At 51.5% G+C, this 129,365-nt stretch overlaps 1 protein-coding gene across 1 annotated transcript; it reads left to right on the top strand.

Annotated features, from left to right (window-relative positions):
• The first annotated feature begins 9,922 nt into the window (after nt 1–9,922).
• On the top strand, nt 9,923–114,950 carry SH3PXD2B (SH3 and PX domains 2B). Its single transcript, XM_012765497.3, has 13 exons — nt 9,923–10,125; nt 40,982–41,062; nt 53,839–53,914; nt 59,669–59,745; nt 70,864–70,955; nt 77,719–77,744; nt 84,979–85,113; nt 89,405–89,509; nt 93,262–93,379; nt 95,558–95,784; nt 97,917–97,966; nt 98,890–99,015; nt 108,691–114,950. Exons 1-13 carry the CDS (start codon nt 10,051–10,053, stop codon nt 110,233–110,235), a joined length of 2,733 nt encoding a protein of 910 aa, XP_012620951.3. The 5' UTR covers nt 9,923–10,050; the 3' UTR covers nt 110,236–114,950.
• The last annotated feature ends 14,415 nt before the right edge of the window (nt 114,951–129,365 follow it).

Raw genomic sequence — 129,365 nt, 5'->3', positions numbered from 1 at the left:
TTTACACTATACTAAAGAAGAAAGACAGGCTGCCACTCAGTCACACTAGCCTCTCATCACTTCAGAGTTTATTTTATCCACATCAAGAGATTTGGTCATTTCTCCTGCCTTCTGTTGCATTGCTTGGTGAATGATGGGCAATCTTTTGCATGTTGCAGTATCAAACCGTGATACAAGGCTTCCAGCCACTATGGTAACTTAGACTGAATTCACCCCCCCTCCTGCAATAACTAAAAGGTGGGACCAAACATATGATGTAATGGTAGTCAAGATATTAGACTTCAGACAACAAAGGACAGTGACTCTGAGGGATGAGAAACAAATGAAGGGATCCCTTAGGATTGCCCACCCCAGTGCAGGGCGGGAGACCCCGGCAGCCTCCCGGAGTTACAGAGAAGAGACTGGGAATGTGGGGAAGCCAGGGCAGCTGGAGGTCAGGGAACAGGATCGCAAAAGAGGAAGCTTCAGAGAGAACTCCAGAATTCTGCAGTGGGTGCCCTTTGAGTTTTCAGTCTAGGGCTTATGAGCACATGCATGTGAGGGAAGGACCCAAGGCCAGGGAAAGAACCACCTTCAGAGATTAGAGGGAAATGTTCAAAAAGGTCACACAGGGCCAGGAATAGTGTTTATTTCCAACGGCGAGAGTGGAAAACCTCTAACGCACAGGGCTTCAGTTGGATTTCTAAAAAGGATCTTGCCTCAGTAGTGGGGGAAAATTAACCCTGGATTAAATGCAGCTCTGATATTGCCTAATAAAATATAAAGGCAAATCTGAAAGGATCAAACCATTTTCAAATAACTGCATCCCAGAACAAAGCTCAAGAATATGCATATGACTATAAAAATATGCAGCACCCAAAAAGGCACAATTCACCACGTCCAGAGCCAGCCACATCTCCACTGCAGTACCTGCTAATACACGGTCCTCTGTGATCTGGACTATACAGCGGCCTCCTCCCCTTCCCCTCATACCCCTGCCTCTAGCATCAGGCCAGGCCAGGCCAGGCTGCTGCAGCGAGTAACCCCAGCAAGCGCAGACACTTAAGTAGCAAAGGCCTTGCTCGTACGTTCAACAGGGGTCTGCAGAGGACCCTTCATAGCCCCTCCGGGACCCACGGACCGGACGCGGGGCCCACGCTGACAGGGCAGCCCGGGCAGGAGCTCCGCCGGGCACGGGATAGACGCAACGTTGCCCGCGGCCCTCCTGCCTGCAGGTGGGACTCGTGCTTCTGTTCGCGTTTCCACGGCCGCCGGGCAAGCCACGGGAGCAGCTCCGAGTCCTGGGGGCGCGGTCCGCACGCGCCGGGATCCCGCAGCGTCCCTGCGGGCGGGCGGGCTCCCACGCGGAAGCAGGTCGCGCCGGCCCTCACCGTCCGGCTCCCTCCGAGTCAGAGCCAGGGTTCCCGGGGGCCCCGCGAGGCTGCACGTCACCTGTGTCCTGGTGCCTCCCTGCCCCACGAGCCCTGTGTCCTGCTTCCCTCCCCTTCTCACCCCAGCCCAGCCCCACCGACCTCCCTCCTCCTCCTCAGGCCTGCCGGCCACGTCCCCACCTTTGCGCCTTCCGGAGAGCTCTCCCCAGGCACCTGCTCGTCCCCACCTTTGCGCCTTCCGGAGAGCTCTCCCCAGGCACCTGCTCGTCCCCACCTTTGCGCCTTCCGGAGAGCTCTCCCCAGGCACCTGCTCGTCCCCACCTTTGCGCCTTCCGGAGAGCTCTCCCCAGGCACCTGCTCGTCCCCACCTTTGCGCCTTCCGGAGAGCTCTCCCCAGGCACCTGCTCGGCTCACCTCGGCTCCCAGTCTTCACTCCCGAGTCGCTTTCCCAGGAGGCCCTCCTGTTCCGCTCCATTTAAAATCGCCTCCCCTCCCCGCCGCGCCTCCCAGTCCCCATTGTCCTGCACTGCCTTTATTTCGTTCATGGTGTCGCCTTCTGATGGCGGCTACAATTGCCTTATTTGTTCTATTAGTATTTATTGCTTACTGCCTGTCTTCCCTGCCAGGCGTGAGAGCCACAGGGGGCAGACCCTGGCGGTCCGGTCCACTAGTGCGGCCGGGCACCTGTCGTGCCGGCGCCGCAGGGACCGCGCCAGGCCTCCCGCGCTGCATGGGGCAGGCAGGCCCCTCACTCCACTTTGGAACATTCAGTCACTCCACTTTGATTAACCCCAGGGGGTAATCCAGAAGTTGGATTGGGGGGGCGGGGTATGGAAGGCGCTGGGGAGCAATCATTAAACACCAATTGTTGCTCCTTGGGGGAGGGGCGCACTGAGGCCGCGGCAGGCTGCCACCTTGTGGCCTAATGAGGAAATGCACCCAGCCTGGCCGAGGAGCCCTCCGCAGCAGGGCCCCCACCCTTCAAAGGCGCTCAGGCTTTCTGCAAGCGTCTCCAGGCTCTTGAGGACAAGACAGGGGTCACCAGGCAGGCTTGGACCTCCAGGGGCCACTGGAGTATGTGCCCATTGGCTTTAAGTATATGCCCGGAAGATGCTATGAGGTCCAGCTCATGGGAGGCCAGAGCCTGCTGGGCCCTGCGGGCTGTGGTGAGGACGTTGTCTTCGTTCCAAGTGCACCTGCGGGCAGTCGCTGGGGCGCTCTAAGCAAAGTGGGGCGGAGGAGGGAAGACATGCTCTAACTTCTCTAAAGCCCCAGCTGGCTGGGGAGAGAGAACAGCTTAGACGGGTACCTACTTGATGGAGGGGAGCGGATACAATTGAGAAGACACCAGTCCTGTCCTCAAGGGGACCTGGCTCCAATGGAAATGTGGGCCAGGCAGCCAGATGGACCTGAGTTCAAATCCCAGTTTCACAACTTTCCTGTGCTGTGACCCTGAGCAGCTTCTCCGAGCTTCAGTTTTGTCACTGGAATGATAAAGACAATATCACAGTGCAGATGTGTTGGGCATAGTGAATAGAGAAACGGACGCAAAGCAGGTAGACATGACGGTGGGACTGAAGGAATCAGGTCATGGAGGCCTTGAATGCCAACCTAAAGCTCATGAACATCTGTGAGCAGTGGGAGCCAGCGAGGGTTCTTAAGCTGGAGAGGATCAACAGAGCTTCCCTTTAGGAAGTAAATTTGGCAGCCAGGAAAGAGGGAGACGATGGAAGGAAGGAAGCTGAGGTCTCTTTCCCCGTCTCCCTGATTTGTAATATTGCTCAACCTCCTCCCCAACCTCCTCCACCCCCTAAGGCTCCGTCCTGCAGCCAGGACACCTGGAATTTTGCTGTGAGGCCTGTGTCCTTACAGCCCACTGTCTATTTCACAGGACCACAAGTGCCAGGCCACGACACAATCGCAGGCGTTAGTTATGACCACCCTGCAACACCAGCCAATCAGACAGCAGCCTCAGAGGGAGATAATCCCTTCCCAAGCCCCCTGCCTTAGTCCTCGAAAGCAGTCTGACTCCTTCCCAGAGGCAGCTGATGGAGACAGGCAGAAAAGGAACAGGCCTCAGTCCCTGGGCCTGGCTATCTGTCCCGGGGACTTGAGATCTGGGACGAGTGCAGCCTGCCAGCCAGGCAGACACCGGTAACACCGACAGACCAGAACCTAATTCAGGTTGATGGACTGACTCTATGCCCCTCGAATGGATCGCGCTCCTCGCAAACAAGCCTTCCACACGGAATTCCGCGGTCTGTTGGCTTCAGCATTGATTTTCTATGGTCTGCAACTCTTGAGCCTGCAAAAGACACTTCTAGAACAGGAATTTAGAAGAATGAAGTCAACTAAGGTAGAAGATTTACCTTTTTCTCTACCCTGTCTTCTCCATGCCTCAATCAAGGGAAATGCCAGTGCTCCCAGAAGCAGTGTGGAAACAGGGAAACTTGATGTGCCTACGGGAAGAGCCCAGCCCTGGAGCGTCCATTAATGCCCATGAGGACTTGGTTTAGAGTTAAGGAGGTGGGGATGGGTTCGCTCATCCCACAGCATCTCTTTGGGCCCTCTCTATGCCAGTCTGGATGCGGGGGGATTCATTCGAGACAAATAAGCTCATCCCCGATCCTTGGAGGCTTGGAGTCTGGTGATACAGTTAGACATTAAGAAAACAATTACAGGCGACTTCTGGGGCCTCCCTCTCTTGGGGCCCCAGAACCTCGTCCACGTATAAAAATGTATTAAATATTAAAAGAAAAAAAAAGAACAAAAAATAAGTAAAAAAGAAAAAGAAAACAATTACAGCCCAGTGTGAACTAAAATAAAATCTTAAGGTGCTCCCCCCATCTGACTGAATGGATCCTCTCTTGGCCAACAGGATACCCTAAAACTGAGCTGCTGGCCACCAGAAGGGAGGTCAGACATGCCTCACCTTGCCCCCTCCCTTCTGGTAGACATCCTCTGTAACTCACTAACAGGCCTAAGGCTGTGCGGGGAACCTGCAGGTCCTCAATTCACACAACAAATCACTGAGTCTGGGTGTGTCTGGTGGCTTGTCTCTGATAACAGACTTCCTTATCTTAACTTAAAACATTCCGAGCCTTTAGACACAGCTTCATTTCTTCAACCAATTACAAATCAAAGAGTCTTTAAACCCACCTATAACCTGTAAGCCTCCCACCCCTTTGAAACGTCCCACCTTTTAGGGCCAAACCAATGTCCACTCTCCCTGTATTGATTTATGACCTTACCTGTAACCCCTGTCTCCCTGAAATGTACAAAACCAAACTGTAACCCAGCCACTGACAGTCCACTTGCTCAAGGCTTCTTGGGCGTGGCTCTGGGCCAAGGTCCTCAAATTTGTCGGAGAATAAACCTGTTTAAATTATTTTATAGAGTTTGGCTACTTTTCTGTTGACGCCAGAATAACGGCTGGGACACGGCCCAGTGGCAGCCAGGGAGAAGGCAGGTATGTGCCGGGGGGCGGGGGCAGGCTTCCTGGAGGAAGAACATCCAAGCTGAATAAGAGGCCAGGGCACGGTGGCTCACGCCTGTAATCCTAGCACTCTGGAAGGCCGAGGCAGAGGATTGCTTGAGGTCAGGAGCAAGAGCAAGACCCTGTCTCTACTATAAATAGAAAGAAATTAATTGGTCAACTAATATATATAGAAAAAATTAGCCGGGCATGGTGGTGCATGCCTGTAGTCCCAGCTACTCGGGAGGCTGAGGCAGGAGGATCGCTTGAGCCCAGGAGTTTGAGGTTGCTGTGAGCTAGGCATGATGCCATGGCACTCACTCTAGCCTGGGAAACAAAGCAAGACTCTGTCTCAAAAAAAAAAAAAAAAAAAAAAAAAAAGCTGAATAAGAGTCCACCGACAGACAAGGTGGGGGAAATGAACAGCTTACGCCAAGGCACACAGGCAGAAAAAACAGAATATATTTTCTAATGGACATAGCAAGTCATTTCTTCTTTTGGGACAAGGGGAAAGGGAGGTGACTGGTGAGCTATGAGCCTGGACATGTACCCAGGGACTAACAACAGCATAAGATGAGGAAAGAATAAATGTAGTTCAGGGCAGCATTAGGATTAAAATTAAGTTTGGGATTTGGGTGCAGGTTAAAACATGTGGGCTTTATCTCATTTAGACCTCGCAGCAAGCTTACAGGCCAGTGGCTGTTCTTGTGCCCATCTTAAAGACCAGGAGACTGAGGCACAGAGAGGTCAGGCGACTTGCCCAAAGTCACACACTTGGTAAGTGGCTGAGGGAGTGTTGGACTATATGGATTGACAGTTGGGCACAAAATTGGGAGTCAGACTGGTTCAGTGCGCCCACTCCGGCCCGGCTTTGTGGTCTTAGTCAGGCCCTTTCACTTCACGTAGATTCAATTTCTCCATCAGCAGAGGAAAGGACAGTGTCTAACTCAGCGGCTGTCACAATGATTAAGTAAGATACTGTATATAAAGCACCATAGCCCAAGTCTACCAGCAAGCCTCAATAAATGTTATTAGGGTGACAACTGGTTTCAGGGCCAGGTTAAATTTAGGATTCGAGCTTCAAATGGGTTTTCTCTTCCATTAGAGTTTTCCTTTAGGCTTGGATTCTCTGATGAACTTGAATTTGCAGAAGTGTTTTGTGCTTGTGACAAAGAACGAGTCTAGTCCCAATGACTTATAGTGACCATCTGGATTGAGATTTTTCTTAGCAGATAATCCTCAGTTCTCCCAAACAGAGCCTAAATGGATCTTTCCAGCCTGAACAGCCAACCCAAACTATATCGCTAGCCCACGATTCAGTTCTCCTCCAAAAAATATGCTGGCCTCAGAAAAGCCCATGGTACTTGGCAGATATAGAAAGGCAAAAAGGGAAAAACAAGCGATGCAATTTAAAAATGGGCTAAGGATGTGAACAGATACCATGGCCAACAGACATACGAAAGATGCTCAACATCACTAACCATCAGGGAGAGGCGAACCGAAACCACGATGAGATACACTTCACACCCTTTGCAATGGCTATTGTCTAAACCGAGTGAATAAACAAAATAATAAGAGTTGGCAAGGATGCAGAGAAACTGGAAACTTTGTGCCTTGCTGATGGAAATGTAAAATAGCACAGTCATGGTGGAAGTCAATACAGGGGTTCCTCAAAAAATTAGATAAAGAATTACCATATGATCCATCCATTCTACTTCTTGGTATATACTACATAGAATTGAGAGCAAGAGGAAGGACTTGAACAGCTTCTTTTTTTTTTTTTTTTTTTTTTTTGAGGCAAAGTCTCACTGTGTCGCCCTGGGTAGAATGTGGTGGCATCAGCCTAGCTCACAGCAACCTCAAACTCCTGGGCTCAAAAGATCCTCCTGCCTCAGCCTCCCGAGTAGCTAGGACTACAGGCATGCGCCACCATGCCTGCCTAATTTTTTTCTATTTTTTGTAGAGACAGGGTCTTGCTTTTGCTCAGGCTGGTCTTGAACTCCTGAGTTCAAGCGATCCTCCCACCTTGGACTCCTGCTAGGAGTATAGACATGAGCCACCGCGCCCAGCCTTTGAACAGATATTTGTACACCAGTGTTCACAACAGCATTATTTCTTTTTCCAGCATATTATGGGGGTACAAATGTTAAGATTACATATATTGCCCTTGCCCCCCCCACCCCCCCTTGAGTCAGAGCTTCAAGTGTGTCCATCCCCCAGTTGGTGCTCATGGCATTCATTATGTATGTGTATACCCATCCCCTCCCCCCCACCTGCCCGAAACCGGATAAATGTTATTCCTATATGTCCACTTAGGTGTTGATCAGTTAATACCAATTTACTGGTGAATACATGTGGTGCTTATTTTCCATTCTTAGGATACTTCACTTAATAGAATGGGCTCCAGCTCTAGCCAGGAAAATACAAGAGGTGCAAGAATACAAGAATCACTATTGTTTCTTATAGCTGAATAGTACTCCATGGTATACATATACTACATTTTATTAATCCACTCATGTATTGATGGGCACTTCGGTTGTTTCCACATCTTTGCAATTGTGAATTGTGCTGCTATAAACATTAAAGTGCAGGTGTAGTTTTCATAGAGTGACTTTTGTTCTTTTGGGTAGATGCCCAGTAATGGGATTGCTAGATCAAATGGTAGATCGACTTGTATCACTTTAAGGTATCTCCATATTGCTTTCCACGGAGGCTGAACTAGTTTGCAGTCCCATACAGCAGCATTATTGACAACACCCTAAAGATGGAAACGACTCAAGTGACCATTGACATATACATGGATAAGAAAATATGCTATAAACATAACTTCATGTCGTATTATTCAGCCAAAAAAGGAAAGAAATTTTGACACATGCTACAAAATGGATGGACCTTAAGGACATTATGCTAAGTAAGAAAGCCAGACACTAAAGGATAAATACTGTGTGATTCCACTTACATGAGGCACCTATAGTTGAACTCATGGAGGCAGAGAGAGAATAGTGGTTGCCGGGGGCTGGGTGGAGGGAGGAATGGGCAGGTGCTGTTTCATGGGGACAGGGGTCCAGCTTAGGAAGATAAAAAGTTCTGGAGACGGTGGTGGTGATGGTTGCACAACAGTGTGAATGTACTCAATGCCACTGGACCGTACACTTAAAAGTGGTTGAAATGGTGCATTTTATGCTATGTATATTTTACAGCAATTTAAAAAAAGAAAGACGAAGAGCGTGGGAAGATGCAGAGAGAGATCCGGTGCTGCAGGTGGGTGGGGAGGCAACTTTGTCTTCCCCAGGCCAGGCCTGCCACCACCAAAGAGGGAGACACCCTAGAGGCTGGAGGCCTGGCTCTGCCACTCAGGGCGTGCCTGGGGCAGGTCTTCCAGCCTCCCTGGGAGAACTGAGGAAGGGCTGATCCACAGATTTCCTCCAGCTTCTGCATGCTGAGGCGCTGCCTTATTAGGAAGGCTTGGCCTGTGGAAGAGGATGAGGTAAGAGGGACAGAAAAGCCAGATCTCCACCATTCTGGACATTTCCAATGAGGCCTGAGAACTTTTGACTTGGCAACTGTACTTCAGAAGAACGTGCCTTACGGGAATTACAGGAGAGTGCTGGCACCAAACAGATGCCACCCTCAAACTGGGTCAACGAAGACGGTTTAGTAAATGGTCAGTTTACAAAGGTGCGGGCAGGGCTAAGGAAATCCAAGGCTGGTGCAGTACCCAGGACTTGCAACAGCAAGACTGTTTCCATTCTGGGCAGAAAAGTGGTTATGGGAACGCCAGAGACTATATGGGGAAGGTCACTAAGGACAACCCTGCAGGAAGGGGCTCAGCGATTAAATATGCAGACCCCTCTCTCTCTTCTGCCCTCGGTCTCCTACCACAGCCTCCATCTGAGGCCAGTGGGAGGCTGAGGACAGGCAGACTGTGAGTGAAACCCATACAGGCCAGCCTGGGGCCAGGGCAGGACGGTAAAGTCTGACCAAGAAGCCTGAGGAGCAAATGGAGGGGTGGATCCAAAGTGAGTCAGCACCCAACCATCCCCCAGGCCTGACCAGGGTGGCTGAGAACCCATCTTCCCCTGGGTAGCCCCACCCTCTTTCAAAGACTGATGGTGGACCCAGGGTGGGAAGGAGCCTGGAGGAGCCCGTGCCCCTGTTTACTGGCTGAGAACCTAGGCCAGGGGCCTAAACCTCCTACCCCTGCGCTATGTGTTCATTCATTCATTCAGCCACTGAGCTTCAAGGTGTGAGAGGCGCCCACAGCCAGGCAGCGTGGGTTCCACCACCAGCTCCTGACGCTGGAGGCTGCTCTCAGTCTCCTCTGGAAAATGGGCTCCGCGCCTTTTCCTCCTGCAGTTGTCCTGGGGATTCAAACAGAAAACTCCCGAAAAGCCAGGGGCGCAGCGCCTGGCGTGGAGTCAGCGTTCCACAATCGGGAGTCAAAGGCTTGTTAAACGCCCATATGCCCCTCACCGTGGTTTGTTGCTTCCGCTGCAGTTATTTTACACATGCACTGGTTGCAGTTTCCCCTCCCTCGCTCTCCATCTCCCAGACCGTGAGCCCCAGGGCGCGGGCCGCCTGCTCTGCCCGGGGCCCCAGGTCTAGGGGTGGCGGGACTCTGCCCACGGCTTCACGCGCACTGAACCCCAGGACAGCCCGGTTGCTAGGCAGTAATACCAGGCCCAAGTCGCAGAGAAGAAGCCGCGCCCAGAGGGGCCCAGCCACTGGCCGGAGGTCGCGGAAGTGGAGAAGCGGCAGAGCCGGGATTCGAACCGGAGAGCCCGGCTCTCCAATCTGGCGCTGGACGGCGGCTCCCGGAGCGAGCGCGAGCGGGAACGAACCGACACGTCAATCAGCGCACCGACGGCGGGTGCACGCGCGCCCCCTCCCCGGCGCGGCGGCGCGGCGCCCGGACAAAGGCCCGGCGGGGGCCGAGCGTGGCCGGCGGGGTGCGCGCGGGGGCGGGAGCCGGCCGGGCCCTTTAAGGCGGGCGGGCGGCGCGGGGGCCGGGCCGGGCGGCGCGGGGGGCGGGCCGGGGCGGCGGCGGCGGGCCGGGCGGAGAGCGCGCCGAGCGGAGGGCGGCGGCGGCTCGTGCTCGGCCGGCTGCGACCGCGCTCGGCCCTGCCCGGCTCCGGCCCGCGGCGGCGCCCGCACCCCGCGCCCCCCGCGCCCGCGCTCGGGCCCGCGGCGGGCGGACGAGCTGCCATGCCGCCGCGCCGCAGCATCGTGGAGGTGAAGGTGCTGGACGTGCAGAAGCGGCGGGTGCCCAACAAGCATTATGTGAGTGCGGCGCGGCCCCACGCCCCCTCCGGCCCGCGCCCCCGGGGCGGCAGGCCCGGCTCCGCAAACTTCTGCCTCCCGGGCCCCTCCCCGCCTCCCGCCCTCCCGCCTGCCGCCGCCGCCGGTGTCCCGCTCCCCGCCCTCCCGCTGCCTCCGTCTCTCCCCTCTCGCCCCACGGCCCTGCCTGCGCCCTCCCTGCCGTCCCCTGCGGTCCCCGCTCGCGCGCTGCCCGGCGGGCAGAGTCTGGCGCCAGCGGGCGCGGGGACAGCGCCCGAGGGAGGGAGGGAGGCGGGGGCGCCGGTTCGCAGCCCGCCCGCCCGGCCGGCCGGCCCCCCGCGTGGTCTGGCGGCGCTCACACCGCGGTGCCCGCCACAGGTAGCCCTCCGGGGACCGCCGAGCCTGGCCCCGTCCTTCGCGGGACCGGCCGGAGCGGTGGGAGGACATCTCCGGGAGTGGGCCGTGTGCGCGGCTGCGCCTTTAGAGGGTTAAGAGCAGCCCCTGCCCCCCCTGTCCAGTAGCTTCTGTCTTATTTTATTTTTTTATTGGCACCAATGTCGTTTATTAACTTCTGTTTTGAAATGTATGAAAGTTTCCTCCTGCTGTCTCCCTCTGTGAAATGGGAATCTTGGTTGGAGCTGGCGAGGACTCGAGAAAAGGGGGACAGTGGCGTCATTTTGCAGATGGGAAGACTGAGGCTCAAAGGGGCTGCAGGTTCTAGACACAGAGTTGGCGCTTCCCCGTCCTGGAAGGTGTGCGTGTGCCCGGGGCGGACGGTGACCCGCAGGTGGAACGTGGCAGCCCCTGCGGACGGGGGCAACGTCGCAGACTCGGTGGCCCCGGACCCCGCGCTGGTTCTGGCAGGAGGAGTAGAGGATGTGGCAGGAGGGGCCTAGAGGGGCCGCGGGCGGGGAAAGGGGCTCTGGTGTCTCTGGCGGCGGGAAGTGCTAGGCATGGCCGAGCCCAGCTCGGAGAAGTTAACCAGGAAGGGAAGAAGAGTGAGAGGGAGGGAAAAATCCTAACAAAGAAGTGTAGAACAATGAATAGAAAAGGGCGTTGGCTGGCTAAATTAAGCTCCTTGGCCTCCCTGGAAGTCGTTTTTGGATCTATTTTTTTTTTTAAGAAACTCATTCTGACAAAGTAGATCTAGTGCCTTTCACAAAAAGCCTGTGGAATTCTGGAAGGAGATAGCCAGGAATCCACTCTGCACCCTGCAAGAAAGGGTGTGCTGAGCGAGCCCGTATTGTTATTGGCTGGGCAGCCGGTTATTCAGCCCTCAGCCAGGCGGTGGGAAGCTATTTCCTGGACCTGTGGCATCTTTAAATAGAGTAAAGTTTCCCTTGATTCTAGAGCTGAGCTAAATTGTCTTTTTTCCCCTCTCTTCCTTTTTTTATTTTTCTTTAACTGTTTCAAATGCTGCCAAGTCTTGGTTTCTTGTTTGAGCCTGTTGAGTGTGTAAATGAGTTGCCTCTTTGGTATGAAGACAGTTCTCACCAACATGGCAACAGAAGGAAGTCTGGGGCTCTCCACGCCGCCTCCCACCAGGCCTGTGAGCTGCAAGACCAGAATAGACACAGCCACCAGGGCTGGGCAGCACCGTCCACCCGCTGTCTCTGCCTCTCCTGTCACCCGTGTCAGACAGGGCTTCTCGAGCCCATTTGACAGATGAGGAACTAAGGCCCAGGAAGGTGAGGTCCCACACCTGAGGTCGCGGTCAGGAGCAGGGCAGGATGTGAGTCCGTGTGTGTTGGACCTCAGAAAGTGATGCTTCCCTGGGCCGTACCACCCCCAGAACCCCCACAGTGGCTCAGAGCGAAGTCCTCCCCCACGCTGGGAAATCCGCCATACCATTTGTGATAACCCAGAAGCTCTTTATTCTCTGCTCAACCAAATCCCTCTTTGCCAGTTTGTTGAAGGTTTTGCACCTATCAGGGGCATCTTTCTATTCAACCACTTTTCAGGGGCCCTCTGAGTCAAGTCTCTTAAGTTAAAACATAGATCAGGGTTCAGATCTTATAGCTGTGTAGCCTCTCTGAGCCTCAGTTTCCTCATCTATATAATGGGTGTGATGGTGTCCACTTCCTCAGGGAAGCGACCAGGGGACTGGCGGGGTTGGGGTTCCATAACTCTTAGCTCCCTACCTGCCTGCCCCGAGATGTCATGTCACTGGTTGGGAACATGCCGTAGTCACATGGAGGGAGGCCACTTCACCACAAATTTGTTTTTCTGTGTGTGGTTTAGTCACTCACATGAGAGTGACTCTCCCTTCTTGGGGTGCATCAGATGAGGAGGGGTGACGGGTTGAGCTGAAGCCTGAGTCATCCACAGGACAGAAGACTTCCTGCTGTGGCGGCAGGGGTCTGTGCCCAGCTGGGGCCGACTGCAGCAGCCGCCACTGCAGTTCCCAAGCCCCACCCGACCCACACACTCTGGAAAGAATGGGCACAGGCGCAGCTACTGGTGGGCCTGGGCTTTGACTCTCATTTGGTGTCCCCCTTTCCGAAGCCACCCTGGAGAGACCGCGTCAGCAGGGGAGCCGGACGGTCCAGGGGCTCTGCCGCTTGGAGCTGTGTGAAGTGTGCTGCTTGGTTTACCTCTCTGAGCTCCAGCTTCCGTGATCTGCGAATTGTAAATCCTGCTACATCCTTCCAGGGCAGAGTTTTTCAGCCTCGACACTTGACATTCGGGGCTGATCATTCTTTAATAGGGGAGGCCTGCCGTGTGCACTGCAGGGTGTTCTGCAGCAGCCCTGGCTTCTACCCGCTAGATCCAGTAGCATCCGCCTTCCGAATTGGGACAACCAAAAATGTCCCCAGGCATTGATTGCTACATGCTCCCCTGGGGGGTGGGGCAACATCACAGCCCCCCTACACCAGCCGTACACTGTAGAACATGTAAATCAGTTTTTGAGAGTCCTGGCCACCACACACTTTAATTCCTCACCATCCTTCCCCCCATTGCAGCCACTCGACCACTCCGCGCTCGTCACTCATTTGCCTACAAGGGGACAGGTCACAGTTGCTGCAGATGTCACTGGAGAACTGCGCCTGAGCTCGAGGCTGCCCCTCCAGGCTGGGCCACCTGTCCCACCTGAAAGGGCGCCTTCTCCATGACCAGGATGGCATCCTCCCCAGCCCCTGCCTCACTCACCTGTGGATAGAGATGACATCAGTGGGCGCAGGGGCAGAGCCACAGGCCAGGTGTGGAGAAAGCAGGGGCGGAGCTCCCAGGGCCTGTGAGATCCGAGAGTCGGGTTGATGATGTTGTTACCATCGTTTGGAGGGGCCTTCTCTGGAGCCACTGCCGTCTGTCCGGGGCAGGCAGATGCAGATCTTGGGGGCCGCTGCCTTTCTCTGCCAGCACCTCCTGCCTTAGAGCCCAGGGCTTTGGGAATGAATGGAGGGGGGGCTTCCGAGGATAGCATCCGGGGAGGCCCTTCCTGCCCAGGTTGTCTTCTGGCGTGAGGGGAGCTCCCGTAGGATTTGAGGGTTTTATTTGCGTCACCCCGTTTGCCGCACAGGAGAGGGATGTACAGAAGTGTTTGGTTTAGAAGAGTCAGCAGCAGTGGCCTGGGGACGCCTGCAAGTGTCAAGGGGAGCGAGATGGCCGTAGTACCCAGGGCAGCAAGAATGAGAGGGCCGCAGCTTCCGCAGGCGCTGGCCAGGCGCCGGCGTGAGCTCTAGGAGTGTTCAGGCGTCACAACTGCCCTTTCAAATAGGTGCTTTTTAATTATAGTAATGTAACATTTCAAACATACAGACACATAGGGTAAATACCTACCTGTATACCTTCCAAGTCTGTCCAATCTCTGTTTTGCCATATTCATTTCAGATCTTTTTAATTTTTATTCGTAAGAAATAAAATTTGCATTATAGATGCAAAGCCCCCTGTGTACGCTCCAACACCACCCTTGCCCCACAAAAAACTATCCTGCATTTGATGTTTATTCCCATGTACTTTTTAAAAATAGACTAATAGATGCAATATTTTCATGGACAGCTTATGGAGATATAATTTAATATTATAAAATTCACCCATTGTGAGTGTATAGTTCACTGATTTTTTTAGTAAATTTATAGCACGGTGCGACCGTCACCACAACCCAGTTTTATAACATTTCCATCATCCCCAAAATGGTCTCTCGCACCCATTTACAACCAGTCCCCTTCCCACCCCAGCCCTTGAGCCTTTTCATGGTTTTCCCTTTTTAACGCTTCCCCCAAATCTTGTATTGTTGTAAATGTTTTAAAACTACATAAAAACATTCCACTTTTGAGTTCTGCGTTGATTCATGTAGCTCTAGTGCATTTGAACTGCTGTTGAGCATCGCATTGATGAACATTCCCCTATTTCGTCAGGCTCCTCTTGTCAGTGTGGTCCCAGCAGCCAGCTTCTCACGGCTGCTTCCTTGCAGATACCCAAGGTGCAACTGTTGGGCCTTGGGGTGTGTGCATTTATATCCCAGGGTTCCCTTTGCTCTGTGTCCTTGCTGACACTCCATGTTGTCACACTTTTTCGTTTTTGCCCATCTGGTGGATGTAAAATAGTATCTCGTGGTGGTGCTTGTTCATGTTTCCCTACTTGCCAGTGAGGTTGAGCAGCTTTTTACGCCTTTGCCAGCTATTTGAGTTTCCTCTTGTATGAATTGCCTGTCTTTATCTTTTACCTCTTTTTAAGATATATTGGTTTATTTGTCTTTTATTGATTGTAGGATTGATTTATAGATCCAGGATACTAATCCTTCAGGTCATTACATTAGTGTTCCTGTTTTCCCCTTGAGGGAACTGGAGGCTCAGAGAGGTAGAGGCACATGCCTGAGGTCATGCAGCAAGGAGTGGCTGTGTGGGAATTGGGCCAGATGCCTTTGTGTCTGGGAGAGACATAGAGCATCCCTGTGATTGCACCGCCAAGCCAAGTGACCTTGGGGGGTCACTTATGTTTCTGGGCCCCAGTTTCCCTTTATGCGAGATACGAGGGCTGCCCTGGGCCCTTCACTGATCTCACTGCTAATTTGGCCTGGACTGAGGAACTACAGGCCACCACCGGCCCTTAGTCATTCTTGCTTGGGAAGTTCTGGGGAGGTTGTGCCCCGGAGTGATGGGTTAGCAGGCCCTGTGCTGCGAGTCTTGAAACCTCTCTCATGGATGTGCCAGGCTCCGGGAGCCCGGGGCTCACCGTGCTGAGTTTCGAAGGCTAGAGCATTACCGGCATTCTCATCTCAGTCCCGTGGGGGGTCTCCAGCTGGTGTGCCCAGTGGTCTGGAACAAACCATGGATCGGCTGCCCAAATTAGCTGCATTCTGTTTCCCAGCTACCAGTCACCCTTTTGTGGGACCACGCAGGGCAGGGCAGCAAACTTGAGTGGAAGGAGACAACCTTATCTGTGTTTAAGTTCTGCATGGCCTTGGGCAACTCACTTAACCCCATCTTGGTTTTCACATTTGTAAAATGGGTGCTGTGACTTCCTTCTAAGACAATCACGCGGGCTCTGACAACCTGTGCACTTGATCTGCACTCCATCCCTGCTGCTAGGGAGAAGTGCCGGCTACTGGCACGTTCTCACTGACCCACCGTTACCTTCATGATGGAAAGCTCCGGCTTGGAGCCCTCTTCAAGGGCTCCTGAGCTGCGTGACAGTGCAGATGCACCACGTGGGGGTCTGTAAAATGGCATGGTCATGGAACTTACTGCGCATACTGAGCCTGACGCCTTGTGCACAAGACACCCCATGAATGGTAGTCATGAAAAATCCTGCTAATTATAATAATAGCCACCATCCAAATCTCCATGCTGCCTTCCCACCTGCTCCCCAAGGGCACATGGCATTTGCAGGGTGCCTGCCCCAGGCTGGGCCACGCTGCTGCTGGTATAGGCCCGTGAGCAAGGCAGCACTGTTCTTACCTGCCCCACAGGTGGGTTCTTGTCCTGTGCTATGTCTGTCACACAGAGGTAGAGCCCTCCTAAGGCCCCTTGGCTAGGTATTTTTGTTTTGTTTTTTTAATGGCTATTGCTTTCTTTTGATTGAAAAAAAGCAGGTGCCTGTCCCAGAGGCAAGCTCAGCCAAGCAAGTGGCAAGCCAAGGACATTTTTGTGCTGATGTCCTTCTAGGATGCTCTGCCAGGGGTGTGGTCAGCCATGCTTCTCCGTTCTGGTCCCCCTGCCCCTGCAGGGAGGGCATCTCCCACTGGGAGATCCGTGCCCATTGGGCATCTCCCAACTACTTCTCTTACACTCTGGGCTCCTGCAGGTATTGCAAGATCAGAGGAGATGGAGCTGTCATGTTTTCAAATTATTTAAATGTCACTTTAGTTCAACTCTGAATCTGCCATTCCATGCTTCTGGTGAGCAAAGTACATCAGACAGCTTGAGTTCAAACCCCTGCTCTGCCACCTACCAACTGTGTGACCTCCAACAAATTCCCTCTGAGTACCTCAGTGTCCTCATCTGTAAAATGGGGATAATAACAGTTCCAATTCCATAGGGCTAATGTGGGGATTTAATGGGCCTACCATCTAATCGGGGCTTGATGACAATGCTGCATTAAGAGTGTGCCAATATGTATCATTTATGATAGTAAAAAGCTGGTAACCACTTAAACATCCATCAGTATAGGACAAGATAAATGATACATGCTACATCCACGTGCTAGAATACCATCCAGGTGGTAAAACCGTGTTTCATCTTCTGCCGTGGGAATATGAAATAGTTAAAGCTGCTTTGTAAAATAACATGCTTCGGCTGATTCCCACCTGGTTGCAAAGGAAGGATGAAAATATGTGTCTACGTAAGCCCAGAAATATCGCTGATAAAATATGTCACTTTTTTTTTGCTTGTCTGTGCTTTTCTGTTTTCCAAATGTTCTGCAGCGAACACATATTTTTGTTTTTAGTAAAAATAAAAAACAGCGAATGCTCATTTTAAAAAAGAAGCTGTGCCAAGCTGGGTGGCTGCAGCCAGATTCCCACATCCTGCCACCCTGTCCTATCCCAGTGGATTCTCCGGACTCCAGGGAGAGCCTGTCCTTGTGAGGCAGGCGCCGGGCTCAGAGGCGCTTTCCGCAGCCCGCCGCACAGGGAGGTCTCTCTGGATGTGGCTTTGCAGGCCGTGAACAGGAGAAGTGGAAAGCGATGAGTTTCAGATACCACGAGGGAAGGCCTGGGCAGATGCTTTCCTCGTCAAAATGCTCCTTGCTCAGCACGTCCAGGCCCTTCACCAAAGTGCTTGCAGCTGAGTTGGGTTGGGACGAACTGCAGGCTCGAGTTCTGCAGACCTAGCCTGGTGTGTACCCTGAGTTCATGGGAGCACCAGGAAGGTCATCTGGGTTAGAGGCGTGCACCGCGTCCCATGCCCCTGCGCATTTCATGCATCCTCTTGTCGCCCACCCAGACACCCACGCGAGTCAGCAAGCAGCACAGTCATCGCACTGCCAAACAAGGAAGGTAGCAGGGCCACCCGGTCCGTTCCATTGTAGTTCTCCTCTGTGACGCTCACGTCCTGCTTGCAAATCGTGCATCCGTTTTTCCTTGGAGAAAGAGATGAGGCAGAGGGAGCACGGGGGGGGGGGGGGTGGGGGGGGGGTGGAGCAGTCTTGCTTCCCCTGACTCAGTTTTCCCCTTCCCTCCAGCGATTGGGCCAGCTGTGGGTCCCAGCTTCAGGAAAGGGAGCCTGTTAGGCTACTGGGCCCAGCCAGTGAGGTGTGAGCGCCGCCCTTGGCCAGAGGAGAAGACAGAGGTTGTTCAGAAGGCCATGTGGCTCCTGCAGTCAGAGCCTGGGTTCCAGTCCGGTTCTGTCATTCCTTGTTGGCCCTGAGCCTTCTCTGAGAAGTGGGTGGCTTTGCTGGGGAGAGTCAGTGAGCTTTTGTGCAGAGTGCCTGAGGAGGGGCACTGCTGGACAGTTGTCCCTGGAGTGTCCCGGGCTGGGGTAGTGCCCAGAAGCTGAGCGTCTTTGGTCCCTTTCCCAGAGGCCTTGTCAGTGGGGTCGCCTGGACCCTGGGTGGAGCTGTCATCCTTCGCCCCTGACATGACGTGGGAACCACTGACGTGATAGACGCAGGAGGCCCAGTGTCTCCAGCAGCCGGCCGGTGGGCAGGGCTGGTGGGCTGCTCCCCGGACGGACGCTGCCTCTGCAGGAGCCTGCGGGCCCGAGCCTTGCCACACGCCATCGGGCATCCACCCCCTTCAAACTGCAGGCCTTTTCCCCGCTTCCTTGCTGCCTAGTTGGGCCGTGATTCCAAGCCCCGGCCTTGGCCAGTTTGGGCCAGTGGGGGAGGGAGACGGGCTGGGTGGGGCAGAGGGGAGGCAGAGCTCTACTGCCGGCTCTGCAGCCCTGTCTCAGGCCATGCCATGGGTAAAGGTGGTCAGATTTAATGAATGAAGATATAGGATGCCAAGTTCAATTTGAATTTCAGATAAACATGCAATATTTGGGACATAGTTATGCAAAACAATTATTCATTGTTTATCTGAAATTCAAATTTTGCTGGGCATCCTGTACTTTATCTGGCAAGGCTGCCAGAATTACCACTTTAAAACAACCGCCACCACCAAGAAACCTTCCTACGTTGTAGTATCAACTGTGTCTCTCGAGAATTCACCGAACAAACGCAGACCACTCCGGGGCCAGGCACCGTGAAGCGCTGGGGTGACGTATGGATGAGCAGACGAGTGACTGAGACCTCAAGGAGGTCAGTGTCCCAAGAGGGACAGGCAGGCAGACAGGTCGTTTGGGGCCAGTCTGGAACCTGGGGACTCCGCAGAGGCCTGTGCCCTTGGCTTCTGGAGGACTTGGACTTGGGAAAGGCAGTACAGGGAGGTGACCTGAGGCCGATCACAAAGCATGGCAGGGGTGTTGCCAAGTGGACAAGGGTACAGGGCTTTCAGGAGGAGAGGACAGGGAGGGGGGCAGAGAAGCAGGAAGCCTGGCACTTGGTGTGCTTGAAGAAGCAGAAGAGATTTGAGTGATAGGAAGACGCTCCGAGGGTAGGCGGGGGCCAGATGGGCCTGGGGCTGCTCACAGCCGAGAACCGCAGGCTGGAAGGCGTGGGCCCCACCCTCAGGACGGCCATGGCCGCAGCCTAGCGCCCCAGCAGGGCCAGGGCTGGGGACGAGAGGCAGCCCAAGGTGGAAGTCACGGGACTAGGTGGGGGAGCTGGTTCTCAGAAGGACTGCCCGGCTTGATGAGCGGGTAGGAGAGCCCCTGACAGGAGATGAGGGGACACACCCGGGGGCCCTGTCCACGTGGGGCCGCGTGTGGGCAGTGGAGATGGAGTTGGAGAGGGAAGGAGGGAGGGGACTGTGCCAGCCAGTGGAATTCTGAAATTTGGGGGGATTAAATAACTCCAGACTTGTTTTTCTTCTCAAAATTTAATAGCATTTTTTCTTTGTACTATTATAGAATAGCTGTCATTTATCTGCCTATTGTTTGCTCAAGGCTTTGCATGCTGTAGGTCACTGAATGAGCACAGCAAGGTAAGGAGTATTAGTCAGGATTCTGGGATTGCAAGTGACAGAAACAAACCTGGCTCACCTACGCCCGAGGGGGCGCATTGCAGAGTCGGGGCTGGCAGGGTCAAGGGGAAAGCTCTGCAGCTGGAGATGGAAAGAACATGGGCGGCTGGAGCCAGCCAGGAAGTGGAAACTACCAGTGAGCATCAGGGCATCAGCAGAGGCAGGCGGCTGCTGCAGTGTGTTCACACCTTCTAGCCACTCCGGAGTCCAGTTCCAGGAAGAGAGGATCTGAGTGGCCCCAGCCAGATCACCTGACCATCCCCCAGTGGGGGCGGGATATCACGGTTGACAGTCCCACTGCCATTTTCAAGTAGGAATAGTTGTCAAAGGAAATTCCGGGGACTGTTGTTGGGAGAAGGGGACATGGAGCCTGGGCAGGTGGAAACAATAGACGTCTGCGACATGGGTGCTCTCATTAGCCCATTTCACAAATGTGGAAACTGAGGCTTGGAAGGGTGAAGCAGTTTGCCCAGGATCACACTCAGCTCTACTGTGTGTTGTTGACTATTAATAAGGGTACAATCCACCCACCACTCCCCGCCCCAGACTTGGAGGGAAAAGTTGCCTTCAAACACATAAGGATAGTATCATCTGTTTTGCTTAATTAAGCAGAATTACATGGATACCCCCCCACCCCCGCCCCGTGTTGGCAAAGAAAGCAAGAACCCACGCAATGGCGTCATCACTTCCTCCTCCCCAGCCAAGGTGTGAATCAGCAGCCTATGGCTTCAGGCCGCCCTTGGCTTCCAGTCAGTCCCACAGATGTGGGTTTATTGTCTGCCCTGGGCCAGCTGTGGCCCAGAGCCAGAGCGAGGCTGAGATGACCAGGCACAGTCTTGTCCTCACAGAGGTCACCATCTATTTAGAATGCGTCACCATAGGGTAAGGGCTGTGACGTGGCCTGGGCCGCCCATCTCTGCTGGGACAGAGAGGTGTCCTCTCAGCTGGGGTCAAGGGTGAGGGGTGTTCTGGGACTGGGAAGGCCCACTAGCAGTAGGGTCCCTGACGTAGGTGGAATTCAAAGGGGGCTTGAACTTGAAGGGGAGAAATTTATATCTTAATTTTTACTAGCCTCCAACTGAAATTTGGCATTGCCTTCCATTATGAATGAATCGAAGGGCCCTTGAATGAAGGAATGGCCCTTGGTGATGTTAGCACCACGTGCGACTTTGTCACCACTAGAAATTCACTGATATTTCCATCTTACTGGACAGCTGTTGCATGAGTCCTCACAGACCATTTATACTCATCACCACCGGGAATCGTGGTGTCATTACACCCACCGCTAGAGGTTTTTTTGTTGTTGTTTTAATAGAAGTGTACGTGTATCACAGTTTTGTCTTTTGAAACGTTTTGATAACTGTAATTCAGTTTAACTAGTTCCATTTGGAATCCCATGCGTTTTGTTCATTTGAAATCATTCCAAGAAAGGGGTGTCCATAGGTGGTTTTTCTCAGACTGCCAAAGGGGTCCTCATCTCCAAAAAATGATGAAAAATTTTTGGGTAGAAGTTTCAGAGGCTGGACGTGGAAGCCAGATGGCATGGATTTAACCTGGCTCTGCCATTTACTGGCTGTATGACTTAACCTCTCTGTGCTTCGGTTTCCTCTTCTGAACAATGAGGGTAACAATAGTATCTCCTGTGAATTATTCACATAAAGCGTCTAGAGCAGTTCCTGGCATGACAAAGCACTGAATAAACGGTTACCTATTATCATTAGCTTTACTGTCATCATCACTTATCAGACTAATGATGTGCATTGTTAACAAGTGACCCCAAGTGGTCTGACATGGGCAGTCTGGAATGACTATACGTTGAGAAACATGCTCTAAATCAGCAGTCCCCAACCTTTTGGGCACCAGGGACCTGTTTCATGGAAGACAATTTTTCCGTGGACCGGGGTAGGGGGGATATGGTTTCAGGATGATTCAAGCGCATTGCATTTATTGTGCAGTCAGACCTCTCTGCTAATGACAATCTGTGTTTGCAGCCGCTCCCCAGTGCTGGCATCACCGCCTCAGCCCCGCTCGGATCATCGGGCATTAGATTCTCATGAGGAGCAGCAGCCTAGATCCCTCATGTGGACAGTTTGCAGTAGGCTTCACGCTGCTATGACAGTCTAATGCCCCCGCTGATCTGACGGGAGCAGAGCCCAGGCGGTGATGCGAGAGACGGGGAGCGGCTGTAAATACAGGCGAAGCTTCGCTCACGCCCTGCTGCTCACGCCCTGCTGCTCACGCCCTGCTGCTCACGCCCTGCTGTGGCACCTGGTTCCTAACAGCCTGTGGACTGGTATCCAGTCCTGGACCCAGGGGTTGGGACCGCAGCTCTGCATGACCTAGTCCAGCCTGTACCCCTTACATTTTATAGCAGTTTTCCCTGAAGATTTATATATTTGGATATTCAGCAGTGTGCTATTATAATTATATATTTAATTATAATAATTTAAAACTATGTTCAAAGTAGCCTAAATGTTTGTCATTGGAGGCAAGATTGAATAAATGGTACAGCCTTAACTAGACTGTGAAGGCACCTTTAAAAGTGGTTTGTTCAAAGAACTTTTAATGAGGAAATGCTCACTATGTAATGCAAGTGAAAACAATCATGTATGCCATGTGATCTTAATTTTGAGAAATATTTCCATGTATAGTAAAAGGATCTGAGAAGTGTGCCCAAACCCTCATCTCTGGTGGAAACGTGGACGGTTTTAAGACCTCAGACCCTGCAGCCAGGTTGCTCATTCCTAGCTTAGTTGAGCGAGTTCCTTACCTCCCTGGGCCTTAACTTTGTTCCACTGTAGGATGGAAGGAGGAGAACAGCGTGGCCCCATAGGATTGCTAAAATGGGGGCAGTGGGCACATTCTAGACTCTAGGATGTTGTCAGTGATTACATTAAATGGTCCAGATGCCCTTCGTTACCAAAGTTTTCTCTACCAAGGAGAGAACAATGCAGACTAGCATGAAAGCCCACACAGGGCTCAAATTGGGTCTGAGGGATTATTCTCTGCCAGATTAGGAGCCAGCAAGGTGGGGGTGTCCCAGGGTGGCCAAGGGCACCCACAGAATCTGGCCTCAGGAGCCACCCACAATTTCATGCAAGAAAAGGGGCTCCTTGGATTTACAAAGTTTGAAACCCACTCATGCAGCCCCCTCCTTTATCCGCTAAGTGAGAGGAAGGGCTGGTGTTGACTGTCCTGCTGAACTTTCTTCTTCCTGAGCTCTCCGCCCACTCGTTGGACCCAGGCCTTGGCGTCCAGACTGTGGAGCCAGGCACAGTGTCCCTGGGCCAAGCCCTTGCCCACGGTCCCACTGAGGCAGGAGGCCAGACAGGGAGCCACTGCAGAAAGCTGGCAATTGTGAGGGCCTGAACTGAACAAGGCGTCGCCTCCCTAGACATTACCCCGTCTGTAAAATGGGGCGATGATAGAACCCGTCCCATAGGGGTGGAAGGGTTGGCAAGAGCCTGGCCAGTAGTGAGGAAATACTCATTATATGTGAATCCATGGCATTTTGCTGTTTTTCACCAAACGGGGGCCACTAAGACACTCTAAGGCAGAGGGGAATCAGGCCAGATGCTGCGTGTCGGGTGAGCAGAGGGGCAGGGGCATGAGGAGGAGGCTGCTGCCAGCATCTAGGAGTAGGTGCCTGGTCTGAGACTGCGGAAGGGGGTGGGGGCGGGGATGGGCAGAGACAGGAGCGGACAAGGGCGGGGAAGGGCCAGGATGCGAGCGCTGCCAGGCTGCTTGCTCTGTCCTCACTGCCGCACCTTTGCAGCCAGCCTGGGCCCCTCAGCTGGGAGAGACCCCCTCCTTTTACCTCCTTGCTCTAGAATATGCCAGCCTTTGGGGATCTCCTGACCCCCGACTGGTAGGATCAAGGCCTCTGCACACATCATCATCTTTGAACCCACTAACTTGCAGGCAGAGGGGGAAGGGAGTAGAAGAAACAATGACCACCCTTTATTGAGTACCGACTGTATGCCTGGCACTGTGCTTAAGGCTTTACACTAGGTCAGCTAATCCTTTCGATCACCCCGAGAGGCAGGCGCTACATAACCCCCATTTTACAGAGGAGGAAACAGCGCTGAGATAGGGCTTGCCCAGGACCACACAGCTGGGAAGTTATAGGGCCAGTGTGAACCCAGACAGTGTGAAGGGCTGGTGAGGGGCAAGCTCTGGTGGTTTGTTTTGTTTTGTTTTGTTGAGACAGAGTCACACTTTGTTGTTCAGACTAGAGTGAGTGTCATGGCGTCAGCCTAGCTCACAGCAACCTCAAACTCCTGGGCTCAAGCGATCCTCCTGCCTCAGCCTCTCGAGTAGCTGGAACCACGGGCATGTGCCACCTGCCGGCTAATTTTTTTCTAATATATTAGTTGGCCAATTAATTTCTATTTATAGTAGAGACGGGGTCTCGCTCTTGCTCAGGCTGGTTTCGAACTCCTGACCTTGAGCAATCCGCCCGCCTCAGCCTCCCAGAGTGTAGGATTACAGGCGTGAGCCACCGCGCCCGGCCAAGCTCTGGTGTTTTTTAAGAAGCTCTCCTGTGTGTACTGAGCAGCCAAGTCTGAAAAGTACTGTTGGGGGCAGTGAGTGTGGTTGGGGTTATGGTTGGGGCCACGTCCTGGCTCATTAGCTCATTTAATCTGCACATCGTGGAGCACCGACGGTTCTGCAATGGTTTACTTCGAACAGCAGGAGTTGCCTGAGGTCTCCCGGCGGGAAAGTGGTGGAGTCAGGTTTAGAACTTGGCTCTGCTGTTCTCGGAAGCCAGACGCAGCGGGCGCAGGGGCTTAGGGTCCACACGCCCATCTGCTGCCTGGTCCTCTTGGTTCAGGATGGGTATTCCAGAGTCAGGCAGACCCGAGTTCCAATTCTGACCCCCTCCCTAACCAGCTGTGCGACTTAGGACAAGTGACGTAACCTCTCTTAATATCAGTTTTCTGCACTGTACAATGGGGTAGCTGATAAGCTCCACTCCACAGAGTTTCTTGAGGGCAGAGTGCTGGGGATTTGGCAAGTGCTCATTAGGTGTTGGTCCCTAGCTAGAGAACTCCTATGCACCCCTCAAAATCTAAAAAGTTATTTCTTCATCTGGAAAGCCTCTCCAAGCTCTACCAGCAGAATTAGTCCTCATCTCCTCTGTAAAAGCTTAGCTGGCCTGCAGCCTGTGAGAGAATTCTACTAATGCCTTCTCTGTTAAGCATCTACGGCATGCCAGGCACTGTGCTAGACTCTTTAGATGTGAACCAAGACCCATCTGACCATATATCCTGGGCTTTTCCTCCAACAGCACACAGTCTGAGTTCAGTTCCTGGCCCTATGTCATGCTGCTGTGTGACCTTAGATAAGCCAGTTCCCCTCTCTGAGTCTCCAGATTCAGTGACATACCATAAAGGAAGTACTCAGTGTAGCATGTAATCAGCTTAATAAATGTGGCTGGTTTTGATTCACTGTGTGGAGGATGTGTGGGATTGCTGCCATCTTTATCATGTGCTCCTTGAGGACAGCTTTGACCCTGCTGCCTGGGTGCTTTGCACATAGTGGGTGTTCTCATTGGCCGCTCAGTTCAGTGTGGGCAGCCCTGTCAACACAGGAGAGGCCCCGACTTGCGATCTTTACCCAGCTCTGTTTCCTGCATTGCCCGGGCTCTTCTGGCGCCAGGCAGCCTTGAAGATCTCAACAAGCCCCAAGTGCCTGCCCTGGAGACTTTCCTAGAAAGCCAGCCTTCAGGTTGGAGCCTGGGCTCCAGCTGCCAGCACCTCTGCTTGCCATTGGAAAGTTCCCCACGCTGCCTTGGGCCAGATGTGTGGGAACAGCAGGACGTGAGCTGGCAGCCAGAGGCCGGGGCTGGAGCTGCATGCCTGGAGCAGCGAGTTTCCACCACGTAGGTGTCCCAGTCTGGAAGCTGGAGGTGCCCTGCTGGCCAGCCCTGGAAGCAGTTCTTGCTCCCACCACTCTAGATAAGACTGTCAGGTAGGGGAAAGTGGCCCAGAGGGTGTGCAGCATACCTGCACTCATTGATCTGGTTTCAAGGCGTGACATTCCTGACTTTTCCCTTTAACATATCTCATCCTGACTTTTCCCTTTAACATATCTTACATTGCAAAATTTGAGTTGGCCCAAGGGAAATGCTTACTCAGTTCGAGCCTCCCCTGGTCTCATCCCGTGTAACAAGGTTGTTAGTGATGGCCCTGGAAGCTGTTTGCGGCTGGGCAGGGTGCCAGGCACCTGTCACAAGTTAGTGCCTTTAATCCCCAGCCAACACTATAAACTAGGTGCTGCTCCTTCCGTTTTGCAGGTGAAGAAATGGAGGCTCAGAACCGTGAAGTGACTTGCAAAGTCACAATGGAGTCACTTTTGAGAGCTAACATTCATACCCGGGTACTCTCAAGCCAGCACCTGTGTCTCTCTTTTTTTTTTATTTTTTGACATTAAGGAATGATTGTTATTTTTAATTTTTAGTTTGCATGTATGCAGTAAAACCCTCTTTTTTGGTACAGTGTTCTGTGATGTGTAGGTTCTTGTAACCACCCACAGGCGGGGCACAGAACAACTCCAGTGCCCCCAAATAACCCCCTCGGGCTGTCCCGTCTTTTAAATGCAGGGGATGAGGCTTTCATGTGAGTGGACATTGTCCCCGGGTCTCCTCTTTTCTCCTTATCTCTTCAGAGGAGCCCCGGGCGGAATGCGGACCTCTGTGACTTCTCCTCCAGGCTTGGGCCGTGCCTGCGCTCGTCTGCAACAAAGCCCGCTCTGTTTCTGGGCCCCTTGGCTGTGGGCTGCCCGCTCAGCCATTTCACGAGCATTGTTGCTCGCTGCACGCGGAGAGCCTGGAGTGAGGTCACCTTGGCTTTTGACACTGTGGCCCTGTTTCGGCTTTTTGTCCGTCTCCGCCTGTTTGTCTTCTACCAGACATTTCCTGAGAGCTCCTTGTCGCCAGGCACTGGGGGGAGGGTGGCGACCAGACAGACGCCGCCCCCGCCCCCGAGGGCTCCCAGGGCAGTGGGGGTGACAGTCGTATGAACAGACCAGCACCCCCAGAGGGACGTGTGCTGAGAGAGGGTGGCCCTAGGGAACCCGGAACATGGGAGCCAGGCCCAGACTCGGGGTGTCTGTTAAGGCTTCCAAGGGGAAGTGACTCCTACACTGACACTAGAGAGATGAGGAGCTAAGCAGGGCAAGGGAGGGGGAGGGGACGTTCCCGTGGGAGGCAGCCGGCTGGAGTGGGGGAGGGGCAGGTTGCAGAGGCTCCCTAAAGCCCACAGGGTGCCCTGTGTTTCAGGGTCAGAGCCTGGTGCACAGGTCTCTAGTATATGCTGAATGACTGAATGGTGGACTAAAGACTCTGAGGCAGGGCAGACAGATCAGACTTGCACTTGGGGGACCCCTCCTGTCCCCATCTCCCGTGCCCAGGGCCAGCTTGGCACAGCTCTGCACACGAGTATAATCAGAGCCTGCAGCCTCCCCCCCCCCCCCCCACGGAGCCTTCCAGCGGGCCCTGAGGACAGAGAACAGTGGGGACGCGGCCCTGAGTTGGGAGCGTCTCTTCTGATGCTGAACTCCACGAGCACTTGTATCTGGGCCCTGTTCCAAGCATTCACTTAATTGAAAAAATTGGGAAAAAAAGAAAAACTGGCAGCCAGCCACCCCTAGTGTGTCACTTGCAGCGGCGCCTGAGCGTGGTGATTCCTGGCGATGACTTGGGGACAGGAAAGCTCTGGCCTGGGGCCAGGGGAGCCGAGGCCTGGCCTTGGGGGGAGGGGGCTCAGGGTCTGACATGGCCGGGGTTGACTGTCATGCCACCCCACTTCCCAGCAGCTTGACATTAGGTATGGCACCGCTCTGTGCCTCGGTTTCCTCCTTTCCCACTTCAGCAATTCCGGTGGCAATGCGGCCCCGGGGTATTGGGAAATGAAACAAACTGCAGGGTGTTGCAATTCCAAAAAGACTTTGGAGGTGTTGACCTACATAGGCCAGATGTTGGGCAGACAGCTGGGGAGAATCGACAGATCGGGACCAAGGGAGCTCACAGTCTCCGCGAGGGCTGGCAGAATCGTGTTTCCCGCCAGTTAAGCCTGTGGAGCTCCGTCCAAGTGCCTCTGCGCGCCCCTTGCTCTCTCCCTCTCTTCTCCACCCTTCTTTCTTCCTTTCTCTCCCTGCCCACCTCCCAGCCCTGTGAGGACTGTGCGTATCCACCCCGAGGCTGGGTGGCCACGAGGGCACACGTCCCTCCCACAGGGGTGTCTCTGGAACCCAGCAGCCACTAATTGCCAAGCTCTTCCCAGGATCCAACTTGGAAACCCAGCCAGTGTGGGGGCTTAATGGAGGGTCTCACACCCACCTGTTAGAGTTGCTTTCTGAAATGGGGCTCTGTAGACTCCTGGGGACCTGGGACACATTCCCAAAACGCTTCTCCGCAGGAAAGGGGTTCGTTCACCTGGATCTTGAAACCAGCACTGCTGCGGGATGTCAGGGCTGCATGCGCTTTTGTATTTAAACTTGCTTTGGCTACAGAGGAGGACAACTTCAGTTATCATGGGCTCACGACTTGCTGCAGGAGCTGCGTGGCCTCTAAGCAGAAGCCGTAGCCCCTTCATGCACTGCGTGAGTGACAACATTGTTCCTTCACCTACAAAGGACTGTGCCATTTCTCAGGTGTGAGAAGGGCGTTCTGGAGCCAGCATCCTCGGCTCATCCCGAGGGGAGCCGGGCTTGTGGTCCCAGCTGTCCTCCCTGCAGACTGCATGGCCCTGGGCAAGTCCCTTCCCGCCCTGGCCTCATATCCCTAACTATAAGGTAGGGGATGGTGTAGACGGGGATTTTCAACTATTTCAAGGGCTCGGAACCCTCTGCCGTCTACCGCAGGCAGGCAAAGCAGGGCTGTGGACAGGGAAGGAGGCCGGGCCCCGTCTAACGGCCCCACCGACAGTTGCCTTGTGGCAATGTGGACTCACAGCGTCTGGTGATTTGGCTGCAGGCTGCTGGGTTACACCCTGTAGCATATATAGAAGAGCTAAAAGTGGCACGGTGCTATGGAAACCGGGATGGACAGCCCAGATGCCCACCCGCTGGGCCTCTCCAGGATCCTGCAGCTTCTTGGAGGCCAATTTCACTTCTGGTCTGCGTCACTTCTGAGTCTTCTCCAGATTAAAGTGCTCTGGGCAAATCATTGTGCGAGGGGCCTAGAGGGGCACCAGCAACTTGCAAGGAAATCCAGACACTGTCAGTGGAAAGAGTCCACAGCTAAGAGTGTAAGCCTACCCAAGTCACTGTGCTTCCCCGCCCCTTCATAACCCATGTGTAAATTGGAGGGGTTGACCTAGACCAGGGATGCCAAGTATGTAGCATGCATCTCCCTGGCCCCTGGCCCCTGCCCACCCCTGCAGACATTGCTAATGGATCACAGAGCTGTGTCTTGCAGATGCTTCTTTCCCACAGCCCAGCTCCACTCGTACCTGCTCTTGAGATGTTTTCTTCGGTCACCAAGCTCATTCTGGGCCACCCATCAGCACTGTAGAGCTGGACGAAGTCTTCTGACTTAAGAAAGATTTTAGCCCACTAGTTTATAAACAATAAAACTCCAGATACAGTGAGACTGGCAAGGAATTCTACTAAACAGGACTGTCATTCTCATCCTACTGGGACCATTGTAATTTGAATATCCACAAACTCCCTGTACTGAACACTCTTAATACAGTATTATTCTTCAGATTGGCTCTCTTTTTTCCCATAAGTTAAAGGGAAACTTTAGCTGTCTACGATAAATAGAAAACCAGCAGCACTTGCTAGAAATAGAAGGAAATGAAATTCCAAGGAAAAAGAAAATCAGCATGTTAATTTCTTCCTGGCTAGTGTTGCCTGTTCTGAGGTCTTTTACTCCTTCTTTAGGAAAGGAGACCAATAAATGTTGGAGGTGTCAAACAAATAAATAAATATCAAACCTCTGGCCACTGCACCCCAGCACCCCAAAATGTATTAACTTTGTCATGTGACCAACGTGCTAGCCCCACCCCGTCTAATTAATTTCTGCTGGGTTCTTTGCCAACCCCAGAAACCCCACCAAATAGATCTGCAAAGCAAAGTGGAATTGCAGGACATCCCCTTGTGCCTCAGAGATTTTCTTGGTGGGGCGGGGGTCACCTTGTGCTTTTGGGTTCCCAGGATGGAAACCTGTGGATGCGATCACAGCACTCGCGAGGCCGGGCGGCAGCTGTGGCACATCGTCCTGCCCAAGGGCTGGCGTGTGGGTGGAGCCCTGGGGCCCTTCCAAGGGCACCGGCCGCGCCACGGCAGGGATAAGGCACGCCAGCTGACGCAGGGGCTCCAGGGGGCTTGCAGAGGCGTCTTAACCCATTTCTGGCCCGCAATTTAGTTTTGCCCAGGCCCAGCCCTGTTGTTTTCCGGGGGCCTCTAAGCTTCATTCTGGCTTAAATTTTTTAACTGACACATATATTATATTTGTACATATTTATGGGGTACATGTGCTATTTGGTTCTCTGCATAGAATGTGTAATGAACATGTCAGGATATTTAGGGTATTATCTTTTCTATATGTTGGGAACATTTTAGGACTTCTCTTCCAGCTACTTTGAGATATACATTATTTTTTTTAGTTTTTATTTTTTTTTAGGCAGACTCTCACTCTGTTGCCCTGGCTAGAGTGCTGTGGCGTCAGCCTAGCTCACAGCAACCTCATACCCCTGGGCTTAAGCAATCCTTCTGCCTCAGCCTCCCGAGTAGCTGGGACTACAGGCATGCGCCACCATGCCCAGCTAATTTTTTCTATGTATTTTTAATTGGCCAATTAATTTCTTTCTAATTTTAGTAGAGATGGGGTCTCGCTCTTGCTCAAGCTGGTTTCAAACTCCTGACCTTAAGCGATCCACCTGTCTCGGTCTCCTAAAGTGCTAGGATCGCTCCCTGCCGAGATACACATTATGTTGTTAGCTATAGTCACCCTACTCTGCTGGCGAACATTAGAACTCTATTCATGGAAGAACTGACCCCTTGGCTGTTGACACTTGGAAATTCCTGTATGCTTAATGGGGGCCCTGAGGGCACTGGGAGGCTCCACCCCATTGGACTGGGATTGACCCTGGGGGGGGGAGGTGAGAGTGAAGGGTTGGGCAACATTCAGTGAACTTTTTCCCTCAAGTCCCAGCCATGAGCGGAGCCTAACCAACCTGTGTTCTTGTTCCATCTTTACAATAGCATTTTTCAGAGAACACAGAGGCTCCAAAAGGCAAAGGACTTTCCCTGACTCACTCAGTAAGTTCAGGGCCAAGGCCCCATCTGCTGACTCCCAGCTGTGCCCCCAGTCCATGTGGGCAAGTGTGCTCCCACCCCGCTGGGTCCCTGTGCCATCTGCTGTACCTGCTTGGCAGGTGCTCCATGGTGGCCCTAGGACTGAGCCAGGTAACAGAGAGGTTACCCTGGAAGATGCTGGCCTGGAGTTCAAGAAAAGAAAGTACCCCATGGGCAGGCTTCTTTCAGTCCTAGAAAGTGACATCTTTTTTTCTGATTATCAAAGAAAATGAAGCGTAAAAAATCTGGAAAATACAAGAAAGCGTCAGGAACAGAATTTTAAAAGTCCCCCACATTCCTTCCACCCCAAAGCAAACCACTGATGTAAGCATATACAGTCATTGTGTCACTCAACAACAGATAGGTCTGAGAAACCCGTCCTCAGAGGTTTCGCCTTGCCCAAACATCATAGCGTGCACTCACACACCTGCATGGTGTAGCCTGCTGTCCTAGGCTACACGGTATGGCCTGTTGCTCCCAGGCTACAATCCTGTGTAGCACGTTGCAGTACTGAATACTGTGGGCAGTTGTAACACAGTGATAAGTACTTGTGTTTCTAAACGTAACTGAACAAAGATACATTAGAATGTGGTGTTCTAATCTTATGGGACCACTGGCATACTGTCAACCCATCGTTGCCAGAAACATTGTTATGCTGCACATGACTTTGTGTTTATATATAAACAAATACACCCATATACTTTATATACAGTACAGGCAATCACCGTTATTCATGGATTCCATATTTACAAATTTGCCTATTTGCTACAATTTACTTGTAACCCAAAATCAATATCTAGCACTTTTGCAGGCATTTTCAGACGTGTGCATGTGCAAAGTGGTGAAAAGTTTGAATCACCCAACATGGACGTTCCCAGCTGAGGTTGAATAGTCAATGCTCTGCCCTCGTTTCAGCTTTCATATTCTAAACCAGTGTCCTCTTCCTAGTCTATCTAGTGCCACATTTTCGTGCTTTTTATTGATTGTGCTGTTTGATATGGCCCCCAAACACAGTGCTGGCGTGCTGACCTGCTGCCTGGTCTCCTGAGCACAAGAAGACTGTGATGCGCATTATGGAGAGAATCTCTGTTAGACGCGCTTCGTTCAGGCGCGAGCTGTAGTGCTGCTGGCAGTGAGCTCACTGTTGGTGAATTAACAATATGTATTAAGTAAAGTGTCTTTAAACAGAAACACACATATAACAAAGTTACATATTGATCACTTGACGAAAATGTGAACGTAGGCCCAAAGGACCTTAAGCCTGTATTTCTCCTGGGAGCAAGATTAAGTATTTGCTAATAAATCCATGTCTTGGCAACTTCATAGAACATTACTGCAAATAATGAGAATCAGCTGTGTATGTGTGCACACACCCACGCATTTAGGTACAGCATATATGATTATGTCATTTTTTGAGGTTGAGGTTACATTGTTTCACTTCATTCTCTCTACCAAAGATAACGCCTGAACTTTTCCCCTCTATTTCATAGAATTGTTCAAGTTGCACAAAAACCCTCGTCATGCCAAAGGGGAATTAACTAGAAGGCCTGGGCCCTGGGTGTGTGTCACGGAAGCCTCGGGCGGGCGGGCCTGGGAATCAGGAACTGGATCTCTGGCCAGCGCCAAGCAGGGCTCTTGCTCTCCTCCCCCTGCACCTCTCCCTCATTCGCCCCTCTCTGCAGGCCCAGTGTCTGCCCCAGCTGCGGGAAGGCTCTGGCTGCAGCTCTCCGTGGGGAGCCGGCCCGTCGGATCTGATTCCAGAGCCCTGAGAAAGAAAGAGCCTCATTGGCCTAGCTTGGGCCAGGTGACGTCTCCATTGGCCAATCAGCGGTAGCCATGGGCTAGGCAGGACAGGTGGTACTTGCACAGGTGCATTTGCCAAGGGGCTTTTTTTTTCTTTCCTGTCTTTTAAAAGTGGTCCAAGTTTAAGAAAAGTGGCTTCTGGAGGCCCTGGAACAGGTTGGTCCTCAGAGGAGGGGGTCCCTGTGGCCTAGGTCGCAAAACAGCTACCATCGTGCATGCGCAGTGTTCCTTGTCCTCTCGTGGCAGCTCCCGACAAGGTCGGGCTGGCTGGGGACTCCCTGGGACAGTCCTCAACCCTAAGCAGAAGAGGAGAAGCCAGAGCAGATGAAAACCTTGGCCCCGAGCAGGCCCACGGGTGTGTAGCAATTGGCATTTGGGCCAGATACAGGGCTCCCTCTGCTCAGAGGCCTGGGGTTGGGGTGGGGGCTGTCAGGCCTTCCTCGCCGGCACCCATGGTGGGGGGCAGAGCCCTGATCATCCAGCAGCCAGGAAACCCGTGCCCCAGGCTCATTAGCTGGGCTGTGTTCCCAGGACCATGGAGGGGCAGTTCCTCGGCACCTCGTGGGACCTGGAGAACCGAGAAGCAGGGGGAGAAGGCGGAGCCCTGGGGAGATGGGTGCGGCGTGGAGAGGTGGGATGGGCTGTGGGGAGTTCATTTGTAGGGACAGTGAGCAGGGACGTGGTCTCCCTCGCCTTTGTGTCCCTGCGCTCATAGCAGCGATGGTGATGTAACGTCTCACGTGGAACATTTACCATATCCAGGGACCGAGCTAAGCACTCTACGTGCATGTTTTATGTGGTCCTTATCCCAACTTGAGGTTGGTAGTATTGCAATGCCCATTTTTTATAGATGAGGAAACTGAGTTACAAAAAGAAGTCCACGAAGCTGGTTGAGAAGGAAGCAGGATGTGACTCCAGGCCATCACAACCACTGAACTCCGCAATCTCCTGGAACAGTAGGGCCAGTAGGCGAATGTCCTGCCCACTCAGGACAGGGAGAAGAGCTGGCATCTCCCCGCTGGCCCATGGTGCAGCTGTGGCACAATCTTCTGGTGCAGCAGGGCAGGCAGGGTTAGAGATAACCTGGGTTGAGGACCTCACGCTGTGTGACGTCAGGCACTGTACTCTGAGCCTCTGGCCCTCACCGGGACGCCTGCTGGCTGTGGGATTTGGGAGAGGCCCCGATCCAGCTGTCTGTCCACCTCTGCACCCTGGCTGTGGCTCCGCCCACCCCACCGCCTCCCACCCTCCCCCACCACCGGTCTGTCTCCTTGCTGACTTAGAGGAAGTGAAGAAACTCAGGACTTCTGGCCCTAGTGACACTGGGTTTGTAATCGGGTTGGAGAGTCTGGACATGGTTAAATTACACAAGCCCTGCTGCTGCGGTTGTCCGAGAAGAGATTTAGATGATGCGTAATTCCGGCTCACGGCCTCCTGGGTGGGAGCAGGGGGAGCCCTCCTGACCCTCCAGCCCCAGCTGTGGTCTCTGCGCTTCCTTGTTCTTTGATCAGAGGGAGGGAGTCCCAGCTGCTTCCCAAAACTTGCTGCTCTGAGGGGGTGGTGTTTGCAGATTGGAGCGAAGCAGAGCAGGGGGCAGAGAGGACAAGCAGGGGGGTGGGATGACCTCAGAGACATGGCCAGGGTCCCTTCCCACAGACCCCAGGCCTGCCCGGGAGAGGCAGTCCTATTTGTGAGGGCTGGGCCTCCTGGTTCTCATTTTCTTCCCCATTTATTAACAAAGCATAGATTTTCCACTGTGCTCAGTGCTGAGCAGGCAGCAATCTGAGAACAGGACAGGCCAGGTCCTTGCTGTCACGAAATTTAGAACCTAGTGGGGAAACAGACGCTTAGGCAATTACAGTGAAGTGTAATTGGCTTCGTGATGGAGAAACGGGTGCTGAGGAGACATGGAGCATGGCGACCCAATCGAATACTGGTGGGAAGGAGCAGTCAGGGCGGGCTTCCTAGAGGAAGTAGTATTTGAGCTATGGTCTGTTGGTTGACTTGTAGATTTGTCTGATTGTTTCCTTATGGTGTCATTTATCTTGTTCCTCTACCTCCTATATTTCTTGTAAACTGCTACTTAGATCAAGAGCTTGAGATCAAGTTAAACATTTTGGCAACAATACCAATATAGATTTTCTGTATTTCATCTGCATCACCTTGAGGGCCATACAATGTCTGGTTGTCCCTCTGTTGGTGATGCTAGCTTTGGTCACTGTTGTACCGGGTTACACATTTCCCCCTTTGCTGGGAAAGTAATTGTGGGGTCGTACCTTCACACCGTGTGACTGTCCTGTTCTGCAGCAACCTTTCACCCAGTGGCTCAGCATCCCTCGAGGACCTTTCCAGAGTGGCTGTGCCGTCCCCACCAGCAGTGTATGGCTGCAGGTGCCCATGTTCATCAGCACTTGTTATTGTCAATATTTTCTATGTTAGCCATTCTAACAGATGACTAGTGGTGTCACGTCATGGTTTCAGTTCTCTAGTGGCTCGTGGTGCTGACCATCTCTCCACGTGCGTCTTTGCCGTCCACATGTCCTCTTTGATGAAGTGTCTGTTCAGGTTTCTTGTCCATCTTGTAAGCAGGTTGGTTGTTTTCCTTACTGTTCAGTTTTGAGACTTTTTAAAATACATTCTGGATATAAGTCCTTTGTTAGCTGTGCAGCACATGTTCTCAGGGCTGTACCATGGAGTAAGTTTTAGTGTCATTTCCAGAGAACATGACATGGAGCATGTAAATCTCTGCAGGAAATCTGCTTTTTCTAAAAAAAATTATTTCATTGCCGGGCACGGTGGCTCACGCCTGTAATCCTAGCACTCTGGGAGGCGGAGGTGGGCGGATTGCTCAAGGTCAGGAGTTCGAAACCAACCTGAGCAAGAGCGATACCCCATCTCTACTATAAATAGAAAGAAATTAATTGGCCAAATAATATATATAGAAAAAATTAGCCGAGCATGGTGGTGCATGTCTGTAGTCCCAGCTATTCGGGAGGCTGAGGCAGCGGGATTGCTTAAGCCCAGGAGTTTGAGGTTTCTGTGAGCTAGGCTGACGCCATGGCACTCACTCTAGCCTGGGCAACAAAGCGAGACTCTGTCTCAAAAAAAAAAAAAAAAAAATATTTGATTTTTTACATTGTGTTAACATATACATAACATAAAATTTACCATTTTATCCATTTTCTAGTGTACGGTTCAGTGGCATTAAGTATACTCACAGCTATGTAACCATCACCACCATCAGTCTCCAGAACTTCTTCCATCTCCCTACATGGAAACTGTACCCATAAAACACCCCCCCCCATTCCACCCTCCCTGGCAACCACCATTCTACTTTCTGTCTCTGAATTTGACTACTCTCTAGGTATTTATCTTTTTGTGGCTGGCTTCTTTCATGAAGTATAGTGTCCTCAAGATTCATGCACCTTGTAACATATGTCAGAATTTCCATCCTTTTGTAAGGCTGAATAATGTTCCATTGTATAAATAAGCCACAGTGTCGTTATCCGTGCATCCATCATTGGACACTTAGGTCATGCCCACCTTTTGGCCATCGTGAAAGGTGCTGCCATGAGGAAGTCTGTTTTCAATTCCTAACACCAAGCCACTGAGCATTATCTAGGTTTGCAATGTCATCTCAAAGCCAAGGTCTAGCGTGTTAGGATTGCTTTGGTTCTAAGTAACAGAAGCCAACTCAAACTGGCTTAAACAAGCAAGGGACTGTGTTGGGTCAGTGAATGCCCAGGATTCGGGCCGGACCATTCACAGGGGTTCACATGCTGCCACAGGGCCTCAACCCTCCTCTCTCGCTCTGGCTCTGCTTTTGTCTGTGTGGCAGGCGCGTTATCCTGGTGTCCAGTTCCCCCTTCCAGCTAGATGCTGCCATACACAAAAGGGTCTCTGCCCCAACAGGGTCATCAAAGCCCCAGAATTCGGTCTCATCAGCCTGCCTGGGGTCATGTGCCCATTCCTGCGGCATCATGTGACCAGGGCCAGGCTTGGGAGACACACCCACCCCCATGAGAAAGACTAGGGCAGGGAGGGGGGCGACTCTCCAAGGGAAATTAGGGTGCTATTGCCAAATGGGGCATGGATGCTGGACAAGCAGGAGCACGGGACGACCACTGTGAGGGAAAACTAACTTTGCACTCCTAAAGCTGCTCCTAATGTGTGCGGGGCATTGAGCAAGGCCCCTCTCCATTAGTCATCGTGGCTAATCCTCAGGAGAGATTACTGTCCCCATTTTAGAGAGACACGCACTGTGGCCAGAGAGATCATTGCCTCGTGAGTCTCACAAGCAGCAGAGCTGGCTCTGGGACCCAGGGCACGTGCTCTCTCACCAGCCCCCAAACCAGGATGGGGACAAAGCCTGTAGTCCCTGTAGTAGGACATTGCTCATGACGAAGTCAGGTCTGTGCCTAACCCTGCAGACATCAAATTGTGCTCAGAGGTTGATCCCAATAAACCAATTAGGCTCGCTGCAGAGTCCTGGTACCGTACGTACAGAACTTGAAAAAATTGTAAACATGAGATCAGAGATGATTGCATAAGCAGATTTTTTTTCCATTTATGGGAGTATGCTTTTTGTTGGTTGTAAGAAAAAAAATCTTTGATGACTTTTCTTTGTATTTTTTTTCTTGTTTTTAATCCCCTTTGGCAACGTCCTTGACAGAGAGTCATCCAAACTTGGCTTGAACATCCCCAGTGACAGGGACCTTTGGTACGGTATTTTCCCTTTCTGGCCTCAGTTTACCCCTCTGGAAGGTGAGGCCATTAGATTAGCTGCATTCTGTGGTCCCTTTCCGCTCCGGCTCCCTGTCGGTGATGCAGAAGGCTCCTTCCTGGTGTCCCTGCCCCTCTCCACACCATTTCCACACAGCAGCGGGGGGGATATAGACGGACATTTTTAAATGCATGCACGGGATCGTGTCACACACCTCCCCCCACCCTTTAAAACTCTTGAGGAGAATAAAATCCAGACCTCGCAGCCTGCAGCCCCTGGTCATCAGCTGCTGCCTCTGCCCCAGCCCCTGCCTCCCCCAGCTTTGTCCTGCCAGGATGGACTCCTGCTCCTCGCACAGCCCAGGCACTTTCCAGCCTCCGCACCCTCCTACTGTTCTTTCTGCCTAGAGCACCCTTCCTCAGCTCTCCCACGACCAGCTCCTCGCGCCTCGGGTCTCAGTTCGGAGCTTGCCTCCTCAGAAGGCCTTCCCTTCCAAGACCACCGACCCAAGTCACCAGCCCCCACCGGCCCCCTTCGCACTCAGCACACCAGGCTTTGGGGCCTTCCCGGCACTCACTGTCATTTGTAATGACAGACAGCTTGCTGGTTTATTGTCCAAGGACAGGGTCTGGGTCTTTCTTGCTCCCCCCTGTATCCCAGTGCCTAGTGGAGGGCCTGACACACAGTAGGTGCTTAATAAATGTTGCAGAGTGAATGAATGGGAACCATCCAAAATCTCCATTCTGGAGTCTTGAAGCAGGATTGAAAGCTACAGAAGCAGACTTGAAGTCCCCTTTTTAAATAACACTTACCATTGACTGTTGAGGTAGTTTTAGAAACAGGTTTCTTTTTGTTGGTAAGTCACCTTTCTGAGAGACGGCTAACCTTCCCTCCTAAAGGGTGCCTTGGTCTGTTCTCTGGCTCCGTGAGTTACCTAGGGACACCAGCACAGACAAGGCGAGGTGGGGGGGGTGAGATGCCCGAGTCCTCAGTGTCGAAATAGTCTGTTTTCATGAGCAGGGGTGGGGTAGGCATCAGGGAATCAGAGCACAGGGTGCTAAGAATTCTTGGATGTTTTCTTTCTGCCTGGCAAGGAGCTCAGGGCTTTGCCTCCTATAGCCATCGCAGCTCGCGTGAGGTGGGCGTGGCTTGATGACCCCTTTTTACACATAAGAAAGCTGACACTCCAAGAGCTGGGAAATTGTGTGATCTAGAGCTTCTTGACTGCGGAAGCCAGGTTCCTTCCTCTGTGCCGTGCTCTCTGAAGTCAAGTCCTTGTTGGATTTGGAGAGGTCATGCCTCGTAAGCTCCTTAGCTTGGCATTCAAGGCCACCTCCCAGCTTGTCCTGATCTGTCTTTCCAGTTTTCATCTCTTCTCACCTGGAGAACCTCCTCCTGTAAGTCCACGGTGCTCATGCTGGGTTCTGGCCCCAGCCGGTGAAGCTGTTCTGGCTTTTTCTGTTTTGAATGTGTGGGCATCCTTGTAAGACTCATTTGAAAAGAGACTTTGGCTAAAACCACTTTTTTTTTTTTTTTTTTTTTTTTTTTGAGACAGAGTCTCACTTTGTTGCCCAGGCTAGAGTGAGTGCCATGGCGTCAGCCTAGCTCACAGCAACCTCAAACTCCTGGGCTTGAGTGATCCTTCTGCCTCAGCCTCCCGAGTAGCTGGGACTACAGGCATGCGCCACCATGCCCGGCTAATTTTTTATGTATATATCAGTTGGCCAATTAATTTCTTTCTATTTATAGTAGAGACGGGGTCTCGCTCTTGCTCAGGCTGGTTTTGAACTCCTGACCTTGAGCAATCCGCCCGCCTCGGCCTCCCAAGAGCTAGGATTACAGGCGTGAGCCACAGCGCCCGGCCTAAAACCACTTTTGAAGCCCCTGTCGGGCGCAGTGCCCCCTCACCCTGAGCTGGTTTTATTCCACCCTCATCCCCTTGTACCCACAGCCCCCCCAGGCTCTCCTGTTGTCCAAATCCGACATGTCTGTCAAGATACACCACAATAACTCCAAGCTTCAGAGGTCTGTCTCCTTTCCCGCTTCCGGTAGCAATCAGGACTAGATTACAGGTGTCAGAAACCCAATTTAAACTGGCTACAAAAGTAATTCAGGAGAGCGGGTGTGGCCCAAAACATAATTATTGGCCCAGGAAACTGGACAGTCCAGGAATAGATTTAGCTTCAAGCAGAGCTGGACATAAGAGCCGGGCTGTGTCATCAGGAATCTACAGCTGGTGGCTGCTTCCTCAGGCAAGCACCCGCAGGTGGAGGTAAGATGGCCCCCAGCAGCTCCACATCCTGTGGCCTTCCAACCTCAGTAGGGAGCTTGTCTTTCTCAAGAGTTGGAGCAAAAGTCCCAGGGCTGACTCTGCCTGGCTCTGATTGGCCCGCTCAGGTCACATGCTCTCCCTTCACCAATCATGACGGATGGCGAATGTACCCACCTCCTTATCTACGGGGATGAGCTGAAGGTAGGGAAGGAGGTTCCAGGAGAAAAGTCAAGGTGCTGTGGTTGGAAATATTAGTAACAGGTGTCTACTGCCCGTGTGCTGGTCATCATCTCCATTTATGTTTGTGTTGTCTCACCAGCTAGCCCTTGGCTCATGGAGGATGGGGCCCTGCCTGTGGTCCCCCTGGCCTCTAACAATACTGAGCCCTCGTGTTGGTACAGCATTTCTCTGTTTCCCAAGAGCTTTCACATGTGTATGCATTTTAATTGTCACAGCTACCCTATAGCAGGAGATCGTTTGTGTAAGCCCAGAGTGGGTTCCAGGTGTGCTGAGCCCTCAGCCCTCTGGTGTCCAGGGCCACCAAAGGCCCCAGCCAGGAGCTCTGACCTCCACAGCCACCTCAGTCTGCCTGAATTTGTTGTCGATGTATTGTTTTCTGTATGTGCTGTGACTTGTGACAAAGGTTGGAAACAGCTCAGTGGTTTACAAAATGGTTCCTCAACCTTAATTTCATCAGATCCTCATCTGTTCCGGAAAGTCAAGGAAGCAGGTGCTGTTAGCCCAATTCGGAGATGGAAAAACTGAGACTCAGAAGGAAAAATTAACTTGGCCCGCGTCCTCGTTGGTGGGAAGGGCATGATGGGCCAGCCTGTGGAAACATAAGACGGCCAAGAGCTGCAGGTCTCTGGGACTCCTCCTGACAAAAGTTAAGGCTTTAAGAATGACTCTGGCAAGGCAGCCGGCCTGTGGCTCTCTTGAGTTGAGCAGGGAGCAAGAAATCCTTGCAGTGCTGAAAATCGTAGCTTCTCCTGAGCTGACACCGTGCTGACGCCTCCCATACTTGATGAGGTTTCATGCTTCGCACAACTCTGGAGGTGGGGTCGTGATGCCCACTTCATGGAGGAGCAAGCTGAGGCTCAGAGAGAGCGAGTCACCCCTCCAGCTGGTCACTGGCAGAGCTGAGATTCAAACCCAGGTCTTTCTGACCCTGAGCCTTGCGTTCTCCCCACGTCCCAGAGGTGGGAAGGCCCTGGCTGGTGTCGACACCCATTTCTTCTGTCCCTCTCCACAGGTCTACATCATCCGGGTCACGTGGTCCAGCGGCACCACCGAGGCCATCTACCGGCGCTACAGCAAGTTCTTTGACCTCCAGGTAAGGATTCGGGTGTCTGGCGAGCTGCCGGGTGGACTTACTTTCCACTGTGACTTTAGAGTCCAATGTTTGGCAAATGACTTTTTGTTTCCTAGACTTAAAAATGATTTCCATTACTTTTGGGACATAAGTAATGTGCTTTATTCCTTTATGCCTTAATATTTAATATCTTCCCAGTAAGAGAAAGGACACTTGTTGAGTGCCCTGGCACGGAGGGGAATCTGGAAATCATTTCCGCGAGGCTCTGGAGTGCAGAGTTTGAACTTGAGTTTTGAATGATGATCGCATGTGCTGCTGAGCCAGTTTGTTGAGTGTGTCTGGACCCCTCTGGCCCTGCAGCTTTGAAGACAGACCCATATCTCTTGCTGCACCTCAGCCTGTCCCGGGCTCCACGCTCGGCTCCCGAAATGCTTACTGTGCACTGAGGCCGCCGCGCTCATCCTCTCTCTCAAGGCTTTGTGCTCTCTGTTCCTCACCCAGAACACGTTCCTACACCTTCCTAACACACTCATGGGCTCAGGTCACCCTTCTGCCCGTCAAGACTCTCGCCCTCTGGGATGCCTCGTGTGACTGTGTTCCCTGGCCAGCGCGGGCCACCTATTCTGTGCCCCCAGGACCCTGTGCATCCCTGTATGTTGCAGTTGCCTGCTTGTCTGTCTCCCCCTCCAGACTGACTGTCAGGGGCAGGAACCACTAAGTCGTCTCCTCCCCCTCTCTCCTTAATGTCCTAATCATAGCCTAGCACACGTGTGTGTGCAGTCAGTGATTGGCGAATGAATGAATGAAGGAGTACACGAATGCATGGACACCGGGTGCCCCACCAGTGTCACACGGAGCCAGGCAGAATGCAGACAGCTCAGTCTAAGCGCATCCCCATTAGGGTAAAGCAACTCTAACCCGTGGGTCGGTCGTTTCATCTTGATGTCACCAAAGTCAGGCAGCTCACGGCAGGTCTGAGAAGTCATGGCTCTCCTGATGTGAAACTGTAGCGTTCTGAATGCCTGCCTCGGGAGGCGACAGGGACTTGCCTGGCTTGCTCAGCTCGTGCCTTCTCCACTGCCTCGTGGCGAGTGGCTGCATCACCTTTCCAGCGGACAGGAGTCTGCCTTCTGAGATGACCGGCTTCTTTTTCTCTGTGTGGCAGTCAGGACGCCACAGTTACAAGTGACAGAAACCCAACTCAAACTGGTTGAAATAAACGGGGGGTTTGGGCTTGTATAACTGAAGAAATTCTCCGGGCTTCAGGCACAGCTTAATCCAATGTTTTCAGTGTCACCTGACCTGGCTTGTTCCTCTCTTTCCACATTCTTATTTCCACGGTGTTGGCTTTATCCTCAGATCCCACATGATTGCAAAATGGCTACAGCAGCTCTGGGCTCACACCCAGCAGGGAAGAGTAAAAGTCACTGGTCAGAAGTCCCATGGCATGTCATAGGCTCATCTCTACGCCAGTCAATATGAGTGAGCAATGTGCCAGCCAATGGGCTTGCCTGGGTCCCTGCTCCACCCCTGAAGTAAAGAGGGTGGAGACTGAGACCGGGGAGAAGTAGATTCCCAAACAGCTGTGTCCTTTGCACGTTATCCTGTCTCCTCACCTACATGTGCTCTCAGAAGGTTGGGTGACGTTAACCACAGGCATCTTTCATTGTTCCGGAATATGTCGAACAGAGAATTTGCAGAGCCTGGATTCCATTATTTCAAAGGGGGAGGGGAGATAATGTCCTAACCAGTTTTCCCAAACGCCCGCAGAGCAATCTGCCAAGAGTCATTGCACAATGTAAAGCAATTGGCACACCAGTTACCTAATTATTTAAAATGCAGTGAACTTGTTAGTGATGTTTTGTGTTCAGTATGCAACGATATCAAACAGTATCATATACAAATTATATTTTCTTCTGCCCCGCAGCAAACATGGACCACATGTAAATAAACAAGTCGTATGTTAAAGATGCTAAGATACTGTCTAAAATGGACTTGGCAGGAGCAGACACTGGGGCTGGGAGAGAAAGATCTAAACCCTGGGGGAAAGGAAGGAAGGGAGGGTGATATTTCAATGCCATGAGCAGGAGGCACAGCCCTGGTTGAGAATGACTGAGATGCAAACGGAGGGCCCTCCACAGCCTCTACCCAGATCCGTGGGTGATTTATGCAGATTCCTTACAGCAGGTCTTCAGTTCGGAGAGTGAATGTTGGGTAAACATTTTTGTAAGTAGTTAGACTGACTTTTCATGCAGTGAGGTCTGGATAGACAGGGCCACCTGTATTTTGCTTTCAGAGGCTTCTTGCCTGCCTGACACCTCCAAGAAGGAGCAGAGGGAGTAGGGAACAATGACAGACGTGACTGTTATCCCAGGGGCTACTTACATCCACAGAGCACGGCCCACTCTGCTAGCTTAGGCACAAAGAGAGGGGTGGGGTTGGATTTATGGGAGGAGGCGGGCGTGTTCCATGGAACCCAGAGCAGAAGATGCAGCCAGCCTCACAAGGGCACGGAATCGGCTGACGGTTCCCAGGCCATCTGTCATTGCAACCTCAGGATCTCCCGTCAAGCCTGCTTTGTTTCCCACCAGCCTCTCTGGTCCAGCTTTCTCCACTTGCCCATCAGCCCACATCCCCCAAGAGCATCCCCACTGAGCACCTTCGGTCCCCGAGTTGAGGAGCTCGTCCCTGTCGTCAGCACAGCGGAGTGTCTGGGTGCCGATTCCAGTCTCCAGAAGAGAGATCTGGTTGTCCTGAGGGCCCTGGGTCAGAGTCCACCATGTGGCCTGTCAGCTGTGGCTGGGGAGGTGACGGTCATTGGTACAGAGTCATCTGGAGGAGATTTGATGAGAAGGACAGAAGGAGGCGGCCCCGGAAGTGCCTGTGCAAATGTTAATTGCTAACATTTTGATGCACATCTCGATAGACTGTGTTATCTGAGTTCCCTATTCCAGCACAGCCTAAGGCTTACGACCTTGGCTTCCCTGCCTGACAGATCTGAGTTCAATCTCAGCATTGTCTTTTCATTTCTCAGCTTGAAGTCACCTGTCTGCTTCTGAGCCTCAGTTTCCTCATCTGCATAGTAAGAATGAAAGCACTTTCTTCATGCATTTGTTTCAACGGTTAAACAAGATATGCCTGGCTCAGTAAGCGTGTTGGCTGTCATCTCTCCCCCCCGCACAGATGTGACTTGGGACTGCTTGAGCCAGGGTTTGATCATGAGTCTGGCAGGCCCAAAGCCAGTGCTCCCTCCACTCTCCTGTTCTGACTTAACTTTTTTATTCCTACCAGAACTTAAAAGTAAGACTTTCTTCCCTGCTCAGCATAATCGGTAATAATTGGGGATTTGCTGTGACATACGCAGCCACCTCAGGCTTCCCTCCCATGACAAAGTTGTCTTTTAAAGACAGAGCTTCAGCCAGCTTCAGAGAGTCCCAGAAGGGCCGCTGGAGTTGGAAGGTCACAGAATTCCAGAGGGTCCTGCGTGTCCTGGACCCTCCCCCAACACAAGCTAGCGGGGGGAAGCTGGAAGAGGTCAGGGCAGGACCATAGCAGCCCAAGTCAGCTGTTCCTGAGGACGGTGAGGGGCCAGCCCGCGCGAGACCGCAACACCCCGAAGTTAGATGATTTCATGATTCCACCCTCCCTCCCCCCGTCTGGCGAGCTGCCTTGGTTTTTTCAGAAGTAACTTGGCTCCAAGAGTGTGGGGAGGGCCGAGTTTCATGGAAGAAAAGCTAGGCCAGTGTGGCGTAATAGGAAAAGCAGAGGACTCGGTCAGGAGACCTGGGGCCCAGCCACCCTCCAGCTGTGTGGCCTCGGGCATACCCCTTCCTTAACCCTTGTGTGCCCGAGTGTCCTCATCGGTGCCATGGGGTGATGACAATAGAAACAGCTGGCATTTCTGGAGCGCTGAATGTGGGCCCATCCTGCTAATCATCTAGGTGCAATGACTCATGTAATCCTCGAGACTAGCTTATCAAATCACACAGATGAAGAAGCCCAAGCTCAGAGAGGTTAGGTTGTTTGCCCAAGGTCACACAGCTAGTGAGCATCAAAACTCAAGATTTCTCAGATTTGAAGCTGGGCAGGTGACCCCAGGGTCCACGCTCTTAGCCACTCTGCTGTCTCTTGTGGCTCTTCACACGGTCCTTGTGAGTTAAAATTGATGATCTGTGTCCAGAAGAGGCCCATGTATAGAGACAGAAAGCAGATGAGTGGTTGCCAGAGGCCAGGGGCAGGGGATGTGGGGAGAGACTGCTGAGGGTACTGGGTATCTTTTGGGGGTGATGAGAATGTTCTGGAAATAGTGGAGATGGTTGCATAACCTTGTGAGTGTACTAAAAACCACTGAATTGTATGATTTGAAGGGTGACTTTTGGGGTGTGTGAAGTATATCTCAGTTTTTTAAAAGAAGGGACAGTGTGTATAAGAGAAGTTTCTGGGCTGTTGAGCACCAAGCAAATGTCAGCTGTTAGGATTATCAATGGGCGTGGGTTGCTGCTAGGGATTGGCATAAAGATTAGGGGAGGAGATGATGTCAGTTAATAGAGCGGTTAAGATTCTAGGGGTTAAGATTCTGGGCTTTGAAATCAGACAGGGCTGGGCTTTGATCCAAATTCTGCCAGTTGCTGGCCATGAGATCTTGTTTGCGTCCGAACTGTTTCAGGTGCAGATGACAGAAACCAAACCAGATGGATTATTCAGAAAGAACACTGATTAGCCGAATGTAACCGAGAAGTCTGAGAGTATTTGGGCTTCAGGTGTGGCTGGATCTAGGGGCCACAGTGTCAAAGAGAACTTGGTTTTTCTCCAGTTCTTGCCTGCCTTTGTGCCCAGGCCAGCTGGTGTCCGGTGTGGTGGCAGGCGCAGCCCCAGGCTGTGTCCAGAGATCGGCACGGGGTCTGGGGGAAGAGAGCCCCAGCAGTTGAAGCAAAAGTCTCGTTGCTCATCTTGGTCACACAACCAGGCCCTTTGGGACCAGCCCAGGAACCGACAGTAGGATCCACGTCCTGCCAACGGAATAGACTAACGGGGGGGGGCACTCTGGTGGGGGCAGCACATTCAGGCAGAGGAAGCAGCCTGCAGAGGGGCCACTCGGGTAGTCGCAGCATAGCCCGGGGCTCCTTTGGGGGAAAAGAGACTCACAGTCACCAACGAGAAGGTCCCCTTATGGGGATTCGCCTCCTAACTTGGTTTCCTGACTTGCTTATCTTAGAAAAGCCAGGCACTGATGGTCACACCTGCCACTACTGGTTGACATGTGGTCGTGTGTCTCATTCACTTGAGGGAGAGAGGGGACGAGACAGAGCCCTGGGCTTGGAATAGGAGCGCCTGCCTTCGGGTGCTTCCCTTTCTCTTACCAGCTGTGTGGCCTTGGGCAGGTCACTCAGCCTCTCTGAGCCTCCCCTTCTGCCCCAGCCTGGGCCTGCACCAGAGAGTCCATCAGAGTGCAGCAGAGGGAGCTGGTGTCCAAGCAGGGAACTGGGGTTGACCAGAATGCCCACAGAGCTGAAGGCAGTGCCTAGCGAAAACGTGACTTGGTTGAGCCACACAGTAATAATATCAGCAGTTGGTTACTAGAATGTGCCAGGTGTCCGTCTTATACCGTCTCATATAATCCTCATAAGCATGAGGTCAGTATTGTGTCCATTTCACAGATGGGAAAACTGAAGCTCAGAGAGGCAAAGTCATGTGCCCAGAAAGCAGCATGGCTGGGGCTCCAGCCGAGGTGTGGCTAGGTCTGAACCGTGTACTCCTAGCACTGCACCTGCCTCCCTCAGGGCCAGTGTTGCCTTTGACTCTGTCTAGTCAAAGATGGATTTGCCCGCATGGAGTCCTGCCCACGGCTGCCCCTTTTGAAGGCCCGTTTGTCTCCTCCCTGTAAGATGCAGGCAGAGTCTGTCCTGCAGAGGGCAGTTCTGAGCATAGCTTGCGCTCTTTGCAAACGGGTGTCAGACAGGTGAGGGGTCTGCTTTACGCTGTGCCGTGCGACCTTGACCTCTGAGTTTTCCCACTGGTTCATTGTGTCCCCCAGGCCCGGGCCATGGCTGTTATTGGAGCCAGGGCACACACAGGCACAGTTAAACATTTGCTGAACCAGACCCTGGGCTGGCACAGGGGACCCAAATGCACCTGAGCAAGCCCTCAGTGTAGTGGCGACACGCACATGCTACTCCAGGTAAAGGTGAATCCAGGTGTCCAGAGAAGGACCTCTCTTTCTCTCCTAGCCCAGGAGCTCTGGCAGGGCTTGCTTCCCTGAGGAGGCGACATCTGAGCAGGGTCTTGGCAGTGGATAGGAGTTGCCCCTAACAAGTTGGAGGAGGGCGTTCCACGCAGAGCACAGCACGTGTGCAGAAGTGCAGGGGCGAGGGGTGGGCCTTAGCTGGGCATCCTGCAGGACTCTGGCAGTGGCAGGGGGTGTGGAGCCAGCTGAGTCGCTCTGCCTGCCAGGGAGCTCTTGGCAGAAGCGCTAGCTGCATCTGTAAGAAGAAACACTCCCTAGCTGGGAAGTCCATGCTGGGGGTGTTCAGAGAGACCTTTCCAGCCCTCACCTTCTCCACACCCTGCTGTGCAACAGGGCTGCCGCTGGGCACCGGGGCACATCGAATCACAGAGTGCAGGCTGCACCTTGACTTTGCCTTCATCCATCCAGAGACTGTCTCAAGTCATGCGACAAAAATCACTTATCTCCAATTTTGGTTGAGACAGGACTGCCCTGTCCCCTTCTGAGAGCCTGGTCCTACCGCGTCTGCCCTCTTGGGGGTTTGACAGCCCCAGTGCAGTTTTCAGGGCTGTCTGCCCAGAATCCCCCACACGTGACCACAGAGGCCGAAGGGAAGGGAGTGTTTTCTTCCATCTTTTCTCGGGGCAGGTGTGGGGTTGGCAGAACCAAAGAGTTCCCACTCCGTAGGCGGGCTTCGCCCAGCTGGGAAACCTTCCCAGCAAAATCCTAGCCAGCGGCTGGCCCGAGACTCCACTAACTATATTTATCCAAATACTGCCTTTGCTCCATCCTCAGACACACATTTTTCCCCCAGACATTATCTTCTGCAGTTGGGGTATGCGTGCCTCCAGTGTGTTGTGAAAAATATTCAAATGGAATATTTTTCCCTTCCCCTGAAAAGCCATTACCATGTGGATGGTGTAGCTGAGAAAATACAGCAGCTGCCCTTTTCCGCACAGTTAACAGTTCCTTATTTCTAAAATTGAAAGAGGCAGGATTATCTTGGGCAGCTGCATCTAAACTCAAATCCAGGCCCTGTCGCTGCCACCTGGAATGTAATTTCTCCTCTCCCAGATGACCAAACCAGTTACCCACTTTTTCTCATTCATTTGTTCATTCATTCATTCATTCATTCTTTGCACAGATATCTACCAGGTGCCTACTAAGCACCAGCGAGGAGGTGGAGGGCAGAAGAGAGGACAATGGGACGAGTAAGGAGGGTGGGCTGAGAAAATGCAGGCCCAGACTTGGGGGGAGCAGTGAGTGTGGAGAGGAGTGGACAGGGAGGAGGTGGCAGCTGCCCCTGCGTGGCATGTCCTGGACAGCAGGGCATGCTGACATTTAGAGCAGCTCATCGAGGGGACAAAATCCCCAAAGCCAGCAAACCACGCATAGGGCAGAGTAGGCCCAGGTGCGCTGTCGCGTCCAGGGCCCTGAAACCCTGCCCCAGGGCCACGCGCTTCCCGCCAGCCTGCAGCTGCACACGACGGTCCCAGCGCCCTCCACTTCCTGAGCCGGCTCCTCCGGGGCTTGGGGCTCTGTGATGCTGAGGGAGGACACCCCGCCCACGCCCAGTCTCCACGGCTGCTGCTAACGCAAACCACGTGTGGCTGTCCCCGCCAGCCTCCGCGGCGTTTGCCTTGGACAGCGTGTCTCGTGTTCCCTCCGCCACAGCTGAAGTCTTGAAAACTGCTGATGCAGTATTCTCCCCTTCTCCTTGGACGCCCGTGATGTGGCAACTTGACGTGTTCCTGCCCCCAAAATGACTCATCTTCCTCCTCGGTCTCCAGTCCTCCCCGCCCCGAGCGCCACCTCTTCGGTTATCTGCAGGGAGAGCAGGGGCGATGGGTTTTCTCGCTACCAAGGCTGACATCTGAGACTGGGTTTGGCTAGGCATGACCCTGGTCCTGCTGCTGCAGACAGCCCGGGTCTGGGGTCCACGTGGAGTCCCTCGAAGCACCCACTTCAAGGCCTTGAGATGCCAAGTGTGACAGTTCTCTGCACAGAAGCAGCTTGTGGCTTGTGGCAACCCAAGACCAGCTCTGCAGTTAGAGCTCACAGGGCTCTCACGGCAACCTCAAACTCCTGGGCTCAAGGGATCCTCCTGCCTCAGCCTCCCAAGTAGCTGGGACTACAGGCGCCCACCACACCCAGCTAAATTTTTTTTCTGTTTTTAGTAGAGATGGGGGTCTCGCTCTCGCTCAGGCTGGTCTCGAACTCCTGACCTCAAATAATCCTCCCGCCTCAGCCTCCCAGAGTACTAGGATTATAGGCGTTAGCCACCGCTCTCAACTTCTTATATTCAGGCCTCGTCCTTGCAAATAGCAATCTCATAGATGACAGCTAACATTGATACGGTGATAAAGAAAACAAAATAAAACCAGATCCAGCCCTACACTGTCTGGTATGGTAGCTACAAGTCACATGAGGCCATTTAGATATAAACTTAAATCAATTAAATAAAATAATAAAATTCAGTTCCTAAGATGCAAGAGCAGCATTTCAAGTGCTCAGTAGTCACCTAGGGCTATTGGCTACTGTTTTGGACAGCATAGATATAGAACATTTCCATCACTGCCAAAAGTTCTAGTGCTGCAGTCCCCAACCTCTGGGCCGCTGACCATTACCAGTCTGTGGCCTGTTAGGAACTGGGCCAAGACAGCAGGAAGCGAGCAAAACTTCATCTGTATTTACAGCCGCTCCCCATAGTTCACCATTCTCCCCGAAACCCCTCTGTCCATGGAAAAATTATCTTCCATGAAAGCAGTCCCTGGTGCCAGAAAGTTTAGGGACTGCTATTCTAGTGGACAGTCCACCTCCAAGCCACAGGGGGCATGTGGGTATTCTGAGGGGCTTTTTCCAACCTTGAAACACAGCCTCACAGTGGAATATCATCCAGCCTAAAAAAGGAAGGAAATTCTGATACATGATACAATATGCATGAACCTTGACATGATGGTCAGTGAAATATACCAGGCACAAAAGGACAAATACTGTATGACTCCACTTATGTGAGGCAGCTACAGCAGTCAGAGTCATTCCCAAGGGGAGAGGGGCACGGAGGTAGGGTTTCATGGGTACAGAGTTCCAGTTTTGCATGATGAAGAGGTTCCAGAGATGGATGGTGGTGGTGGCTGCACCACATGAATGTGCTTAATGCCACTGAGCTGTATACTTAAATGCGGTTGAAATGGTAAATTTTATGTTGTGTATAATTAACACAATTTTTTTTAAAACCACACAGATTTCTAAAAGTTATCCCCAAATAACTCTGAAACTGGGATATTCAGGAGGGGCAGGGTGTAAGGAAGGGGGGATTTCTTCCTGAGCATCTGGCGTGTCCCCCAAGAGTTTGCATGCAGCACTCATTTCCACAGCCCCCTGCGGAGCAGGCTGCGGCCTCACTCTGCAGATGGCCGGCAGGCTCGGCGGACAAGCTGTCTGGCCAGGGACACACAGCAGCGAGAGGAAGCATCAGGATATAACCCCAGGGCTGTCTGGTCCCCAGAGATGACATCTGTGGTGAAACTTTGCAGCATTTAAACCCAGATCTGCTGCCTCAAATAAATATTAATAAATAACACTAAGGAAGACACTTCAGTTCTTTGGGCCATGCCTATCCGGGTGAAAGCAAGTTGGGACAAGGGGCGAGAGAGCAACTTCCTAAGACCAGGCAGTGGAGACCACACGGAGGACCACGACAGCACTGGGTGGGGACGCAAACGGAACCCGAGAGAACGGGGATGGTCACGTGAGGGTGGATGGATCACTGGCGCGTTCTTTTTTAAAAAACAGTTTTCCTTTCATGGTGTGTTTCAACATCATTCTTAACAAATAAAATTGAGAAGGGAAACAGAAGATAGTGTTAGGCAAAACCTATAAATCTCTAAAACTCTCTACAGCTGGGCCTGATTAGTCACTCTGCTTTTGAAAAGAAAGCATGCTGTTCACATGTGCGCAGAATATTAAACTTCCCTGGTCGCAGGCCGACATTCATGCTCACGTGACACTCTGAAGCCGCCTGAAAGAGGGATCTTAGGAGAGGGAATGGGATTTAGACAAAGATGCTGGGACTGGCTGGACCACCAGTTAGCTGTGTGACCTCAGGCAAGTTCACTGGCCTCTCTGCTCCCCGGTTTCCTCCTCTGTGACTTGGGCTCGTGGCGTTTATGTCACAGGGTTACTGTGAGGGCAGATGAAATCATGTGTTGGAGAAGGCTTGTTGGCTGTCAACTGCTATACAAACACTGGTTGTGATTGCCAATTACTATTTAATATTAGTAATATGAAAATTATTGGCCGGGCGTGGTGGCTCATGCCTGTAATCCTAGGACTCTGGGAGGCTGTGGCGGAAGGATCGTTTGAGCTCAGGAGTTCAAGACCAGCCTGAGCAAGAGCAGGACCCAGTCTCTACTAAAAAATTAGAAAGAAATTAGCTGGACAACTAAAAATATATAGAAAGAAAAAATTAGCCGGGCATGGTGGCACATGCCTGTAGTCCCAGCTACTCAGGAGGCTGAGGCAAGAGGATCGCTTGAGCCCAGGAGTTTGAGGTTGCTGTGAGCTAGGCTGAGGCCACGGCACTCTAGCCTGGGCAACAGAGTGAGACTCTGTCTCAAAAAAAAAAAAAAAAAAAGGAAAGAAAGAAAGAAATCAAGATCAGAAAAGCAGTAAAGAAAATCAGTGAAACTAAAAGCTAGTTCTGTGGAAGGATAAAGGTTAATAAACTTCTTTCTGGAGACCGAGAGAGAGAGAGAGAGGGGAGGGAAAACAAGAACTCAAGGGTCTGAAAGTTCAGAAAGTCCTGGCCAAGTCCGCGTACGCCAGATGCCCAGCGGGCAGAGCTGGCCACCCAGGGCTGTCGTGTAGAACAGCCCTGAAGAGGCCGGGAGCTCCAGCCTGGAAAAACTGCCCTGTCCTTTTGAATTGTCTTCGTAGCATCTGAGAGGTGGGGTGACTTGGTGACAAAGAGGCACATGGGCTTCCGTGCCCGGCCCCACCAGCTTGCTGGCTGCAGCCCACGGGCAGATTTCCTCACTTCTCTATAGATTCTCCACTAATCTACAGATTATTCTCTGGCCTTCGCTTCCCTGGATGGTAACATCCACCTTAAGGGAGTGCTCTGAGGATTTAATGAAAGAATGTTTCTAAGGAATCTAGTCCACGCCTGGCACTTAGTAGGTGCCCGGTAAGCATGCCTCCCTCCTCCCCTCTCCTCCCTCCCCAGATGCTACGCGGTCGCTGCGTGCGTGTCTCCCGGACTGTGCAGAGCTTCCTCCGCCCTATGAGCGGGACAGATCCTGAGTGCCGGCTGACTCTCTCCTGCCGGCAAAAGGGGGCTCAGCTTTCCACGGCTCAGCATGGCCTCCCCGCCGGCTCTGACTGCTTGGCCGGTGTAGCGGTCAGGGTGGGTGCGGGTGTGCTGCTGTGACAAAGAACTCACCGCACAACAAGTGCGTCTTGTCCTGTCTCACTCAGGCAACATGCCCATCAGAGGACGCTGGGGGCTCCGGGCCCTCCCCCAGGACCCCGGGGGGCAGAGAAGCCAGCACCTGGCGTGTGGCCAGGCCCCACGGCAGAGGGAAATAGACAGTGGTAAAGCATCTGCCAGTCGTGCAGAACACGTGTGTCTTCAGCACACAGTGAATTGGCCACATCCCACTCGGAGGGGGCGGAGAGAGAGCAAATCTACCAGACGCTCAGAGGAAGAGCCAGAACTGTCTGATGGCAGCGTTAATGACTCCCACAGCCCAGCTTCAATCCGTAAAGTGGCGCTGCAAGTTCACATCCTAATGTCAGACCTAGAGATGAGGCCCCTAGAAGGTTATGTCACTTTTCTGAAGCCACCCAGGGCATAAGTAGCAGGCCCTTGTGACCTTGCGTGCCCAATCGGATATTTCACGTTAAGTCCTTAAGATGTCAGAGGTACACTTATGGCACTGGGAAAGGTTTTCGTTGGGGAGCTCTGCCCCGTTCCTCCTCTGCCTGCTCACGGCCCCCACCACCCCTCTCATGGTCTCATGGTGCCTCCTCCACCACCTTGTAATTGTCAGCTTGTGTGTCAGCCCCTCTCTCGACCACGTGTCTTTTCTTCACCGAACTCCGTGCGTCCAGCGCTGCGCCAGGCACGGCGCTGCCTGGGAGCCGCCTCGGGAATTCTTCCTGGTTCGCGGGGATATAAACCAGATTGCTCCGGTCTTGGGGGTTTATTGCTTAACACAACCTGCGGGTTCTTCAGAAACAGGACGACCTGCTTCCCTGAAATCCTGGTGGCCTCGAGGGGGTTCACATTTCAGGTCCCCTGGCTGGAGACCCCCAGGAAACCAAGAATGGTCTCTCCCAACTCTCAGGCTTCACAAATCCGGCAGCCGTGAACAGAAAGGACTGTTCTCGTGGGGTTCCTGAGCTGATTGAAATTGCCTTCCCCATTAGTTTGGGTCTCTGAAAAGCTGAACAAAGTGAACTTTTTTTTAAATCTCAAATAGCATATTTCACATCATTCCTTCAAAATGTCAGAGATGCATTTATTGTGTTATGAAAGGCTTTTTGGTTTTGGTGTTCTCCCCCCATCTAGATGCAGATGTTGGACAAATTCCCCATGGAAGGAGGACAGAAGGACCCCAAGCAGCGGATCATCCCCTTTCTGCCAGGTGGGTGACACGTGTGCTCTCAGGCCTGGGCTCCGGGGCTCCAGGACGGCTCCCAGCTCTCTCACGACGGTGTACCAGCTTGTCCTGCTTCATCAGGGACGCCGTCCCGCTGGCCAGAGTGGCAGGCATTTGTAGAAATTACTAAGAATTGGGGCGTTGGTGGTGGGTGCTACGCCATTTACTCTCTAAGTGGCCTTGGGAGACCCTCACCGCTGGGATCCTCAGTTTCTCCTATCTCTAAAATGGGAACCACGTGAGCTCAGAAGGTTTTTGTAGTGAGCGCTTTCTGTCATTACAGCTACTGTGTTAGTTTCCTATCCTTGCAAAACAAATCACCACTAATTTAGCAGCTTAGAGCACCCATTTATCATCTCACAGTTCAGTGGGTCAGAAGTCCAGGCAGCTCAGCTGGGTTCTCTCTTTAGGGTCTCATCACATAAGGCCAAAGTCAAGGTGGCAGCTGAGCTGGGCTCTTATCCGGGGCTGGGGAAGAACCCACTCCCAGCCTTGATCCGATCGTTGGCAGAACTCAGTTCCTTAAAGCTGTAGGACCAAGATCCCTGCTTCCTTGCTGGCTGTCAGCCAGGGTCCCTGCTCAGCTTCTAGAAGCTACCCTCCTTCCTCATTACACAAGCCCCCACCTCCCCACCCTGGAGCCGGCAACTGGGCGGCGAGTCTTTCACGTGCTCCACACCCCTCCGAAGTCCCTCTGCCACCGGCCAGAGAACGTGGTCTGCTTTTAAGGGCTCAAATGATTCTCACCTGCCTAATCCAGGGTCGTTTCCCTCTTTTAAGGGGACCGTCCGGCATATAATAGTTTGTCACATACGCAGGCTCTGGGCAGGACATCTTTGGGGGCCGTTTTAGAATTCTACCTACCTCGCCGCCCCAGCTGCCGTGGAGGGTTTGATGCAGTTATGTTCTCAAGGCATTCAGTGTTCCCACCCCAAATTCCTTACCAGAGAATAGTATCAAGGCTTCAGCTCAGAAAGGGGGTTACCCAAGCCAGCGTTGCTGTTTCTAGTAATAATAGCTACCATTTATCGGCCGTCTACTGTGGGCCAGGCACTAGCTTAAGTGCTTTGCATTCATTACTTTATTTAGTCCTCAGACAGTCCATTTCACAGATGAGGAAATTGAGGCTCAGAGAAACTATAAGCACTTGCACAGATGGCAGAACTGGGATTCAAACACAGGTGTGACTGGCTCCAAAACTCATGCCCAGAGTCAGATGGATCCCAGGACCCCCACACTCACCAACTCTTGGATAAATCTGCTCACTTGCAAATCAGAGATATTAATGGTACTTAAATGATGGGGTTGTTATGAGGATTAGGTAAACGGCTGGCAGGGAGGGCCATCAGGACTTAACCCTTATTATTTCTATGTACAGATAGTTAGCAAACTGACAGTCACCCTAAGGCTCAGATATTTAGATGTGAAAGGGCCCTTTAGATCTTTTTCCTCTTCCAGGACAGGCCCAGAGATGGGGGGAGACTCCCCGGGTCACACAAGTGCCAGTCTGCCATCCCCCAGTTCAGGACATCATGGGTTCTTCAGGTATCATCATCACCGAATAGATTCAGAGACAGGTACATGTGTTTGCCAGGCCCCTTCCACTGGGAGAATCCTGCGCCTACAAAAACTAACATTTGTAGTTCCTCCACTGGGAAAGTGTACAAGCACGCTGGAATTTTTTTCCTTCTGGAGAAAACCCAGTGTGCCAACTGCAACAGCCAAATATCAGGGCTCCAGAGCATGTGCTCTAGAGTCAAACAGACCCAGCCCTTTGACCTCAAGCCATAACACCTCCCCCTCTGAGCCTCAGTTTCCCCATCTGTTAAAAATGGAACAGTGACCCCTGCTTGACAAGGTTCAATCCCTGGTGCACAATAGGTTCTCAGTAAAGGCAGAAACAGAGTCCCGGGACATTCCTTTGGAATTTCTCAGTTGCACACATTGGAGTCATCCTTAAATGACCAATCTGGATAGTCAAATTAACCTGGGCTCTAAATGTAGGTTTTTCTTCCAGAAAGGAAAGGAGAGCAGTGAGTTATAACTCTTTACTGGATGAAAAGCAAAACCAGCTCTGGAAAAACTTCCCAAGACAGAGAGGAACTTGAGCCGACCCTCTCCCAAGCCCTTAAAAGCTTTCGTGGTTACGTAATCCTTCTCCACCCAAGAATTAATGAAGATGCTGTTCTCAGGCACTTGGACCCTTTGTCCCTGCTCACAGCCCCCACTGGTAGCTTGGAGGGGCTGTTGGCCCCGGGACCCCAGAGCATCCCGTCTGAGCCCTCCTCATAGCTTTCCCTCGGGTCGGGTGGAGGGCAGGGAAGCAGGAGAGAAACAGCCCCTCTCCCGGGGTCAGTTGCTGCCAGGACTGCCATGTCAGCAGAACAAAAGCAAGTCTCATGTAGCACAAAGGCCGGGGCGGGGAGAGCGGCCAGCTTGGCAGAGCTTGCAGCCTGAAAAGTAGGAATTACAGTCTGGCCTTGCTCCGCTGCGGAAAACAAAAGCCGACCTGTTCCCACCAGAGGCTGCCCCCTCCTCCGAGCACCCTTTCCGCTCCAGGACGGTGGCCGGCCTGCCGCCTCCCCAAGACAGGCAAAGAAACATTTCACATCGGGCACAGGCGAGGGGCCGCTGCCCACGGGCACCTGGCCACACGGCCCTGCTCCACGACCAGAGCCTGAGCAGCAACTGGAGCTCTGCGGCAGGTGGACGGCAGATTAGCCTGCTCGAGGAAGCTGGGGGTTGAGAAAGAACTGCCCACACTTGCGGAGTGTGATGCAGTATCCTCTACACCACTCAAAATAATACATAATAATAGTAATCCCCCCTTTGTGAGCATCTACGCAGGGCCAGCCCTGTGCTGGGTGTGTCATAGAGATTACATCCAAGAGATAGGGGCTGCTCTCCCATTTTGCAGATGAGGAGACCGAGGCTCTGAAAGGTAAATTCTTTCCTCAAGGCGGCACAGCCTGCAGGAGGCAGCCCTGGGACCGGCTCAGGACCTCCCCAGCAGGCCCTGCCGCCTCCTTGGGGCTTCCTGCCCCTGCTGCGGGCAGGACACCAGCCACGCACCCAGGAGATTCCTGTCCCACTGAGGCCACACACAGACAGGCATGACACTTTTGTCCTTGTGTCACCCCCCAGGAAACACTGAAGATGCCTAAGTTTTCTGTCCTTCTTTCAGTTCCTGCAAACTGAGCCTTGGTTAGATCCTCACCACTGGGCTATTTATTTATTTATTCATTTATTCCACAGCCTAGGCTTTGAAGCCAGTGGGCTCTTTAGTCAGGTGGTGGCCTGGGGACAGGTCAGTGCCTATTGCCACAGGCCGGTGCTAGCACCGTGCCAGTCGGAAATATTTTGAGCCTGCTCACAACCTTTTCAGTAAGGAGCCTTTATCCCCCTCCACCCTCCCCTGATTTACAGAAGGGGGAATTGTACCAAAATGGGACCAAAATATTTTTGATTAGAGAGTCTTCTCCCATTTTGAGAAATTAAAAATTAGAGGCAGATGCATTTGCTGTGCAGGATTTCTCTTTATAGGTGTGGAGTCCTCATTTTTCCCACAGGCTCTGGACACTCCTAGGGCTTCTAAATGGCACGTAGTCCTGCCCAGAAGAGCCAGTGAAAATGGGAAGGAGGAGTACTTGATTGTGACAATGACTAAGGGCGGGTGGGGTTGGAAGGCTTTGCCTGGATTTGGACCAAGGATGCTAACATCCCGCAGGGCGGGACTGGGTCAGGGAAGGACTGCCCCACCCAACGTCAGCAGGGTCCCCACTGCTGTTGGGAAACACCAGCTGTCCCCGCCAGGAGGGCCGGCCCGCAGCGGCCTGGCTCCCCCTCGCCCTGGTGCCCGAGAGAGCGGCTCCCACGGAGACCCCACCTGTTGAGAGAAGGAAGGAGGAAGCTCATCAGTCCCAGGGACATCCGCTCCCACTTCGCTGCATAACTCACTGTTTTGGTTCTAAATGACATGAAAATGTTCTGGTTCTAGAAGAAATAACATGTTTATGGCAGAAACTTTGGGGAAAGTACAAAGAAGAAAACAAAAATTCTGTCTTCTGCCCCTCAGAAACAACAAGTGCTTTGAATTCTGTGATGCGTTTTCTTCTAGAATTCTTTTCTGACAGGCACGGGTATATCAGAAATGTGGCTGACTTGTAAACAGAATTAAAATCACTACCATTATAAAGAAAGGATCTTCCTTACTATTAAGGAATATGTATTTCATCTCACTGTGGCTGTTTTTGTTTTTTTTTTAATTGGTGGAAATGAGCAAAAGAAGGCTCAGTCTAATTTCCAAATAGTGCCCTTTTGCCCAAGAGCAAGGTGTCCAGTTATTTTAAATGTTGGATTCCCCATGTGGTCTTCTGGGTGCCAGTCTTTAAAAGCCAATAGGTTGTTTCTCAGCATCCCTGCCCGTGCTGTCTCGCTGTGAAAACTCTCCCTGACCTCTTCTGCACTGTCCTCCTGCTCACCCAGGCCTGCGTGGGCACTGCAGTCTCCCCAGACGCTGTCTCAGATCAGTGGCAACCCCCCTCGCCTTGCCAGTCTCGACCCAACCTCCCCTCCTCAGCCTGCGTCCCAGGACCAGAGGCAGGGGAGCCTTGGCAGGCGTCCACACTCTTCCCTCTGGAGCAGCTTTGGGCCTCCTGAGCCGTCCCCTCTGGGACCTCCTGGTCGCTCTGCATAAGCTTGGTGGCGGGGCTTGTCTTTGCCCACCATCTCTTTGGCTTTTTTGATGTCTTGTGTTTGATTTCCCCACCCCTGCCCCTGAGAGATCGGGAGTGGTGAGCCCAGGCTGTCTTCGTCTGTAACCCGAGTGCCCCGCCTCCAGCTCCCTGTGACAGCCTCTCCGGGCTAGACTCGGGGACTCGGTGATTTGCTTTAAACAAGCCTCGCCCGTAACATTCCAGCATCCTGGACATTGCCAGCGATCTTCAGTGGCGTCATACGTATGCCTGTCTTTTCTTGTGACCCACATTCTCTGCCCGTGGGTCATCCTGGAGGTTCCTAGCACGGTGTCCCAGTGTGTGGGATGTCACAGAGCGTGCACGTGGCGCACGCTCAGTGAGTATTCGGTGAAACAGGAAGGCTCAGAACCCTTCTGTTACAGATGCTGATGGGGGAGGGTCTCGGGGGGTTTGCCAGCTTTGCAGGTGGAGGCCACGTTCGTGCGTTCTTCAAACATCGGTGCCACAAAGTGACTTAGCCCTGTCAATCCTCTTTGTGCAGGGCACATGACTGGTAGAAAAGTCCTCAAAAAATAAATAGCGTGATGTGTATGATCAGAAAGAGACAGGAGCTCCTAACCCATCGGAGGGAGAGTTCCTCATCAGGATGGTGGGAGCGGTTGGATGGGGCAGGAAGGCACAGAATCGTGAAAGAGCGTGGCAGTTTGGGGCAGACGGGACCTCACGTCCTCAGGTCTGACCTCCTTCCTTCATCAGGTGGGCACCCTTCCGTCCGTAGATTGTTCCTACCTCCCCTCATCTCACCAAAGCTTACTCACTGGGTCCCACGTCCCCAGGCCCTTGTGCGAGAGCTGTGAACAGGGCTTTGGGGGCCACACGTAGGACTATCCAAGCCCTGTGGAAGTCCAGCAGGGGCATTTGGTGGCAGCCAGGAGTCCTGGTGCCACCTAGACCTCCCGCAGAGACGGCGGCACCGCACCCTCCACGTCGCTGCGTGCCGTCCCTGCTCCTTACCACACCGCGTGCACTCTCGTCTCTGCAGGCAAAATCCTCTTCCGCCGAAGCCACATCCGCGACGTGGCCGTCAAACGCCTGATACCGATCGATGAGTACTGTAAGGTAAGGCTGGGAGGCGCAGGCATGGTCTGTCCTCTGGGTGTGTGCTTTGTTGTGTTTTCCTATTCTGGCTACAAGATGCTCATTGTGAAAAATTGATACAATTGGAAGAAATGTAAAGTAATTAGAAAAAAATCACATAGCACTTCTCAACCCAGAGGCAACAATTATTAAGGGCTCTACATATTTCTTTTCCATCCTTTCTCTACATGCATTTTTTTATGGTGCTGAGATCATTCTATTTGTATTTTTTTGTTCTTTCTTTTTTGCCCTAATATTACAACATAAAAATTTCCCCATGCTATTAAAATATCTTCTTGAGCCTACTTTTAATGGCTGCATAGTATTCCATTGTACTTGAATGTTCCAAGAGCTATTTAACCAACCCAACCCCTCTTGTTAGATGGTGCATCCTGCTTCCTGTCCCCTGAACGTTCTCGAGAAGAGGCCTGTCTTTGGGTTATATTGTTTGATTTGAGGCTGTGGTCAGGAAAGAAGCATGTTTTTATCTTGTTTAGCTTTCCTTACTTGAAGATAAATACTTTAGTATTTATTTCTCCAACTTGAAATCACTGGCAATTCTGATGGGAAAGGGGTGGGGATGGCAAGAAATGCCTTAAAAATGGATCAGCAAATGATTTCCCCCTTAGCAACAAAGCTGGTATGTTCACCCTCACACCTCTGTTCTGTATTTCACTGGGGTGCCAATGAAATACTTTACACTTCGTGCCAGTATAAGCACACAAAAAAGAAAGAACAGGCATGCAGATCGGAAAGGAAGGAGTACAACTGCTTCACTCACAGATGACACGATTCTCTATGTAGAAAATCTTAGGAGATCCACCAAAAAATAAATATGTTTAGTAAGATCATAGGATACAAGTTCAATATACAGAAACCAACTGCATTTCTATGTCCTAGGAACAAATAATCCAGAAGTGAAATTAAGAACACAATTCCACTCTCAACAGCATCAAAAAGAATAAAATACTTAGACAAATTTAGCAAAAGAAGTGCAGGATTTAGATACCAAAACTACGGAACATTGCAGAGTAATTATGGAAGACTTAAATTAATGGAGAAATGTTCCACACTCGTGGATTAGAAGACTCAATATTGTTAAAATGGCAGTCCTTCCCAAATTGGTCTATATATTCAGTGCAATCCCTGTCAGACTCCTAGGAGGCATTTTTGTAGAAATTGACAATCTGGGCTGGGTGTGGTGGCTCACGCATGTAATTTTAGCACTCTGGGAGGCCGAGCCGGGAGGATCGCTCAAGGTTAGGAGTTCAAGACCAGCCTGAGCAAGAGTGAGACCTCAACTCTACTAAAAATAGAAAGAAACTAGCTGGACAACTAAAAATATATAGAAAAAATTAGCTGGGCATGGTGGCGCATGCCTATAGTCCCAGCTACTTGGGAGGCTGAGGCAGGAGGATCGCTTGAGCCCAGGAGTTGGAGGTTGCTGTGAGCTAGGCTGACGCTACCACACTCTAGCCTAGGCGACAGAGTGAGACTCTGTCTCAAAAAAAAAAAAAAAAAAGAAAAGAAAAGAAAAGAAATTGACAAGCTGATCCTAATGTGTATGTGGAAATATAAAGGACCCGGAGTAGTCAAAACACTTTTGAAAAAGAGGAACAAAGTTAGCGTATCCTAATACCCATTTTCAAAACTTCTTGCAATGTTATAGTAATCAAGATAGTATGGTACGGACATAAGGGTAGTTGCATAGATCAGTGGAATAGCATTGAGAGTTCAGAAATAAACCCTGACAAAATTTAGGATCAGTTGATACCCAACAAAGATGCCAAGACAATTCAATGGAAAAAGCATAGTCTTTTTTTTGTAACAAAGGCTCACTCTGTTGCCGGGCTAGAGTGCCGTGGCATCACCTAGCTCACTGCAACCTCCAACTCCTGGGCTCAGGCGATCCTTCTGCCTCAGCCTCCCGAGTAGCTGGGACTACAGGCATGCGCCACCATGCCCGGCTCATTTTTTTCTGTATATATTTTTAGTTTTCCAGCTAATTTCTTTCTATTTTTAGTAGAGACGGGGTCTCGCTCTTGCTCAGGCTGGAGCATAGTCTTTTTGGCAAACAGTTGGGATAATTGGCTATTGCAGTCATTTCCTAGGGCTGCATAGCAAAATCCCACAGACTGGATGGCTTAAACAACAGAATTTATTTTCTCACAGTTCTGGAAGCTGGAAACCCAAACAGCAGGGCCTCTGTCCTCAGCTTGCAGATGGCTCTTTCCTGTGTCTTCACCTGGCCTTGTCTCTGTGTGTCTATGTCCTAATCTCCTCTTCTTATAAGGACACCAGTTACATGGATTAAGGCCCATCCCTAATGATTTCGTTTAACCTTAAATTACCTCTTTAAAGAACCTATCTCCAAATATGTTCACATTCTGAGGTACTGGGGGTTAAGACCTTAATATATGAACTGATGGAGAGACATAATTTAGCCCATAACAACTCTACACATGCAAAAAAATGAAGTTGGACCCCTGTCTCACATCATGCACAAAAATCAACTCAGAATGGATCACAGACCTAAATATGACGGCTAAAACTATGAAACTTCTAGAAGAGAACATAGGAGAAACTCATCGTGACCTTGACTTAGGCAAAGAGTTTTTAGTCATGACACCAAAAGTATGAGCCATAAAAGAAAAACTGATAAAAATTAGACTTCATTAAGGCAACTACAAACTTCTGTACCCCAAAAGGTACCATTAAGAAAATGAAAAGACATGCCACAGACTGGGAGAAAATACTTCTTAATCGTATATCTGATGAGGGACTTGTATTGAGAATACATAAAAAACTCTTATAATTAAATAATAAGACAACCCAATTTTAAAATGGGAAAAAACTTCAATAGAAATTTCACATAAGAAGTCATCAGGAATGACAAATATGCATAGAAGAGATGTTCAACATTATTAGTCTTTAGGGTAATGCAAAATGAAACCGTAACGAGATACCTACACAGCCACTGGAATATCAGCAAAACAGACAATACCAAGCGTTGGTGAGAATATGGAGAAACTGACTCAGACATCCAGAGCCCTCATTCTGGTGGGGAATCAGGTGGGAGGCCACTTTGGAAAACAGTTTGGCAGTTTCTCCAAAACTTAAACCTATCTGTGTATACTCTTAGGTATATACTCAAGAGAATCGAAAACTTAGGTCCACAGAGTCTTGGATGCAAATGTGCATGGCAACATTAATTCATAATAGTCCCAAACTGGAAGCAGCCCTCATGTGCACGAGCGGGTGAATGGATGAGGGAAGTGCGGAATACCCATGCAATAGGATGTTATTTGGCAACAAAAAGCAGAGAGACTGGTAAATGCTGCAGGCTGGATGACTGAGAGAAGCCAGATGCAGAAGTCTACATATTATATGGTCCCATTTACAGGAAATGTGCAGCAAAGGCAAATTTACAGAGACAGAACGCAGATCTGTGGTTTCCTGGGCCGAGGGGGTGGTGGAAATGGAGGAGGGACTGCAAATTAGGTTGGGGGAATTTTTGAGGTGATGGAAAAGTTCTAAAACTGGATTGTGGTGATGGTTGCACAACTCTGTGATTTATTAATTGTCATTGAATTGTACACATATAATGAGTAAATTTTATGGTATGAAAATTATGCATCAATAAATTTGTTGGAGAGTTTTAAGCACAAAGGGGCAGGGTGGGGACAGTGACCCCTTTCCTGGCAGGAGACGTCAAGAGCAGAAAACCACTCCTGCCTGGGCGTCGGCTCTTTGTTAGACACAGCCTCGTTTCATTCCTCCAACAACGTGGAGAAGTGGGTTTTATTATTCCCACTATTTAGACAAGGAAATGGAGGACCCACAGTTACTTATATTACCAGTACTGAAGGGTTTGAGGGTCAGCCCGGCCTTTACAATCACACACCACGCATGGCCTCTCTGAAGTAAAAACGGAGCCCAGGAGTTGGAGGTGGCAGTGAGCTGTGACTGTGGCCCTGCACTCCAGCCTGGGCGACAGAGCAAGACCGTCTCAAAAAACAAGGAAAAAAAGAAAAGAAAAATGCAAGAGGCCAAAGTATTCAAGCATGTGTCTCGCAGGGGCAGATAAACTCAGACTCTTCTCCTAAGTGTACCCCTGCAGGGATGGGGTGAGTGCCAGGGACAGCCCTTCAGGCAAAGGGACACTACTGCCGCCCCAGCTCCCAGAGGAAAATTCACGTCTCCTCTTTGTTCCTTTCCAAACCTCTAGAGCCTGGAATCCCAATTCTAGAGATGGCCTTCCTTTGTCCAGGGCCTGCCGGCAAGGACTGTGGACCCGGGGCTCACCTTGCCCAGCTGGGACGTTCCCGCCGGGACCTTCCCCAGAAGCTGCTGTCCCTCAGCCCAGACCAGCCAATTCTGTTCCTCCCCCGCCCACCTGACTTCTCTCCACAGTCAGACTCCCTTGCACCCAGAGCTTCTTCAAGCCCTGGACTTCAGATTTTGAAAAGGGAATTTAAAATCCAAGAGTAATGGGGACAGGAGCGGCTGCCTGCATCTGCTGGGTGCTGGGGGTGGAGCAGAGATAATGATCCAGCTGGGGGAACCGCAGGGAGGAAACTGCATATACGTGGAAGTGACCACCCCCTGCTATGAATGAATCATAAGAGGACATTTGGGGATTGGGTTGGCCAGATTCCCTGGGCTCGGCTTCATGGGACCTGCCTTCCTGGAGGGAGATGAAATGGTCCTCTCATTTTTTTTTTTTTAATTGTCTTTTTTTTGAGACAGAGTCTTGCTTTGTTGCCCAGGCTAGAGTGAGTGCCGTGGCATCAGCCTAGCTCACAGCAACCTCAAACTCCTGGGCTCAAGCAATCCTGCTGCCTCAGCCTCCAAAGTAGCTGGGACTACAGGCATGTGCCGCCATGCCTGGCTAATTTTTTTCTATATTAGTTAGCCAATTAATTTTTTTCTATTTATAGTAGAGACGGGGGTCTCGCTCTTGCTCAGGCTGGTTTCGAACTCCTGACCTTGAGCAATCCGCCCGCCTCGGCCTCCCAGAGTGCTAGGATCACAGGCGTGAGCCACCGCGCCCGGCCTGGTCCTCTCATTTTACAGACTACCTGGGCTGCCCCATAACATCTGGGTATCAGTGTTGATGACACTGTTGTGAACTGGCTTAAGCCAGTTTGTTCCATCACAGTTAGCTTTATTTCAGTGTAAATTAGTAGCATCCAATAGATGGGGCTAGATGGGGGCTGCAGTAGCCCCAGAGCTAGCTGACAGGTATCTATCACAGTGGAAGAAACGATCTGCTCATAAAGTTACAGTAATCAACCTGGTATGATTTGGGCACAAGGATAGACAAACCCTTGGAACAAAGTTGAGAACCCAGAAACAAACCCATGTGTATGTGGACATTTTGATACTGACAACAACAGCATTGCAGATCATTCCTCAGTAAATAGGTATCATCTGTATGGGGAAAAAAATTAATTAACTAGCCCCAACCTCACATGAAATCATTTTTAAAGAAATTAAAGACGTAAATGTAAGAGGCAGTGTTATAAAAGGTTTGGGAAGATAAAATAGGAAAATATCTTTATAATCCCTAGGTATAGAAGGATTTCTAAAGATGCAAAAAGTACCAATCACAAAGAGATGATTTGTTTGACTGCATTACATTTAAGAACGTCTGCTCATCAAAAGACAAATGAAGACGTGACTCAGCCAAATCCCGCCACACACACAAGCGTTTATTATCAGGCAGCCTCATAAATAGCCACCCAGGTTTTCTGGAAGCTCACTGAAATACCAGCTGTCCGTCTGACACCGCTGTGCATGAATGAAAGGCAGATGCAACGGCATTCTAGCGACAGGATCAGCTAATCCCAACCGTGGTCTGACATAAAATCCTCAAGAAGTGGCTGAACCCAGGACCGATTCGGAATCCTGGACCCAGGACACCATTCTGAAGGTTGTGCAGTACACTGGCTCATGCAAGGGCTCATGCACAGTGTCTAAGAATATTTCTAGAACATCCCTCATTTCATCAGGAAAAAAATTGTTTCTAATAACCGTTATGCTAATGAATAAAGGTTGTGCTGTTGATCCAAGATGAGGATAGCTCAATCCCTGAAGTAGCCTTTTCTGAAGCTGGACGTCTGGCTAGCGTCTTGCTGAAATGTTTGTTCCCAGTCGGGAGACTTCAGGTAGTAACGAATTATCATTAAGATGCAGTTTAGGCCGCGCGCGGTGGCTCACGCCTGTAATCCTAGCTCTCTGGGAGGCCGAGGCAGGCGGATTGCTCGAGGTCAGGAGTTCGAAACCAGCCTGAGCAAGAGCGAGACCCCCTGTCTCTACTATAAATAGAAAGAAATTAATTGGCCAACTAATATATATAGAAAAAATTAGCCGGGCATGGTGGCGCATGCCTGTAGTTCCAGCTACTCGGGAGGCTGAGGCAGTAGGATCGCTTGAGCCCAGGAGTTTGAGGTTGCTGTGAGCTCGGCTGACGCCATGGCACTCACTCTAGCCTGGGCAACAAAGTGAGACTCTGTCTCAAAAAAAAAAAGATGTAGTTTAGGCCAGGCATGGTGGCTCACGCCTGTAATCCTAGCTCTCTGGGAGGCCGAGGTGGGTGGATCGCTCAAGGTCAGGAGTTCAAAACCAGCCTGAGCAAGAGCAGGATCCCGTCTGTACTATAAATAGAAAGAAATTAATTGGCCAACTGATATATATATAAAATATTAGCTGGGCATGGTGGCGCATGCCTGTAGTCCCAGCTACTCGGGAGGCTGAGGCAGGAGGATCCCTTGAGCCCAGAAGTTTGAGGTCGCTGTGAGCTAGGCTGACGCCACGGCACTCACTCTAGCCTGGGGAACAAAGATGTAACTTACATCTAACACACGTGAGCGCGTGTGCCCATGCCGTGGTATTTCAAAGTAAACTATGACAGTGTAGCAGCAGCATTTACCAGACTTCAGTCACTTGAGACTGCCCTTCCAGGTTTTTGTCATATACTACCACCTGTATTATTACTAATATTAATATTTTTTAAGTTAACTCACTTCTTCAACTGCTTAATATATATTAGAGGAAACTTTATATCACAACCTTAAATAAAATGGATATCATGTGTCATAAAAGTAAAAATAAAAACAACAACAACAAAAAGTGTGTTTAGATCGAGCCAGCTGCTTTGGCCCGCCTGCCCGGGGCTCTGCAGAGCCTGCTCCTGCTCTCGGGACGCAAGTTAGCAAAGTGTTACCTCTGTGAGGCATTCTTTTTGAAGTGAAAGGATTGAAACAGAACTGAGAAGACACAAACTTTCTCCCTAGCCAAGGCATTGTCATTCAACATAGTCATCTTGCTGTCTCTAAATTCCCCTTTGGGAACCACCGTATTATTGTCCTTGGCGCAGTGCAGGGAACCAGAGGGGTTAGCTAACATTTATCAAGCAGCTGAATACACGATGGAAATCTTCAGCCACTTTTATAGCACAGCTCTCCAAGGTGGCTAGGCCCATTTTACAGATAAGCAGACTGAGTCTCAGAGAGGTAATGGGACTTGGTCAGAACCATACAGGTAGAAAGTGACAGAGCCAGAATCGGGAGCTGGTTTAGTCTCACATTCACCATAACCCTGTGCAAGCAGGACTTGCTGTCCCATGTCATGCCTGCATCGACCAGCCACATCTGTCCAGAGGGCCAGGATTCCTTCCAGAACAGAACTGAGTTTTGCTTCTTTGTCACTACTGACCAAACGCAGGACAGTCCTAGAGTGTTTCAGAAGCAGAATTCTTTCTCTGCCATGGGTCATTTTTACTGTTAGCCAGTCCCTCCAAACTGAAAGGGGCCAACATCAAAGCATTCACCACCACCTTTTGTTAGTAACTTGGCTTATTTTATGGTTTGGAGGTTTGGTTTGGCTTTTACTTCCTAGGAATAGCTCAAAACCAGAAGAGAACTTGGCATTGTTGGAAGGTTTCTGTGGGCCTCGCTGTCCTTTCCCCTCCTGGTCCATTTGGAGTCTCTGCCCATTTCAGCAAGGAGCACCCAGGGAGGGCCCCTCCAGGCAGAGATGGTGACCACCCCAGGGGGCTCGTGCCCCACACCCACCCAGCTCTCTTCTAGCTTGGCCACGTGGCCAGGGCCAGCCCTCTCCCTCATGTTATTAGTTCAGCAAGTACTTTTCGACCAGGTATCGTAGGTCTCCCCAGCACTGTCTAGGCACGTAAGGAAGGTGGAGAAGGAACAGCCACCATTCCCTTGCCCTCTGAGGATTTGGAGTAGAGGAATGAAGTCAACCAGCCCCGGTCTCTCAAGCCCAAGTCACCACACCAGAGCGTCCATTTCCCCATCTCTAGAACAGGCCAGCCTCCCAGGACTACATAAAGGGATACAGAGGAATGCATCCGGGGAGCCACCAAGTGCTGAGCCGTCATCAGGGATCAGGGAGCGCAGTCTTAGGGAGCCGCAAGAGATTTGCACACAAAGCAGCCGGGACTCAGCACAGTCCAGCATGTAATCAGCTCCGTCATTATGTGGTTCCAACTGCAAGCACTGCAGGATTTCACAGGAAAGAGAGACCCACCAGGGGGTGGGGGTGGGCAGACAGCAGCTTGTCCTGGCCAGGAGAATGACTGCTCACTGCTCTGACCCAGAGAAAGAAGGGGGACCAGAAAACAGGGACGGGGGCTGATCTTCCCTCTGGGACTCTGCCTCAGGCCTAGAAATGGTCAGTCCCTGGGGCTTTGCTGCAGAGCAGGAGCTATTTAAAGGCTAATTTTAAAAATCAGTGTATCCTTTAGGTCAGCATCCTTTACCCTCCAAAAGATGGAAGAGTGGACAGTGACCAGGGAAGGTGCCCTATGAAACCATCCACCTCTTGGAGTTGTGTTTTTCCAGTTTAGGTGTGGGGCAGGTTGCATGTTGGGTTGCTTAGAGCCTGACTCAAAAGTCATGTAAGGTCAGCAACCCAAGTGTCCATTGACAGACGAGTGATAAGCAAAATGTGATATATGCATACAATGGAATATTACTCAGCCTTTAAAAGGAAGGAAATTAAACAACATGGATAGACCTTGAGTGGATGAACATGCTAAATGAAGGCAGGCAGACACAAAAGGACAACTACTGTATGATTACACTTACAGGAGCTACCTAGGATAGTTAGTGCATGGAGACAGAAGATGGAACGGTGGTTGCCAGGTACAGGGCAGGAAGGGAGAGTAATTGTTTAATGGGTACAGAGTTTCAGTTTTACAAAATGAAGAATTCTGGAGGAATGGTGTTGATAGTTGCAAAACAGTGTGAATGTACTTAATGCTACTGAACTGTACACTTGAAAATGGTTAAGATGGTAAATTTTATTTTGTGTGTATTTAATCACAATTAAGATATTTTTAAATGGGGGAAATAATCATGTAGGATCAAAATACCCCTGACACCTTATAGAAGGTAGCAGATTGGAAACCTCCATTTTTCTCTCCATTGGTCCATCTGAGCCCAGTACTACTTCAGGTTGGCATATCACTTTGGGAGTAGGTGGTGAGCTTTTAAGGGCTGGTTATATAGAAAATGCAAGACATGTCTCTTCCACCCTAGATCCCCAACTCAGGCTCAGCTTGGTGAAAAGGCACATGAAAGGCAACAGGGAACTGAAGCCTTCTAGGAGAGAACGGAGCCCTGGCTCACTGCAGAGCATGCACTGGTGGCTGGCAGAATCACTTGTGTAATTTATACGTATGCCCATGCACACTCCTCATGCAGGTGTTTGTAATAAAATGTATGCATGAACCAACTCTAGTACACTGGGATCTGCATCCCCATGCCCCCAGCCCAGGGCCTGAGCCAGAAGGGGCTTAAGTAAATATTTGTTAATCTGAGCTGTTAATTCATTATGGAAACATGTCTGAGTCTCAAATCCTTTAATGAGCAGGATATGCCCTGTACTTATCTTGTACTTGGCAAAGAAACTGTCGCAGTGCTGGGCCCAAAGAAAATGCCTGTTGAATCACTGAATGAATGCTTGTTGGTAGACAAATTGGCACAAGTGCCTAGTCCCACTTCATGTCCTCCACCCACCTCCCTGTCCAGCCCATCAGCACACCCACTCCAGTGAGCCACTGAGGCAAGTTGAAATGGAATTGGCCAGTGAAGAGCCCAGACACTTCAACCCCTCATTAACCTGGAGACCTCTAACCTCTATCCAAATCATAAAACAGTCCCTTCACTTTAACTCCTCAGATTCGTGAGTTAAGACACATATGTAAGCATGTTGGAAACAACCTAAATATTTACCAGAGGGCAACTAGTTGAATAAAGTATGATACATCTGTATGACAGACACCCTGTATCCAGTATAGATGATTTTGTAGAGCCATAAAGAAATGGCATGAAGTTGACAATATATTGTTAAGTAAAAGCATCAGTTTACAAATACCATGTTTCCCTGAAAATAAGACAAGGTCTTATATTTATTTTTCATCAAGAAGACACCCTAGGGCTTATTTTCAGGGGATGTGTTATTTTCCCCTCAAAGCCTCACCTTGCAGTGTGCACAGGATGGCCGGGACCTGACAGGGGGAGCCAACCTTGTTGGTGGGGCTGCCCTTACCTTTCCGGTCACCTCTGGGATAGTAGCTGTCACGATGGGGCAGATGAGAAGGGCTGCTCGTCTTCTTTACCGCTCCACAACAAAATGCATGAATTGTGCAGATGTGCTGCGTAGCCACGCCCATCACTAGGTCTTATTTTCGGGGTAGGGCTTATATTGTGCAAATGCTTAGAAATCCTGCTAGGGCTTATTTTATGGGTAGGTCTTATTTTGGGGGAAACACGGTAGCATGTACAATATGGTCTGATTTTGTCTAAATATGTGCATGTTATTTGTCCAAATGCGCCTACAGTATATATGCATGTATATACCTACATAGTATGTGGGTGAACTTTTCAGAAATGCCCATTCTCAGGCCCGTCTGCAGACCTGCTGAATCAGAAACTCTGGGCTGGGGCCTGGCTGGCTGTGCTTTAGCAAGCCCTGCAGGCAATGCTGGTGCTGCCGAGTCTGAGCACCACTGGCGTGCAGCATTCCCGACACCCTGTCCTTCCTTCGGGCTCACCCGTGTCTCTTCCCCAGGCTCTGATCCAGCTGCCCCCCTACATCTCTCAGTGCGATGAGGTGCTGCAGTTCTTTGAGACAAGACCTGAGGACCTGAATCCCCCAAAAGAGTAAGTAGGTTTGTGGGCTTCCCCTGATGGTGCCCCACAGCCCTCCCTCCCCCCTGCCAGTGCAGCCTCCTGGAAGCAAAGCAAAGTGGAACTCAGACCAGGTCTCAGTGCTTGAGCCCTGCGAGCCGCACTCGCTTAGCCTTCGCACCTCTGCGAGTGGACGGTGATCGTCCCAACTGACAGGTGCAGGGAGCTGGCTGAGCGCCACTCCCGTAATCCCATAATACTCTGCCTTTGCCACAGCACTTTCCAAAGTGTGCTGGAACAGGGCAGACAGTAACCTGGGAGTAGATTCCTCTTGGTGTCTCTTCTGCAGAGGTAGGCGTGCTCGGGAACAGTTAGGGATGTGAATGAATGGGTGACAGAGCAGCACAAGGTCCCATTGCTGGCGAGTGACGGGGGAGGGTTTGATCCTGATCAGCCAGGCTCCAGAGCTGTCCAGGATGTGCCCTGCCCCCCTGTTGCCCCTCCCCCAGTGGACAGTCGGCACCCCCAGATGCCTGTCGCTGCACAGCGGCAGCCCCAGCCGCACAGCGCACACGACACAGAACCCGAAACCGCCTGCCTGCCCGCGCCAGCGGCCCTGCCAGCCCGAAACACTGGCGTGCACGTGGCGCCGTGGGAAAGAAGGAAGGGGTCTGGCTGGTGGAGAAATAGCAGCAGAGAAAGGAGGAGCCCAGGCCCAAGTGCTGGGCCGTCCTGGGGGTCACAGGAGTGAGAGTCGGCAGTTCGGGGTCCACTGGGGCTCTCAGGAAGGGCTGGAAAGTGCCGGGTGGCTCTGTGGCAGACGCAGCACTGCAGCTCGGAGCTCTGAGCTTGCTGGCCGCTCTGGTCAACAGTCACAAGCCAGGCCTGGCTTTGCCAAACAGTCACGCGCGGTGGGCGTGGTGGGTGGCGTGCGGAGCACGGGACGTGTGCTGAGAGAGAAAGACACGCTGCTTTTTGGAAATGAATCTGTTGGAGTCACAGAACTTGGGAGGAGAAAGCACCAAAGAATTTTAACAGGAGCAGGCACGCCATTTATGTTTATCTACATGCCTGGCGACATCCAGAATCAAGTTCAGAGGTCACAGACCTCCGAGTTGATCACTCAAGACTAATGACTTGACTAGCACACAGCTGAGTAAACTTCCTGCAGTAAATACCTTCCAGTAAATTCCATCCCCGGGGCGCCTTCTCATGGCGGGCGCACAGAAGCGTGTGGCGCTCGGGTGAGGGCGGCTTCCCATGAGACAGCGGGATCGAATCAGATCGTCACAAGGGAAGGTCTTGCCAACGCAGGCGCCAGGACACGGCTTCATAAATTAAAATAAATGAATAAATACAGACAGAAAATAAGTATAAATCTGATCATATTGGGTGTTCGGCCCCTGCTGGCTAATGTTTCTGTTCTTGGTATCTTTAGCACTTGTGTCTGGTAAACATTTCCCAGCTCTTATCAACATCACGAGACAGGATGGAACATTCTCAAAGCACCTTTGTCTGCAGTCCTCCTGGGCGTTCAGGCTTGAACTGCCACCACGGTCATGACCTCTGGCTTCAGTTATAATTTCTAGACAAGGTTAATCAAAGAATGTGGAGCTTATCGTGTTCAGTTTCCACTTCATTCTCTCACAAAACCGCCAGAATAAAAAAAAACCGCTGTGCCCATTTTACAGATGAAGAGCTGAGGCCCAGAATAACATTAATGAACGAGACGCACAGCTTAGACGTGGTGGTGAATTTTCTCCAGGTCCGCCTGATCTATACCTGACTCTGTGCAGCCTCCGTGTGTGTGTGCCTCCCACACAGCGGACAAGGCTTACTCAATAGAATTGGGATTGCCCGGGTTCAAATCCCGCCTCTACCGCTCCTCGTCAGCGCAGCCCTGGGCCTCCCCCACTTTGCCTCGGGCTGGTTCACTCCATCATGGAAGGGGAACAGCAGTGCTTTTTAGGGTAACCGTGAGGATGGAATGACTGCTGCAGGGAAATTCTAGGAGCACGCCAGCTGCTCCGAAGTGGTGCCCGTAGTGTGGTTCCTCTCGGATGGCTGGTTCTCGCCGCGTTCACCCCAGCACACTTCTGAAGAGCTGAGCGAGATGCCTGCTGCATACACAGCAGGGAGAACGGCGTGACCGCTGTCTTAGTCACTTGGGGCTGCTGTAACACAATACCGCAGGCTGGGCGGCTTCAGCGACAAGATATATTTCTCACACCTCTGGAGGCTAGAAGTCCAAGATCAAGGTGCCAGCCATTTCCGTGCCTGGCAAGGCCCACTGCCTGGTTGCCGAGAGATGCCGTCTTGCTGTGTCCCCATGCAGTGGGAGAGAAAGGGGGAGCCTGCTCTTTCCCGTCTTTTCTTTTTTCTTTTTTTTTTTTTTGAGACAGAGTCTCACTTTGTTGCCCAGGCTAGAGTGAGTGCCGTGGCATCAGCCTAGCTCACAGCAACCTCAAACTCCTGGGCTCAAGTGATCCTGCTGCCTCAGCCTCCCGAGTAGCTGGGACTACAGGCATGCGCCACCATGCCCAGCTAATTTTTTCTATATATATTAGTTGGCCAATTAATTTGTTGCTATTTATAGTAGAGACGGGTCTCGCTCTTGCTCAGGCTGGTTTCGAACTCCTGACCTTGAGCGATCCACCTGCCTGGGCCTCGCAGAGTGCTAGGGTTACAGGTGTGAGCCACCACACCCGGCCTTTCCCGTTCTTTCTTATAGGGGCGCCTGACCCCTACAGTGGGGTCAGGGCTCCAACGCTGGGCTGTGAGGAGACAGACATTCAGTCCCGAGAGCCACTTTCCAGCTGGCGGCGCTGGAGCAGGCTGTGTCCTGCTCCTGCTCCCCCGCCCCGTCTTGCATGCGCTGGGCGCTGGGCGCAGTGGCGCCTCCCTCACGGCGCTGCCTGGAAGATGCGGCCAGGCGCGGCTAGACTTGGGAGTGCACTGCGGCTCTCGCCTGCGCCCAGGCCAGAGGAGCGCTGATCTCCACGAGTGTCCTCGGGCTGCTGGGCAGAAGCTCTTCTACCGCATCCTCGTGTCCCCAAGATCTTGACTTTGGGGGCTTCACGAACCACGTGGAGATTCCAATAAAAGCTTTCTTCCTTCTCCCTGGAAAAAGGGCCACAGCCCCAGGAGGTCCCCGCTTGTGCGGAGTCCCGTACACACGTGGACGTGGAGTTAAGAACCCCAGCCCTGGCGGCCCTTCCGAATGTCAATGCTAGGATGCCTTTGGCTCCCTCCTGGCAAGGGTGGGTGGTTGAAGTGGGTCCCCAGCCTCTCAGCAAGCTTCAGACCAACTTAGGGACACAGAGCAGAGAGAGCCAGGCCAGGGGCAGCCACTGTGCTTGGGAGGGTCACCTTCATTCAGGAAGGAAGGACACTCAGGGACCCAGGGTGGGGGCTAGCCTTCGAGGGGAGGTGGGGAGTAGGAGAGGCAGTGTGGTGGCTTTGTCGTGGTCTCTGGCTTCCTCTCTTGGGTGGCCACGGCAGTACTTGCCCTGCTTGCTTCTGGCTTGGGCTTCTAGAAATAGCGCAGGGCCAGGAGCGCCAGCATTGTTCATCCATTCAGCAAGCAGGTGTGGAGGGCTGGCCGCCTTCTGCAGTGGTGGGACGGCTGCGTGAGCACGTGGCTATCAGGCACACACACGTGCACAAGTGGTGTGCACAGACACGCCACTGAAAATGCAAAGCCCAGCCTAGACCGAACCAAAGAAAGCGCCATGTCAGCTGGGGTAAGCTAACCTGCATGGAGCTGGAGTACATGTATCTGGTTCCAAGAAGCTACCTGGAAAGAAGGGGAAGGTTCACGTCTCTTTGCCCTACCCTGCTATGTGGCCTTGGAACAGTGACTTGACCTCTCCGAGCTTGTTTCCTCATCAGCGAAGTGGGTGTGGCTGCCTGGCTCCTGTCGTGGCTGCGAGGGCTGAGCACAGCACAGCCTGCCCAGGAAGGGTGGTGTCTGCACGCGGCAGGTGCTTGCTGCTGGCGCCTTCCTGTCTTTAGGCAAGGCTTTTGAAGGGGAGGGAAGGAGGGAGGGTGGGAAGGCTGCCGATGGCCCAAGGGGTGGCTCTGGGGCCCCAGCAGGTGGCCTCAGCCGGGCCCTGGCACTTGGTTCAGAGAGTAAGGAACCTCGAGGGTGACTGCTCGTTGGTGCCTTGGTTGGGATCCTGTAGCTCAGGCCCAAGTTAGGGTTTGAGACGGAAATTGGGGGTCTTTTCTAGCCAGTTTTGAGATGGGGCAATGATGGGTTCCCAGTGGTGGCGTTAGAGGAGGTTTGTTGCCCCCGTGAGCAGGAAAGCTTGGGAACACCCCGAGTGTGTCACAGCGAGAAGGTAATGTGTCTGCTTGAGCCTGTGCATGCAGCCGCTGCTTGAACCCAAGAGCCCTGTTGCCCCACTCCCCTGCTGCCCTGGGACCGTGATAGCAACCAGCATGGGTGTGTGGCCCCATAGGAGCCTGGGACTTGAAGCAGCACAGACCGCGGCTCGGGTCCCAGGCCTGGACGGCAGCTCTGGCAGCTGCTGCTCTATGGAGAAGCAGCCTGGAGGGACCTAGGTTAGGGCGTCTCGGAGTGGCAGCTAAAAGGGAAACTTTGCCCACAGGACGGTGCAGGGTTGTGGTCAGGAGAGCGGGCTGCAGCCAGACTTCCCGGGTTCCAGTCCTGGGCAGGGTCCCTCACCGCTCTGGGCTTTAGTGTCTCCATCTGGGACGTGGAGGAGCCCTCACAGGGTCACGTGAGGATTCAGTGAGTCAGTCCAGGTCCAGCATCCTGCCCAGGGCCCGGTGGGTGCCCGTGAAGGTGAGCTAGGGTGTTCCACTCTGACCCCCGCCCTTCCCGGGGCTGCAGGGGTCAACCTCGCTGATGTCACGCCCGGCTAGAGGACACCACATCAGCCAGCCCGGCTCCAGGCCAGGCTGTGCCACTCCCTGCAGACACACACGGCGCAGCCCCAGGCTCCTGGGCTTGGCTCAGCTCCCTGCCTCTCCCCAGCTTCTCTGAAGCCTTATTACACGGTGGTGAAAAGCCCAGACATTGCATAGACATTTCTCCAAAGAAAATACACAAATAGCCAACAAGCGTATGAGAAGATGCTCACATCATTAGCTACCAGGAAGTGCAAATTCAAACCACAACAAAATATCACTTCATGCCCACTGGAACAGCTATAATCAAAAAGATAAGATAGCTAACACGTGCTGTCCAGGATGTGAATACATTAGAACCTTCATACATTGCTCATGGGAATGTAAAATGGTGCCGCCGTCATGGACGTCAGTCTAGCAGTTCCTCGAAAAGTTAAACCTGGAGTTACCGCATGCCCTAGCAGTATAACTGGGAGGAATAAAAATACATGTCCATACAAAAACTTGCACACAAATGGTCATAGAAGCATTATTCGTAATAGCCGAAAGTGGAAACAACCCAATGTCCAGTAGCAGGCAAACAAGCTGTGGTCTGTCCATACACAATATTGGAATATTGTGGAATATTATTTAGCAGTAAAAAGGGATGAAGTACTGTTAAGTGCTACAACAACCTCGAACCTCGAAGACATGATGCCAATGAAAGAAGCCAGTCACAAAAAACCACATGTTGTATGATTCCCTTGGTATGAAATGTCCCTAACAGACATCATTAGAGACAACAAGCAGATGAGTGGTGGCCAAGGGCTAGGAGGAGAGAGAATGGGAAGTGACTCCTAATGGGAACAGAGTTTCATTTTGGGGTGATGAAAATGTCCTAGAATTAGTTAGGGGTGCTGGTTGCACAACTTGGTGAATATACTAAGAAACCAGCGAATTGTATACTTTTAAAGGATGAGTTTTGTGGTATGTCAATTATATATCATTTTTTTAAAAAAATTAGTTCAGGTACAGGCTGTGCTACTTGCTAGCTGTGTGACCTTGGGCAAGTTATTATACTAAACCTCTCTGTGCCTTGTTATCCTAATCTGTAAAATGGGGATGAAGCTAGTACTTACTTCCCAGGGTTATTGTGAATATTAAGTAAGTGAACTAAACATAAGTGCACTAACTGTGTCTAGCACTAGCAGGGTACTGGCACAGGGTAGAGCCATCCAGTAATTATTAGCTGATGCTACTGGTATCACATCTGTCCCAGCCCAACCACTGGAAACTTCGTTACTAATGAGATGATTTACTTAACAGTACTTTGTAACCCCTGATTTGTGATATTATAATTGTAACACAGTTGTATTTATAGACTCTGGAGTGGTCTGACCAATGCAAGGGAGGCATCGTCCATTATTTCCTGTGAACTCTAGCCCATAGTAGTGTCTGTCCTGTCACCACCAGGGAGATTGCTGTGTTCACTATCCAGACTTCTACCCGGTTTTAGTGTGTTCCCCTCGCCGGTTACTGCCAAGCACTTTCTGCTCCTTGTCTGCAGCTTAGGGGACCCTGAGGAGTGGGGCAGGGACCTTTGCCCTGCCTGAGAAGGCCGGTGTCAGGCTTGGTGCAGTATGGCGGCCTAAGTCCTGTTTTCAGACCGCGTGGCCCCTTCACTCCCCCCAGAGCCTCCACTCTACAAATGAGTGGAGACGCCAGTCCCCGGGCGCAGAGCACTTTCCAGACAAAGGGAGACGGTGACGAGGAACGCTTTCTCTTTTAGGCAGTCTGGGTCCTTGGGATTGGCTTGGGTTTTATGCATTCCCTGACGGTGTTGTGGGGGGTGGGGAGCCTGAGTTCCCTAATGGAGTAACTCATGTCAATCCACGCGAGTGCTGACTCATGCTCTTCCCTTCCCGCTTTCTTTCCCGTACAGGGAGCACATTGGGAAAAAGAAATCCGGTAAGAATATTTTCCATTTCTTCTCTCCATTCAGCATACTCCTACTGAGCACCTACTGTGCGCCAGAGCCTGCGTTCCACACTGGGGATACTGTGGGTGATGGATGGAAAGGTGATGGATGGATGGATGGATGGATGGATGGATGGTGGATGGATGAATGGATGGATGGATGGATGGTGGATGGATGGATGGTGGATGGATGGATGGTGGATGGATGGATGGTGGATGGTGGATGGATGGATGGATGGATGGATGGATGGTGGATGGATGGATGGATGGTGGATGGATGGTGGATGGATGGATGGTGGATGGATGGATGGTGGATGGATGGATGGTGGATGGATGGATGGTGGATGGTGGATGGTGGATGGATGGATGGATGGATGGATGGTGGATGGATGGTGGATGGATGGATGGATGGTGGATGGATGAATGGATGGATGGATGGATGGTGGATGGATGGTGGATGGATGGATGGTGGATGGATGGTGGATGGATGGATGGATGGATGGATGGATGGATGGATGGAGGGTGGATGGATGGTGGATGGTGGATGGATGGATGGATGGATGGATGGTGGATGGATGAATGGATGGATGGATGGATGGTGGATGGATGGTGGATGGATGGATGGTGGATGGATGGATGGATGGATGGATGGATGGTGGATGGATGGTGGATGGATGGATGGTGGATGGATGGATGGATGGATGGATGGATGGATGGATGGAGGGTGGATGGATGAATGGATGGATGGATGGATGGTGGATGGATGGATGGATGGTGGATGGATGAATGGATACCCTACCTGTTTCCCAGAAAAAAAGCATTTGAGGTTGTTTCATCCTATACCAAAAAAATTACAAAGTGGACAGACTTCCTGTCTTTCCCCAAGAATGCCTTTATGAAGCAGGGGTGACAGACCTCTTCCTGACCACGCTGTGCGGAGTTAAATGCCTTTGATCCACTTTATACAAAGTGATGTGGTAGCTCCGAGCTAACAGCATTCCTCCCAGGTGTTGGGAGGGGTCAGAAAGGAGGGACCCTGGGTCTTAAAGAATGAGCAGGAGCTTTGCATACAGTGGAGGACATTCTGGGCTGAGGGGACAGCTGAGGTACGAGCCGGGAGGCAGGAATGTCTGGCGGATTTGGGCCTGATCCATGTGACATGCTCGGCGCCAGGCCCAGCCTCTGTGTGTCCTTCCATCACCCTCCGTACTGGGCAATGACAGATGCGATGTTAGGCAATTCCTGTGCTCACTTTTATTCTCCCTAAAGTAAATTATCTTCCTTCCTAACTATCTTTCCATTCCCTGGATGACACAACTCTTCTATCAAAAGCAGTCGTGGAAAACGAGAAGATGGAAATTTCGGTATGCAGAGGAATGATTGAGTTCTCACCTGCAGTTTATAAATTTTGATTAACAACAGCCCAACTTTTTCTTCCTGCCACCCAAAATCATCCTCCTCAACTGCAAGGCTCTGGCCCATACCACATTTGGAGCCAACGTGGTCTTCAGAACTTCTAGAATTCTAAGATCTTTAATTTCCTGCTATGCCAGGAGGTTTGAAGGAGTTAATAAGGATAGAGGGGGCAAGCAAGCAGAGATCCCAGAAGTGAAAAAGGATTCCTCCGCTCATGGGCCTCAGTTTCCTCATCTGTAAAATTAGGATAATGATAGCAGTCTGCCTCATAGATTATTACAGGATTTATAATGATACATGTAAAGCACTTAAAACAGTGCCCAGCACGTTGTAGGTGATAAATGCTTGCTGCTATTTTTATTACAACTACTAATGTTTGAAGCACATGGGTGTCCCTGACCAGCATCAGTAGGAATTCCAAGTTCAAAGGCTCCAATACCTTCACTGCCCCTGGGTACAGGGCCTGTGGTCAGCTTTATGGGCCCTGAGGCCATTCTTGGAGGAAAGAGGAGAGAGGAACTGGGCCTCTTTGCCTCAAGGTTTGGTGTCTGGAATTAACTCTGACCTTTTCCCAGCCCCTCTGTTTACAGCTCTACTTTCTAGTTTAATAGGTACTAGCCAAAGCCATGGCATCCTGCTAAAGCTGCAAATAGTTCTGGAGCCGCAGGGATAATTGTATGTTTCTTAGAAAAGAGCAGAGAGAAGAGGAGCTGCCACTCCAGGGCTGGCAGAGCTTCTGGTTTTGAGTGTGCAGAGACTTTTCCTGGAAGGAACGGGCGTGGGAGGGGAGGGAAGAGAGGAAAGAGACAGCTCTGGTTTGTGAAAAACAAAAGTGTCCAGTTGGAACAGGCTTGATGAGAGGACTTGTCTGGAAAAGAGAGAAGAAGCCCTAATTTGTGGTGGCCTCTGTTGTATCATTCACCTACAATGATGGGGCATGGGTTTATTTATAGTTCAACTGAGTGGAAAATAGCACCTTTTTTCATTCAAACTAAGAACCCATGCTGGGATTAGCCTTATTTTTTATCTGACCTTTGAACACCTCCTGTATTTTAGAATCAGCCTTTTTGATTGGATTTTAAAGGGATTTAAGGTTGACAAACTCCTGAGATTTCTGTGCCAGAACTCTGGGGTGTGGAGAAGGCTTGTCTGTCTCTGGCATTTCCCAGTCATGACTGGCTGTCTGGCCCCTGCAGACTTTGGTTAATGTGGTCTCAAATTCTGTTCATCCTGCAGAAAAAAAGAGCCTTCTCACCAAAATTCAACAGATCATCTGATTATTTGAGGAATATCTTCCTGATTTTCCACCCTTTACTTATTTAAGGGTTCTCTTGTTTAGTGACTCTTTCAGTAAGATTAGCAGTATAGTGAATTTCTGGAAGGAAAATTCCACTCTACTCATCATTTTAAAAATACAAGACATGTCATCATGAAGAAAAAATACCCAAATAGAAAATTGTTGTGGTAGATTAGGCACTATACCTCTTGAGAATATTTCATAGCACTTAATAATAAAATCACCCTTCCACTGTCAAATATCCTCCTTTCTCCTGACCTCTTTCTTCTGTTATTATTTCCTGCTGGACCAAAAGAATTATATTCGTTGCCTAAGCATCCTTTGATTTCATACTTGGCAACTCCTACAGTTTAGCTGCCTGCCTCAATTTTTAGGTATTGCAGTTATTATGCCTTATAGAGCTTGGCTGCAATATCACCCTCCACCAGTAGGTGTCTTCCCTTCACTGAACCGTGGAAGCCCGGTTTGAGACTGCTGGTAGACCAAACGAATGAACTTTCTTCAACCCTTTCGATAAGTTGAGTGCTCTGAGTAAAATGAAAGCAACTGGCTCTGAAAGAACTGGTGCTGAAAAAGCAACTGCATGTACTCTGAACCGCTTCACGACAGAGAACTACAGTCCAAAAGCTACTGCCATGGAAAAACGAGGCAGTAGGGTCGGACCTGGCCCAGAGCGGGTCTGGGGGGATGGTCCAGCCCTGAGCCCTATGGCAGTCCCTGCTCAGTCCTGGGGCTCCTGTGAGCCCCAGCCCACACTCTGTCCTGCTCATTTCCTGGCTTCATGTCTTGCTCACAGCAAGGCTTATGGTTCCCTGATTCTGACACTGCTCAGAGTTTTGCCAGATCCCACTGGCAGACTAGTTAGAAGAGTTAGTGCAGAAATAAACAGACCAGTGTGTTCATTAGAGTCCTGAAAATTGTATGAGGTACCACTGTGCCACCACCAGGTGTTAAAACTAGGCTGCAAGAGTTGAACTTTTTGGACACAGTTACGTGACTTAACTGGATCCACACTTAACTAAATCCTCTCTTCTCACTTATAAGCAAGAAGGAATAATCTTCAGTTCTCCATAGGATGGACAGCTGCCAGCACTGTGTGCTCTTAAGAGGAGGCCTGGGGCCTTGTGTAGAGCAGGAAGGGTTTCTAGAAGTCTCTATTCATCCTTTGTTCACTCACCCCACAAATGTCTATTTAGCACCTGTGCTAGATGCTGAGTGAACAAGACAGCCTTGTTCTTCAGCTATTATTATTATTATTATTATTATTATTCATTCAGTATTTATTAATCACATGCCATGTGCCTGGCAATGCTCAAAGTCCCCAGGTGGGAAGTATTCTCACAATCTGGTAGAAAAGACAGATGTATAGACAAAATAAAATGTGAGGGAAGGCATTTTCGTTCTCCCTGAGATAGGAAGTCATTTAAAGCTGTGTTTTAAAATATTCATTCTTTCATTCAAAAACATTGTTTCTGAGACAGGGTCTCACTTGTCACCCGGGCTGGAGCATCGTGGCACAGTCACAGCTCACTGCAGCCTCCATCTCCTGGGCTTGTGCACCTCCCCCACCTCAGCCTCCCCAGCAGCTGGGCCGCAGGCACACCACCGCGCACCTGGACCTGTTTTTGTTTTTAGAGAAAGGGTCTCACTGTAGTGTCCAGGCTGGTCTCAGACTCCTGGCCTCAAGCGATCCTCCCACCTCGGCCTCCCAAAGTGCTGAAATTATAGGCATGAGCTACCCGTACCTGGACAATTCAAATATTTATTGAGCCCTAGTAGGTACCATCCATGTTCTAGGCCAGGGGTTGACAAACTTTTTCTCTAAAGAGCCAGATAGTAAATATTTTAGGCTTTGTAGGTCACATATAGAATCTATTGTTACCATTATACTACTAATAACAACTCTTTCTCATCCTCTCACTCTCCTTCTTTACACTGCTTTAAAACTATAAAAACCTTCCTGGGTCCCCCACACCAACAGGGAACACAGGCCTGTGAGCTTGAGGCGGTGTGGGCACAGCAGCAGACAGGAGGCCGTGCCTGCCCTCTCCAGGTTTCCGCATGGCTTCTTCCCTCCCTCCCTTCAGGCTCCTGCTCAAGAGGCCTCTTATCCATGAGGCTGTCCCCGGCGGCCTTGTCCTATCTCACTCAGTTTTATTTCTTGCACAGCGGTTTAAAAAACCCAGCCATGATGGACTGTGTATACCTATGGCGCGTGTCCTCGGTGTCTGTTTTTCTACTCTAGAAGATAAGCTTATCTTCTGGAGTCGAAAACCCTGGAGAGCACGGTCCCCGGCAGAGGGCAGCAGAGGCAGAATCCCCTGAGATGGGAACAGGCCGTGCGTGACAGAATAGGGAAGAGGCTGCTGGCCAGGGCACGGTGACCCAGGTATGTGGGTGAATCACGTTTGACAGCAAGTGGCAGAAAATCCAAAATGACTGTGGCTTAAACAATCTAATTTTGTTTCTTTGTAGTTCAAACCCCAGAGATAGTCCAGGAGCATAGAGTGTTCAGTGGCAGCAGGGACCCAGGCTCCTATCTCGCCACTCTGCCATACGTGACCAGCACTCCTAAGGTTTCCTCATGGCTCACGACGGCTGTTGCAACGCCAGCCATCACATTCACGTTTCAGCCAGCAGTGAGGAGTAAAGGGTGGAATAGGAACAGTTCCCTCCCCTGAGCTCTCTTGCCAAGCATTTGCACGCCATTCCACCCCATCCCACTGGCTGGAGCTTACTCACATGACCACTCCCAGCTGTAAAGGAGTCTTATTACTCCAAGTGGCCGTGTGCCCCACCAAAACCCAGGAGTTCTCTTAGCACAGAAGAAAGAACGAATGGGGGACAAGTAACCAACTGAGCCACACTGGCGAGAGAGGAGGAGATGAGGTCTACTCAGTTTTCCGAGGCAGTGTGGGCAGGCCCTGTAGGACACCGGGGCTTTCATGAGTGAGGGGAGGACCGCCGCAGGGCCTTGACCTTTGAGAAGCGTGACCTAACACGCCTTTGGAAAGGATGGCTGAAGCTGCTGTGTCGAGAACAGATTGCAGGGGTCAAGACTGGCGGCAGGGAGCCGGTTAGGAGGCTGGGAGCGGGTGGTCCCATTGGCCTGGGAGGAGAGGGGACAGCCCAGGCAGAGGAAGCGGCTGTGCAGAGACGCCCTCATGCTTTGCAGCCGCTCCAGGATAAGGCGGCCCCTTCTCATCGGAGCCTCTGAACTCAGGTGTCCCTTAGTTTAAATCACCTGTATTCTGCGGCGTCTTTTCATCTATGTGTCGGATATGCCTGAGTGCTTAACCAGGGCTGCCCAGCTCCCGGGGCGCCGTCCAAACTGAATCCTGTGGAAACGGCCTCCCTGGAGCCGCTGTCCACTCCATTCCGCCCTGCCCTGGTCCAGAGCCACTGCCACCTCTTGCCTAGCAACTCGATGACCTCCGTCCGGTCTCCTGCTTTCCTTCTGGCCAGCCTCTGTCCGTTCTCCACATGGCAGCCAGAGTTATCTTCCTGAAGATGCAAATCTTACCTTGTCATTCCCTCTTAAAGCCCTTAATTGACTTTCTACTTTAAGGTTAAGACAATCCAAGCTTCTTAGCTTGCCCTGAAGGCCCCGCCTGATCCGATCGGTGCCCGGCTCTGGGACCTCACTCCGGACCACTCTTCCCATGGGCTTCAGCCCCCTGGCCTCCTTCCGGTTCCCAAGGCCCCCAAGCCCTTTCCCATGTCAGATCTGCCTGCACCACTCTTCCCCATCCCCTCCCGGCTTAGGTCCCTGCTCTCTGTCACCTCCTTAGGGGGGATCTTGCTGACTGCCCCATTTAGTACAGCATTCGCTTTCCCATTCTTTCTCTGTCCTGGCCTCCTGGTTGTCTCTAGCAATTCATTTATCACAGACTAATGCTTATGCAAGTCTGTATACTTCGCTCACATATACTTGTATGTGTCTGTCTCCCTGATTAGATTGAGTTACTTGAGGGTGGGTGTCACAGCTGTCTAATTCACATTTGTACCCCTGGCACCTAATTCGGTATCTGGAACATCACTGGTGACTTCACAGATTAATAAATGAGTCATTTTGGATGGGTGATTAGATGATTGCTGGATGGTGAATTGGTGTTTAGTTGGATAGATGATGGATGGATAGATGGTCAAATGGTTGGTGGCTAGAAGAATGGATGGATGGATGATGGATGGATGGATAATGGTGGATGGATGGAAGAATAGATGGGAATGAATGAGCTTTCCCACTAGCCTGTCAGCCTTCTCAGGGCAGGTTCCATATCTTAATCAACTCGGAACCCCCAGTGCCTGCACAGAACAAGCACTTGATAAATTTTGGTGGTTGTGTGAGCAAATGAATAGAAGAACAAATGGGTGAGGTCACCCTTGAGACGAGTCCTATGACTGCTTCTTCCTCTGTTTGGAATGTCTTCCTGACCCCCCCCCCGCCCCCGCTCCTGCTCATTCATGCATGGATGGTGGCCAGATGTGTCTGATTGCATTTCCTGTCCACAGGGGGTGACCTGACCTCGGTGGACCCCATGGTCCTGGAGCAGTATGTGGTGGTGGCCAACTACCAGAAGCAGGAGAGCTCGGAGATCAGCCTCAGCGTGGGGCAGGTGGTGGATATCATCGAGAAGAACGAGTCAGGTGGGCCCCTAGACCGCCTCCCTCACGTGCACTGATGTCACCAGTCCAGGCTGGCCGGTTTCCCCAGGTCCAGCTGAGGGCCTCCGAGAAAGCACCCCTGTTTGACCACAGTGCTGGAATGTCCCACATGGTCGCAGCTCTAGCAGCCTGCTGGTCAGATGTTGCCGCCTTGTTCTGAGGTTCGCAGTTCATAAACATTCCTTCTGGTGTTAAAGCACCTGGAGGCAGAGCCGAGCACGCCCCGGAAGTTCTCTCTGTTGGTTTGCCTGCGACTACCCTGGGAGTCTCTAAGGAGGCGCCCTGAGCTCTGGGCTCCGACAGGCAGGCGTGCTCCCCATCTGCTTGCCCCGCCACCCGGCACAGGGAACACTGGGCCCAGACGCCGGCTGGGTCTGGGAGAGAATAAGGTATGATTAGGGCACTGCGCCTGGATTTCCGTCCGAACTCCACACTTCACAGCAGTCCAACTGCGGCATCCTCTGACCCTCAGTTTTCTCATCTGGAAACTAAAACTTCTGCTCTGTTAGCTATTATAAGGGTTAAATGAGATAATATAGAGTGAGTGTCTAAATCTGTGCATGGCACACAGTAGGTACTAAAAAAAGTGGGTTTGCTCCCCTGTGGCTTCGTCAGCCCAGAGCACCCCTGCACACCACTGAAGGCCAAGGGCAGGCGGCTGGGCGTGCGCAGATGCTCTCCGGGAAAAAGCACCGTGAAGCACCGGCTTCGCAGTGCCTAAAATGTGATGTTGGCCAATGTCACTAGCAGGCCAGTCTGTGACACCCCAGTGACCAGCTGAGATCCAAGAGTAGGGGAAAGACGATGTTTCCAGCATCATCTGAATCGCGTTGCCATTAGTCATGAGACCAACGTTAGCCGAGCGAACCTCCTCGATCACTCAGTGTAGGAGTTGTCATCCTGCTTCACAACTGAAAAAAGCAAGACTCCAAGTGACTCAGTCACTCACCCAGGATCTCACAACCGGCTGCAGAGCTGGAGTTCCACACCAGTTCCAGCCGACCCATGGCCTTGTGACTTTCTAATTCCGAGAACGAGTGTATGCGGATCGCGCAGTGTGGCTGGGGAACTCCCTGGGGATGTAAAGACAGGAGTGCCGCTGCTCGGGCGGCTTGAGGGCAGTCAGGTAGGGCCAGTTGCTGGAAGAAGAGTGGAGGCCAGGGTGGGGTGTCGGCATGAGCGGAGGGCGAGGGCAGCAAGAAGGTGGGGGGCAGAGGGGTGGTCAAATCTTCAAGTAGCCAACGAAATGGCAACTTTTTAAAATTATATTTTACCTTCCCAAATAATACATGGATATATTCTTCTTAAAAGATTAATGATAAATCTGTTTTTTCTACCAGCTTCAACCCTGACCCCTTTCCAAACCTCAGGATAGCCCTTCTTGATAATTTTATTTTATTTTATTTTTTTGAGACACAGTCTCGCTTTGTTGCCCAGGCTAGAGTGAGTGCCGTGGCGTCAGCCTAGCTCACAGCAACCTCAAACTCCTGGGCTCAAGCGATCCTCCTGCCTCAGCCTCCCAAGTAGCTGGGACTACAGGCATGCGCCACCATGCCCGGCTAATTTTTTCTATATATCTTAGTTGGGCAATTAATTTCTTTGTATTTATAGTAGAGACGGGGTCTCGCTCTTGCTCAGGATGGTTTTGAACTCCTGACCTTGAGCAATCCGCCCGCCTCAGCCTCCCAGAGTGCTAGGATTACAGGCGTGAGCCACCACGCCCGGCCCCTTCTTGATAATTTTATATATATGCACATATATATATACACACACACACGTGTATGTATTGTGTTTCCCCGAAAACAAGATGGGGTCTTATATTTATTTTTCCTTAAGAAGACACTCTAAAGCCGGGCTCAGTGGCTCACGCCTGTAATCCTAGCACTCTGGGAGGCTGAGGCGGGCGGATTGCTCGAGGTCAGGAGTTCGAAACCAGCCTGAGCAAGAGCAAGACCCCGTCTCTACTATAAATAGAAAGAAATTAATTGGCCAACTAATATATATATAAAATTAGCTGGGCATGGTGGCGCATGCCTGTAGTCTCAGCTACTCAGGAGGCTGAGGCAGAAGGATTGCTTGAGCCCAGGAGTTTGAGGTTGCTGTGAACTAGGCTGACGCCACGGCACTCACTCTAGCCTGGGCAACAAGCGAGACTCTGTCTCAAAAAAAAAAAAAAAAAAAAAAAAGACACTCTAGGGCTTATTTTCAGGGGATGTGTTATTTTCCCCTCAAAGCCTCAGCTTGCAGCACGCACAGGATGGCCGGGACCTGACAGGGGGAGCCGACCTTGTTGGGGCTGCCTGAACCTTTCCGGTCACCTCTGGGATAGTAGCTGTCACGATGGGGCAGATGAGAAGGGCTGCTCGCCTTCTTTACCGCTTCAAGACAAAATGCATGGGTTGTGCAGATGCACTGCGTAGCCACGCCCGTCACTAGGTCTTATTTTCAGGGTAGGGCTTATATTGCACAAATGCTTAGAAATCCTGCTAGGGCTTATTTTATGGGTAAGTCTTATTTTCAGGGAAACACGGTGTACACATATATCCGTATATATATATCTACACACATACTTACACATATATATATATCATATTTTGTGTGTGTATATATAATTGTGTTGGTTTTTTTTAAGCCCAGTGGTATCATTCTATACATTTTGATCTACAATTAGCTTCTTTTTTAGTCACCATGTAGCTCCTCTATACACTTTTTAACCTCAGCATGGCACTCGATGCCCAAATACGCCGTATTTGCCTCTAGCGTGCACAGGGCTTCGTATCTGTGCACGTCGCCTGTTTCTTCACGTTAGAGACAGAGAAGTGGAACGGCTGGGTCATGGACACTGCAATTGAAATGTTGAGATCCTGCCCAAGTCCCTGCTTCCCAACCAGCGGCTGCTCCAATCCACTCTCCTCCGGCAGCGCACCAGGCGTTAGTGAAATGGCTGAGAGCTCACAGATGGCCTGGGTTCAAGTCCTGTCTCCGCCACTTTCTGTCTCTGTGACTTTGGGAAGTCACTGAGCCTGGACTTCCCCATCTGCACAGTGGGGGCGATGTCAGAGCGCCCCCCAGCTGCTGCGAGGATCTAGCATCTTAGGAGCACTCAGGGCAGTGTCTGGCACCTCATTGCTGTGGTTGTTAGGACAGCTTCCTTGTCCCTGTGCGAGTATTTACAAACACGACTCTTCAGGAGAGCACAGGACAGACTTTCTGATTTCTGGTTTTCCACTGGTGTGGCAGCCCCAGAGTTCGGTCCCTTCTCACTCACACACACAGAGGTGCCAGTCACCGTGGCGTGCACTTGGCACACGCCGTCAAGTCACGCAGACAGTAACTTGCATGTCAGGAAGGTGGGGCGCCAGGGCCTCCCTGTAGGACCGGGAGGCTCGCTCGAGAGTCTGCTCCTTCCTTCTCTGCTCCTTGGGGTCTCCAGGGCTGGGGCAGTGTGATCTGGGAGCGGATCCCATTTCTCCACTTATATCATACAGAGCCCGCAGGCCCTGTGTCTGCTTCCTCTTGTTGCTTTGACAAATCACCACAAACGTATTCCTTATCTTACAGTGGCGTAGGTCAGAAGTCCAGCGTGGGTCCCGCTGGCCTAACGTCGAGGTCTTGGCAGGGCTGTGGCCCTGGACAGGTTCTGTTCCCCTGCCCTTTCCAGCTCTGCAGGTTGCCTGCGTTCCTTGGCTTGCAGCCCCTTCTTCCATCTTCAGAGCCAGCGATATCCTACCTCTGGGTCCTTCCTCAACATCCACATCTCCTGCTGACTTCTCCTCCCTCCCTCCCTCATTTTTAAGGACCCTTGGGGTTACACCAGGCCCCCCAGATAATCAGTGTCTCGGATAAGTTATTAGGGCAGAGCCCTCAGTATCAGACAGCCTGGCACTAACCAGAGCTCTACCGCAGGCTGTGTGTGAGCTTGGACACGTCCAAGCACCTCTTGGAGCCTCAGTTTCCTCATCTGTGCAGTGGGGATGATAATGAGAAGATTGTAGAAGATAATCCAAGTAAAATGATTGGTGCATTGTACATCTCAGTAAAGATAGACATTCTTTATTCTCATCATTTGGGACAACCTTTCTCTCCCTTTCTCAGGCTTAGGAGACAGTTTCTTGCTAGCCTGTGTTTAGCAGTTAGCAGCCAACACAGGTAATTGTATTCGACCCGTAAAATGGTAACTTTTCAGCCGTACCCTGAGTGTTAACTGATCGATACAGTGACCCCAGGCCCCACACTTGACCCAACTAACATCAGTCCACTCTCCTTTCCCTAGGTTGGTGGTTCGTCAGCACCGCCGAAGAGCAAGGCTGGGTCCCGGCCACGTGCCTCGAAGGCCAGGATGGGGTGCAGGATGAATTTTCCCTACAACCTGAAGAAGGTAGGAAGGAGCTCGAGCCTCCACCTGCTGGGGAGAACCTGTACGTCACCCCTGCTGGGCTCCCTCCTCTTCATCTCTGCCTTCCGCCAGGGCATGGGATCAGGGTTAAGGGGCAAGCCCACTCTTTCTAGCGTCCTTTGGGACCCAGCCCAGCTCAACCTGGCCACAGCTGGGGCCCTAACACTGTCATGGGACCCCAGGACCCCAGGAGGCTCACTCTTCCTCTGCAGGGTTATTCTCGTGGCCACGAAGCTGGAGTTGCTTCTGGCTCATTTGCAAGACATTTGTCCCCATCTGTTTAAAGACCTCTGCTGGTTTAAATGGTCCTGGCTGGATGGCCCCCTGCGCTCACCCACACCCATGCTCCTGCTGTACCAGAAATCTAAGGCAAGGCCCACCCCGTCCCCCTAGAAGCAGTCCCCAAACCAGAGCATGGGTTCACCTTTGCTGATAAAAAGGGGTGTGAAGTCAGACAGACCTGAATTTTAATCTCAGCCGTCCCACTTGCTGGCTGGGTGATCTTGGGCCAGTGACTTGACCTTGCCACACCTCAGCCCCCTCATCCTTTCCTCAAAATGGAAATGATGACATCTATATCATAGGATTTTCTAAAACATTAAATGAGATCCCACATGCAAAGAATCTAGAACAATAAATAACCAGAAACAATTATTATCATGTTAGCTATACGTTACATAAAGTTTGAGGGGTTTTGGCCTTTAGTTGATTGTGTTGAGAAAGCACAAAGCTGCTTGAAGCATATATTTATGAGGAAAGAGAGTGAGAAGGGGGATATTTCTGTGCTCAGAGGTTAACAAAGAAGCTGTATATGGTTTTGCATTTGGTTGGATTACAGCCGACACCCCTCGGAGTAAAATGTCTGGGTTTGCTCTGTGTCCGGGAGGGATTGGGCTGACACGGGGATTACAGGGAAGCGGGGGGCTCATGGAAGCCAGAGCCCCCTCAGACGGGTAGCAGAGACTGCCGTGAGCACGCCTCTGCCAGGACGGGTTATTAGCCCCATTTTACAGATGAGGAAGCAGGGTTCAAAAGGTAGGGAGACTTGCCAGCGTCCCACAGCTAGAAGATGGGAGAGAAACCACATTTTGCTAAGGGTCTGCACAGTTTCCTTCCCTCTCCCATGAGTAGTGCCTCTTTACATCATGCTAGGAATAGAATTATGTCTGGCCGATGCCTCTTCACTCAAGTTCAGGGTTAATACTCAGGAACTTGGTCTTTCTAAGACACCTGGGGCGTGGAATAGATGGCGAAGCAATGCTCTCCTGGGTGGGAACCTGTCTCTAGACGTCTCAGTGCTTTCTTCTCACCTTTACCCTCTGCCCTTCCCCCACATGCTGGCCGTCCAGTCTCCTGGAGGTACTGGTCTTTGCCCCGGCCCGTGGGCCGCCGCCGGACTCTGGGGGACTTGTATGCCATCAGCTGGCGTCAAGGTGCCTACCTTGGAGTTTTCTTCCCCGTTTGGTATTTGGAGCCGGGTCCCTGCATCTGCATGAGCCTCCCTGCTCTGGAACTGCCCCTGCCCGCTGCATGTGAGAAACAGTGGTCCTGTGTGTCGTGTGTGTGTGTGTGTGTGTGTGTGTGTGTGTGTGTGTGTGTGTGTGTTGGCATGCGGGTTTGGGAGGAGCAAGCCTGGGATCTTTCTTGACCCTGGTGCTCTAATAGTTTCCCAGGCTAAAAAATGGTGCCTAGGGGTTTCTTTAATGTTAAACCTGTGGCCTGTTACTTTCTTCAGGCTTGTTTGAGTTGCAAGGGAAAGAAACTCATGTGAGCTAGATTAAACAAAACAGGAAATAATTGACTCATATCACCAGAAAGCCCAGGGTAAGGCTGGCTTCAACATGGCTGGACCCAGGTGCTTGAAATGCCATCAGGACCTGGGGCTCTCACCACCCTGCAAGCTGGCAGCAATTCCAGGCACATTGCAGGGACATCTACCAAAGAAAGAGCTTCTCCTTCAGCAGGTCCCGGGATGGGTTCCAGTTAACCCACTTGGCCTTTCCTATCCCTGAAACCAAGCGCAGCGGCCAGGGGTTGCGGCACTTTGGCCCTGCCCCAGTGCCAGCGCAGCCTCACCTGAACCGCGTGGGCGGCCAGGGGCTGGCAGTACCGGGGAGGGCGCAGGCGAGCTAAGGAGGAAGCACGAGCAGGTGCCCGCCGTACACTGCACGGATCGCCCACCTCCACTTTGTTTGGCATCATTGAGCTTCCCATGGATCCCCAAGAGGGCCTCGGGTGATGGAGAATCCTTCTGTGCAATTCGGCGGAAGGGTGCAGGGCCCCCAGGAGTTCTGAGCTCCCAGAACTGACTGCATTTAGCCGGGGCCCAGGCAGGGCCACTCTCCGCCCGGACCAGGCAGAACTTCTGTGCATCTGTGGGGTTGGACCCCTCCAGCCTGCAGCCCAGCCCCCAGCCCCCAGCTTCCGTGAGCGAGGGAGCAGCCGGCTCTGCCGAGCACAGGATGTGTGCAACTTGAGTCGGCTCAGCCCCCACAGAGCAGGTCAGCAGGCTAAGTCAATAAATAAATAAACGCCCTGGGTGTTTTCTGCCTCCCGCTGCAGCAGCTGGGCAGGCCACAGACAGCCTGTCCGCACCAACGTACTAACCATGGACACCAGGCCACAGCTGGCTTGGTAAGCCTAGAAGCGGAAATGGAACCCAAACAGGAAAGCCCTCTCCTGTCCTTGCCGGGCTCCCCTGGGACACGCATCCATTTTTCTCCATTTCAGCGGCCAGAGCTGATGCCACTGCGGGTGGAAGCTCCCCCCTCCCTCTCTGGAGCACCCGCCTGAGCGGGACCCTGTGTGACCTCCCCGCTGAGCCCAGGCCCCCGGTGCGCTGTGGGAGGGACACAGCTGGCGACAGCTGTCGGGAGGAGGCGGGTCTGCAGGATGGCCCCACAGCTCCAGGGGTCGGCGAGACCACAAAGAGTGGCGCGGAAGGAGCCCAGTCACATTGATGAAAACTGAGGCTTCGGGCATGGTTGGATTCCCAGGCTTGAACATAATTAATGAAAACTGAAGATGAGTTGCCAGCTAGGCGATGAGAGTTGCTAGCCGTGACCTCCTCCGTAGTGATTTCCTCCATGGTGATTTCAGCCTGAAACCATCGCTGTTGAAGTTCAGCTTATCCTGAACTCTCCGCCAGCGAGAACTGGTGACGAGCCACCGAGGGTTCTACCCCTCTGTGTGAGCACAGCGGCTCCCGCCTGCCCTTTGGGGTTCATTTACTGTTCATTTGCTAACAGTTACTGAATATTCCAGGCACCAGGCACCACTAGAGATGTAGGAATGAACGACACAAACCCCTGCCTTCATGGAGTTCCCATTCTAGCAGGGGAACAAACACGAAACAAAATAAATAAGTGAAGTGTATGTTGTGTTACAAGGTAATTCCTGGTGTAGGGGAAATAAAAAATGGACCAGGGTAAGGACGCATGCTGTGGATCGGAATGTTGTACGAGGTGGTCAGGAAGGTGACCTCTCGAAGCCCAGATTTGAGACGGGTGAGGATGAATGTGTGACACCGATGGGTTTCAGAGGCAGTGAGACCTGCCCTTTGTCCTGTGTCCTGTTGCTGCTTGCACAGGGTCATCCAGGGCTAGGTGGGAGTCCGTCTGGGGGGCACACAGAAATCTCTGGAAGAAATCTTCCCTCAGTGGGCAAGGGCCTTGCATGGCATCCCAGGACTCCCAGTGTCCTGTTCTGACCCCAGCATCCTTCTGTGCCCACAGAGGAGAAGTACACGGTCATCTACCCATACACAGCTCGGGACCAGGACGAGATGAACCTGGAGAGGGGGGCCGTGGTGGAGGTCATCCAGAAAAACCTGGAAGGCTGGTGGAAGATCAGGTACCTGCCGCCGCAGCTGGGTGGGTTTGGGGTCGCGTGGGCTCCGGCTTCACAGAGGTCTGTAGGTGACCGTGTACCGTGTAAGTGACCGCTGAGGCTTCTGCTGAACCATGGAAGGACACCTCTGTGTGCTGTCCGGCCTCCCTCCCCACCCACATCCTTCCCGGAAAGTCCATAATAAGCAAACCTTCCGTGCACGCACCGAGGCGCGGGTAGCAGCGGCCCGGCAAAGCAGCTCCCCCCCAGATGTTTCCCATGATGACTGACTGGAGGCCAGAGCCGCCGTGTGGGTGGCGGCCCCTCCGGCCGCTCTCAGACCGAGAGGGCGCGTGAGCACCGCGGGGACTGTGGTCCGTCCTGGGGCAGGTACTCTGCCTTCATCTCTCGGAGTCCTGTAGGAGAAGCAGGAGACGTGCGTTTCAAACACTTTTCACAGCGCTGTCACCCCTTGATGCCATCAGAACCTCATAGGCAGGTGGAGTGGCCAGCGCGTCCTGCCTTGCCTGGGACAGTCCCAGTTTTAGCAATGAAAGTCCTGGGAACCCCTCCTCGGTCACTCCAATAGGCAGGCTGTGACTGCAGGAAATTAGGGCGAGAGTGGACAAGTTCCCTGCAACCTGGTGTCTGCACTGTGACGTGTGGCAGGACATTAGGGCCACACACGAAGCTGAGCATGTGCCACTGCATTCATTCATTCATGCATCCATTCATTCAGTAGACACACACCAAGAATCTGTGTTGGGCCAAGCCCTGTTCTGGGAGCTGAGGAGTTGACAACAAGCGAGACACAGTCGTTCACGCCACCCAGCGCAGAAGGCAGACTCATAAACAGCGACAGAGCAGGGCTCGGTGGCGTGTCAGAGGGCCGTGTGGGGACTTTGGAGCACAGAGGAGAGGCTGCTCAGCCTGGAGCTCAGAGGGCTTCCTGAGCGAGGGCACCTCAGAACTGAAACGTGAAGGAGCAGCGGCAACGCTAGCTAACGTGTACTGAGTAGTCTGTCATCCTGTTGAATAACAAATTATCCCAAAATTCAGTGGCTCTGGAATTGGGGAGTGGCTTAATTGGACTCAGGGTCTCTCATGAGGTTGTGGTTGGGCTGTGGCGAGGGCTGCAGCCAGCTGAAGGTTTGGCCGAAGCCGGACAGTAACAGAGCAGGCCCTGAGCCATCCACTTCTCGCCCAAAGCCCACTCCCCACTGCACCTCTCTGTTTATGCTTTGTGTCCCCAAATGATGAACTGTCTGGTACTGAGTGCATTGCATGATATGTAGCCTGACATTTCTAATTGGGACATTCCTTCTCAGAGGGTATTTTAAGATTGATAGACACTGAACTGTACAGATTTCTACCTCCTCATTAATTCGCTTCCAGTTATAAAGGACCTTTCTTGTTGGAACCCAGTGCTGTTTATTAATAGTTCCTAAAGCGATCCTGGACACGAGGGTTGGCCCTGCCATATACCATTTTTAGTCCACTGGGTCTGTTCAACTTTCCCCAAAGATGCAGCCACCTATTTTGTGGATGCTGGTCAATGTCTAACCACCAATTTTCAAAGGGGAAATACTCGAGTTACGGAGTTTGACAGTTGCCACAGAGAAAACACTCCCACCCGGTGTGATTTCAGACTCCACGTGTGACACTGCTGAGCCTGGAGCTCGGGAGAGATGTGCACAGTTGGCTCTTAGCTCTGGTCCAGGTGACCCCTCTGGTCATCGCTACTAAACTGAATTCTGTCGTGCAGAGAATTAAGCGATTGTCATACTCCTCGAATTCCCTTTGGGGGACCAGTGAGCTGGCCTGTCAGGGTCACTGTCACTCCATGCTTCAGTGACAGCCAGTTAATGCTTGCCAGCCCTGGATCCCGCGTGTCTGTGCCAGGCTTTGCGGCAGGGGCTCGGCTCAGCGCAGAGGCGAAGAGCGCAGACTGGAGCTCACCTGGCTGGGGGTCGTGGCTGTTGCCATGGGAGAGGCAAGCAGAGGCCAGGTTGGGAAGGCCTTGAAGGCCGAGCCGAGGGCCTTGGCTGCACCAGGATCGAGCGGTGTGCTGGCCTCCAGCCCGGGCGGTCGTGGCCCATCACTCCTGCCACCTGGGACCTGACGTGGGTGTGCACAGGAGCCAGGCCTCTTCCCCTGGGCCTGGCAGACCAACCTGACCAGCGTCCTCCTTCCTCCTCGCAGGTACCAGGGCAAAGAAGGCTGGGCGCCCGCCTCCTACCTGAAGAAGAGTAGTGGGGAGCCCTTACCCCCAAAGCTGGGCCCCGGCTCACCCGCACACCCGGCTGCCCTCGACTCGGACGGCGCCGCCCGGCAGCAGAGCGCGGCGGGCAGGGAGCGGGAGCTGCTCCACAACCAGCGGGACGGCCGGTGCGAGGGCCGCCCCGTGCCCGACGGCGACATCAGGCAGAGTGAGTGACGCCCTCCCCGGCGCCCGGCCTGAGGCCCACTGCGCGCAGAACCGCGAGGCCCTGTGCTGGGGCTTCTCACGGATCGTCCCTCATCCTCACGGCAGCCCTGCTGCCACCAGCCTGGTGCTGAGGAAACAGACGCTCGGACACCCTGGTAGCTCGTTCAAGGTCATTCAGCCAGTGGGTTGCAGAATCTGAGCGGAGAGGCGTCGCCTTCCTGCCCCGGGTTGTGTTTTCTCCCACTGTCTCACGACGGCCACATAAGCTACTGTCTTTGAAGCACCAGGAATCTTCTAATTAGTCCCGCTGACCCCTCATAACTGCCTTCGAGGGACTTACTGCTTTTGTTTTACAGACTAGGAGTCAGAGAGTGAGATGGGTGTCCACGGCCTCGCAGCTAGTGGGTGCTGGGCGGGGCTTGAACCCAGGCGTGCCGTGCACGCTCCACTCCTGCACGGGGCCTCACTTCTGAGCCAGAGGGAGGAGGAAAAGGGTGACCCGTGTCGAGCTCACTCCAACAACGCCCACCTTGCTTTTCAAGGCTTCCCCGTGCATATTAATAGTTTACCTTTGAGTGTTCCCAGCACACCTGAGGGTAGAGCTCTCTGTGGTCTGCAGTGTACCCAGGGCTCTGGCCACGAGTGCAGTGTCCCATGATCCCGTCCTGGACATGCAGGGCAGCAGGAACCCGTCTGTTGAACAAGGACTTCCTGCTACCCATAGAGATGGGGCCACTGCTCCTGCTGAGCTTCTCTCCGTTTTTGCCAAGTGGCAGTGAACTCCTTGAGTCACTCAACCAAGCCGCATAATCTCCACCCTGAGTCCATACTCTCTGCTCAGCAGCCCTGAGAAAACACGGATCACGCTGTCACGTGCCATGGCAGGGCTTCTGGCCAGCTCCCAGTTTCTGTGACTCTGGTCTATTGAGGCCAAGAATATAAGTGTATTCCCATTTGCACTAGAGGAGCAAATGAAAATCTGCAGCCCCATGTCCTTGTTAGAAACAGGTGAAGTTGTTAAAACCAAGACCTTCCCCCCATAAATACACCCATGAGGGTGGCTCAAATAATCTAGATATCTCTCACTAACAGTCCATGTATATGTCCAGGGCTGATACGGCGGCTCCATGCAGTCAGGAGTCCTGTTACGCTGCGTCTATCCTGTGTTGCCCTCACCCACCTGGTCCAGTATGCCTAGCCCCCAGCCCAGCCCATGGAGAGCAGGCAGGGAGAAGCTACGCATGCTCCACCATCTCTCACATCTCATTGGCCAGAGCTTATCACATGGCAATACCTAGCTATAAGGGAGTCTGGGAAATGTAGTCTTTATATAGACAGCCAAGTATCTGGGCTGAGACTCTATCGGTATTTATTCTAACAGAAGACAAGACAGGGGGAAAGGGAGCTTGAGGGATTAGCAGTCTCCTCCACACCCCAACTGCCAAACTGCCCCTCTGCGTGCACTCACTCTGAACCAGCTCTGGAAATCCATGAGCTTGCCTCCTCAGTGTTCTGCCGTTAGCAGGGGCTTTGGACTGCTGCCGAGTCGTTCTCTTCCCGACCCTGAGACCTAGAGGTAGGGCAGCCAGACTCCAGAGTAAAAACCTCTGAAGCCAGTAGCCTAAGCGTGTTGGTTCAGTTTGCTGATGCATTGTTCAGTTTGGGTTTGTTCTTGAGCACAAAGCTAGGCGTGGTAACATGTAGTGCATGCCTGCCACGTGCCAAGCCCTTCACAGATGTCGTTTCCTTTTACCGCACTGCTGCCCCCAGGAGGCACGCGTTATGCCCATTTTACAGATGAGGCATGTGCTCGGAGAGCCCGCTAATCTGTCCCAGGCCAGCAGCCAGTGAGCCTCGGAGCTGGGTTGGGACCCGTCTCTGTGTTATCCTGAAGCCTACACTTTCTGGCATTCCTGGAAAGTTTTCCATTGCCCGAGAACTCAGCACCACCCTCTTCCATTCCTGTGTAGAAGAGGTACGGAAAAAGCCGTGTCGAGAGGGTGCTGCGCCACGTTGCCTAACTCCCGTGCTCGGGCTTCTGCGGGAGAGAATAGGCCTTTCCCGGCACCCGGCTCTGGAATTGTATCTGCAGAGCTCTGCACGCGGGTGAAGCAAGCTCTCCTTTCTTCACAGGATCACCAAAGATGCGGCAGAGACCCCCTCCTCGCCGGGACATGACCATCGTAAGTGGACCCTTGCTGCTGGGGAGTGGCCGCTGGCCTGGGGGCCATGAGGGACGGCCACGTGCCCCTCGCCTCTCCCGAGACGCTCTCTCCTGCCCACACGCTGGCCTTGCAGAGCAGCTGTGTGAGCGCTAGGCCCGCTAACGGGGACGGGCTGCGGCCCAGGCAGGTGACGCCCAGGCAGGTGACGCCGTTGGCCCGGCCGAGAGTGCTCGTGGCAGCCAGGCCTCCGGACTGCTCTCTGCTTCCAGAGCCACTTCCTGTGTCTCAGCTCAGTCTTCTCAAGTAAGGCCACTTACACCCGCGCTTGGATGAGCCGCAGATATCATTTATGGTGCCATTCTGATGGTCTTCTTCCATATTCCATTTTTAATTTTCTAGGGACCTTTCTAGCCAATACTTTGAAAAGTAACCTTTTTTTTTTAATGTCTGCCATTTGTTGAGCACCTGTGGGTGTGCAGTGAGCTCCACTACGTTAACTTATGTAATGCTTGCAGCAAAGCCCTCCCCCGTCGATATGTGATTATACCCACTGTGTGGAGATAAAACTGAGGCTCCAAAAGGGGAGGTGATCTGCCCAAGGTTGCAGTCGTCGTATTTCCAACCCAGATGGGTCTGACTTGCAAGCCTGTGTTCTGCACACAACACTTGCTGCCTCTTGTGTCAGGGAGCACTGCCTCGCCCCAGACCTTCACTGTAGCCCATGTCCCGTGTGTCTTCTTGTCACTCTGAAGTTGAAGGGCCAGTGCGATCTCATCTAGGAGGTGACAGTCTGCATGGTCCTCTTTGCTTTGTCCCTTAGAATCCAGTAGGTCTGCAGCACCCCCTTGGGGTGATTGCGCGCCCAGCCCCCTAGTCCACCTGCTTCAGCGTGGCAGCGATGCCCTTACCACTGGAGTCAGCCCTGTGTTTAATCCTGCCAGCCTCGCGGTCTCAACCTGCCTAAGCCTCCCATCCCGCCCCAAGTGGAGGAAGAGTATTACACCATTGCAGAGTTCCAGACGACCATCCCCGACGGCATCAGCTTCCAGGCGGGCCTGAAGGTCGAGGTGAGTGGCCCGCGCGTTCCTGTGCCTGCTGTGATTCTTGATTCCACACGTCGCCTCCTAATTCTCTCCTTTCACCTTCTACTTCTTTTTCAGGGAGGGAGGGGAGTTAACAGCTTTACTGAGACATAAGTCACATGCCATACAATTTACCGATTTGAAGTATAAAAATTCAGTGGTTTATTGTATTCACAGAACTGTGCAGCCATCGCCACTACCAAATTCCAGAGCAAAAAGAAACCCCTCGTCCATTAGTAGTCGCTTCCCGTTTCCCCTCAGCCCTTCCCCGCTGGCCCTGGCAACCACTCGTCTACTTTCTGTCTCTGTAGATCTCCCTGTTCTGGACATTGCACGTAGTGGAATCGCACAGTGGGCTTGTGCGACTGGCTTTGTTCCCGTTTGTGTCACCTCCCACTTCCCTTCTTACTTCTCTCTCCTTTCCTGCCCCTCCTCCCACGTGCCTGCTCTGTTCCCTGGACAGAGGCCAACAGAAGTCTCTCTCTTCTCGCAGTGCTCTTGCCTTGCCTTTCTTCCTCCTCTGATTTGCCAGAGCCCCAACTCCTGTTTCGAGGCCTTTATGTGTTGGGTGGGTGGGTGGGTGGTCTGGAGTGTGTTCTCCCCAACTGGAACATAAACTCTTTGAGACCAGAGACCTTGTTAGGTCAGAGCTTAAAGGTGACTCTTTCCCATGCTTCCAAAAAAGCTAGAAAATAATAGGATAGCACCAAGAACCAGGGATTAGAAAGCTTTGGCAAAGATGGTTTTCTAGACAGTGTTCAAAAGCAGGTGAGCAGTCACACGCATCCCCCCGTCCATCCTATCATGAGTAAGAGTTGGCCAGAACCTCCCTACCACACCTGGGGAGGCATTGATTTAATTTATTCATGTTTGCAATACATCCAATACTCCTGGGGCACCTGCTGTGGCTGTACGTGCCAGGGACTTTTCTGGGACTCTGAAGAGTTGTCTTCACCCCCCTCTTTCATCCAAAGAACACAGCTCCAATGCCTGGCGCAGGGCACTGTCTGACAGCCCGGGGCACGGGCACCGTCGGCCCATCTCCTCGAGCATTCCTCTTTCGGGCCCCGTCCTCCCTCCCTCCTTCCCTCCAGCGTGCCAGTGGCTCCACCAGGCACTTATGTGGCCCAGGTGTTCCTAGACACTGTGGTCAACAGGTCGGTTCTGCATTCTCTGGCCACTGGGTCCTAAGAGCCCGTAGAATCTCCTGGCCTCTTCCAGGGGCATCGAAGCATCTTGACGTTTCACTACAAAGAAATCCCTTTATCTTCTTACTTTGCTGTTATTTGAGTCAAGGGCTGGAGGGATGGGATTTGGGAAAATTCTGAATTGTGTCATAACCTATTACAGAAAAATCTGCCCCTTCGTCCTCATTCATTGTGCACACATGTACTGAGTGCCTCGCATGTAACAGTGTAGGGGAAATTTAAGGCGTCGCCTCGGCCGGACCGGGTAGGAATTGGGTTTCTGGTGGGCTGTAGGCACGAGGAAGCAGAGCTGACTGTGGGACACCCAGGGGGAGCGGTCTCCAGGCGCCTGGGTGTGTGCGAGTCTGAATTCAAGAGTGCTGAATTCGGAGTCACAGCCTACTGGTGGTGAACCGAGGATGCGTGTGAATTGGCGAGGAAGAGTGGGAGGAGGGGAGGGCTGAGGAGGAGGCTGTGGGAACCTGGCGTTGACGGGTGGTCCCGCAGGTGAAGAAGAGTCTGGAAAGGAGTCGGAGAGGCGGTAGGAAGACTGTGGCCGGTGGGGCGGCTGAAGGAGGCAGAAGCGATCCCAGGCTGGAAGGGCGAGTCTGTGAAGCAGGAAGGAGGCTGCTGGGACTCTGCAGGAGCACCCAGTGGAGAGCGGGACCGTCACCCAGATCACGGGAGTCGGAAGAGGGAACGGGAGCAAGTGGGGACACTGTGGGAAACTCAGGGAGCTTGGCGATGAAAAAGAGGAAGGAGGGAGAAGACGGCAGCTGGAGGGACCCTTGCTTGGCGAGCAGGTCAACGCTTAGCTTCTCAAAGCAGGTTTTAAATGTATCCATGGGAGTCTTTGGCGTCAGGTGCCAGTGTGCTCAGACTGCCTGAGCAGAAATCGTCATCATCATCATCATCATCATGCAGGTGTTGTATGTCTTTTGTCTTTAGACGTGGCTGGTTGCAGCCCTTCACAAGCTCTCAACAGGGCTTCATCTTGCTGTTTCTTGTCTCCATTCTTCTCTAAATTGGCTTCATCACACTTTTTCCTGGAGCGAGGAAGGTGGCCCTGGCAGCTCTAGGCTTTTCGCCTGTTTTCTCCATGATCCAATCGCTCCAGCACGTGTCCCAGAGCTGGGTCTTGTGGGCTCTGGCCAGCCCACCTCACATTCCTGCAGCTCAGGTGGGCCGAGGGGAAGCCCAGGGAGAACTGAAGGAGTATTAGCTGCGACAGACAAAAACAGAAGTCCCTGGAACATCGACCCTCCCTTCAGCTTTGTTGAGTAGGGTTATGGGTATTGTCCCATTTTATGGATGAGGAAACAGACAAGTGCAGGTCCACTGGCCGCGTTCCCAGAGCTCATCATTCACAAAGCTGGTGGTAGAGCCCAGGTTCTAGCTTCAGGCTCCTGTTCACTCTCTTGGCCACATTGCAAGTGCAGGTTCTCTATGAGGGGATGGGTCCAGCTGTTTGCGAGCCCCTTGCCCCCGCTTCGGGGCGCCTCCCCCATCCACCTTCGCAACACATGCTTGCTTCCTCCTCTGATTTCCCAGAGCTCCAGCTGCTGCTTCGAGATCTTTATATACTGGTTGGTTGGGAGGCGGGTGGGTGGGGGGCTAGTTCAGTGGGTGGATGGCTGGTTTGTAGTGCATTCTCCCAAGCTGGAACATAAACTTTCTGAGACCAGGGACCTTGTCTGTGTTGTTCACGACAATATCCCCAGCACAGAGCCTGGCTTGTAGCATGTTCCTGATGAACAGTTTAATTAATAAACTCATCCTATGGTGTTGCAAGTCCCTGGGGACAGGAGCTGTTTGAGTAAAGCCTGGCATAGAAAGATCCCAGGTTGCCCACCTGCCTGTGTCTAACCCCTGCTCAACCTTCAAGTCTCAGTCTGTCATCTTCGTGTGGCCTTCCCTGGTTTAGGGATTTCTTCTGCGATTTGTATGTTTACCAACAAGACAAGAATAAAAATAACAAAAGCTAACATTTATTGAGCACTGATTAGGTACTGGTCCCTGTACTAAGCACTTTCCTTGTAGTACCTTGTTCATCCTTTAACCATTTACTCCTGTGAGATGGGAATGTTATCCCCACTTTTCAGATGAGGGAGCTATGGCTCAGAAAGGTTAAGGTGCTGTCTCCATCGACACACAGCTAAAAGATGACAGAGCCAGGCTTTGAACCCATATCTGTCTCCAGATTTGTACCACAGCATTTAATAATAGCCTGTCATTATCTATCTGCCTGATATTTGGGGACTTCGGAACAGTGGAGACCATATCAATTTTTCACTTCCGTGTCCCCACCGGCTAGCACAGTCCCTGGCACGTGGTAAGTTTGCAATAAATGTTGTTGAATAAATGAAAAATCTTTCTCCCCATTAACCTCCAGCTCAACAGCTGGAAGGTAAAGGATGTTTTCTTCATTCATGCTCAGAGCCCTGGCACTGGGGCTAGTCCTAATGGACCAAGTAGATGCTTGGTAAATGATTACTGTATGAATGAACGTTCAGATACATGGAGGAAATGAGTGACCGGATGACTGTTGAGTCAGTGCGTGAGTGTGGCATGTTCCTGGGGGTCCGCTGGTTCCCCTCCAGCTCTGCATCTAAAAGGCAGGACTTCGTTCGTCTCTGCTTCTTCCCCTCGAGTGCCAGAGAAGCCTCCCAGTGAGCTTGGGAGAAGGTGGCTTCCCGGAGGTGCATCCTGGTCCCTCACCACCATTGGTTCTGCCCAGACCCTTCCAGAAACTTCTCCTCAAGCCAACTATCCTTCAGCCTGTTGAAGGAGGGCTGTCTGCAAGGGTTTGAAGTCTCTCAAACTAATTTTTATAAAATGCAAATCCATGTTCACACACAGAAACTGAGGGAGCAGAAATGTCTCAGGGCTCTACAAGGCTTTTTAGCTGCTCTTTTTCCCTAGTTTTTTGTTTTTTTTTTTTTGTTTTTTTTTTTACCATTCTAGTCTTTCCAACTTCAAATCCACAGAGAGAACTCACAAGGCATCTTGCTTGGGCTGCAAGATAGTGCTACACCCAGGTCCCCATTTGGCTGCTGTAAAACACACGCCTGCTAATCCGACGTAGAACATATGCTTGGTTCTTAACATCTTTCCACAGTCGAGGGTTGTTCCTCCCACCATCGCTGCTCAGCCTTGTTTCCACTGCTTTTCTCTGATCCCTGCTGGTCAAGCCGGGACCCCCACCTCCCTTACTCTCCCTGCCATCAGTGACCTTCCTTTATCCACTTCCTAGCCCTCTACCTGCCTTCTGATGGAAGGCACCCAAGGCCATTTTTGAACTGAGCTTGGCATATCAAAATCCATGTCACTCTTCAAATCCCTGCCTCCTCCAGGAAGCCTTCCCTGGTTTGCATTAGTGTCCCTTCCCTACCCTGTGTTAGCCTCTGCAGTGCCACACACAACGTGTCCTTAACTGTGGGCAGTGCCCCGCTTCTCTACATAATGCTTTCTTGACAATATAAGAATTAGTGTTATTTTCCCTTCGTCAATGACTGAGTTTTGAATTCCAGGTTTGAAGTAGTCTTCCATCAGCCCTTTGAATATATTGTTTCATTCTCTTCTTGCATCCAGTGTTGCTAGTAACCAACTGCTGTCCACCGATTTTTGTTCCTAATCTGTCATTTCTCTGATTCTCTCACGAGTCCCTCATTATCTTTATCTTTCATCATCAGTGGAGTGCTGAAATGGCGCCGATGTGTAACTAGGTGTGAGTTTGTTTGTTTTCATCCCGCTCGGCACGTGCTGGGCATTTTCCATATAAGGACCCAGAAGGTCTTCCTAGAACATTTTCCACTTCTATTTCTTTAAATATTGACTCTCTTCAATCTTTTTAGTCTTTCCTTCTGGAACTGTTACAAAACAGATATGGGAACTTCTGGCTCTATGTTCCGTGTTTCTTAACTTTTCTTTCATATTTTCTATTTTTATCCCTTTGTGCTGCGTTTTTGGAACATTCTGCTTTATCTTTTAGCTCATTCATTTGCTCTTCAGCAGTTCAGTCTGTTGCTTATTTTATTTCAACAATTATAATTTTCATTTCCAAGAGCTCTTACTGATTCTTTTTCCCGGTCACCTCTTCTTGTTTCACCTATTCTTTCATGTCATGAATTTGATGGCCCTCTGTATCTCTCTAAGGATATTGAGTATATTCAATTTAAGGTCCTGTTATTGTTTATCTTTTTTTACCAATTATAAATTCTTTGTAGTGGTGTTGGTACTTATTTTACTTCTCTCCATGGTATTAGTACTTGGCTTGGGCTGTGCAAGAAGAGACAGCAGGCAGTTAAGCAGCCCGGTTGGGGGTGCACACACGGAGCTGGTCAGCTTCCACTGGTGCCAGTACCAGAGTGGGCCGTGTGAGCCAGGCCAAGCATGTCGCGGCTGTGCGACCCAGGCGTTCACATTCACTGTCTCCACCTGTAATCGGTCTCCTTTATTTCGCCTGCTTTACAAGAAAAATAGGAAAGGCCTGGAAAAGGCCTAGAAAGGCCATAGGAAAAGCCTGGCCGCTGCTGCCATGTTACACCAGTTAATCCTTCTCTCCATCCTCCTTCCAAGCTTGGCTTTGGGGTTCATTTATTTCTTTTTCTGGATTTGTTACAAAGAGGGGGAAACTGCTGATCATTCCATCTCCTGTCTTGAAACCGGAAGTCCAACTTGCATGTTACACAGGGATCTCTTTCCCAGAGAGCTGGAAAACATTATTAAACTTTCTTTAAGATATACTTTTGGCCAGGCGCAGTGGCTCACGCCTGTAATCCTAGCACTCTGAGGCCGAGGTGGGTGGATCATTTGAGCTCAGGAGTTTGAGACCAGCCTGAGCAAGAGCGAGACCCCGTATCTACCAAAAATAGAAAGAAGTTAATTGGACAGCTAAAAATATATAGAAAAAATTAGCCGGGCATGGTGGCACGTGCCTGTAGTCCCAGCTACCTGGGAGGCTGAGGCAGCAGGATCGCTTGAGCCCAGGAGTTTGAGGTTGCTGTGAGCTAGGCTGACGCCACAGCACTCTAACCTGGGCAACAGAGTGAGACTCTGTCTCAAAAAAAAAAAAAAAAAAGATACAGCCTTTAATAAGTTTCCAGCATTTTCAACAAACACACGCCATGGCCTGAGCACGCTGGTAAACTGAACACTTGCCGATAAGCACCACCTCTCCCTGGCTCGGACTGTTCACGAGTCTGCCCAGGGCTGCTCCCGGTGCCCGGACAGTGCTCTGGGGCTGAGCGCTGGTGCCGTGTGTGGACTTAGCAGATCCCTGGTGTTTCCTGCCGGCATCGGAGAGTCTCCTCTGGGCCCCACCTCCGCTTCAGCCAGACCATTCCCCTTTTTTGACTTCTGGCCTTTATTCTCTGTGTTTTGCTAAAGCTGATCCAATAAAAAGTTCACACATCCAACATTCTTTCCCAGGAAGCAGATCTGACCCATTGTTGAAATTGCTCTGCTTTGTCGTTCCATGATATCAGCATAGGTTCTGCCCGTGATAACATGAGGGACTAACGTGGGAAGTAGTTACCACCGAGGTTGTAGGCCTAATCAGGTGTTCTGTTACTAGGATAAATCCCTATGTTCTGTTTCCTTCTTCTCCGGTTTTCCTTCCTGGTTCATTCCGGCATCATCAGAGCTCGTTAACGGCCCGCGGTGCTCCAGCGGTAGCTGCGGGGGCAGCTCGGCTCCTTGTCCAGCCTGTGTGTCTTCAAGACATGTTTCTCTGGTGGTGATGATGTAGGTGCCTCTCTGGGCCAGGCGCCTTACCTATTTGTTAGCTAATCTTCACAGAAGCCCCAAGAGGCCAATTTCACCAACCCATTTTGCAGATGAAGTTCCTGAGACCCAGAGGGGTTAGGAGAAGGTGGGATTTGAACCCAGGTCTCTCTGGTTTTAACGCCCAGGCTCTTTTCATTCCCCTCATTCTTGTGATCCTGCATTGGCTTCTATTCACGGCAGCTCTTGGCTTCTCTCTAGTAAATGAAGACTCCCAGTAATCGTGGTGAAGACGCCAGGCGTTCGGCGCGTCTGCCGCCGTCCTGTGCACAGAGCGTAAGCTGAGCACGTCTCACGGATACGTCTAACGTTGCTTATGTCCTTAGCGTTAGCATCGCTGGATTCACGGCTGCGCTGACAGTGACTCGTGTGCCCAGCGTGGCCTTTAACTGTTGCCAGAGCTACCAAGTGTTGATGAGGTGCAGGTCACCTCACGTGCAGAGCGATGTCCCCATGCCCTTTCCTCCAGGAAGGCTCCAGAGGGACGTGGCAGGCGCTGCCTGGCAAGGCGCACTGCTCTCTCAGCGACCTCCGTTCTAATCACATCACAGGGCGCGCTTGCCTGTCGGCCTTTATCAAGTGCCGTTGTCTGCGTCAGCTCACGTGGCCGTCGTGAATCCTGCAAGTGGGAGTTAAATTGTCCTCGTCATCCTCCTCCTTCTGTGGTGTGGAAATCCGAGGTGTGGCTTGCCCGGGCTCCTCAGGCAGTAGGTAGTGGAGCCGGGATTAGAACCCAGGTCTGCAGGCCCCGGAGCCCAGCCTCGGCATGCCGGCCGGGGGTCTGTGGCTGCCATCCCTCTCCGAGCAGGACCGCCGGGTGCCCGCAGCCTACTTTGCTCCTGCAGGAATGTGTCACCCCAGAACCAGCCTCTCTCCAGGCACGTCCCCCTTTCTGAGCGGCAGCAAGGGCTGGGGGTGGTAAAAGCTCCAGCTCTGAAGCCCACCCTTGCCGTTGGCTTTCTGCAAGACCCCCTTGAGTTCCTCCGCTCTCCTGAGGCTCCGTTCTGCGTGCATAAAATGAGATGACAGTTCCCATCTCACAGGGCATTGTGAGCATTCATCAGATCTAAGAGCCTGCAGGGGGATGAAGTGCAGTGGCCTGCTCGGGCTGCCGTGACAAAATACCACAGACTAGGTGGCTTAAATAGCACTGGCCTATTGCGTCACCATTCTAGGGGCTAGCAGTCCAAGATCGGGGTGTTGGCAGGTTTGGTTTCTGTGTCCTCTCTCCTTAGTTCCCAGATGGACACCTTCCTGCTGCGTTCTCGCGTGCTCGTCCCTTGGTCTGTGTTTTCTAACCTTCTCTTCTTTTAAGAACATCAGTCACACCGGATTAGGGCCCACCTAATGACCCATTTTAACCTTGTTACCTCTTTTTTTTTTTTTTTTGAGACGGAGTCTCGCTTTGTTGCCCAGGCTAGTGTGAGCACCGTGGCTGTCAGCCTAGCTCACAGCAACCTCAAACTCCTGGGCTCAAGCAATCCTGCTGCCTCAGCTTCCCGAGTGGCTGGGACTACAGGCATGCGCCACCATGCCCGGCTAATTTTTTCTATATGTATTAGTTGGTCAATTAATTTCTTTCTATTTATAGTAGAGACGGGGTCTTGCTCTTGCTCAGGCTGGTTTCGAACTCCTAACCTCAAGCAATCTGCCCGTCTCGGCCTCCCAGAGTGCTAGGATTACAGGCGTGAGCCACTGTGCCCGGCCTAACCTCGTTTCCTCTTTAAAGGCCCCGTCTCCAAGTACAGTCACATTCAGAGGTACCGGGGGTCAAGACCCCAACACATGAAGAGGGGGAGACACAGTTCAGCCCATAACATGTAGCATGTGCACCTTTCACCTGTGTGCGTTCCGTCATCCGGTACTGGACAAAAAAGAAACGAGAACATAAGATCTTACATGGGTGATTCTACCCACCCTTCCGTTCAGCAGGTGCGTGCCCCAGAGGGAGCTGGAGACGAGATGGAAATCTGCCGCGCTCCACCCGCCTCGGCCCCCTGTGTGTAAACACGGGCGTCCCCTCCAGCCGGGTGCAATTCTGGTGTTTGAAGACAGGCGTTTTCATACGGTGTAACCTCTGTGAACACCAGCCAGCCACTTTGCCCAGTGCTCAGGCAAAGAAGCCAGGATCTGGGTGATTGTGGTGTTTGCTTCCCCGTCGTCAGAAGTGCGGCAGAGCCTGCCTGAGCTCCATCCGCCCACCCGCACCTGCGCACGGGTCTCTGCGACCTGACAGCTGCCCACCGCCCAGAGGAGGGGATCCATAGATAAATGCCCCCACCCCAGAGGGACCATTCTGAGGCTGTGTGTGTGAGCTCCCAGAGGGCCCTGGCAGGTCAAGCCCCAGTGATACCTGGTTCATAACTGGCCTCTCCCCTTCCCTTCACACTCTCCACTTCCTCACGTGTACCTCCTGGGACCTCATCTCCAGCTAAGTACCTGTGCCCAAGTCCATGTCTCAGGGACTGCTTTTGGGGGAATCCGAAACTGGGCAAGAACCTACCCCACGTCAGGTGTTCCTGGTACACAGTGGTCTCCATAGATGGTCCCCCATAGACCTTGTAGGAGAATCGGAGTAGGACACAGCGCCGGCTTCTAGGGCTTCAGCAGCACACGGGCTCTCACACCGTTCCGCCCGCTGGTCCTGGCATCGTTCATCCTCAGTGCTTCTCTCTGTCCTCCCTTCCAGGTGATCGAGAAGAACTTGAGCGGCTGGTGGTACATTCAGATCGAAGACAAGGAGGGCTGGGCCCCGGCAACCTTCATCGACAAGTACAAGAAGACCAGCAGTGCCTCGAGGCCCAACTTCCTGGCCCCCCTGCCAGGCGAAGTGCCCCAGCTCCGGCTGGGGGACGCAGCCGCGGTGGAGAACAGCACGGGCGGTGAAGCCACGGGCCCGGCCCGGCCCCTGCCCGACGCGCCGCACGGTGCTGCGGACTCCGGGATGCCGTGGTCCAAAGACTGGAAGGGCGGGAAGGATGTCCCGCGGAAGGCGTCTGCAGACATGTCCTCGTCGGCAGGCTACGAGGAGATCCCAGACCCCGACCTGGAGGAGAAGCCCAGCCTGCCCCCGAGGAAGGAGTCCATCATTAAGTCGGAAGGCGAGCTGCTGGAGCGGGAGCGGGAGCGGCAGCGCGGGGAGCAGCTGCGCGGCTCCCCAAAGCCGCCCGGCGTGATCCTGCCCATGATCCCCGCCAAGCTCGCGCCCCCAGCCCGGGACAGCAGGAGGCCGGAGCCCAAGCCCGACAAAAGCAAACTGTTCCAGCTGAGAAACGACATGGGGCTGGAGTGTGGCCACAAGGTCCTGGCCAAGGAGGTGAAGAAGCCCAACCTCCGGCCCATCTCCAAGCCCAAAGCCGACCTGCCAGAGGAGAGGCCAGAAGCCATTCCCCAGAACCCCTTCTTGAAGACCAAACCTCAGGTTAGGCCCAAGCCAGCTCCTTCCCCCAGGACAGAGCCACCTCAGGGCGAAGACCAAGTGGACATCTGCAACCTCAGGAGTAAGCTGAGGCCTGCCAAGGCTCAGGAGAAATCCTTGTTGGATGGGGAGAGTCCCCAGGCCGGTGGGGGCCAAGACGTGGCCTTCAGCCGAAGCTTCCTCCCAGGGGAGGCGCCTGGCCGCGCCCAGGACAGGACGGGCAAACAGGATGGGCTCAGCCCAAAGGAGGTGTCCTGCAGAGCCCCTCTGAGGCCAGCCAAGACCACAGATCCTCTGCCCAAGAACATGCCTGTCCCTCTCCAGGAGGCTGCCCAGCAGAGACCTGTGGTCCCGCCCCGGAGACCACCCCCCCCCAAGAAAACCTCCTCATCGTCAAGGCCCCTCCCAGAGGTCCGAAGTCCACAGCGAGACGCCAGCGACAGCAAGGCAGCTCCCGCCCCAGGCCGTGCCCTGCTTGTCCCTCCAAAGGCCAAACCCTTTCTCTCCAGCTCCTTGGGAGGCCAAGATGACATGCGCGTCAAAGGCGGGCTGGGGCCGCGGGGGCCTGGCAAAGCGGGAGAAGGCAGGGAGAAAGCAGCTGCGGCCTCCTTCCCTGGCATGGATGGCCCGAAGGACTCTCTGTATGTGGCCGTGGCCAGCTTCGAAGGAGACGAAGATACCAGCAGCTTCCAGGAGGGCACGGTGTTTGAAGTCCGGGAGAAGAACAGCAGCGGCTGGTGGTTCTGCCAGGTCCTGAGCGGGGCCCCCTCCTGGGAAGGGTGGATTCCTTCCAACTATCTCAGAAAGAAGCCGTAGCCGCCTCCCTTCCTGCCTAGAGGGCCCCCTGGTCCCTGCTGGCTTCACCCCCATATTTAATATGCCTCTTAATTTATCGTTGTCTACACAGCTTCCAAGGCAGACAACTCTGGAGTACTGTGGGTTCCTGCCCTGGGCTAGGGAGTGAGTTGCTGAGACCGCAGGAGTCCCTGGTCTCATCCCTCGTCACAGCGTCCCTGGAGGCTCGGAAGCCGCAGCCCTCGCCTTCTGTCCCTGCCTTAAGAGAACGTCTCCTCCTGGCCGATGGCATTGCCGCCCGGCGGTGGGAGCGTGACTCCAAGGCCTTCAGGACTAGAGGAGAAACTCCAGAAAGGGTCTCTTGTTGCCTGGATGAGGCATAGTAAGGGGCAGCCCACCCTGTCCTTAAAAGCTTGCTCTCACTTTATGTTTCTAAAAGCCCAGCGGCTTTATTCACTGTTTCCAAAACACCTGGTACCCGGAAGAACTTCATCCTGTAGAAGTCAGTTCCGTTGCCAGTCCCAGAGAAAGTGTCCTTTTCCCTGGGACCTCAGGCCCATGGGCCTCTGAGGTTCAACTGGATGCAGCTACCCTGGGCGTGGCCTGGGTGTCCACTCAGCCACCCTGCCTCCCATCTGCTAACCTGGGACCATGATCAGCCCCAAAGGGTGGTTCCAGCCCCAAAGGGTGGTTCCAGCCTCAAGCATGCTCCACTTCCCCGCTGCAGGCTCCAGTCCATCCAGGGCTTTTAGATAAGAATTTCACTCTCTACTTGGGGCATTTCATTTTTGTCTACCTAGAGCAAGAGTTTCAGTTTGTTTGAATAAGGAGTGCATTCACAAGCCAAGCCTCTTGTGACTACCCTTTGCTGAGTAGCTGTTGGGTGCCAAACACTGTACTTGGCACTTTGGATTCATGTTGGATCCTTGTAACAACTCTCCCTTGTAATATCATACCCATTTTATAGATGAGGAAACTTGGGCTGCATGCGTCCAAGGACACACTAGCTAGGAAAAGGAGAGAAGATTTGAATCCAGGGCTGCCTGACTTCAATGCTTTGCTCTCTCTCCTGTAAGAGGCAAACCAGGCAGGAAAGATAGAAGCTGGCTGGATGCCAGGAGCAGATGTCCAAGTGGCTTCCTTGTGGTGGGCGTGAGGGGACATTTGTGGCTGTCCTGGACTCAACAGCTGCTTCTGCTTGGCAGGGGGATGCCAAGGTCCCAGTGGTTGGCACAGAGCCCTTTTCCCTCTTCCCAAGCTGGTGCCCCTCCGCCCCCCGCCCAGGGAAAAGAGTTTATGGAGCTGAGGTGGCCTCATGGGCCACCCTCAAAGGGCCCTGGTGGCTCGAGGACCAGCAGGTGGACCCCCACCAAACTAAGCGTAGCATGCATAGCCCCATAAGGAGACAGGGCCCTGCGAGCCAAGCAGGCACCTCCTGTCCCTCGCTGCCACTGCTTCCTGCCCCTCTCCGGCGGTGGTAGAGTGGTTTTCCTCTTTCATACATTCGCCCAGTGTATTTTCTCTCTGGGAGGAGCCCAGGGCAGCCCTTCCACCCATTTTGACAGACGTAATTCACTGAGGCATGGAGAGGCACAGCTAAGTCACTGCAGAACCAGAGTCAGGACCTGAGTTGCCAGCTCCCAGCCTGGAGCTCTTGCCTGGGAACCAGGGGGAGTGAGAGCAGAACCCCTGCCCGTCCCACCCGAGCCTGCGGGAGAAAAGGCGGCCCTGCCCTAGCGATTCCCAGTGGCCATCTGCCGTGGTGCTGTTGAAATCGCAAAGCCAGCTTTCCTGGGGATGTTCACCGTCTACCTGCAGTGCCGTAGATTTCATGCAAACAGAGCCACACGGGCTCTGGCTGCTTCTGCAGGAAAAAGAGCTTCCTCTGATGCCCAGGAGCGTCTTCAGTCCCTTCGTCCAGTCAGCGTGCAGGGCCACCTGCCCCTTGGCCCTGTGCACAGACTCCCCGGGGCAGATGGCAGCCAGGGGGAGAAGGGAACCCGGGGAGGGCTGCCACCTCTGGAAGGTCCCTTCACTAGGGAGGAGGCCCCATGGCATAGTTTTCCCGAGTTCTGATCCACTTTCGTTTTTGTGAAGCTGTTATGCAGGATTTGACTACATTTCAAAAGACAAAACTCTGATTTCTTTTTCTGATTTGCTCTTGGCTCTCCGTGACCTTTTCAAGTATTTTCTGAGCGCCTACTCTGCTAGGTGCCGAGTACACCGGGAAGCGCCTGGCTCTGTCCCTCGCTGCGAAGAGCTTTGAGTTTCGTCCACTGACTCCACTGCAGGAGTTTTTCTTTTGCCTCCTTCCTTCCTGCCAGGGGGCGGCTGGTGGGGATGGACTGGCTCCGCCTTCCTCTGGACAGAAAATTTTTCTACAAATGAAAGAATTTACTTTTTTTTTTACTATTATTATGCTGACATGACTGTAGGTACGGAAGCCACGTTCCTCTCTGTTCACTGTCCTTTCCTTCGGTCATACCTATGGTCTGAGGACTCCTCTAGGCAGCTCCTTTTGCTACAGCGGTGGCCACTTCCCCAGGCAGCTGGGGTGGATCTTGATGCCAGCGACTCCCCCAACAGTCCTTGCCTGGGGACTTAGGTCTGCACCACCCAGGACTGTCGTTGCTATTCTGTGAGCGGCCGGTGGAGCATATGCAACAGTCCAGAGTCGTGGCTGTGGAAGGAAGGGGCCCAGGGCCATCGTAGCGCTCCCATGCCAAGCACCCGGCAGGTCACCGGCACCTGAACACGCCCCCTCCCTTAATACAACAGCTCTGCAGGTGGACAGGATCAGAAAATTAAGGTTCAGAGGGTAAAATCACATGCCCAGCCTTGTCCAGTGACCAAGCTGGGACTCAATTCCAGGGGTTTTTTTCACTCCCTCATGCCAATGATATCTCCTCTGTGCTCAGCAGGGAAATGTGTGCAGGGCTTCCAGGGAATCAGGTGACCCTCCCTCTGATTTTAAGTGTCTCCTCCACCCTTTGGTCACACATTTCAGTAGGTCACAGGCCAAATACCAGCCCAAAGGTGGCCAAAGATTTTTTTTTCCCTCTCCTTACCACTGCTTGCTACCTTGTGACAACTATTTTATCTTATATCCTAGGGCAAATGGTGTCTTGTGGTGCCACCAAACTTTGGCCTGAGTTTCAAGACCACCACTTGATAAAATAAGCCTTTGCTCCCATTTCTCGCTCAGAATCTCTCTTTGCTATTTGGTGGATTTATGTCATTGTCCCAGCCAAGACTGGGGGAAAGCTGAGCTCCAGCTCGAACCACTTTTAATGCTCCTACCCTCCCGGGGGATCACTGGAGCCATACTTGGCTCTCAGTAGTCATTTTAAGCCTCTGCCACAAGGCCACTGCAAATAATCAATTTCTGAGGCAAAGTCCTTGGGCCTAAAACCTTCCCAAACCCGCTGGGGCTTTCATTACCAGATGGGAAGTGGGAGAACACAGGAGCCACGTTGCAAGGCGGGTACTGAATCTCCCTACGACGGAGGAAGGACCTTAGGCTGAGGACTGGACAATCGAGAGTTCATTTAGCCTTTACCAAGTCCCCAGCACTGAGCGGGGTGAAGAAGCGGCTGCTCCTGCCTCGCGCGGCTGGCGGCTGGGCACCCGGAGCAAGCGCATTCGAGGCCGGGCCCTCACCCTCCCACCGCGCCCGCGTCTCTCAGCGCCGGGTCAGGCTGCCCACTGGCGGCCTTGGCCTTGCCCTTGGACTGGGGCGGTGGACACCTAACGGCCTGAGCCACGCGTGGCAGTCCTGTCCCCTCCGCGGGCTGTCCAGACCCGTCTTTCAGGGCTTTGTTTCGGCTGCAGACAGCCATACTGCGCCGCAGACCAAAGATGACCCGGTGGCAGACTGGCCCGGGGAAAGGCCGCCGGCCTGGAGGAGCTGCCCACCTTGGGTGAGGCTCCCGCGTCCAGACCCGCGAGCGTGGCAGGCAGAGCTGCCCAGCTCAGACTGGAGGCTCCACGCTCCTCGCCTGCTCCTGGGCCCCCCTGCGAGCGCCCTTTCCGCGACTGCACCGCCCCTCTCCGTGGGGGTGACATCTGGTTTCTGGTGCTATCCTGCTGAGGTCCCCAGCCCCTCGTGTTCCAGCGTCCCGTCTTCCTTCCTGTTTCTATTTTCTGTCCAAAGTAAGCCAATCGGGGACGAGGGCTCAACCTCCACTGTCCTCGAAGAGGCTGGACACAGCTGTGCGGCGGCGGCCTTTGCTCAGGTCTCCCGTGCCTGCGAGAGAAGTCGCCCGCCGGGCTCCCGCAGCAATAGCGGTGCCAGTGCGACTAAGGAGTCCACGTGTTACCTGGGTGTGCCTTCGCGCTGTGTCGTTATTGGTGGCACCCCTTTCACTCACGGGAGACGATGAACTGTGGTTGCCGTAGCTGCAGCCCGCATCTCCCGCTTCAGGGAGCCCCCAAGTCGCAGGCCGTCGCTTACGTCCCCCCGGGAACGGCGGGCTCTCCACAGCGCGCCCGCCACCTCCTGCCTGCTCCCAGGACGTCGCTGGAGGTCTCAGCACTCTCCTCCTCGGCAAAATGACAGACTCTCGTGGTGGGTTTTGTTTCCTTTTAACACAGAGAAACGCGAGTATATATGATGTGACGGAGGAGTGATGAAAAACTAGCTGTAGCATGTATAGACTATATACTTTACCATTAGACTTTTTCTCTCTTTTTTTAATAAAAAAAAGTGCTTGACTGGTTTCAAGCTTCATTGTGAAGATGCAGTGTCTCTGGGTTTTATTTGGCAGAAGAAAGGGTGCGCAGCTTCGTGGCCTGGCACCTTCGGGATCAGTACACAGCTCTGCAAGCATTGCCCAGAAGTAGGGGTGACCCTTCCCTGGGCCCTACTGCACCTTCATCCTTGTTACCACAGCGTCCTGAAACCACAGGAAAGCTTCCTTTTGTCTGCGGGGTATCTCCCACACACTCGCAGCTTCGAGGCCTAAAGATGGGGAAGCCCACTGTCCAAGGAGTTCTGAATCTCCCGCGGGAGTGGGGTGGGCGCGGGCACGCAGCCACGTGACTGCCCGAGCCGTCTGCTCCTGGGAGGCAGAGGGCACGGCCTGAGGCTTGATCCCTTTCCCAAAGGTAGAGCCGAGGCAAAACCCACCCCCAGTGTGGAGGCCCCTTGGGCCCAGGTGAATCTTTAAACAAAATGACATCCCCACCACCCCTTCCTGGGCAGAGAAGAGGAAAACCAGCAGAGTCCCTGAACAGTAGAACTTCAAAGAGAGCAATTTACATACGATATTCAGCGTTGGAGAAAACATCTTAAAAAACGTAATGATCTTCTTGTGGGCCTTGCTTAGGAATAATGGTCATTAATATATAAATCTCTGTTCCCATCAGAAGGAACAAATCTTAGGTTCCGGGCCCCCATGGGAGCGTGTTCACCCCGGTTCTTCCAAACCAAGAGTGCTTAGTCATGAGCGTAGGGCTGGAGATGGGGCGGGCTTCGGGCAGGTTTGGAGGGCACAGAGCCCCGTGGGAGGGGATGGCTCCTTCCGACGGATCTTGCCACCTTTCCCCCCACGGCCTCCCCACAGGCCTCGCTTGGGACTGGCGGCGCCACCATTCCCCTTCCCGCTGCCGCAGGCACGTCCGGCCTGCAATGGCTCCTCCGCTGAGGGGTCGTGCTAAGTTTCTGGGCCCAAGATTCCAGTCACGTGGCCTCTCCTCTCAGCCTGCAGTCTTCACTGTCATCCCTTCTCCAGCTCAGTGCCACTCGGTCCAAGCGTGATTCCTCAACGTCTTGCCACCCACGCTTCCCGGTCAATGGCTCTCACATTTTAGTGACCTTAATGATTTAGCCGGGGAGTGTGTCAAAATGCAGACTCCTCAGCTCCACCCCTTGAAAGTCAAAATCAGCAGGAATTGGCATCCTTAGAAAGTACATTCTTTGTCTGGTGCTGGCAAGATTCGGGGGGCAGGAGGAGTGCATTCTGAGAAAATGACCCACATGTTCCATTTTGAGAAACAGCCACACTTGGCACTTCGTGTGGTACAGTCTTTTTTTCTTTTTTTTTCTAGCAAGCATCAGTCAATATGGTACAGTCTTAAGTGCTCAAAAATAGTGCTCTGTGCTATTATTATCAATGCCATCATTATATTTCTAAGCATTTACCATGTTCCAGGCCTGTGAGGGACTTTACATACGCTGTTTTATTTCATCCTCAAAATGCCCTGTGAGACATACGTCTGCACTTTGCATATGAAGGCACTGAGTTTCAGAAGGCAAGGTACGGGACCACAGGTGCCTGTAGCATCTGGCCTGGAGCTGGCTCTTCCACTGCACACTGTCCCCTCCCTGATACCAATCAAAGCTCATCTCTCATCCGATATAACTACTCCCTTGGATTCAAATTTTTTATTCATGAAATATCTCCTCTCTCCAGAAAACCTAACTCTTTAATTAAGGGAAAAGATCTAACCTATTGAGCACATGCTATTAGTTGGGTACTTTATAGATGTTATCTTATTTAATCTTCACTACTATTCCCCTAGGTGGGAATTACACCCATTTTATATAAGGCTATATAAAGAGTATACCATTTTATATAAAGGATAAAGAAATTAATAGTTTGAGAAATTAAGCAACTTACCCATGGTCACAGCTGGTAAGAAGATGAGCTTGGCTATCTAAATCCAAAGCCCCTTGTCATAAACAATTCCCGAATCTATAATACCACTCAGCACTTCCCAAAGTGTTTTCCAGAACAAATGTCAATAGGTATTTTAAAATAAGTGCTCTGTGGACATGTTAGTTTGTGAAGTTTTGTGTTAAATAAAGTTTAACAGTGTCTTTATTGCAGGACTTATTATAAGTATAAGCAGCCTCTGCTATCCTGACATGCAGTGTGAAATGCCCGAGGAGGGGTATTTATATTGGATGTCTCGAATGTACTTGTCCATGAAACCATTCATGGAGCTTCTAACAGGAGCAATGGCTCATGTAATAAACTCTGGAAAACGTCAAATTTTAAATTTCAGCTCTACCTTGAATTGTCTCCGAACCACACCCCCTACCTAACTGACCTTAGCCAGATGCTTCACCCTAATTGTCCATGGCTCTATCACTCACTGCAACCCAATCTTTAATGCTAATATTAACAGCATCATGAGTACAAAATACTCCCCTGAATTGATAGCTGCTCATTAACTTCAAGGTTTCCTGTTTGCTATTGGTCTAACTTGAGCTCTCTGAATGGATTTCCCCGTACAGGTTGAGCATCCCAAATCCAGAAATCCCAAATCAGAAATGCTCCAAAATCTGAAGCTCCAACAGGATGCCAAGGAAACGCTCATTGGAACATTTCAGATTTTGAATTTTCAGATTAAGGATGCTCAGCTGGTATGTATTCTGCAAATACTCCACAATCTGAAAAAAATCTGAAATCTAAAACACTTCTAGTCCCAAGCATTTTGGATAACAGATACTCAACCTGTAGTGAGATTGCCTCAAATAGGAAACTTGAGGAAACAGCCACCAGGAAGGGAATGTTTTCACCTTCTAAACAAGTTTTTCTTTAGAGACCCATGAATACTGGCAATGTGCAGAGCCAACACATCCAAGTTGACAAAGCCCAGGTTCATCTCCTCTTAACAACCAGGAGGCCCAGGTCTTGCAATAAACTATGTCCTCTGGTTTCCTTTCAACCACATGGAGCTGAGCCACAGACGTCTACGGCACAACGTAGAATAATGGGCCTCAAACCGTTTTCATTACGTACCCATCAATAAAAACTTTTAGCATGTATACAGTATATATACATTTATATAAATTTATATGTATATATAAAATACCTGGGTTACTAAATAGATCATGTACAACATTGTTAGGTGGGAACCTTACACCGATGCCTGGTGTGTTCCCTTCGGTGTGGATGGAGCGCCATGCAGGAACCCCGGCCCTCTCTCTGGGAAAGAAGGGCGGGTATACAGGGAGCAGCAGCCAGACATGCGCAGCTCGGCCTCTCTCCAGTTCGGCTCGGATTCCCTGGGAGCAGACACTGCGCATGGCCTCTGGGCTGCCCGTGGCTGAGTCAGGAGGCCTGTCTCGTTCTAGGATGCAGGCTCAGGAAGCCCGTCCTGCCACGAGCCACACCTGAGCCAGAGTCCCCTCCGGCTCGCTCAAGAACAAAGCTGACATTTTGTTCTCCATCTCTGATCCCTCTGTCTCTCTCAGTAGTTCTGAACTTAAGCTCCTCAAAAATCTGTCTAGTGGCTACTGAGTAGGCTACTTTTAGCTGATTGATTGTGTATTATAATAAAATACACATCTAGAATATATCTGAAGGATGAGCATATAATATAAGAGCTCTGAGTCAATGGGCTCCAATGGCTTGTCTTACACACCCTCTGGATTCATGGACCCCACTTTGTGAACCACTGACAGCAGAGCAGTTCTGGACACTGGGGCTAGACAGAGCTGGGTTTGAGTTCTGGCTCTGATACACATCTTACCTCTGTGAAACTCAGTGTCCTCGTCTGTAAAATGGGGGCAACGGTAGCTTTCTCACAGAGTTGTTAAGATTAATGGAAATAATGTATGCCTAGCGCATAGTAGGCACTTTTGATAGCACATGATAATTGTTTCTATGAAGAGTAAAAAAAAAAACGCAGCAACACTCTTCAGATATGTTCATTGTCTAGTGAAGAAGTTGACAAACTTTTTCTTAAAGGGTCAGATAGTAAATATTTTGGGCTTTGCAAGCCAAGAGGCAAAACCAGCATGTTATGCAAGTACTTACATAACTATTCAAAATGTAACCGCATGAAGATGTGCAAACCATTCTTAGCTCTGTGAAAAAAAAAAAAGAGAAGAAGAAGAAGGCGCCGATGGAGTAGGCCCAAGGACTATACATCTCGCCCCCCCCTGGCCTAGTGTATATTTATCTTCTAATTCATTATTTTTCTCATAATGAAAGTTTTTCCAAAGTGTGTTGACGTTCATAATGAAAGTTTTTCCAAAGTGTGTTTACCGAACGTCCTCCTTCAACATGCTCATGAAAATGTTCTGTGGCCAAATCCACTGGGCAAGCACTGGTCTGAATACTCCAAACCTCCACGCCACAACAGGACACTCACGGCTCCGAACCCAGCAAGGAAGAAGCCGTTTTACCTGGTTCGATCCAGCGTTTCCAAAATGTATTTGACAACAGAACCTTCCTTTTCATGTAACATTTATGAACATCCCACAGAACATACGTTGGAAAATGCTGCTATAGAGCCTAAGTTTTATCCATTATTCAGAACTTCGCTGTATTAAATTTAGTTTATTTCCCTGTAATGAATAAATATGAGGAATCTGGCTCGGGTGGTGCACATTAGTTAGTATCCTCAGTAGAGTAACTAGGCTGCTATTTTTTTTTCTTAATGTGTCTCCTCCGAAAGTCAGGTGCTGCCAGTGTGATAGTACTGAGAGATGGGGCCTTTAGGAGGTGATCAGGGCCGGGCGCGCTGGCTCACGCCTGTAATCCTGGCACTCTGGGAGGCCGAGGCGGGCGGATTGCTCGAGGTCAGGGGTAGTCCCAGCTACTCGGGAGGCTGAGGCAGGAGGATCGCTTGAGCCCAGGAGTTTGAGGTTGCTGTGAGCTAGGCTGATGCCACGGCACTCACTCTAGCCTGGGCAACAAAGTGAGACTCTGTCTCAAAAAAAAAATAAAAAAAAGAGGTGATCAGGCCAGGAGGGCTCCTCCCGTGGGAATGGGACTAGGTGCCCGTGGAAAGGGGCTTGCCGGAGGGAGTGGGTTAGCTCGGAGCGTCCATTCTCCTCCTGCCCTTCTGCCTTCCACGGCACGAGGACACGGCAGAGGCTGGGGCCTTCCTCCATCTCAGACTTCCCCGCTAGAACTGTGAGAAATAAATTTCTGTTCTTTAGAAATTACCTAGTCTGTGGTATTCTGTGACAGACAAACAGACTAAGTCACATGCCAAGTGGTCTTCAGTTTTGAAACAACTGCATACCTGTTGACTGGATGGGCATTGTAAGTAAAAAAAAAAAAAAAAAAGTAAAGTTTAAAGATTGAAATTATAATTTAAAAAAAAGAAAAAGAAAGAAACAACTGCAGATTTGCTGATCTGTCTTCCTGCGTTCGTCTCAGGACCGAAGGGTGTTCTCGGGGAGAGCCCTGGGGACGTCCCTCCTAGAAGGCGCAAGATGCCGGATAGCAGCTGGGAAACGCCGAGTGGCTCCTTGGAGACCCGAGAACCAAGCCACGTCCATGCTGCCACGAACACGAATTTGCTAAACAACTTTGCTGAATTTTTTATTGTGGTCAAAGACACAGAACATAAAATTTACCATTTCACCCATTTCAAGTGTGCAGTTCATCGGCATTGAGCACACATTGCGCAGGCGTCACCTCCACCGTCCCCAGAACGTTTTCATCTTCCCAAGCTGAAGCTCTGTGCCCATGCCACGACAGCTCCCTGTTCTGCCCTGGCTGCTTCCATCTTCGGGCTATTGTGAATAATCCTGCTACGTTCATGAATACGAATATCTGCTGAGTCCTTGCTTTCAGTTCTCTGGGGTGCACACCCAGAAGTGGAATTGCTGGATTATATGGTAATTCTATGCTTAATTTTTTGAGGAACCACCATACTGTTTTCCACAGCACTTGTACCTTCATGGTGTGTTTGCTGTTGATTTCTGACCACATTTTGGAAGTGGATCAGGAGTGGGGTAGTTAATTGAGGGAGCGGATGCCTGAGAGAAAGGATGAGTTTCCTCTCTCTTTTGCGCGTGCCCTTCCACCTTCCGCTGCGGGATGACCCCGAGAGAAGGGCCTGGACCTTGCACCTCCCCGCCTCCAAGCTATAAGAGATAAATCTCTGTTTTTTGTAAATTACCAAATCTCAGGTATTCTGTTACAGCAGCACGAAATGAACTCGGACAATGATTATTTTTAAATTTGAATTCGTACCCACCCATTTTAAAAATAACAAAATTCTTATAAATTTTGCCCCCATGTTTAGACTTAAATGATTTTAATTATAACATTTAATTATAACAATGTATAATATGTATATACATAAATAAGACATAAACATATTTTCTTTGTAGCTATGATACAAATAAAAAACATGAACACTTTTATAGATTAAATACACAACTACAAAACCAATATAGTTTACCTTAACATTTACAGGAGAGCTAATGTTGTTTTTCAATTTTAATTCATATACATGTGAGTATGTATATATGTGTGTGTGTGTGTGTGTATGTGTGTGTATATATATACATGCACTGATTTTTTCAGTGTTGCTGAAATTGTATCTCTACTCATACTGGCAACATGGAGCCAACTACATTGGAGCAGGTTTTTTTTTTTTTTTTTTTGAGACAGAGTCTCACTTTGTTGCCCAGGCTAGAGTGAGTGCCATGGCATCAGCCTAGCTCACAGCAACCTCAATCTCCTGGGCTCAAGTAATCCTCCTGCCTCAGCCTCCCGAGTAGCTGAGACTACAGGCATGCGCCATCATGCCTGGCTAATTTTTTGTACATGTATTTTTTAGTTGGTCAATTAGTTTCTTTATATTTTTAGTAGAGGCAGGGTCTCGCTCAGGCTGGTTTCAAACTCCTGACCTTGAGCGATCCACCCGCCTCGGCCTCCCAGAGTGCTAGGATTACAGGCGGGAGCCACCGCGCCTGGCCATTGGAGCAGGTTTTTTGGAGTCAGTGTGCCTATACATTCTGTGTATTGTGACAACTCATTTTTCTCTAATGGAAATACTGGGAAAATCTTTGTTAAAGCAGCACATCATAGTGTATTAACTGTCATTCAGCACAAATACATCACTGACATATTAAGTCAAATTTGGCTCTTTTCTCTTTAGCCCATGAAAGTAGAAGTACCAGCCCAGGGCCCCAATTCACGTGCTAACAGAACTCAGTTGTTGGGGCCAACATTCGGATTCTCTAAAATATGCCTATTCATATTTTTAAAAATATCATCAAAATGGAAGCTCAGAATTTCAGCATTCTCACAGGGAAGGTTTTATACCCAAGTTAAGAAACACTGTCGTCCTATTTAATCCTCAGCTTCCCTTTAACTGTGCCAAACCCTGGGCATGAACAGACAGACAGTCTCTAATTGGAAAGTCTTTTCGCCACCAGCCTCTCCTCTCCCCATAAGAGCCTCTCGCCATGCCTGGATGAGGGTACACAGAAGCTCTGCCCGGAGAGTATTCTGGAAGGCGTCCAGAAACTGCTGGGATCACCCAGGGACTCACTTTCACGCAGGGGCTGCCTCCCAGGAGCACACGGCAGCCGTGGGTTAAGAGATACCCAAAGCTGCTCCTGGAACTCCATTTTTACCCAAAATTGATGATATGGGGAAAAAAAGTCAGGAATAAATCTTTAAGCATTTTAACCAGTAACTTATTTTGCATATTTTCATATTAAAACAAACAGGAATATGTGATTCAGTAGAATAGAAGCCTTGCCTGAATGTTTAAGATAAAACCGCAGACTTGAAAGAAAGGCTGGCAGCAGTGGGCTGCTTCAGGCCAGGCCCCAGGGCCCGGGCCATGGAGGGAGCTTGCTAAGTGAAGTTTGAGAAACTAAGTGATTAATTCCCGCCACTGGCAAGTAGGGCAACTAGGAGTCTTCCTTGCAGGTGTGCTCTATCCTTGGGTCTATTATCAATCAAAACCAGAAGCCCCATGGGGGGTGAGCCACCAAGATTCTCAAGAAGAGAAAAGCCCTCACACAGCGCCTTGCTAGTGCTATAACTGAAGGAAGAGAGAATATTTGTTTATAAAAGCAAATATTTCTGAGAACCTCCTGCTTTTCAAAACTTTTTCAGTTCTTCTGGTCACATGATGAGAAGTGTTTCTATTAAGCTCTGCCTGTATTTAATTATTATTATTTTTAAAAACAACACTTGGTAGTTTTTTTTAGCTAAGAGGGACAAATTTAGGGGCTGGAAGTGGACTGAGAACTCCTGGATTCTCAGGGTGCACTGTAAATATTAAGAATCAGGACTTCAGGCCAGGCATGGTGGTTCACACCTGTAATCCTAGCACTCTGGGAGGCTGAAGCGGGAGGATCGCCCAAGGTCAGGAGTTTGAAACCAGCCTGAGCCTGAGCAAGAGCGAGACCCTGTCTCTATTAAAAATAGAAAGATATTACTTGTACAACTAAAAATATAGAAAAAAAATTAGCCGGGCATGGTGGCACATGCCTGTAGTCCCAGCTACTGGGGAGGCTGAGGCAGGAAGATCGCTTGACCCAGGAGTTTGAGGTTGCTGTGAGCTAGGCTGACACCACAGCACTCTAGCTTGGACAACAGAGTGAGACTCTGTCTCAAAAAAGGAATCAGGACTTCAGCATTCAGTTGCTAGTACCCCATGTCCTATCCTCCCCCACCTGCATGCAAACACAAGCTCCGTGAACAGGTGAGGGCTCCCACTCCACTCATTAGCACAAGCGAGATGTCCCAACATCAGCGAAGTGTCCTCCTACGCAGGGCACAGAGCGAGCTGCCAGTCATAGGAGAGCAAGTAGCTCTGCTGGCAGGGAGAAGAGAGAGCTAGTGTCCCCTTGAAGACTGCTTTCTTTCAGCCAAGGGAGGGGCGGCCAAGATGTCCCCTTCAAAGACAAAGCCCACTCCTCGCCTAACAGTGGGTCAGTAACATCCGCCAGTAACATACCCCGGGCCATGTGGTTCCCTGGACATTCATGTCAATTAGAAATCCAACGCGCCCTTCACAGACACCCTCACGGACCCTAGCAGACCCACGACGAACAGACTTCCGAGGGACAAAACTACCTTAGAATGAGGAAGCCGAGTCTGGAGCCTAAATGGACAATCCTGAAACCTCAAGAGCACAGGGGCAACCAGCCTATTTCTGGAACCCACTCTGAGCCAGGCTTACTTCTGGGAAGACAGAGAAATGAATAGAGAAGTCCATAGTCTAGCCAGGAAGACTGACCTACAAATAGCTACGGGGGCTCTGGGGAGAGTTATAAGAGAACGTCTGAGGGGTACAGGGCAGGAAAGGAAACTCCAGCTGGGGTGAGAGTTTTGCAAAGCTGCCTGAAAGGCATCTACGGGCCCCAGCAGGTGAGGGCAGTATTTCCAAAACACGACCTGTTAGAGTAGCACCGTCACAAAGCCTGTGACATCCACATCCCATCTGCACTAGCATTTACTTAATGTTTTAAGTAGATTAACTCAAAAGATAAATATGTTTCTTTGAAAGGAAGCTTTATATCCATGGCAATAATTGGAAAACCTGCATAGTTCTCCATAAATAGACGGTAATTGTCAAAGCAAACACAAGGAAAGGGAAATGGTATCACCGAGTTCCAGCCAGGTAGAGCTGGCTGCCTGTTAACAGTTGTGACTCTGAGACCTGCTCTCTCCAGAGAGATTAGCATGTGTTAAGGAGGTGTTATACTTCATTAAAATGAAAGAATTGCAAGCATGCTGAAAATGGTAATCTGCACACTGTAACTATACGAAATTACCCCAAGTCACTTTTCCCACACTTTAAAAGATACTGGATTAAAGTGCTTTTGTTAGGTCTAGGGGACCTGGGACACTTTAACCAGAATGCAGATGTGATAGGAAATGAGAATGGCACTTGGAAGCTGGCAGCCAGGAGGTAGTAAGGACATTTTCATTACTGCATGGTGAAATTTGAACAGGACCACCCCCATTTGATCACCCTTTTCTGGATCTAATAATGCTCAATGAAGTGTAGGGTAGAAATAATTTTAATTGAAATTTTTTGATCTTGTCATAACACTACTGAATTATAGTAAGATTTTTAAAACCCTTTGTGTGGGAGGAAACAAAAGGGAGAATTCTTTGTAGAGAGTGTTGCTATAAAATTTCCCAGATTGCCCTATAGTCCCGTGTTTATGTGTCTGTCTCCCCCACCAGACGAACCCTCCAGGCAGGGGTCTCGTGTTGCTTTTCTCTGTCTCCTGAGTATCTGGTAGAAGACTCAGCACACCATAGTTTTTCTGCACGAATGGGCCCACCCAGTAGGATGGTGGGAGGAGAAGAAAAATCAAATCAAATACTCTAGTATGCTTCTGGTTTATGTTTTCTTCATGTGAGACAATATAACATGGTCAGTTAATTTGTTACATTGTTAATTAATTTGAGTTAGACGGGCCTGAATTTTTGCCAATTTTTTGCCAGTAAAATGATGATAATAATAGCACCTGCCTCATGGGGTTAGTGAAAGGATTACATGAGTTAATAGACGTAAAGCGATTAGAACAGTGCTAACACATAGTGAACACTCAGCTGATGGTAGCTATCATTGTTATTGTTATTCATATAGTTAACAAAATTAGCTTGGATACAATTAGCTTATAATTATTGTACATATATTGATTACATGTGTATACATGCATACACATACATGCACCTAGGAATAATTAAATAATTATCAAATTATTATCAAATGTTTATATATGTAGACATTTTTGAGTTTTAGCTGCCTGTTTTCCTTTCTTCGGGTAGTATTGCCCTCATTTTCCTTTGGGGAGCCACTTTTCACCCCTGCTCCCAATCCATGTGGTTTGGATGGGGCTGGCTTCCCTTCTTGGGGCCAAGAATGGGCACGTGACCCGGATCTGGCCAATCAGTGTGAGGGGCGAGGGAGCACGCCGATGAGAAAAGCCGTCCTCATGTGGGGCAGAGGAAGGGCAGAGGAATCTGTAGGACAGAGGAAGGGCAGAAGAATTCTTCCAATTGTCGGGAATTTACTTGGGTAGGGCAATGAGCTAACCGCAAACCTTTGCTTCTGGTCATTGCTTGCTCGCTACACCGCTGTAACGGGAATTATGGGATGAGGTCATTGAAGCACGGGCGACTGGCCCATCAGGCAATAGAGGGCAACCAACCCGCCAATTATTTCAAAAGGCAATAGTGGGCAACCAATCATTTTAAAGGTCAACGCATGATCCATGCGTAGTCAGCTTGTGTGCAGCTTGTGCACCATGGGGATAAAAGGCATGCCGTTGTTCCGGTGGGGGTCCTTGCCTGCGAGAGTGGCCACTGCGTTGGCGCTCTGGGGCTTGGACCCTGGCTAGCCAGAAAATAAACCTCCTCTTGTGTGATTGCATCCTCGATGTCTCTGCTTTTCTGTCCGGTGGGGCTGTGGAAGGTCGGTCCCTAACACTCAGTGTTCCCCGTGGACGGGAATCCGGACAGAGCACCTCGCTGCGCAGTCGAGCCACGTGCGAGCTGTAACCGAGAGACTGTGGGCACAGCAGGAGAACCGGGGCCGGAGGATCGTTCCATCCAGGGCTGTCTGGGACAGAAGGCAGCGTGGGCGCTGTCACCGAAAAGTAACCTGCAGACATTTAGCAGCTCCCTCGCCTGGGCTCCGGAAGCCATTCTCAGATACCCGTTCCAGTTCGATTCCAGCGGCCACAGGTACTGCGTTCCTTTAATGAACGCCTGGCGCTACCACGCGGAGTGGTGCGGGCTTCGCCGCCTGCGGGGCGTCCCCTCCAGGGCGGGCCAGGCACTGCAGGGGTGGCATCTGGGGGAACGGAAGCCCTGTCCCCATGTCCTGGGGAGGGAGCATGCCACTGAGTTTGGCCCCGTCCTCCTGTTGTCGGAGGCTGTGCCATCTCGCCGGGTGGGCCAGGGAGGTTTCACGTGTGCCACCACAGGCGACCGCCCACAGCCCTGCCGCACAGAGCCTCCTGTGGCCCTGCTGCCTACGCCCTTCAGCTCCTCCTCACCTGCCGGAATCAGGTCCAAGCCTTTTGGTTTAGCACCCGGGGAAGATTCTGTACGAGGGCATCAGGCAGGGCTCTGCGCGCTTGGGAGACAAAGACAGATGAAACCTGCTCCCTATCCTCAAATGAGAGAAACTCAGTTCAGACTTGCAGGTAATGAAATTAGAATTTACTGACTTCTGGAACTGAAAATTCCTGGGGGTAGATTCAGGCATCTCTGGATCCAGTTCAGATAATTTTTCAGGGTTTGGTTTTTTCTCCTTTCTCAGCTGTATTTTGTGTTGGTTTCCCATTTGGGTAGGCCCTGCCCTAGTGATGAGTGGCCCCAGGTTCTCCGGTTATGGAGGTTCCAAGCAGCTCCAAGTTTACTTCCTGCCAAATTATGCTCAGAAGATTTCTCCTTTTAAGCAGTTGTTAGGGGGGAAAAAAGTCCTAGATCTGACTCTTCTGGGCCAAACTGGATCACATGACCATCCTAAAGCAATCATGGGTTTGGAATATACTGAGTGGCTCAAATCCGGGTCCGCTCTGGAGTGAGGATGGAGTGGGCTCCACCAGAACCATGTGGACTAAGAGTCACAGGTGGGAGGAATTGGTTTTTCAAAGGGAATTTGGGGCACCATTACTAGAGGAAGCATGAATGAATACTAGGCAGGCACAAACTACACAGACTAAAATCTAACCTTTGTTCAGCTGTTGCAGTAAGTCCATTGGTCATAATACAGACTGTTCCATATGGAGTCCAAAAAACTGTGTTGAAGAGCAAGACTTTGTAGAGTCTTTTCTACATTTTTCGGGGAACAGAATATTCTGATTTTTAGGATTGCTTTCTATTATCCAGAGAAAAACATATCTCCTTATTTGCAGACTAGAGAAAGAAAAGTCACAAGATAACAGAAACATTTTGCAGGAAGATCCAATTCCATCTGCTCTAATTATTTGCTTAACCAGCAACTGTCTGAACTATGAACTACAGTTTGGCCTCTGGAAAGTTCCACCTACCACACCAGGAGGGAGACTCTGGCACAAGCGACCAAGACTGGACAGTTAACTTCCCAGGCTTAAATGAATAATGTGGCGTTCTATCATGTACATCTGTTCCTTATCATTTCCCTGAGCTTGCTCCCCCAAGAAAAGGTAAAATCAGGTACTTAAACTTGGATAGCCTCCTTGCCATGGCTTTCAACAAGCAGAGATGATGCCTCGGTAAGACAGGCTGGAGGAGCCAGTCTCCCTCTTTGCCTCTTGCTAGCTGCAACATTGCCCTTTCAAAGGCAAAAGCAATATTTCCATGCCTACATGCTTGGCTTCCTGGCTTGCTATAATTTAACAGGTACTTTTCTAAGTAGCTACCGTGTATTCATGTTGGCCATCTGTGGTAGGTTGAATTATTTATTATTAGTCCTAATTTTTGACCCCTCCATGTGTCCACATTTTCTTTTTTTTTTGAGACAGAGTCTCACTCTGTTGCCCAAGCTAGGGTGCCGTGGCATCAGCCTAGCTCACAGCAACCTCAAACTCCTGGGCTCAAGCGATCCTTCTGCCTCAGCCTCCCGAGTAGCTGAGACTACAGGCATGCGCCACCATGCCCGGATGATTTTTTTCTATATATTTTTAGTTGTCCAGCTAATTTCTTTCTATTTTTAGTAGAGATGGAGTCTCACTCTTGCTCAGAGCTGATTTCGAACTCAGGACCTTGAGCAATCTGCCCACCCTGGCCTCCCAGAGTGCTAGGACTAGAGTCGTGAGCCATTGTGCCAGGCCTAATGTGTCCACATATCTTGCCTTGGACTTTGCAGGCAGAGACAGAAAGCACTCTCCACCCCTTGACTTTGGGCTTGGCCATATGACTTCCTCTGACCAGCGGGATGTTGCCAGCTGTGACACAAACAGAGAGCTCTGCCTGTTTGTGCAGCTGGCTGTGGCTTCTTGTACCAGTGCCCTAATCGTGGAAGGAAGGTATCCTGTGTAGCCCACGAGTCCAAGGAAGAGGAGAGATGCCTAAGGCCCGAATTCAACCCTCAGCCTGGAGGGAAGTCCAGTTGACCCAACTGACATTAGTCCAAGCTGACCTGCTGGGACACGAGGGAGCATAAATTATTTGGAAATTTTTTCAAACATAGAATATTCCAAAGAATATCTTTATCCAGATCTATCTATTGCTAACATTTTGCCCCATTTGCTCTCCTACACGTACATTTTTAGGGGCGAAATATTTGAGAGTGAGTTGCACATATCATGATGTTTTATCCTAAATACACCAGTGTGTTTTGCCTAAGAATAAAGACATTCTCCTTCACAGTCACAGAGCAGTTGTTAACTTCGGGAAATCTCACACTGACATAATATATGTATCTAATCTACCATTCATATTCCAGTTTTATCAACTGACCCGATAATGTCCTTGATAGAGTCATGT

This window comes from Microcebus murinus, chromosome 21, assembly GCF_040939455.1.
Source record: "Microcebus murinus isolate Inina chromosome 21, M.murinus_Inina_mat1.0, whole genome shotgun sequence".
NCBI lineage: Eukaryota > Metazoa > Chordata > Mammalia > Primates > Cheirogaleidae > Microcebus > Microcebus murinus.
This window is presented reverse-complemented; position numbering and strand designations above follow the sequence as displayed.

Bases quoted from the DNA above. Each gene is read 5' to 3' on its own strand.
- SH3PXD2B (XM_012765497.3), top strand. From the start codon at position 10,051: ATGCCGCCGCGCCGCAGCATCGTGGAGGTGAAGGTGCTGGACGTGCAG. The intron at 41,063-53,838 runs GTAAGGATTCGG...CCCCCCATCTAG, and splicing joins GCAAGTTCTTTGACCTCCAG to ATGCAGATGTTGGACAAATT. The intron at 89,510-93,261 runs GTAGGAAGGAGC...CTGTGCCCACAG, and splicing joins TTCCCTACAACCTGAAGAAG to AGGAGAAGTACACGGTCATC.